Genomic DNA, 113,652 nt, shown 5'->3' with positions numbered 1-113,652 from the left:
TAGAGCTCAATATTGTTAAGTGAAAGGGGTGGGTGAAATTCTGGGAGCTCAGAAGGAAGGCACCTAACCCTGCTGGAGGGCTTCCGGAGGGGACAACCCCTCAGCCACGTCTTTAAGAAGGAGTTACTCCTAATTGAGGGGGTGGGGCAGGGGAGCAGAGATAGGAAGGCTGTGCAGGTAGCAGGAACTGTGTATGCAAGTACAGCAGGCACAGAAGGACTTGCAGTGTGCTGGAACTGCCCGTTTGTACTGAAAACAGCATGAAGTTTGAGATTCAGAAGGCGGAGCCATGAGACGCTGGAGAATCAGGAGGGGAGGCGGGCGTGGATGTGCCTGTGATGGTTCTTGTTGGACAGCTTTAGGTTTGGAATGCCGGTGGCCTGTCATGAAAGTTCCCGAGGAGGAAGAGTCAGGAAAGAACAGTTAGTGCAGAGCCTCGTGGGCACGGGCTTTTCAGGCCAAAGCAAGAGGACTGCGTTCAGGAGAGCTGGGTGTTGCGTGTGACAATGTTTAAACATACACCAGCTTGGGCAGCAAGGAAATCATTGAAAAGAGCTAATTCTTTGGCATTAGAATAGTTTTTCACTTAGCTTAACTGCACAGTGTCTTCTGGGAAGTGGTTCCCGCAGACCTGTGCATAGACCAGGCACTGCTCCAGCAGTGTCCTCTGTCAAGTCCAGGGGTCTGCAGCTGACTCCGGTGTGAACCCCACCCCACGTTCCTGCTCAAGCCCACGAGGGAGGTCATTCCTAGTCAATGGACGTCTATATCCACGTTCACCTGTGGCACTTTATGGCATTTGAATGATTTAATCCAGTCAAATCATTTCATTCATTAAACACTTCAGTGCCTGAACTTAGGTCCTGAGGATTCATAGACCATTTTTAAAAATATTCATAGTCTAGAGGAGGAAACAGAAGAATTAGGAAATAGTGTGATGGTGATACAAGTAAACAAGGGATACGTGCTAAGATCCGGGAGCAGCAGAACCTCTTGCGAACGTCTTCAGGGACATGGAGGTTATTGCAATTGTCAGCAGTTGACCCAGGAACAAGTGCCATTCCCCTCCAACTTCCCTTTAGGGCTGAGGGAACATCTCAGTGGCTGTCCAGGGGTGGTCTCAATGCCGGTTTGCACAGGGGTGCCGGGGGGAAATTACACCTTAGGGGTCATTTCCAATGCTAGAACCAGGGGCGTCAGCTGTGTGAGCAGAGGCTGGTGATGTCTGGGACTGCAGCCAGCGCTAGAGCTGAGCAGGGGGTAGGAGCCCCGCCCTGGGCTCCAGGTTGGGAAAGCCCGCTTGTAACTTGGGCTGCTTCTGGAGACCTTGGGGTGGGTTCTGGGCACTTGGTGTATGCTCTGGAGCTGCTGAGAAACGTCTGGTGGGAGGAGCCTTTGCATTTATTCTTCCCGATATTTTAGTGCCCAGTACCTTCCAGGCGCTGCGTACACACTAGTCATTGAAGACGTAAGTGAGGAAGACTAGACCCTTATCCTAATGGACTTTTATGGAAAGACGTGGAACATGTAGAATAATTTAAAAGTTGGCAAATTGTATTCGCTTGAATCATGTAAAATTGCCAGTATTCAACCATCTTTGACCTATAACAGCAGCAAACTTACATCAACTTAATACTATGAAAGAAACAAGGGACCGAGTTGAGGAAATTCGGGGGTGATGACTGGGGATAGGAAGAGGGAGAAAAGGTCTCTGTGGTGTCTAAGTTGCCACCTGGAGAAAGAGAGGGCTCACTTTTTCAGTGTAAGTCAAGATGGCAAGTGCAAATGCCCAGAGGGGGCAGCTGGGCCTGGTGGGGACTGTGGATAAGTGGCAACCTCACGCCTCATGCCCATGTCTGGAGAGGCAGAAGCTCCTCGTGGCAGTACACCCAGTGCTGCTGTACCTTCCGGTTTTCCAGGATAAGCCAGAAAACAGCTTTAAAAAGAAAAAGTATCCAAGGAATAATGCTTTACATGTTTACATTAAAATGTAATGTTTATGTGAAATCTTTCAAATTTTTCAAATTTTTCAAAATTTCAAAAATTTTTCAAATCTTTCAAATGCCAAACAATGTAACTACTGTCCAGAAGTTGCCCATTGGACACAAATTTACAATCTTTGCTTTAAAGCATTCCAGGTAGAGAGGACAGCCTTGAAGCAAGAAAGGGCTTGACTAGTTCAAGGAACAGAAAGGAGGGCAGTATGTCCAGAGCTGAGTGAGCCCAGGGGACAGGTGTCTGTGAGGTGAAGCTGGAGGGCGCCCGATCACAAGGAGCTCACAGACGCACAGGGCAGCAGTGGAGGGGCAGGCTCAGCGTGTGCCTCCTGGAGAAAGGACCCCTTTTCTCAGTCTGCACGAAGAGATCATAAATGCTGCAGGTGTCCTCAAAAGTAGGCGTATTATCTCATCTTGTAGTTCAGTAACCGGCCCAAAGATCTCCCTAGCGGCAGGGTCTGCGTTTGGATTTGGGCTTCTTTGAATTGGAAGCTCCCCAGCCCCTTTTTGTTGGACTACAGAAGGCTGATTAGCTTTCCAACTGAGCCTTGTTTTCATGACAGTGCCCTCTGAAGGGTTTTCTTGTCAGCATAACTCAAAGTAAATGTATCCGTTAGTTTAGAAGCCAAAGATTGCTCTAAATATTACACTGAATACAGAGTAACAGCGACCTGGGGATCAAACCCCATCAAACTGGAGACCAGACTTACTCAACGGTTTTGTGTAGGCTCGGAACACCCACCTGGGAAGAGTTCAGTGCTTTCATTTTTAGGAGAAGGGGATTTTATGGCTCAAAGATTTAAAGTTGAAATATACCACTTACTCCTGTGGGGGTTAAGAAAGCATCCTTTTCTTTTGATAAAGCCCTCAACATCAAAAGAAGGGTCTGCGCCCAAGGGATCTTAGACATCTAGAGGAAAACGAAATTCGAGAAGTAAAGATGGATATAGATAGAAATAGCCTTTTTCGTCTAGTCCATGTTAAATGAAATATTTCAAGAGCTTGGTGAGCAGGACTTCAGTGATATGAACTGAACTCGGTCTAGAAAAAAATTTAAGAGTTTGAGGATTAGATCACCTGGCGAGTGTCAGCCTCAGGGAGAGCCCAGGAGAGAGGTGGCCGCAGCGTGGGGCCTGAGATGTCACCCTGCAGCATCGAGACAGGCTCACAGTTTAAGTGAACAACCTGATGAAATGTTTGTGGGAGGAGATTGCTAAACCAGTTTTCTGAACTAAATGATACAAAGTATTTCATGACAATTCGCCAGGTTTTTCGGTCACTGATTAGAATATCTGAAGAGAGACAAAGCATAATTAACAACATTCTTCAGATGCTCTTTGTGGGTTATTTGATTTACTTTGTAGGTAAAAATGGGTCCGATTTAAGTTCCCTTGTGATTCTTGAAACTATTAGATTCTTGCCTGTGGAATTAAAATGAAAATTGTATCTTTAAAGAGAAAAGAAAATTGCTAGAATTATCTGTTTTACTTGGAGATTAGTAGATTGTAGTTATTGTTTTAAAGCAGGAGTTGGCAGACTTTTTCTGTGAAGGACCAGATATTAAATATTTTAAACTTTGCAGGCCAGTTTCTGTCACAGTTACAGGGCTCTGAGGTTGTGCCACAGACGCAGCCAGGGGCACGTGGCCGCTGCCTTCCAAAGCAGCTTCGTTCATGGATGCTGAAATCTGAATTTCATGTAATTTTTACGTGTCATAAAATCATCTTGATTTTTCTATCAGGATCTCCGCCAAAACAGGTGGGGAGCTGGATTTGGTCCACAAGCCGTAGTTTGCCGACCTCAGAATTAAAGGATTTAAAAGACGAGGGCCAGTGGTGTGGCTTTCTCAGCTGTCTAGATTTTTAATTTCATGGTAGAGGGGTCTTATTTTGTCGTAATAAGGGATTCCCTTACACGTTTGAAAACCTTCCAGTGGTGGTTCTTAAACCAGCCTACATCAGAATCACCTGCAGACTTTGTTAAACTGTCAGTTGCAGGGCTCCTCCCTAAGTTTCCGACTGAGTTAAGTCCACGTGGGGCCCCAGAACTTGGATTTTTAACAGCTGAGGCTGGGACTGCTGTCCTGGGACTGCACTTTGAGAACCACTTATTTAGAGCTGAGGGTGTCCGACACTGGGAGTAACACAGTTACTCCTTTTACTCAGTTTCCTTAGAGCGATTGACTTTTCTACCTAGATGATTTCTCTGAGACCCTTCAACATTCTAATGGTTCAAAGTCCAAAGATAATTGGAAAAAAGAATTGTAACTTCCTTGTCTATTGCAGTATTTTTCCTCCATCAATTGCTGTTTTAAACATTTAAAACCTAAACATTGTTTTAAAAACAGGATTAGGGAAAGAAACATGCTTAGGAGAAATACAAAGAAATATATTATTATAAATAGTATATATTATTATATTATATAGCATGATACATGTCAGTATATACATATAATAAATACTCCGGCATCAGCTTCTGAAACAGTAACTTTGGCACCGGTATGCTTCCTCTATTACATCATCTTTTTCTTTGACTTTTACTCTTTGTGTCCATAAGCAATAGAATGCCTTCATCTGCACGTGTATGAACTTCATCTATTTTGATCAGACACGCGCGCACACACACACCCATTTTGCTGAACATAGCTGTGGTTCATTCGTTTTCACTGCTGCGAGGGAATTTGTTCCATGAATGCACTATAGTTTATCCATTATGGACACGTGGCTTGTTTCCAGTGTTTTTTGTTTCATAAACAACATACCCGTAAATCTTCTCGGACGTGCCTCCGAGCGAACGTGAGCCGCGGTAGCTCTACGCTGAGACCCAGGGAGGAGCCGTTCGGTTACGGGGGCATCTTCGCCTTTCCTAGGTGCGCATCAATCATTTTCCCGGGGAGGATGTCGCCATACATGGTGTCACTAGGTTTTTAAATTTCTGCCAGTTTGATAGGTTTAAAATGTATTTTTTAACTTGTATTTTCTTAGTTACCAATGTCATTCAGAAGTTTTCCTAAATTTATGGACCTTTCTTGTCTCCTCTTCGTTTAAATGACTTTTGTTTTTGTTTTTTGTCTGTTTTCTTTCAGAGTTTCTCCACCTTGTTTTGATATTAAACTCCTGACTAGTTTTGACCCTTTGTTGTTCTTCCACATAAATTTTAGAATTAGTTTAAATTATATGGGGGGGGGAACGTTTTGGTTAGAAACGTACTAATAGATTAACTTGGGACAAAATTACAAAAATTATGATTACAAAAATACATAATTATTCGTCATGAAAATGTGATATCTCTCCATTTATTTATGAATTCCTTAATGATTTTCAGTAAAGTTTAAATTTTTGCATTGATCTCATATCTTTCTTTGGTTAGATTTATTATTAAGCATCTTAATTTCACTCTTTTTAATAGTTATGTTTTAAAAACTATTTGTGTATAGAAATGAAGTTGATTTTTGTTTCCTGACCTTATATTCAGGAACCTTGCTTATATCTTAGTTTCTCATAATTTGTGAAGACTTTTGGGCTTTCTGCCTAAATCGGCATCTTCTGCAAATAATGATGGCTCTCAGTCGGTTTTCTCAATCCTTAAGACTTTCACTTCTTTTTCTTATCTTACAGAATTGATTTGACGGAAACTTTGAGTACAATGTTGAAAATCAGTGCATCTCATTTCTGATTTCAGAAGAATGTTCCTAACATTTGCCACATGTTTGCTGTAGGTTCTGGTAGATGACCTTCATCCAGTTAATGAAACGTCCATATATAAATATATATATATAAATATAAAAAAATATATATACACACACACACATACACACACACATATATATAAATATTTTGCTAAGAGTTTTTTAAATAAAAAAGATGTTTAAAATTTATCTAGTTATTGCAACTTCCATATATAAATATACACATGTTTATTTTGCTAAGTTTTTTTTTTAATAAAAAAGATGTTTAAAATTCATCAAATGCAATTTCTGTGTATACTGAGATAACATATGTGTGCGCATTGTTTTGTTTGTTAACATACTGAATGAATAGATTTTTTAAATATTACACCAAGTTTGCGTTCCTGGGATAACCTGATATATGTCCTGAACTATGGCTTGGCGCTCCACGAACACTGAGCCATTGTGACCGTCCTGCCCCTCTGATTTGTAACTCTCTCCCGCTCACCCCCTGTTAAGGGTTGCTCTTTTCTGCAGAGGTATTTTAATTTCATGGCGCCACTTGGTGGCGAACTTTCAGCATTTCTGACTTGGTATCTCTTCACCTTTCGTCTTCTCTTAAGGAAATGTATATGTGTAGTTTTCTTTGTCATCACTGTAATTCCTCATTAAATTAATTCTGTTTTCTTTTTTGTACCTTATATTTACCCACTTTACTCCCCCATCCTTTCTCCTGCTCTTCCAACATTTCTCAGTACACTCATGCCAACCAACCTCTTTTCTCTCCTTTGTTCTCTCTCTCCTTTTGTTCCTTTATGAGTATTGCAACTCCACCTCAATTACGGTTAAGAATGATGAGAGTAGTGTTGGTCAGTGGGGGAAAAATACAGCAACGTGTTTTTAAATGACATATGGTACGATGAAGGGCCAGCTCTGCTAACCTTCAAAGTCCTTGAAAATACTTAAAATTCTCATTAAAATGTTCTTAAATTTCAAGTAGCACTTACTCACCTCCTACTCAATTCCACCCACTTGACATCAAACTTAAGTATTAAGGGAAAAGTATTAAACTTTTGTTTTATTGTTTCTGTGTTCCTTTATCCAAATTTGAGGGTTCTACTGTATTTTACTGCAAAGCCTCCGTTTTTCATGGTGGGTTAAACTGCTTGGAAACTGAACTAACCATCTAAACACAGTTTCCATGGAGAACAGCCCACCACACATGCCCTTGTGATTTATAACCCATTTATAAGATAGAGGTGACCAGTAACTGCATTTCCAATTGCTTAACCATCGAGCATAGTAAACAACGTTGCCCTGGGTCAGAGAGCTGACACGTGGATAAGCTTTGCTGGGTTAGCAGTTTCTGTTTAGAGTTCACTGCGCCTTGGTCTTGGGTGTCTTCTAAGGGCTGATTCTGAGAATTAGCAGGGAGTCAGCTGAAGAAGACAGAGCAGAGAAAGCAGGGCTGAAGTCTCTCCCTTTCGCCACTACAGTGCGAACGTGGCTACAAGGAAGGTAGTTTTTATTGCTTATTTGTTCACCTCACACCGCCCCCTGCCTCGTCTTTCACGAGGCAGGTATAGTGTGTTGAGCCTTCGCTTATTCCAAGATAACAAGTGTTAATTTCAAAGTAGGCACCACGAAGCATACTGGGTACCTAAGTCTGGTAGGTGCCTGAATGATATCTTAACAGAGCCTAGCTAAATCAAGAGAGAACCTCAGATAAACTATAGAATCTGATCTTCAGCGTTACTCTAATACTGAAAAGGCTTTGATGGGTACAGCTTAGAGATCCATTAGTCTTCTTGTGAAACTGGTTAGTTTGTGCATTTGCCACAATTGGAATGCGAGCATCTCCTTGAAGGGGAGATTTAAAGTTACTCTTTTTTTAAATTTATTTTTTATTTTTATTGAGTTATAGTCAGTTTACAGTGTTGTGTTGATTTCTGGTGTACAGCACAATTTTTCAGTCATACGTGAACATACATATATTCATTTTCATCTTCTTTTTCACCATGAGCTACTACAAGATCTTGAATATGTTTCCCTGTGCTATACAAAGTTATTCTTATTTCCACATTGTAAGAGTGGAGATTCAAAAGTGATTGAAAAAGAAAAGTTAAGAGGTTGAAGATCAGGTTGGTGATCACTCTGGCAGTTTGGTTCCCCAGAAGGCTCTGTGTAATCCAGGGTGACGAGGGTGTTTCTGGAATTCTGTACTGTTTACTTCCTTCTGTGGTCACTGGCTAAGTGCTTTCTAACCTTTTGCTGTCTCTTTTGAAAGGTGGGGACCCAAACTGTATGCATTGTTCCAGATGCGTTCTTGCCAAAGCAGTATAAAGCAAATGTAACAGTTAGCAAGAAGGCTCCCTCCCTCACGGGGTAAGTACCGCTGGCAGTCGGGTGGCCGGGGCCAGCCCGCCTTCTCTTTAGACCTGCCTCACCGTCTCCACATCCAGGATGCTGGCAGGACCCAGTAAGAACCTGACTCTGTTATCCACAGTCCAGAGCCTTTAATCTAGTGAACCACCAGTCAAAAGAGCTGGCCCAGGGCACCCACCCCATTACAGCACCTACATCCACCCTCGCAGTGTCCCTTCTCACTTGTGGCATCCCTTTGGCTCTTTGCTAATCAAGAACATCTTCCTCCAGTGTAATAATTTTGAGATCAGATAGAGTTTATTAAAATGAGATTTTTACCCATAATCTTGGTGAGCTGATCGGACACGCTACTTTGTGAAACTCCACTCTTGATGTGGAGTGAGCATTAGAGCGCACACTCACACACATGCCGCTTGTGTGCTGCTGGAAGGGTTTTTCTTATTAAAAAAAAAAAGTTCAGATATGCTCAAGAATGAAGTGCCATGCATCTATATTGAGTAGAAGATTTGCAGGACAGGCTTGTAAGCCAGGTGAGTATTATGCATTGATCTCAGTTTGGAAACCTGTCAAAACCACTGATCAACATGTTTACCATGACAAGAGTTTGTTTTAAAATTATTTAATTTATTTTTAAATGCACAGTATACTGTATGTATGTATTTACATGCAATATAATGTGTATGTGCAGTCGAACTGTAATAATTCTACATAATAAAACTGAAAAAGGGAAAAAACAGTAAAAAATAAAATAAAATAAAATAATTTGATTTATTTTTGACCCATCCTGTTTCTAAGTAAAACCACAGCCATGCAGTTTATCTTGCAGACTGTGAGTGACACATTTGTGCTGCCCCTACTTGCTGATTAAGCCTCTCAAAGTTCTGTAAGCCAAACCCTAGCTGTATGTGAGTATATTCAAGATAACAGCTTATGATGCGGAATAAATGTCTCTTATAACAGTATAATTTTTTTTAGCTTTTTTTCATGTGACATAAAAAAGAGCGATGTATGTTCACTTCAGCTGGGGAAGTCTCAGAAACGATTTGCTCCTTTGGCCCTGACTTTTGGATTGCTCTGAAATGAGCTGAAGGTCAAGCAAGAATCTCTGACATTCCATGATGTCATCGAAATATTTTCATTGTTTCAAAATCCACTTGAAGGGGTTGTGACACTTCCATCACCATTTGTTTCACTCGTTTTGAAAGGGGTGGAGCTGTTTGCGAATCTATAGGATCCAGCTAGTCTTATTCCTGAGATCTGAGCTAAAACCCGTGGTTAAAACATATCCTTAACGATGGATTGCCACGAACAGTGTCTTCTCAGCGCTTCATGCTTAAATCATTTCTTCCAACACAGGCATTTAGGTAACTCTTTCCATTTTGTTTGCCGATTGGTAAAATCCCTCCAGTTGAAATGTGCCTGATGTTTCGCAACTTTTCCTCACTGATTTTCACCCATTAATGGTTTTGCTTTTTCGAGCAAATCCTTTGTGTGTGTTTGACTCTGTGCTGTTGTTGTCAGAAGCATGAGCAGAAAGTTTCTGCATGACTTGCCAGGAAAGTCAGGATCAAATGACAGTGATTGTGAATTGTCGAGAAATGAGTTTATTAAAGGATCAAGGGAGTCAGTAATCGCCACATCCTTCAGCTTGAAATGTCACATAGTTGGCAGCCTCAGAAGCACGGCGGGGCCCCTCCTTAGTTGATTATAGCGTTACTGACCCAAGAAAGAAGACAGGGACTTCTGACAGGTTTTCTGGTCATCCTCCCACTGAACTGAGGGTTTCTCCATCAGACCTCTCATCCTGCCTTCCTTGTGGCTGGGCGGGTCTATGGGATCGTGGCGGCGAGGAACTGGAGGTGCTGGATAGTCGTGGAGGAACCGCAGCTGGCTGGTGTCTTCAGGGGCTGAGCGCCCTTCAGCCTCAGCGCCAGGCTGCATCCAAATTACTGATCAACCCCAAAGGCCCTTGGTCATCTGTGTCCTCAGAACCACAGGCTTCTTGGTCTCAACCTTCAGGCCTTGTCACTTCTCCCAGGTGCGAGGCTGATTGTCACTTAGGAGGCCGTGTTCGTGATCCCAAGACCTTCTCTCCCGGACCGTGGTGGGGAGGCGGCCTGAGGGGGAAGACAGAGCTGGGGTAAATCAGGAGATTAATCCCTCGGGCACACCTGCCCCCCATGGAGGGGCTCAGCTACTCCTCTTGTGAGTCACATCACTAAGGTTTATACAATTGTGACATGAAACAATGTTTATACCATGGTCCTACGTCCGCATCCGAATTCTGGGTCTGAACGTCGCGAGAGCCACTGTGTGAGCAGCCCTTGATTCTGGCCGGGCTGAGGTCAGAGCACGCGGTCTGTGGACCCATCTTTGTTCTGGTGCCCCTGGAAGGCCCTCCACCTCCTTCACAGCCCGACAGTCAACTCAGTCTCGGCTGCGTGTTACCGGAAAGGTGTTTGGGGTCATGCCCTTGTCAACCCGGCGATGATAATATTTAAAACTCACTTTTCTTCTTTCACGCCTAACTTTTCCTGTTTACTTTGTGTCTTCACGCAGGTCCCTGGCAGCGGACCCATGGCGAGCTTTCGGATGTCCTGAATGTCTGTATCCCCCAAAGTCCTGAACCTCAGCTGGAGCCCGATGGACGAGTGTTCCGTGAACCACGGCTCTTGGTGGTGGATCTTTCCACGTCTCAGTTTACCGCTGGTTTTCCCTTTCTTGCTGTTCTGTCTCTCTCCACACCCCTCTTGGTTGCCATTCCCAGGACAGTCCTGAGAGATGGGCCAGGACGTGGAATCGCGCACTGCCCCCGGCGGTCCCCAGCCAGCACCCTAACTGCATCCTGTCTTCGAGGCAGCATCCCCTCAACAGATGCCTGAAGGCATAAGCTTCCGAGAACTCACTGTTTTTCTGCATGACTAGCTTGTCAGGAGGGATATATGGAGAGAATTTCCAAGAACTTTCCACTTTTTAATAAAATGTGTGTGATTCTTTTTGGCTTCAAGCTGAGAGCACACTCAGTGGTCTGTGGCTCTGTTTACTGGCCCACATCCGTGGAACCTGGAGAAACTGCGGCACCATCCCCCTCCTGTCCTGGCTGTTTGTATAATTGTATATAAATGTAGCAATAAATACATTCTAACATCCATCTGGAGCGTGACTTTCCACTTGATTCTGGATCCTTTTGGTAGACAGCAAAAGGATGACTGACCAGCAGGCTGGCCTGCCCCCTCTCAGTTTCTCATCTTCTCTGATTTCACAAGGTGTTAGCTTGGAGTTGGCCAGGGTTCGGAGAAAGAAGGCAGAGCTGGGTTGTGAAGCCGCATTATTAATTCACGAGGTGGCGCTATTCCTGGTCCTCCCAGGTGGCTTGAATGTCCAAGCACTGAAGCTTAGAGGATTGGGTGACGGTTTGCAACAAGAGTCAGCTATTTTCAGAGTCACTCTTACATCCTCCAAGAATGTATTGTGCTTCGATTAGACGGCAGGTCCTCACCCGCCAGGCACAAAGCTTCCCCTTAAAGATTTTTCAGAAAACCATATAAAATATGCCAATATGATACTGGATTTTCCATCTGTCTCTGACGTTTTATCAGGGCACAAAGTCAGTCCAGCTGTTTTAGAAACTGCCCTGGGTCAGGGCGCATGTAACCACATAACGTCTTTATTTGGCAGGAATGAGCTGTCTGTCTTCTCTCAAGGAATATTTGTTGTCAAGCTGGTCTCACAATTCATTTGAAATCTTTATCAGGCATTTTTATCACTTAAAAGATAACCACATGCTTGGTGTGGTTTCTCATCAAATTGCTATTTCTCAGGCCTCTCCTCGATTCTAAGCAAAGGCTGGTGTAGAACCGTCCAGCCCTGAGACCTGGAGACGCGGCAGAGCCAGAAGCTGGGGGTCCAGGGGCAGGATTCACACACAGGCAGCGCTTGAAAGACAACTTGTTGTTTATTAAAACAATATGGAGGGGAGGGGGGCCTGAGGCTCAAGGCCACCAGGTCAAGGCACAGCGACAGGCCTTCTCTACACACAGATTTGTCTGCCAGGACTGGTGACACAGGGGGAAACTAAAAAAGAGACATGACACAGGATCAGCCGCCTCTGGTTACAGTGCGATACAAGGTGAGCACAATTATAGATGATGCTCGTTCACGGGACTGTGCAGGGTCGGGGAGCCTCAGCCTGTGGGCGCCAAGCCTGGGGATGGACCCGCAGCTCTGCGGCTAATTTAGTGGCTGACTCTGGACGGGTCGCTCCAATGCCCTGGGCCTCGGATGCGTCTGCTGGAAAATGAGGTGTTTGGACCAAATGATTTCTGAGGTCCTTTCTGTTCTTGGAGCCTCCTCTGGGAAAGGGAAGTGGGGTAGCCCACTGTCAGCGCTCCCCAGGAAGGTCGGGGAGCAGCCACAGTGGGCGACTGAGAGGCAGGAGAGAGTTAGGAAGGTGGTTTCAAGTAGCGGGAAATGCGTAAAGAGGAGGCACCACCTGGTCAGACCCCTTCCAAGGAAACCACTCAGCGCACATTCCCCTTGGGGAAGAAGCTGGCTGGATTTCCTCCTAGGCGCCCTCTTCCTGGGCAGCGCAGAAGGCTGCCCTCTGCAGGGCTGCACTGGGCCCTGGGGCAGTTGAGGATGGGAGGGGGGAGGGAAGGGAGGGGGAGCTGAAGCCTCAGGACAAGAAGCCACCTCTCTTCCAGACGCCCCCGCCCCGCAGAGGGGCAGCGCCCTAGGAGCACCCTGGTCCTGCTGACCTGCTGGACTCCAGTCCTGCTCAAGCAAAGCTGACGGGGGTGCAGCCACCTGGATGGAGAAAACTGATCCCTTCCAACCCCAAACGACCGCCGTCCACACCTAAGGAGCGCACTGGCGGGGAGTGTGGCCCTCCTGCAGCACGACGCCACCCTCCTGCCCTCCCGGCCCCCCGTGCTTTCTTTCCAGGCGGGAGGACGAGCTGCTGGAGCAGGGAGTGTGGAGAGGCGCTGTGGGCCCAGCCCTGCGCTCTGCTCCTGCGGGGGGGGGGGGTGCTGGCTGGTAGGAGGAGGCACACACTATGGTCAGCTCCCCACAGGAGAGGGGTGTCTGTCTCATTTGGGGTCTGATCTTAGGAAGCCTGGTGGCCACAGGCATAAGCCCAGATGCCCCAGCACTAGCTCAGCCCGTGAAAGAGGTGCTCTTGTGGCCTTCGCCCGCTTCTTCTTTTAATTCTCAATTGACTGAGCCCACTGGTTCTCGTTTTAATAAGCATCAGTGTTACCCGGAGGGCTGGTGAAACCACAGATGCGGGCCCCACCCCCCAGAGCGTCTGATCTAAGGCTCAGGGTCGGGCCCAGGACCGTGCAGCCCTGCCAGGTGCACAGGTGAGGCTGCTGGACTGGGGAGCCCACTTACAGACCCGGGGGCGCCAGACCGAGAGGCGCTCTGTTCACTGGTCCCCTCAGTATCCAGAACTGAATGTTCTCAAGGATGAGTCAGCCGAGCGCCCTTCACTCAGCGGGGGCAGGCGAACATTCTTTGGCCCGTATGAGTCATTCTCACAAATCAATGTCCTCTTCTAGCCCACGGCCTTGGGCAGGAACAAATGGTGATGGATTATACTCATTTCTGTTTAAGTAGAACACAAGATGAATCAATGCTGGCTGTAAATCAGCCCTGAGATGCCAATTTAAAAACAGAGTTCAACACACAAGTGCGGTTCTCCTTTGATAAAGTCTTGCAGAGCACAGGGCACAAATCAACACTTAATAGGGGCTTCCGGAAAATGCATAAGCAAGTGCATTTAAAACACTTTTCATTGAAATTTAAAATACAAACATTGGCAGATTGGTGGACAGCGTGAAGAATCTTCACACACTGAATGCACCAGTGGAATCAGCACGAGACCAGAAAGAGCATTTATTCCCCACAAAGTTCCACATGCTTTTCTGAGTTCCCAGATTCTCCTCCAAGGGTAAGTACGCTCTTGAATTCTAAAAGGGGAGCTATGTTTTACAACTGCGGACTTAATATAAATGCAGCCATTCAGAATGTACTCTTGAGTGAATGGTTCCTTTTACTCAGCAAACTCAAGGATTCTTAAAACTCACTTGCGTCTCATCTGCCTTGTCGCTGGCCTCCTGGCTCTCCACTCTGGCCTCTCTGGCCGCCGCTGTAGGGCTGGGCCCCACTCCCCACCCCACTGCCCCACCCCGTGTGCGGTTCCAGCAGAGCCAGTCCTGCCTCGCCTGTTGGCATCTGGGTGTCCCTTCTCCAGGCCTTCCCCAGGCTCCCCACCCCCTTGAGAAATGTGCCCCATTTCTATTAGTCAGGATGGGCGAGGCTCTAGCCTGGTCCCCCACAATGCCCACACCTCCGAGGCTCATCCCTGGCTCTGTGTGTGTCTGAGGGCAAATCGCTCCTCACAGGTCTGCAGGCACTTGGTTTTCCTTGCACTGTGCAGAACACATGGTCTCCTCGGCAAGTCACAGAGGGATGGAGACTGGAGAACCCCACATGGGCTTCCCACCACCTCCATCTCATATGAAACTTGTGTCTCCTGCTCATCTTCCGTTGCTCGGAACTAGTCAGATGACCCCTCTTTTTGCCAGCAGGGCTGGGAGAGGTCACGGAGCCCGTGGACCATTTGCAGTATCACTGCAATTCGCTGTTCGTTGCAACTCTTCCAGGCCAGGTCATGTCCCCTCTTGCCCTTGGGCACTCTCCGTGCTCCCTCTCCTCCTCGTTACCCTGTAGTGTTTATATTCTGTGTTCCACCAGCTCTCAACCAGGGTGATTTTGCTTTGCAGGGGACATTTGATGATGTAATAGGAGACACTTTTGACTGTTAAGACCTGGGGCGGGGGTTTGTACTGGCATCCAGTGAAGAGAGAACGGGGATGCTAATAAACATTTTGCAGTGCCTGGGATGGCCTCCTCAAAGCCCCAGAGGTCCCTGGCTCCACGGCGAGAGCCCCGCTGTCCTCGGTGCCACTTCCCCTGTGCACAGGTCTTGTGTTACTCCCACCAGATTGCAACTACATGGGAAAACAGTCATGGGGCCAGGCTGGACTGTGGCCTGTGGCCTCTCCCTTCCAAGGGGGCCTGATGACACTAAAAGAGGAGAAGTGCAGAGGCGACCAGAGTATGAAGAGGTGGCAGAAAAAGAATGGGACCAGAGCAGTTTATCCAGCCTCCTCCCCAAAGACAGCAGGCCCCAGGTGGAGTGTCTTACCCCCAGACCCTCACTGCGCACAGGCCAAAACTGACCTCAGTGTGCCCTCCAGAGGAGCCGGGGCCCTGGAGTGTGACCACACAGACGTCTTGCATCTAAATCCAGCTCTGCTGTGTGACTTTGGGCAAATCATTCAACCTCTCTGGCCTTTAATTTCTACCTTGTAAAAGAATAAGTTGATTTCTACTGCACATACTCTTTTCCTCCCCAGATAAAGTCTGTAGGTGCTCAAAACCCATTTTTGGTTTCTTTTGGCTTAATTTAATGCATTGGTGCTAGTCAGTGTCCTGTAACACTGGGGCAGGCAGCCTGTTCACTTGGCCCCGAGGGATTCATGCCAGAAGGTGACCAAAAGGAGAAAATGAAGAACCTGGTAGGAATGCCGAGGACCACCTGCGCCTGGCCACGAGGAACACGGTTATCGCTTTTTCACTCACTCATTCATCTGCCAAGTGCTCAGGACCATCCGCCGGGCCCCAGGCACTGTCTCAGAATGAATGGTTGGAAGCTGGGCTGCGGCTTCCGCCAGTGCAGTGCCAGGCCCGGTGGTGCGGCACCTGCTGATAATTCACAGTAGGCTTGGAGGTTCTACTCTGTCCTCCAGCAAAGCTGCTCAGGCAGCAAGCCCAGTGGCTGTGTGTCTCATAGCACTGGCCACCTTCCCTGTGCTCTGGCCTCATCCTGAAGCTTTGGGAGGAAGGAGGGGGCGGGGGAGGGGGGAGTTGGGGCCAATGGCTGGCCACGTGGGGAGCGCTTGTATCCAAAGCTCAAGTTCATGCCCAGGAGTGCCCACCAGTCCCAGGTGACTAACAACGCCTGGAAGTAAAAGCTGCCCTTTCCTCCAGACCGCCACAGGGGATGCTGGAGCTGATGAAAAATGGCTTTGCCCTAGTAAGTGTCACCCTGGTCTGTGTGCTGGCCAGGCTTTGGGCACCTCCCTTTCCTCACTCTGTATTGGGCGATGACAGCTCAGCTCTGGACTGCACAGCTGGGTCTTGACTTTGTCTATTGTCACCTGGGGGAAACCCTTTAAGTCCACACGTCATATCATCAGGGCACAGGTGCCCTGGCCCCATTCCTGGCCAAGCCCGGAGGCTTCACTGCCCCATCTCCTCCAGGCCCCTGACCTCCTGCCCACCTGGGACCCGGGCAGTGGCCATACTGGGAAGGGGCCAACCTCAAGTAGCTCACGGCCTTAGAGGAGAGCTAGGACCCACAGCCCCACACCACAGATTGTGTGCAGGTGTGCACAGCCTGGGTCCCAGCCTGCGCTGGAGCTGTGCTCGCTCAGGTGGATCCAGGCTCCCTCCCAGGGGATCTGCAACCTGGTCAACCCATCCATCACACATGCACTGAAAAACCAGACACGTCAAGCCCTTGCCTTCATGGGGTTTCAGTTTTCAGTCGAGCAGTAAACACAGGACAGGGTAAGAAGGGCTGGGCAGAAATAGAACACTGGGCTCAGCACACAGGGGACGCGGAGCTGCGGTCCGTTACTGGCGGTCAGGGAGGCTTCCCTGGGGAGGCGGCACCTGAGCAGAGAAGGAGGGATCCACGCGGGCACCCGGAGAACAAACCAGGCTGAGGGAATGACAAGCAGAAGGGCCCTGAGAGGGGAAGGTGCAGAGTCGAGAAGTGCAGAAGCTGCTAGAAGTCCAGGGAGGGGCTGCAGCCCTTCAGAGCAGAGCCAGGGTGATCATGGCGCTATTTGTTGCCCATGAAGGGAACTGAGGGGGCGGGTGACAAGGTAGGAGGGGACCCTCCATCAGAGGATGAGGGGACAGCGAGGCGGCAGGGGACTTTAGCTTCGCGGAGAAGCCTCAGTTCTGGCCTCCAGATTCCAAAAGGCAAGCCGGGGAGGGGCGAGTCCAGGCCCAGAGCTGGAGCCAGAGCCGGCGAGGGAACCCTCCGTCGTTTGGAGGGAGCCGGGCGCGGTCCAGCCTGGCTGCCGTGTTGAACTAGGGAATCCGAGGCCAAGGCCAGCCGCACATCTGGCCTCCAATTTTACAACGGGGTTGCTTTCTCAAGAGCTGGGTGGGGAGGCCTAAGGACAGACGGTGCCCTAGAGGCACCGGCAGCCCCCCTGGGGGGTGTTCAGTAGGGGAGTGACTGGCCCTACTTACAGTTTTAAGAGAATCTTCTGGTTGCTTGCGGAGAGTGGGCTTGGGGAGGTGGGCAAGAGTGGAACTGGGAAGATGAAGTCCTAATGTCCTAGAGAGGATTTACAGGCCAGTGAGTTGACATTTGCTGGGCTGCTGCTCTGGGGCGGCCCGGACTTCAGGGTGTGGTGTTGTGGCCACTTGGTCTCTGGCGCAGGACTTTACGGCGTGGGGGACCCTGTGGCAAAACCCTGCTCAAGCATCACTCCAGAAAGGGCTGGGTTTGACTTGGCTTCAGAGCTGCGTCCCACCCGCTGGGCGCGCCTCCTTCGCACCCTTGTTTGGATGGACATTGGCTGCAACCTTCCCATCGCCCATCTCCGCCGGCTTCACCGGCCTCCTCAAAATCGTGAGCCACCATTTCATCCCTGTTTAAAATCTTCAGTGTTTTTACCGCCCCCCAAATTCTGCCTATTTGTAGGGCCCCCAAACCCCAGTGGTTTCGGGATCCAGGCAGATTAGAGGGGGCAGCCCCGGAGGGAGGCGCAAAGCGCAGCAGCTAAGTTGTGCGGCCAAAGTGCGGGATCCGGCTGGGCTGGCGCCCCACGGGTAACCCTCAGGGTGGAGGCCCCAGTCCTGGGCGTGTTACCGCCAGGAGGGGAAAAAGGCCTCGGTTATTTGTCTTTACCAGAGAGAAAAGAAATTCAAACGAAGACTGAGAGCACTGTGTAAACAGAGGCTTTTATCAGTGGAGCAAAAGGTAGCCGACTACGCCTTTGAGAACCGAAGGCGGGCGAACCCGAGAGGAAAATGGCACCCTTCCCCTGTTTCTCTCGTCTCATATCCTGCCGTAGGGCGTTCTTGAGATTGATTGACAGCTCACGTCCCTGGAGTGCTCAGGCCTGCCATCTCATTTGCGCATGCTCTTACCCAGGGCGCACACAGAAAAGCCCCGGGAGGGGCCCAAACTGCAATGCTAATTACACTGTGGGGTATGTTAAGTCCGATCCTTCTCTCCACTATGAAGTTGCAGCATCCGGTTCTAACCAGCTTTGTCCGCACTCATGTAGAGAAAGTAAAAGTCTTTGAAGCCCCTTATCCTGACCTGAGCGCAGGTGTACTGCTACCTTCTGGATGGCTCCCTCCCCCTCCCTCTCCGCTTGCCTGGTGTTCATTTCTAGCTGACTCCTTAGCGGGTGTGGACAGGCTGGTCTGCGTTACCCTCCAGCTTCCTCTCCAAGAACGCGATTGGTCGCCCACTCTAGGGCTCTCTGTCCTGGGAGGGCGCTCTGCATCACGTCTCCCTGCCCCCGCGCGTGGTATCTTGACTTTTTTTTTTTATGCTAATGTAATTTAATTTCTACATAACATCATTTCCTTTAAATATTATGCATATCTCTAATCCCAGTTTTGTAAAATGATAAAAAGGATATTTCACAGACACACTTTTATATTTTCAAATGTGTATATTTTACCATTCAGGCGTGCTTTTTTTTTTTTTTAACATTTTTTATTGATTTATAATCATTTTACAATGTTGTGTCAAATTCCAGTGTTCAGCATCTTGACTTTTATATCCTCTGCGCCCCCAGAGCAGTCAACCTCTGTCCTGGGGTGCGAGGCTGCTTTCCAGGCACCGGTTTCCTGTCTGCTGCCAGGCTTATCACTGGGCGCAGCATCCCGGACGCCTCCCAGGTTCCCCCTCACACTACGTCCCCTCAAGGGCGGAAGCCTGCACTTAAAGTAGGTGTTTGTGACCATGACTTCTCTCCCCAGATTCTTCTTCCTCAGCCCCTCCCCCCCACGCAGCAATCGCTGAATGAATTCGTGAATCATTCAATCAATCAATCAATCAATCAATCAATCAATCAGAGAGGAGAACTGAACCCAGCACAGCCACTGCTCTGAGATACTCCTGGTTTGAGCAAACGGAGGAGAAAGATGGTGGATAAGAATCTTGGAGGGAACCAGGAGCCGTCCAGCCTGGCCGCCGCGTTGAACGACGGGAATCCGAGGCCACTGCTACACATCTGGCCTCCAGTTTTACAATGGGGTCGCGGGAGGCAGCAGAGGTCTGCACTATGGGCAAGGGGAGTCCGACCTCCAGCGGGAAAAAACGTGGAGGGTGACCTTTAAGTGGAGCCAAGGATTTTGCTTTGGTGTGAAAACATAGAGCTGATCCAGGTGAGGGGCCTGCAGGACACAGCCCCGGGCAAGGAGGACATTTGCCACACAGACTTTGGGAGAGTCAGTGGTCCAGAGTCTATGGCGAGTGTGGGGACACAGAATGTGCACCGGGACGTCCCTGTGATGCGTGGGCTTGGGATATTATAGGGAAATCTGGCTGCATCACAGAGCAAGTGTGTGTGTCTCAGGGGGTGGGGGTTCAAGGGCTTCTAGGAAATGCATCGTTAGAAGGCTAACCCTGGTCTGGCTGCAGGGTAGAGGGAGAAGGTGGATCTGAGGGAGACGGGGTAAGGAGACCCCGACCAGGGAAGCTGTGGTTCCCCCAGGTCTGAGCTGGGCGGTGGGGGAGGGTGGACAGGAGGTGAGGAAGTGAGATCTCCAAAAGGCTGAGTGGAGGCCCTGTGTGTGCTGGGTGAGGGAGTGGCTGCTGGAGCCGGGCATTCACATCTTTTAGCCTGTTATGTCCCAGGCTCTGATGCTGGACATTCTATGCAGGTATCTTATTTAAGTGTACCAGCCCCGCTGGAAGGTGAATAAAAAGATCCCTCACCTTTTAAAAAATTATTTTCCTTTGGGGGGAGGAAGTAATTAGGTATTTATTTATTTGTTTATTAATGGAGGTACTCAGGATTGAACCCAGGACCTCATGCATGCTAGGCATGCACTCTACCACTGTGCTATGCCCTCCCCACCAAAAGAACCCTCTTCTTGTTTTTTTTTTTTAACATTTTTTATTGATTTATAATTTTACAGTGTTGTGTCAAATTCCAGTGTAGAGCACAATTTTTCAGTTATACATGAACATATATATATTCATTGTCACTTTTTTTCTCTGTGAGCTACAATAAGATCTTGTATCTATTTCCCTGTGCTATACAGTATAATATATTTTTTTAAAATTTTTATTGATTTATAATCATTTTACAATGTTGTGTCAAAGTATAATCTTGTTTATTCTACGTTTTGAAATCCCAGTCTATCCCTTCCCACCCAAGAACCCCCTTCTTAATAGAGGAAGTAGCTATGCTTCAAGATTAAGGACCTGCTCAGGGCCGTAAGCATGGCAGTGGGGACACCAGATGGGCACCAAGGTCCCTGTGTCTCCAGATCTCCTGCTCATCCTGCCACCCTGACTCCCGTACCTCCTCCCACAGGACACAGGCCAAAGAGTCCCTGGGGCTCTCACCACTCCCTTAGTCACTGGGTCCCGGTGCCCAGCCCTCCTTGCTGTCTGCTGTGCCCCAGGCCCTGGGCTCAGCATTACTGTGAACTACAGTTTTTCACTTCACAACCTGAAAGAGTTAATGTCTCTCAAATTCCATTTCTTTTCCTCTGGGAGGGTACAGTTTGCCTCCGAAATGTGGGGTCTCCCAGAGGGGAGGGTCGTGGCGGCAGGAATCGCTGGCGGTTGCGGGGGAGGAGGTGTACTGTGACCCCAGGCAAAGCAGGGGAAATTGTGCTTGTGCCTCCAATTCAGCAGAGGAGGCTCAGAAAGGCAAGTCTGATGGTGCTGCCCCCTGTTGAGATGAACAAACAGACCTGCAGGATGGGCCGCAAGTGAAGAAGCACACCCCCGGGCTCCCCATAGTGACTGTCCTCTAGCTTCTGCTCGGGCAGGTAGAGCTGGGTTGCTGGATCCTTGAATGCACTATTTCTGTGTCTATTTTAATGGAATACCTAGCGTTTGGGGCTGGATGCAAACTTCCCTGCACCTCCCCTTTAACCACCTGGCATTTCCGGCTCCCAGTCTGGGAAGTAGCATCGGAAGTCTGCATGTTAAATTGTTAGAGAGATGGAGGGGAGCTTTCAAAGCCAGTTGCCATCTTCTTTCTTCTTTCCCTGCACTCACGGCTGCCTGGAGACCTCAGCCCCATCACTGCACCCCAGGAAACTCTGGCTGGGGAGTGTGAGGGGGTGGGTTGAGGGTCCTCACCTTTCAGGGTGACTCAGAACCAGGAAGAGCATGTGCGGCGATTGAAGGCAGGAGCCCAGTGCTGCTGCCTGCTGTGGGCTCTGCTCTGAGGCTGCTAAGAACCTGGGGCCTGAGGACCCTCTCCTGCGCTGCTCCTTGGGCCAGTGGCCTCCCCCGACCCTGGCCCACTCACACCCTCCCACTGCTTTCCACCTCCCCAGCTCAACATAGTCCCTGAAGTTGAGCTCAGGCTAGAACGTGCATTTTGCTGTGATCCTTGCTCTGCAATTTGCAGCATTTTAACGTGTGCTGCATTCACAACTGCGCAGTGGACTTTGTCCTTCGTCTTGTAATTTGGTAACATACAAAGCAAACTGATCAGTCTCCTCCAGAGTTTATTGAATGGCTTTTCATGTAGTTACAAAATGCTATCTGCCATCAGCCTGAATCTTTTCACATGCATATTTGAAATAATTATTCAAATGAGTGATAATTACATCTTTGGAAAGTGGAGGGGGAGAGAAGAAAGAGCTTTGAAGGCTGAGATGGTGAAAAAGCCTGTGTCTGGTGCGGGGCCCGAGGGCCACCCGCTGGGGCCCCCTGACAAGAGCAAGGAAGGCCAGGGATTTGGTGGATGGGAGGCACATTGCAACATTTTATTTCCCCTTCTTTCCGGGGAGTTCTGTCCCTCACCCAGCTCTCCTGGGGAACTGGGAAGGGAATTTCTTCTACCACCTAATGAAATTTTTCTGTTTCTAATCTCAGGCTGAATTTGTGCAAATAGAAAGCAGGGGCACTGCAAATGGCAGCTGCCTCCCATAAAAGGTGGTGTGTTTGCAGAGGGCATTGGCGAGAGTCTGAAAGCTAAATGGGGCTTCTCAAAAGACAGCCCCCCACCAAAAAAAAGGGCTCTGAGCAGGACTGGAAACAGAAATGAACGTACTAGGGGAGGGCACAGCTCAGGGGTAGAGCGCTTGCTTACCATGCACGAGGTTCTGGGTTCAATCCCCAGCACCTCCTCTAAACATAAATAAACCTAATTACTCCCCCCCCAATAAAAACAAACAAACAAACAAACAAATAAATAAATAAATAAAATGAAAGTACCGTCTTTTACCCTCAAGGACTACAAACAGCACCAAGGGGTGGAGACAAGAGTCCAGGCTCTAACATAACCTCCTTCCATTGCAGAACCGATCGGTCTTGCTCGTCAGCAAAGCTGCGGGCCTGTGCACTGAGCCTGGGCAGCTGGCTCGGTCCTGGGCAGGGCTGTCATCACCAGCCTCAGGACAGGCCAATCTCTGGGGGCATCTTCCCTACGACACAAACGACATCTTGGTCGTGACTACAGGTGGAAGGTGTGGGGATCTAGGGAAGGAGAGTAATGCAAGGTCTAGTTCAGAGTTGTCCTAGTCTGAGTCTGTCCCCAGGGAAAGTCAGCTTGTTGAAGAATGTGTGGCTACCGTGCCATGGGGTGGGGGGCTGGTCATTCCTCAGACCCAAATTTTAATAAAATAACACACACCGAGGATGCTCATGGACCCATCCCTGGCACTGTCTTGCAGCAGAGGAAAAGGAAAGAAGAATTTTGGAGGCATGTAGAGAGGGATTTGCCTTTGAGCTTCTCATTTCTAAAATAGGGACCATGCCTATTTCACAGGATTTTTGTTTGCCTTATCTGTGGTACTGGACCTTCAAATGCGAGTGGTCTCCCCACCAGCCCTACCGCCCCAGCTTTAACAGCAGCAGTTAGTTATAAACTCAGAGGAGATGCTTAAAACATTCACCCAGACTCACCTGATGTCTCCCCAGACGTGTTGCATCACCCACCTGAGACCACAAAGCATGTGTTTTTCTGTCAGGACTGGCTTCATGGGTTCTGATAGTGAGGGGCCAATATTCCCTCCACTCACGTCACTGGTGAGAGGTGCAGTAGTGCAGCCCACCACCCACTGAACGGTGAGCTTCTGGAAGGTTTGCCTTCCATTTTAGTCCTGCTGTTTTGGTTATTCCATTTATTTCCCGATTATGATATGTAGAAAGCCCTTAAGCCAAGAAGGGCCTAACAAGGGTAGCAGGGAAATGGGGGGCCAGGAAACACTCTTTAAAGTGTCGCTCCTGAAAGACACAGCAGCACTGACTGTACCACATTGCAATGACGGCTAGAATCCATCTCTTCTGCAACATGACCACATGATAAGAAGGCTCTAATGAAAGCGTCTGAAAACGACTATGTATTTAAGCCCCTCACATTTACCTAACAATTATTGAATGCACACTGTGGATCTACCTGTTCAAAGGCTGTAATGCATTTAGTCTGCCGCAACGCCCTCTGGTAACTTGCCCATCTCTACCTGTAGGATGGGTACAGGGGGACTGAGCCCCAGCTCAGCGCCCACCCGGGCTGATGGTTGCATGTACAGAGAAATACACTTTTAAAAAGGTTACTTTAAAAATCTTAAAAGAAAACCTTTAAAATGTTGAAAGACTAAAAAAAAAATCCTTATAAAAGACTTTAGACACCAATTGAGTATCATTAACTCAAAGCATCGAGGCTGAGGCACAAATGCCCTCAAGTACATGCCTTTATCTAACAAGAGGCCCCACTGCAGGTGTCTTGTTTCCAATAGATTCACCATTGTGGTCACTTTTTACAGTCTCCCCCAGGGTGTTAATTCTTTCCCTTTAGACAAAGGTACTGGGGGGGGAGGGGTAGAAGCAAACCGCTAGCTCTGGTCAACACTGTGGTCTGACCTCATGTTCTAGGTTTGCTGCCGGTGGTGACTAGGTTCTTTCCATCGCAGAAAGAATTCAGAGACAGGACGTGGAGGTTAGGAAAGTAAAGTGGAGATTTGTTAAGGGATGGCTAGGACACTCTCAAGGGGAGAGAGAGCAGGCTCAGGTGAGCGGCTGCCCTGAGTTTTTTTGGCGAGTTGGTTACATAGGGTGTAAAAATGAACGAGCAGAATCTTCACTGGGGAGGGAAGGGTTTGGGGTTTGGGGTCGTGTTCTCGGATCTCCATCCCAGCTCCACCTTCCCAAAGGGAGGAGGGATTTTAGTCCTTATTTAGTCTGGGTCAGAAGTGTCATGGCATCAGTGCATGATGGGTACTTCCAATCTGCAAGGTAATTTTATTGAAACAAGGGCATAATAAGCAAAAGTTATATTCAGATACTGGAGCTTCCTGCCTTTTCCCACCTTTCTTTTTTGGCCTCTGGGCCACTGGTCACCACAAAATGTGTGACCGCTTTTCAGCCCAGAGGTTCCTGCTTTTCCTTCTCTGCCCAGGGATCCCTGCTGTTTTCATGATGTAGGGTTTCCTGCATTTGGCCCCGTGTCCCTCCTTTTTGCCCAATTCCTGCCATTGGGCCTGTGTCTCCCTTTCTCTGCTCATCTCTAGTGGTCTGCCTGCTGTAAGACACTCTCAGCTCACCCTCTCCCACCTAACGCTCATTTTGGGTATACCGAGTTCTCCGCCAACCACAGCTGAACATTACAATAATCATTTGCTGACAAGGCCCAAGTTACCTAAATGCGTAAAACCCCAGTTTAATAGCTTAAGTGGGAAAGTACGGAATACCTGACAATGACAAATAGAAACTTTAGGGGAAAAAAATAACAAGAAAAGCAAGAGTCTGAAAAGCAACGAAGAGGGGAAAAACATCTGCTCTCTGAAATAAAAGTTTCTTACACACTGACACACGAGTGTGTTAAATCATAAAGATCATGAGCTAATTTCAGAATTGTGACCGCATCTGAAATAGAGTATTTTTAATTCTTAGTTGGTCATAAAAGAAGGGAAGTGAACCTACCTGGGGCAGCGTCAGTCAGTAAGACGCTACATTTGATTCATGCAAGGAGAGGTGCAGAAAACTAGAAAGATCTGTACCACAGAGGCTCACAAGAGGGGATCTAGAAGCCTCAATGTGAAGCAGAAGTAGCTGAGGTTAATCATGAATGGAAACTTAATTAGAACCATAAGGTAGGACTAGCCGCCTTTTTTGGGGGGGCGATGGGCAGGGGAGGTTTATGGAGGTACCGGGGGTTGAACCCCTCTACCACAGAGCTGTGCACACCCACTCCCTCAAGACTAGTTGTCTTTGGCATTTAATTGCGATTTTCATATGAATTAATTACGGCTCCAACGCACGGGCGCTGAATGTGCGCTCATCCTGCAGAGGATGGATCACTAGCCGCCGGACGAGGCAGGCCGTGGACCAGAGAGGGATGCTTGCCTTATGTGGCATCTGTGCTGCTGTGTGAGGTCAATTTCTTCATGAAACAAAAACAAACCACCATAGGGAAAATGAATCTTTTTTAATTTTTTTTTTCTCTCAGTGGCAGAATCACATAGCTGTTTTGATACGGATTTCCAGTAGGTCTAAAATACTGCTTTTCGGAGTTGAAAAAAAAAATTCCATTACAGAAACACAGAGAACAGACATGGGGCAAACGCATCACATCAGTTTATCAGATGGTTGTTCTAAACATACTCTTTGCCTTATTTTCCTATAAGAAAAGTTTGAAGGATCAGATTGGAAATTCTACTCTCAGCATACACCTACGGCTTGGGGGGAGAAAACCTAGAAGGAAAGGTTATAGTGCTGCGTCCACGTCTCTGCGGAAGCGCGCGTGTTGGTGGGTGCTCTGTGTTGGCTGGGACACTGCTAACTTCCCCAACCCAAAGGAAATCTAAAGCGTGTTCTTAAAAACAAACCATTCCTCTTCAGTGTCTTTTTCCCTTGAGGCAGAAGCTGCTTTAAGAAAGGGGTCAAAAGCTTCAATGAACAACAGTTTGTCTCTGCTGAGATGTCTGGACAGAAAATAGGCAAATTTGGTACATGGTTTAAAATATGAAACTCTACAAATTTTATAAAGTGGAACATGCACAGATTTTTTTTTTTTTTTACTTCCAAATTGTCAAGTGGTCAGTTTAAATTGTTTTTAAATCTGAAAGACAAAGGACCTTAGGGAGAAAGTCATGGCTAACATATCACAGAGTATTACTGTAAAAAGCAAACAGCAGGTTGACAGCATAAAAAAAAAATTAAGTCACCATCTAAAACTGTGAACACTGTTAGAACCTAGAGTTATAGTCCAATCTTAAAAGAAAGCGTAAGTGGATGGTAACATTCAAAACTATTTTCTGTTCCTATGGAAATGATGTGATGTTATCACAATTTACAAAGCCCTGTGAATGAACGTGGTACACAGCATGTACTCCAAGGAATTTAAAATCACACACGATCACGTTCAGAACATCATTCACCAAGGACAGTCCTAAGGTGTTTAACATAATCTACACTAAAGGTTTGCAGAGAGCCAGGAGACACTGTTATTTATAAAGAGAATCACAATACAGCAAGTGCATTCACAGTATAGCTACGATTCCACTAGTCACAAGTTTTAATCTTACAGAATAAAGTTACAGTATGTGAACTTACAATATATTTGTCTTCTTTAAAACCATTTTTAAAGAAGGGCAGGTCTGTCATTTTTCAGAAGTCAAAAACCAGCAGAGAAATGTAACTGATAGATGCAGTCTTTAAAGTATTTTATGGCTAATTATATGTTAATTCTCAAAAACTACAACGGAATTTTTGGTCCATGAGGCCCTTAAAAAAAACAAAAGGTAGGTAAAGGATTCCCATTTATCAATAGAAAGTTCATGAAAAGATTTCGATATTTATTAAAACATCTTTTTACAGAATGCTTTTGGTGATTAAACACACGAAATCTCTCTAATAAATGTTTGTGGCCAGGCCAAAAACATCAGTGAATTAAGATGCTTTAATATGACTGTCTTACAATCTTCTTTTGAAGGACACCAATAACATTTTCTTTGAAGGCCAACTGAACAATAATTATTATTTCTTATATTAACACATATCAGGATTTTCTGCTTAATATGCCTGTTTCTCTCGTTCTAGGGCAGGAATCAGCAAACTATGGCCCACGGGTAAAATAAAGGTTTATTGGCACACAGCCACACCCATTCATTTACATATTTCCCGTGGCTGCTTTTCCGCTGGAAGGGCAGAGGTGAGTAGTTCACAGAGACCATGTGATTCTCAAAGCCTGAATTACTTACTGTCTGATCCTTTACAGAAATTGTCAACTCTGGCCCTAAGGGGCTTCCCAGACTGATCTAAAGTAATGCATCTGTTTCTCTACTTTGATTAGCACTCTGCTTTCTCTTATGCTAATGCACGTGTGCAGTACATGCATTTTACACTTCGTTTTATTTGTGGGTGCGTACCAAGGAGTCTGAGCATCCTAGCTGGGTTCCCATGTTGAATATATCTGGAACATAACCATTCTCTCTGGCCATAACCTGTTTTGACTTCAGGTCACCCAGGAAGTCTCCAGGAGTTGGATGGCAATAAAATGGATGCGCCACACCTAACAGAATGGCTGGGCGACTGGACGTCTTATTTGATCTTGAATAAGGAAGTTGGATAGCAGAAAAGAATAACAAAAACCAAATATACCTCAGGGTAAATGCCATGAAGTCAGAGGAAAAATAGCTTGAGAGTTTTCAAAACACACACAGACATATCCAGAGCCACCCTCCCACCTGTCACAGACTAACAACTACGACATAAAGTATATTTGTTTTATAAATATATTACTGTCTTATACATATAGATACATCCATAAAAGACATGTTAAATTATCTGTAGAATCAAAACTACTTTAAACGTTTTTTTTTGTGTGTGTGTGTTTTAAAATTTACATGTTCTATTAAAATTATCAAAATAATTCTTCAAAAATACCAGGAATAAAACCAGCAAAGAGTTGCTTTCCATTCAAGTGGTTCTAAATCTTATCATTGGTCATCCAGACACCAGACTTGGTCATCCATAACTCAAAGAAACATAGTTCAATTAAGGAAAAGTTAGCTATCAAAAGCGTATCACTCTCCCATTTTTAATACTTTATAACAGATATGTATGCATGTATGAATGTGTGTGTGTGTGTGTGTATATATATATATATATATAAGTATATATATATAAAAACACTCTTTTTGGTTATATTACATATTCTCATAAATGAGTTTTCATAAAAACACAAAGTTCAAGTTTCTACCAGTATCAAATATTTTATACCGGTGTGCATTTCTTTCAAACGTTTAGGTCAATGGCAAACTCTATCAGGATACACAGATTGTAAAAAGGAGAGTGAAAACTTATGTATCACGTGCAAGAAAGGAGGAAATACTAAGGGCCAGAATTTGGCCAGTTGGGTACCGCTCCCTCTGTACAAAGACACAGAGACAACACTCGGGGGAGTCACTGTGTAAAGGACAGTCGCTCTCCATTACTCCGGGACAGACTGTGCCAGTCTGAATCCTTCCTCTTCTCTCAGTGGACCACTTTGGGCAGTTTCTCCACTTACTAACACACCTCTTTGGGTTATCTGTTAGCAAGTCTGGTAAAAGATACGATTAAGGTGAAAGTTTTGGCTAAAATGAAGGTTTGGGATCCGCTATGGATTTAACTTTAACGATGGACCCTTTCATTTATTGCTTTAGATCATTAAGAAATTGCAGTATCTAAAGTCAGCCAAACATCTCATTCGTCAGCTCTGAAAGCAAAACTGGTGCTTCAGAAAAACCGAAAAAAAAAAAAAAAAAAACAACCCAAAACAAAACAAAAAGGGGGTCAGGGGACAGACTGCCTCTTGACATAAGAAAACTGCAGTTTCTTAACTGGGTCACTTACACTGAGGAATTTCAGTGTGGCTGTTCAGAGCTACTCACTTCGGGACAGGTGGTGGCAAGCTCCACTGCTGTCCACAGTCTACACTCCAGGAAGCGGTGACCCAGAGTTAGCTAAAGGCATTAGGAAGTCAAATTAAAGGCCATGATAGCCATTTCACCTAAGATCTCATTTAAATGAATTTAATCAAGTTTGGCAGAATCTCCAAATAATTAAAATGCAGAAATTAAGAAAACGGAAGCAAAACCTACATGTATCATTTTAAAATGATTTCATACTTAAATTAAAAAAAAAAGCTTAGAATAAATATAACTGAAATGAAAGGTACCTCACGTTTGTAACCCTATTTTTGGCACTGGGTTGGCCTCTACATTAAACTTGTTACAGAGAGTGACCGACAAAATCAGGTGAACGATTTCTCAAGTGAGCGGGGCGCTCCGGGGCCGCGCCTGGGTCTGGCGTGGGTGGCAGCGCCCGTGTCCCCTCCCGGCAGCGAGGGGCACCCCACCGCACAGACGGCAGCAGCCACTGCAGAGAACCCCACCTTCCTGAATTAGGTTTGCTGAACACGGTTCAGATTATTGGATATGTCAATATGCACAATGCCTTTTAGAAGCATTTACTGAAACCCAAATCCTACTGCATGCGACACACGGTGTCACATGAGTAGTGAAAATGTTGTCCTAGTCAAAGGTGCTTGGACGTAATTTTCAGGCAGCATTTTACCTTTATTTTAAGTTCACGCTAGATAAGTTTTAGGAGAAAGAAAATGCCAATAAATTCATTGACTCTATTTTAATATATAAAACTAAGACAGACACTTTATTTACCTAAATTGTTACTTTTATTTTCTACCCTACTCTAGACTTCAATTTTACCTTAAAATTTTGCATTTAAATAAGGGATAAAATGTTGCCCAAAAGTCTAATCGTAGTTACACGTTTGTGTTTTAACTAGATCTACAAATCAAAATAGTTCTTATAGTTAAAAAGATACAATTTGTATCAACAGTAAAAGGTATCTTCTGGTTTTTCAGGGCTTTACTTCCAGCTCTGGCAGGTAAAGACCAGGATAACCGGACAAACAGGCAGCCTGCAGAGTGTGTTACACTCAGCAACATTCACAAACTGGAGGCAGCGTGAAGTCGTGCCAGTGACACTGCCGTCTGCCACTCACCACATCGTCTACCTCCTAACCGACAGAAAGGAACCCACACCCAGCAAAACCCATGACTGTGAAACCAGAAATATCCTTTACTAATACTAGAACAGACTCTAGTCTGTATCTAAAAACTACACTATTTGTGGCAAGAATCTGGCCTTAATAATATAACTGACCCCCCAAAAAACTACCTTCAGGAAAATGGAAAATATACAGTATCTTACAAAAATTTTAAGTTACCATTTACAACTCCTCCATCACCATTTCTATAGTGCAGTATCAATAAATGTTGCATATCCTCAACACGTAAAACCACCTCAGGCCAGCCTTGATAAATAGCAGGAAAGCTAAAGAGTATATTAAATATAAAAGTTGCATTGAGAATAATTAGATTCATTAAAAACGGGCAAGTACTGTGAAAGGGTTATTTTATCCAGTATTGTTGTGCCCCCAAACAAAAAGACAAACACATTAAAAATACAGGTTAATGGAAATCTAGGAATTCAATTCCAGGTCTACTGTCTAGAAGCACATCACAGCTGGATAACAAGCTCTAAACTGTAACAGTTACGGCTTTTGCCTTTTTTTATAAAAAAAAAAAATGGAAACAATTTTTTCCATTGATTGCATCTGCCTTCCTGTAAGTCAACCATATTAAATTAACTAATTACTTAACACAAAATATCCAAACAAAAATAAAACAGTGAAAAGTGCCACATTTGTAAATCATTCTAATATATACTGTTACCCATTTCAACATAAACTGGTAACTTACATTTTGTTAAAAATATTAAGTCAGTGCTGTAGTATATCTTTGTTTCTATAAATAATGATTATAGCACAAAGAAGCCCACTTTCCCCAAATAAAAATAACTTAAAAAGCTGTAAAAGATTCCAATTAAGCTCGGCTTGAAAAAATAGTCTGCTAGGTCTAGTCAAATGTTCAACATTCTGAAGGTATTGGAATTGCTTGCAATTGATAGACAAACACCAAGTTAATAAACCATGAAACAAGGATTAAAAAGTGCTGCATATAAACCCCTGATGCACCAAAGATTAATATCAAAGATCACAGACACATCTAATAAATCAAACTGGAAAAACTTCCAGCCAAGGATATATAGCTTTAAAAAGGAAAGGTTAAAAAAAAGTTTGAATGTAAAGCAATCCCGTGATACTTCCACTATGTGGGGCTGTACATACAGATTCCATGATACAGTATTTCACATAAATGGATACTATATAACCTCCTTGCCGAGAAGGAGATCACATGTGCTATTGTAGCAAACCTCCCTCAGCATTTGAGCTGAACAAAAAACTACTAAAACACCACGAAGATGCATCAACTCTCAATAACCCAGCTGCGATTTCTCCACCAAAATGGCTGCAGCCAGCTGCTGGGCGTCGGTCACGTGAGGGTTCCTTTTCATGACAATTCTCACCAGGTCGGGCGGGAAGATGTTGCACAGGTTGATGTATACCTTCTCCCGGTTGTCCTGGTACCTCGGCGGGTCCGGCGGCACCCCGCAGTACGGGAGCCGCCAGGCCGGCTCCTGCGGCTCGGGGAGGCTCTGGAAGGCGCACTGCTCGTAACACGGCTGCGTGGGGTTATCCGGCAGCGAGTAGGTCTGCCGGTAGCCGTAGGCGTCCAGCCCGTAACCCGGCCGGTCCCAGCCCCCCAGCCCTTCCTGCCGGGAGTAAGGCTTCCTCTGCCTGGAGGGAGAGCTGTCATACAGCCGAGAGTCAGAGATGCTGTCTATTCTCGTGGCCACCAAGGAGCGCCCGAGGTGCGGGGCCTTGGCGTGAGACGCGCCGGGGGGAGACGGGTAGTCGCCGGGGCAGCTGGACCGCGCCCCCACGGCCGGGTGCTGGAGGTGCACCGCCAGATGCGGGAGAGGCGGCTTGTGATGGTACTTTGGCTCTTCGAGACTGTAACTCTGCACTCTGGTTAAGGGGTCGTGGAAGTTCTGCAGGAACGGCTGGGCGTTAAGGCGGCTGTGAGGGTGCATGTGTTGACACTTCAAGTTCTCCTCCAGCTGGGGGTCCGGAGAGCTGACGTAGGACCGGTCGTTGTACCCCGCGTACGAGTCGCTGCTCCCGCAGCTCATGCTCCCTTCACTGCTGCAGTCAGAGGCCACCGAGCTCACCCTGTGCTCTGTGTCTAAGGAGAAGCGCCTCTCGGGACTTCGCGGGCCTGAGATGCTCAGAGCTGAATATGCATTCAACATCGAGTAATACCCAACGTCAACAGGCGAGTCACATTTTGGATACTGTTCATAAGGCATTGGCGTTCCATGAGTTTTGGTTGCCATCATCATTGGAGGATATTGTCCCTGTGGTCTTTGATCCTGAGGTGGGAAGTGAACTCCAGATGGAAGGCCATTGCTTAGAGACGTAGTGCTTTGGGGTTTTGCAGGCGAAGCGGCCGGGATGCTCACCAGGGAGGGGACGGACCTGGTCTCCAGTTTGTTTTTGGTGGGAAGCTTCTCCTCTAGGTCTTGGTAGCCCTGAGTCCTGATGCTTGGGTCCGACTGCCTCTTTGGAGCACCTCGCTTGGCATCGGAAGTGCTGTCGGCCTTGGTGCTGCAGGGGACGCTGTTGCTTTTCACCAGCCCTCCTTCACTGGCCGTCTTGGCTGCTGTGTTTCTGGACATGGCACGAAGTTCATCAGCCACTGACCGCTGGGGCTGGCTGCCCCTTTCGGGGTGATAATACTTGCACTTGTGTCCATAGGTACACTTCTTCCCTAGGAAGAGGAAGACCAGTTAGGCAAAGGATGTCCTGCTGGAGCCCAAGCATCAGTTTGGCACTACTCTCTTAAACTGGGGAAAAAACAAAGGTGGCCGGGCTATGAGCTACTCTGAGCCTTGCTTTGGAGAAACGCCACGCTGCAGTCCCCCACGCCAGTGCTCCCAAGAGCAGCTGGAAAGTCGGCTGGATGAGCCACGACCGCCTCCAGAGCTTCTGCTTAATACCCCTTCACACGCGTGTCCCCAGCTCCTACCTGCCCCTTCCCTTCCTGTATGACTTTGTAATCAGGCAGGACGTTCTGTTCTGAAGAGCACAACGTACCGCCGTAATGTGACAAAACCATGCTACTCTGATGTGCATCCGGATGTGAGAAGGCCACATTTTTATCTACCTGAAAACTAACTTCGTGCCAAATTAACTGACTCTTTGGAACCATGTTTTAATTCAGGGAAATGCATTTGCATGGAACCCAACTCGGTAAAAACAGTTTTTCATGCCTAAGATGTTTTCTTAGATTTCATCACAATCAAAAGAACCACATACTATGCCATCCAAAATTTTAAGTGTTTATTTTTAATAATAAAAGTTTAACAACATACTGTATTAAATACTCATAAAGAAGGTTACCATATGGACAAGGCTGCTTTTTGTGCTCAGGAACAATAGGTTTCTTCCTCAGAAAATTGTCCAGGCTTGGGCCGTGTCTCCCAAGGGGGTCATCGGGGGGCATGAACCTGTCGGGGACATACACAACATTATCTCTAAGGAGCAGGTGGGTAATTTAATTCCGAAGATGGAATGTGAAGATTATTCACCCTAAGGTATTTTTTTGAAATTTTAATCCATGTATTTTAATTCAACATTTATGGTATATTAAAAAAAAAGTAGTACAGGTTTTCTTCATGAAAACAAAATTCAAATGTTTCAAGCTGAATTTGTATTTGTCTTAATTCAAATAAGTGTTGAGTCTAGCATGTTCTAGACTTAGTTCTTCCTTCCTCTCAGTCTTGGGATTTTGTAAGGACTGTAGAGAATGACCACGGTGATGACTTAGGAGAGCCTGATAAACACTAAGCCTGGGAAGCAGCAGGTGGGGTGGCAGCAGGAGGGGCTGAGGGAGAGAAGGGAGCGGCGGGAGGGCTGAAGGGAAGGCGGAACTACCTGAACACCTGCTACGTGTCAGACGCCGCACACACACCACTTCATCGCACCGTAATGGTAACCCCTGGACGTGTTAGCTCCCCTTTACAGATGAACACACTTTTCTAATCGAGGCTTAGATGAATGAGATATTTTTTTTTTTTATCTGTGGCATCGTCAAGATTCAATTCTGTCTAACTCCTCTTCCATGCTTTTCTCACCGTAATCAGGTACTTCTCAGTTGACATAGAAAAAATCTGAAGGAAATAAACTTATTATTTTGTCTGGAGTGTCCAACAGAAGCAAGAATTCATGGCATGAATATTGTCAAGAACTTATGATTGAAGAGTTTTACTACTAAGCTATGTCACTGTGTGAACATGAAATGAACGAAGTGCTTACCCACAAAATGGGAATAATGCATGAACTCTTAAGGGAGTATCAACGTGCCTGAAATAACACTTAGCAACTATGATGCTTAATATTATGAAAACAATGTGGTAACATTAAACGTTTAACAACAGAAAACAAAATCACTCAATCCCACAATCTTAATACAATTATTTTCCACTTGTGTGTTGCATGGTCATTTTTCTGTTCGCACACAAACACAATTTTAATTTTATGCTTTGTCTTTTTAACATGAATATTTTCCCATGTTTCTCAATAGCTTTCATAATCACAATTCTAAATAGCTGAATAATATTCCACCAGGAGATGTATCGCAATTTAATAGCTTTCTTTGTTGTAACTTTACTTGCCTTTGAATCCTTGCACCTTGAAGTTATAAATATACAGAAATGAACATATCTGGCCCTCCTCTTTTCCTCATTATATATTCCAAGAAATGAGATTACTGGCTTGAGAGGCTGTTTTTAAGACTTCTGCTGATCCAGGCCAAACTATCAGTTTATATCTTTAACAGCATGAGGCATATGCACAAATGTTTTTTAATTCTGTGAATTAAGTGGGTGAAAAAATATACTCTTTGTAGATTTAGTTTGCATTTTTGATTATCAGGAGGTGAGCTTTTCCCACGTACTGGTAAATACAGTGACCCCTGGACAACATGGTTCTGCACGGTGCAGGTGCACAACAGATACTTGGGTTTTTTCCCCAGTAAACACAGACCACAGGGCTGGCGCCGCGTGTGTGGAGGGCCGGCTACCAGGCTACATGCAGATCTTTGACTGTGCAGGGGTTGGGGAGTTGGCACCCCTACGCCCCATGATATTCAAGGATCAACTGTATACTTATTTCTCAGGAGACCCGCTTGCACATGTCATTTGTCCATTTTATTGACTTAATCATGACTAGAGTCTTACATTGCTATAATATTAAAAAAAAATCAAAAGATAAATGAACTTACATATAAAACAGAAACAGACTCACAGACGTAGGAAACAATTTATGGTTCCCAGGGGGGAAGGGGGTGGGAAGAGATAACCTGGGAGTTTGAGATCTGCAGATACTGACTGGTATATATAAAATAAATAAACACGTTTATGCTGTAGAGCACAGGGAACTATACTCGATATCTTATAGTAGCTCACGGTGAAAAAGAATATGAAAATGAATATATGTGTGTTCATGTATGACTGAAGCATTGTGCTGTACACCAGAAACTGACACAGCGTTGTAAACTGACTGTACCTCAATAAAAAGAAATCGTATATTTAAGTATGCTGTCACTGCTCTAGGCAGACACTGAAAGGCGGCGTTCTGGCGGTCAGAACGTTCTCCGTCTGCATCCTCTGAGGGTGGCCAGTGTCCCTACGTCAGCTGCTGTGGGTCACTCACACAGCCGCAGGAGACAGGGAGTGGAGGGCGGCCTGTGCCTCACACGGGGCCTCCGGAGGCCTGAATGCAGTTTTCCTGACTCCCACTGAGGGTGAGGGGGGTCAGTGGTTGGAGGAAACCTGTCTTAGGGCTGGTCAGTGGCAGGGAAAGGGCTTCTGTAGCAGACGCCTGGGGTGGTTAAACTTGCAGGGAAGCAGTATTACCATAGGTAAGGGGTTTTACTTACTTGTCATTGACGAATGAGTACATTAATAATCGCTCATCTATGAACTTTTTCCATTCTGGTTTTTCATTTGCCAAATCCCTGTAGTTGTCATTGGACACGATTATCCCGTCCGACTCGAACGCCAGCTTCACGATGAACCTGTCGTCATAGCACACCACTCGTCTGCCCTGCACGCGCCGGGACGGCGTGAACACCAGGACCTTCTCCTTCTCTAGTTTACGCAGAATTTCTTGATCTGCAAGAATAATCAGGGTAGAATTTCAGGAATAAACACATACGAAGTGTGTCCAGCAACTTTCTTACAATGTGAGTGTTTGTCACACGAGCTGGATGCATGTGACCATTTAACCAGGGACTGTGGTTCCAGTTTGTAGACGCTGCAACATTTGTAACTCCCAGTGACATTTTTTCCTTCAGGATTCTCAATAAAAACAGGTGTTAAAAATAGCCCAAAAAGTGAACTTGAAAAATGCAGAAAGTTTAAAACTTTTAAAAGCTTTAGAAACTTTAAAAGCGTGAAACTTAAACATGACCGAGCCAATCTGATTGTCATGACATGAAGCCTTCGCATGACAGCTGGAGTCACCAGCACTGCCGGGTGAATGGGGCCTCTTACAGGTTCCTAACAAAGCAACGCCACCCTCACAAAGCAGCTGTGCTGGGTTAAGGAGTGAGCAACAGGTCCTCTCCCCCACATCTGGTGATTTTGTAGTTCTGTTTTTCTGCCTGCTGGATGTGATGGTGGGAGAGTCTGAAAAGTAGAAGAGGTCGCGGTGTTAAAGGGAAGAGTCTTAAGATGCAGACATATCAGAGAGAGGGGGCAGCGACGAACCACTGTCACGGGCGTGGCCACTGACTGTGCTGGGCCCCGTCCTGTGGAGCAGGTGCTAATAGAGGCCAGCAGTCTTGTGGGGGCTGGACTGAGCGGATAAGAGATGAGAAGTGATTATGTGGGGAAAACAGCCTTTTTTTTTTTTAAAAGTGGACAGGTAGGGGAATACCCATTTTCTCTTTGGCTGGCACACTCTTAACGGCACTCGGTAACTCTACAGCCTTGTTTAGTGATTTTAAATAAAGATGCTAGAGTTCATGTTTAGGTTAATGATGAAAATTCGCTCCTCACCATGCTTCTTCCTCCTGTGGCTCCCCCCTCCCTGACTTCCCACCACTGTAAATTCTGGTGCAGAGTGCCAGGAATAAGCAGACAGATGTCATGATTTAAAAAAAAAGGTTCACTTCCCAATGCTTATTAACTGGAGTTACTTTTTTTCAGTCTCTCTCTTCAGTGGATAATTACTATGTGCCTCCCCTCTGCTGGGTATGGTGCTAAGGGTCAATGGTCCCCAAGATGAAGGATGCTCTCTCCTCAAGGAGGCCTGTTACTGGGCTGGACGAGCCTGTAAACTAGGTGGGCAGGGGTTGTGACAGCCACAGCAGAAGGATGAGATGGTGTGAGCGGAGGGGAACGGAAAAGTGACATGGATACAGATTCCATGCCGTTCCAGACAAATGAGTTCATTAAGACCAGAAAAAGGCTTAGAAAAGCAGCAGAGCAGAAGTGGAAGAAATACGGGTGTGAGAATCAGCAACGCGAGGATCGGTCCCAGCTCCGGCCACCCTCTCTTCCTGGCAGTCGCAGTCCTACTGAGCCCGTTTCTCCGTGTCCTCAGATGTGCCCTGCAGGCTGTGAGGAGGGGGTGAGTTCCCACCCGGGAGAGCACATGGCACGGAGCCTCGCAAGCTCTCAGCACACACCGCGGCCTTCAACTGGAGTTTGTTTAACAGACGCATGAAATTGTTGACCTCTTTTTAAAAATCACAGGAAACCAGTACAAAACCAAAAGCCCAGTCTCAACTACAGGATTCGCCACATGATAACTACTGTGTGTGTCCCCTGACAAACACTTTGAGGGCAGGTGCCCCGTTTACCTGTGTACCCACCAGCGCTCAGCACAGAAAGCGCATCTGTTAGCAGATACCCTATGAGTGTCCCTGAAACGGACAAATAAGCTACTTAAAGATGGACAGTCTGATGCCTTCCAGTTGATGCCCTGTCTGAGTTCAGGCTTAATCCACGGCACTTTCCTTGTGGGAGTGTCTACTCGAATGGGATGTGCCTGCATCCTGGGAGTGACTGGAGGGGTGATGTGGATGGTGGCCCAGCAGTCACCACCATCCTGCTTAATCTGCATTTCTTTAACAGCTGAGGAGGTTAAAAGGACTAATTAGGAAGATAATTAGCAATAATTAATTAGGACCAATAATCCTGACTTAAATAAAGATGGGTTCAGTACTGCTGTAAGTTAACTGAGTCCCTCGTTCCTAGCACAGTGCCTGATACACAGCTTAGTGCTTGCTTGTTAAATATTTGCTAAATCAATGGAAGACTGTGCAAAGCGCGAGTCTACCTAAATCCGAGAACTTTAAGATGTTTCTTATCAAGTCTCTTTTTTGGCACAGTGAAGAAACACTGGACTCTTCCTTGTACCAGGGATCGGCTGCGTGAGGGCTTCAGTCAAGAGAATTATTCCTGGAGGAGAAGACGCCTCACAGCCTCTGACAACAGTCGCACACGTTTTACAAAGCACACTGCCTGCTGAGAGCCGACCCAGAGACCAGCAGGCAGGCCGGCCTTTAGGGCTGAAGCTCAGCCACGCCTCGCACGGAGTGCCCCGCTTCCCTTTTTCTTGATTCCGCATTCCTTTCATGCTCCAGAAGCTTTCTAATCATTTACATGTTTCAATACTGTTTTCTTCTTTTTCAGTTTATCTATCTCCCGATTATTGCTGTATTCCAAGTTTCCTGTAAAAAACTTGCCAAGTAAGAAAAAGTACTAAGAAGTGAGGAGAAAACAAGACGTTGTAAAGCCACGACCCAGAGGCAACTGCTGACGATATTCTGGCATATTTTCTTCTAATCTTTTATTAAGCACTTACTTCCTTCTGTTGCTGAGACGTTCGATGTCCACGTAGGTATGTATGTATATTTGTGCACACACCCACACAATAGTAAAGCCTGCCTTTTGTGTAAAAGAGCACATCCTGAGACCATTAAAAACTCCACCTAAATATTCTAATACTGCATATCCTATCATATAGAGACATACTAATTTATGGAGCCACTCTTCTAATGGATGCATGGTTTGTTCCCATTTTTTTCTCTATTGTGAGTTACATTACACTGAATGTCATTGTGGTCAAAAATCTTTGCCTGTACTTCCGTCTATTTTCTGGGGAAGTATTCCCAGAAGGGGAACTAGTAGACTCAAGTATTAACATTTCAAGACCAAACCGTTTTCCAGAAAGGCTGTCATGATTTATGTTTGCACGGAAGTGTGGGAGTAATTCCCTCGGGGCACTGAGTATTACCAGGTTTTTTAAATCTCTGCTAATTTCACGGCTGAAAAACAAATTGTTTAAATTTGCATTTATATAATTACTAATGAGGCTGAACATTTTTTTGTTTTCTGTTATTTGGTACTTACACTCTTCTGTGAGCTGTCTGTTCTTATTACCATGTTATTGTTTTATCAGTGTGTGAGAGATCTTTATATGTTAAGGACATGGATTTTTTTAATTTACTGTATTTTTTCTTAGGCAAATAAAAAAAGTCTTATTGAAGAAAGTTTCCCAAAATACAGACGTTTGATCCAATTAAATCAATCTCTTTGTAATTTCTTCTAAAATTTTTAAATTTAGAAAGATCTTCCTTAGCCAAAGACTAAAAATAATCTCTAATAGAGATTTGATAATTAATTCTTCAATCATCTGGAATTTATTGCTATATGGTGTGAAATAAGGATCTAAATACGTATATTTTTTCCAAAGTTATCCAATGTCTTGGAACTACTGACAGACTTAAGCCCACGTCTCCCACTTCACAGTTTATATAGGCTAGAGTCTGATTCCAGGGCTCTGAGCCGCACCATAACTTGTCTATGGATTCTTATGCTAATTTAACAATTATAGATACAAATAAAGTCTTAAAATAATCTTCCCTTTAAGTACACGCTGGGTGGTCTCTCCATGTGTTTCTGATTTGAAAAGCGTTTTCGTCACACACGTTCCTCAGCTTTCGTTAATGCTGGAGGTGGAGAGAGTTGGGGGATGGGCTAGATACTGACTGAGAAACTTGTGCAAAGTGTTCAGCAACAATAATGAACAGCGACAGGGAACATCTTTGTCTGACGCTCATACATTTCAAGATGACAAGATAATGCGAAATACAGGGACTTTACTGGAATCGAGTCGTTTCCTTCTACTTGACACCAGACAGCATACCCCCGGGGTCTCACAGGTCTTTTCTGATCTGCAGTGGCCAGCATCTGATTGTCACCTAGTCGAACTTCCTACAGGAAGTGAGAAAATGGGAGTCCAAAAAGGGTCAAGTGTGTTGCTCAAAGTGCCACGGCTAGTACCTGGCACAGCCAGGATTTGAATCTAGGTCTCCTGACGCCCAGCATGTCTCTAAAGGTCAGAATTTTTATAAAACTTGAAGTCTCCAAGTAAAAAACAAACAAACGAAAAACTGGCATACATAGAAAGGATTACTTGCTTATTAGTTAACATAAACAGTTTTTAAACTCGAAAACTTTTACTTCCCACCCAAGAGAATGTGGCAGTCACACAGGCTGAGTAAACAAAAACAGGTAAACATATTATTCAAGGAGACACCTGCAGGGGTCCCCACGGGAGCTAACAGGCTCACCTGTAATGAGAGCGTCGGGCCGGGACTGCTCCTTTCTCCAAGCAGGAACGAAGACTGTAACATCTTTGTGGCCTCTTTCCAAAAACCAATCCACCGCCAATTTTATTCCTCGGCAGGAAAATACTTCTTTGTTTCCATGGCTGAAAGATAATTTTAGAGCACTTAAAACACAACAAAACCCAAATTCAACTCAATTAATTCAAATCTGTAAAGAGAAACATTAAGATAATTAAAACAGTGATAAGAAATTCAAATTGAAGATGGGGTTTCATGGCTCAGGGAAGTATTAAGATAACTGAGCAGGGGACAAATCTGTGAGAAAAAAGAAAAAGAAAATTGGCATGATTATTGTGGGGAGAATAAAGAAAAGTGAGCTTTCAAATGTGAAGCTGTAAATACAGGTTAACTAGTTAGATACACGCTCTTTTCAAGAGGATAGGGGAAAGAAACTTCAGCCCCAGCAGGAACAATTCCAGCTAAAGGTAAAAAAATCATATACTATATTCAGTATCTCGTAGTAACCCATGGTGAAAAAGAATATGAAAACGAATATATGTATGTTCATGTAAGGCTGAAGCACTGTGCTGTACACCAGAAGTTGACACAATATTGTAAACTGACTACACTTCAATTAAAAAAAATATATATATTTATATATAAAAGTTATATAGAAAAAAAAATCTCTAAAAACACTGGAGTACGAGTTTCTCAAAACTTTTCATTCTCAAGAGTTCTTATGCATATAGTTCAATCCAACGCTTAGGTAAAGCACAACAGCTGTCAGGTGGCCAACGTGAAACAATGTATACACGCGCTCTCAAAGGGGAAACTCAATGCTTAATCTCATACAAGGAATACTTTCCATGTCCTTCCATGAAAAGACACCTGGTTTAGCAATATTGTGTTGGACAAGGATTAATGATGACAAAAGGGTATTCAAAATTGGATCAGCAGTTTAGTACCTAAAAGACAATGCCCAACTAACGGTGTAGCCACTCAGTTTTTATCTAGCACCAGCCTCTGGACTTGAGCACTTTAACCTAATAATTCAAAGTAATACTTACTCTAATTCTAATGTTTTTAAAGAAACAGTCTCTTGCTTTGAATGTGATACATTATTTAACAGTTTGAGCTCTGAAGGCCCCATTCTTATATAGAAAGGAAACATCTTTATTTCTTGGGACTAAGGAGGGCTGAATGGAATAAGGTAAGTAAATGCTCTGTTAACTTTTAGCACAAATCAAGCATTAGGTATATTAATATATTGTTCGAGGGGTCCCATGGGAAGCACCAGAACCATCTAAACATGGCTAATCACATTTGAAGGACAGAACAGAAATAGACCAACTTGCATTGTCGATGCTGAAGGCTATAAATGCAAACTGTTCATGCTCCACAGAGCTGTCATAGTGGTCCGGGACAAGGTTAGAGGTAAAATTAGATGCAATGGAAGTTTCAGAGAAAAGGGTAAGGGAAAGGGGAGTCTGAGGTACATTTTCTAGGTAAGAAGAGTTACCTCATATCCTTGATAATATCCCAGCAAATGATACAGAGTGATGTTAGGTTTCACGGAAAATAGTGAAATTTCATCAGTCTTCGGAAAAACTACAGAAAATGATAGTTATCATCTCTTGCCAGGATAAGTAGGCTAACTATTCCTAAATGCAAAACCCAGCTTGCTAAGACCTAACTATTTTTATTTTGCATTAATGCTTTGAAAATCTAAGGGTATTATGCTCTGCTAGTCAGCAATGGCATTTCGTTAACTGACACTTGAGCATTTAATTGCTTCTGGCTTTAAAGAGAGGACTGCATTAGCATTTTCTTCCAGGTGACTTCATTTGGTAAAAGTAACCATCATATTTTACTGTAGAAATAGAAGATTTTATCTTCTAATTAAAGAACTTTCATGAAATGTAAGCTGTGTAAACAGCAAACCACTTACAATCCCGGGACACGGATCCCACAGATGCTAACACAGGAATTGTACCATATGCAACACTGACAAGAAAGGTTGTTCTCAGAATCTGCTCCTTCCCCTCCACCCACAGCCCTAGTGCCATCCCACATAACCTCCTGGGGAGAAGGGCCATGCTGCGAGTGGCAAACAGAAACATATGAACTTTCATGGACCCACATCAATCTCTCACCTTGTTATTTGAGGGGAAAAAACCCTGCCTCCAACATTTAAGAAACTGTAGTCAAGTTTTCTGTTACTTGCAACTAAACGCATCCTTAATGGCTACCTTAGTCATACCATAAACCAAAAGAAAACTGGCAAAGCTCTATTACTATCAGAAAAAAAGATATTATAAGGAAAAACATTACTAGGGATAAAAAGATATTACATAATAGTAAAAAGGGAACAATTCACAAGGAAGCTGTAGTAACGGTGAACCCAATGTCCACGTGAGTGGTGCAAAAGATCACAGAATCAACAGAAGAAATGAACAAGTCCACAATCCTACTAGTTGGCAGGGGGAGCAGAAAACATTTAGTAAGAATATATATAACTGAATAATCAATTACAAGCTTGATCTAGTGGACATACACAAAGCTCCACACCAAATTAGGAAGGAGAAAATCTTTCCAAGAATACATGGAACAGTTAGAAAACGAGCTGTGTACTAGGCCACAGAACAGATTCCCACTGACATCAGAAGCCTGTGTCATACAGACAACATGCTATTAAAAAAGTCGTGTTGATATATACCAGCAAGCCAATTAAAACTTTTAGTTTTGAAAATGATCCCATGTAGTTTGCTGTACAGGAACCACACCACAGTAAAGGTGTTTAAAAAAAGATCCCATTTGTTATAGTAACAAAACCCCAACAAATCTAAAGAAGAACAGATATTGCAGAAGTTGTATAGAGAAAATGAAAACTGAAAACCTGTATTAAAGGGCACAAGAGGAGGCCTAAACGAAAGGAAAAACACGCCATCTTTGCGGGTGGTTAAGACTCAGTTTATGAAGGTGGCAATTCTCTAATCTGTACGTGCACTGAAGTCCCAATAAAAATCCTCAGAGGGTTTTCTATGGAACTTGAGAAGCTGATCCTGAAATTAATATGGAAAAGCAAAAAGCCGTGGATAGTGAAGCAATTCTGAAGAACAAGGAAGGAGGAACCTCCCCATTAGCTCCCAGTACTTTAGTATGGAACGACAGAAATCCAGTCAGGTACAGGCAAAGATTAAAAAACAGAAATGTGATGAGCCTAAGATGACACACACACTTGTGTATAAATGATAAGTGATACCATAAATCGATGAAGAAAAGATGGGCCATTTAAGAAATGGTACTAGGGCAATTGGTTATTTATGCGGAAAAAAAATAAAATTGAATTTTTAAAATCTCATAACCTACACAAAACCAATTGTGTACAGAGCAAAGATTTAACTTTGAAAATATCGTAAAACATTCAGAAGACGTTACAGGAGACGTTCACAGCAGGAGAGGGAAGTAACTCTGAAAGAAAACACAACCGCATACAATCAAGGAAAAGAAGGACGCCTTTGAGCACGTAAAGACTCCATAAACAAAATAAAAATGCCGCAGACTGGAAGAAGCCATTTGCACCATACAGGACGGATGAAAAGAGTGGGACTCAGGATACATAAAGCATTCCTGTATCTTGAGAAGGGTAACCAGTTTTTTTCTTTTTTAAGGCAATAGATACAAACAGTGAATTCACAAAAGAGGAAACCCAAATGACCAACAAACATATGAAAAGATGCTCAACAGAAGAAATGCAAATTAAAGCCACCACTTCACACCCATCAGACTGGAAAAAAACAAAGACTGCAAACACCAGATGTTGCCAAGGAAGTGAGAGAGCAGGAACTCATCCATCACAGGTGGGAGTGTAAGCTGGTATGAGTTGCCAGGAGGGCAGTTAGGCAATACTAAAGTTGAAGGCGTGCTTTCTCTAAAACATAGTAATTCTACATCCAGGTATCGTCAAACCCCATAGTTACCTGAAGTCAGATTTAAAGCGATTAGCAGTTGGCCCAGCCTTAGATCTCGCAAAGGAGAAGGGGAATGTCTTCTCTTCTGTGGGGTGTGCGGGAAGGCAGACAGGCAACTGGGGATGTGCGGGGTTGGTCCCTGCGTCTCCGATACTTTCCCAGCCAGTTCTCTCCTGATCAGGCCAAAGAAATGAACTGACGACAAGGAAATCCCTGGCATGGCCGCTGTAAGTCTTGGAAGTCCCTGCCAGCTGCCAAGGCCCAGAATCACCCCTAGGAACAGCAACAGCCTGAGCAGACAACTACCGGGTGGCTCCAGACTGCAGGTGGGGCAGCCCCAGACTGGGAGAGGGCTGCGGGAGCCTGCACCTGACCTGACCTTACTGGGGCGTGTGGAAGGACGTGACTAATCGTGTGTGCTGGGTCGGACATAAGGTCCTACATAACTGCAGGAGGCTCTGATACAGAATTACAAGAACAGAGTCAGCCTGATTTAAAAAAAAAATTACGAAAAACAGGATATCAGAGTGAGCACAATGTCGCTGTCGCTACTGGTGTGAATTAACTGTCTGCTGAGTGTCTTCTAAAAACGTAGGATGATATTTATAAACTGAAGCCTTAATTCGACATAAATAGAGAAGAAAACTCATTATAGTTCTGTGGCCACTTACGGGCTGTATCTGCATGCATTTAGGGCTTTTTCCCCTCAGTAGTAAAAATAGCTAATTCTATATTTATGAACTGGCATGTTCCTCTGGGCCTTAATTTCTTTTTTATTTCAACAATTTGGCAATAAGGACGTTATACCTCAAGTGAGTCCTGCTGCTGGTGAATTTGTTAGCAGATTTGTGGCCACTGCTGATTACGCAGGAGACCTTGAGTGCTTGCTGAAAGTGTCCTTTGGCTGAGTGGGTTTGGGTTCCCAGGGAAAATGCCAAATTGTCACTGCAAATTCGGAGTTACTATTGAGCAAAATGGGTAACGCAGACTTGGAGGTTGCATGTGATTCAACGCTGGCTTTAATGAAGAAAAATACAAGGAGCCTGCCAGCAGGTCTCTTTTTTAAAAGGCTGATTTTACTGTCATGTTTGGAATAGGCATGTTTATAAAAATTCTGCTTTGCGGTGGCCAGAGGAAGGCTCATTTGAAGTAGACAAACTGGTATACTTACTACAGATTTTTAGAAAAGGACTACTGGTATCTCTGGATCTCAGAAGACAGATGAAGGAATGAACTGACAGCCATATAGAATGAATTAAAACACGGAAGGAAGAGTTTAAGAAACTGAACGTGCCTTTCTTCTTTCTCCAGGTTCTCAACCCTTCTCTGCTGTGGCCCCTCCGATTCCCCTTCACCCTCCTTTGCCTCAAAGTGGGACCTCGAGGGAGGCGACGACTTCTGGATAGATGGGTCCCAATGGCTTTAGGACCTGGGGATAACTTCCCTTTGGAAGAGGGCGAATTGCCACGTTCTCTGAATGATCTGATGTGGATTCCACCTCCGAGAATCCCCGTAACACTCAACGTGCAAAACACAGTGAGGGAAGCAGAAATGACTCAGGGGAAGGAACTGGGAGTCTGAAAATTTGGATGAGAGGCTGTTCTGGGATTAAGGCATCAGGTTGGCAAGTGGCTGCCCTGATAACTCGGAAGGAAGGGGAACCCAAAGGAGTCAGGCTACTAACCAGCAAAACGAGCCTAAAACTACAGTGCTGTCCAACCAACTTACTGAGGAAAGTCAGCCCTCCCTCTGGAGTTCCAGGGACTCAGATGCCTTTCAGAAGTTATCCAGCGCTGCTGGCTGGATCAGATGTGGTCACGACTACCACAGCCCTTTCCCCTGGCTGATACCTGTCTTAAGAGTTATTTCCAGTGCCCTGAAAAGATCTGCAAAAATGTGCCAAGGTTTTCTACAGCATTTTTCAGTTTACAGCCCTGTGTGTGTGGATGGGCACTGCCTGCTGCCTGGAGTGGTGCCTTGGATGACTGCCTGACTAACGGAAAAGGCGTGATGGGGCAAATGGTCACCCCCTCACGAGGGAGCACCGTGGCCCCAGGCACCTCCTGCAGCAACTCAGGCTGCCCCTCCATCCTCGGATGCGTGTCCTGACGGCAGACTGAAGTCTTTCTCCAAAAGGTGGCCTGGGAGACGCTGCTGCCTGCGTCCCCCGGTGACTTCCACCAGCGGTTCATGGAGCCCTCTTCTAAATTAATGGGGATGGATGGACTTAGGGGTGGATCAGAGCAGACCCCTAACCCTCTCCACTTTCGTGGTAGCCTTGTTGCTGGAATTCAAGCACCAGCAGGAGAAAAGGCATCTGTATGACAAAGGATAGGCAGTTTCTCAGGTACTGGCCACAGTAATCCAGTTTGGGGGAAAACATGGAGAAGGGCGAAGACAAAAAGAAACTCAAGATTGTAGCGCTATCTGCCTAGGGTTATTCACAAAGGGAGCGCTTTTCAGGGGCTGCCAACAAACAAGGCAGGGCGCGCTGGTGCAGAGTCAGTGCGTTGCTGCTGTGAAAAAACAGGACGCTGGGAAGAGCGATGCTGCAAGAGACTGAGGAAGATGCCGAGGATGCAGCCAAACTGTGAGGCTCCGCCACCCCCATCAGGAGGCCTCCCGCCCCGCCCCCGCCCCCGGAACTCAGACAGGAAACAACCGGCAAATGGTGCAGACTGATGAGCAAAACTGACCTACAAGGGGGGCCTCAGGGCTGGGACAAGAAAAGCCTTTTATGTTTCTTTTTCCTGCCATAGTCTTCTCCTATCCTTTCTTGTAGATACGAAACCCTGTGCTCTGCGATTTCTTCGGAGCTTTCTTGCTTCACCTGCATCCAGAAAAACACACAAGTTGTGAGCATCTCTGGACAACCTTTCTCATCTTTCTCCTCTGATGTTCCTGCGCAAACAGGTCCTCAAGTGGGAGGAACATGCCACTCTCATCTCTTAATGCTGTCAATCTGCTGGGAAGAGACCTTCTGTATAAACTAAGGGCTACGATCATCTGCACCCCAGGTAGAGGATGTTTGGAGCTCCTGGGAGAGAAGGCACCTGGGCCAATCTTTACCTACACTGAGAGTAAATATGCACTGGGTCTGCCAGGCTTTGGGTCAGATTTTGAATGAGAGGTTTTCTAATCTCAATGGCAACCGACATGCCACATGGGAAACTGCTGACTTATGTCACTGCAACTTCCCCAACAGGTTTCCGTGTTCATTGTTGTGCTTTCCCAAGACAATGAGATGAAATTAATTTGCAGACCAAGCTGTGGAAAGGGCTACTAGGGTCCGGACTAGGGTAGCTGTAGCCATATTACTTCTATCCAGGGACTCCCACTCAGAGTTTCACACACATGCAACTTCTAGTGAACTAGGAATTGGAAGCCAAGGAGAGCTACGACGAACACAAATTATCTTGACCAACATATTCTTCGTAAGACTTTCACCATTATAACTTTTCATTACTCTGTAAATTCACTGTCTCGTATCTAATGGGATTATCTTTAATTTATTCATATATACCACTGTCACAAATTTGAAAAGCCCAATGATTCTACCATCCTTTGACAGAGGGCAATTCCATAAGCACTCAAACTAATAGGATGTTTGCTGTATCTTTTAACACCACCATATCCACGTCCCACTGGAGAACTGAGCTACAGTTGTTTATTATGTGCCATTAATTTATTTAGTCACTGTGATGGTCAATAGATTACAAATGTGTGGTTTGTAATGGACAGAAAAATTCAGGGAACCACATATTTTAATGTAGTTTGACTCAATACAGGACCCAGAAGAGAACAATGGGCGAACCATTCCACCTGCCACATCTATGAAGTACAATTTCATGTACGATACTGTGTTAAATTATAAATATACACACATCATTGACCAGGGTAACCACAGGACAGGAAAGGTTACTTTAGAATGATAACTGTTATCTTCCCATGGTAGACATGAGCAGCAGCCAAAACACATGGAGAAACCCGAGAAGGGAATACAGGCATCTGCTAGCGGAGACTGCTGCTTTTTGATTCTTTTCATGGCATTAAATAAAAAAAAGGGGAGAAATAAGGAGTCTTCTTCCAGTGATCTCATTTCCTCAAATATGATTTTGTTCCAGGTTGAGTACTTGCTTTGAATTAACATATTACTTATAATGCTTGTCAAGAACCTTGGAAATCATAGGTAATTTTTATTTTCTTATTGTCTAAAATTTATGTAGTAAGAATATCCCTTCTACAATCAAAGGAAAGCTATTCTTTTTTTCTTTTTAGCATCTTTTTTTTTTTTTTTTTGCAGGGGGCAAGTAATCAGGCTTATTTATTTATCTGGTTTTTCAGCAGAGGTACTGGGGATCGCACCCAGGTCCCTGTGCGTGCTAAGCATGCGCTCCACCACTTGAGCTGTCCCCTCCCCCTCAGGAAAGCTATTCTTAAAATGTTTTTCCGTAAGTCATCTAAAATCTAACTGTAAAAACCAGACCTGGAATGAACGGCACGTTTAGCACTGTTCGCAGCAGTGAGTGTTATGAGCACTGGTGCTGCCACCACCAGCAGCGGCAGCACCAGCACCACACTCCTCAGCAGGCTCCTCCTGAGTACGCCCGCACAGCGGGAACAGCGCAGCAGCTGGAATTAGACGTGAGTTGACGTATTTTCTTTGGTCCCTCTCTGTGTGACCTTGGCAAGTTACTTACTCTGAACCTCCAATTTTCTCACAATTAAAAGGGAGACAGTCCCACCTACGCTTCAGGGCTGTGAGAACTGAACAAGGTACCAGCCCCAGGGCACCGAGCACAAGGCCTGGCACATAGAAGTGTCAGCAAATACTAGTTCCTCTACTTTCTCGTGTCCCTTTGGTCCTAATTTTTAGAAAATGGAAAAAAGCTTGTTTTGCAATGAAAATGAAACCAATGTCTTTGATAGCTTTAATCTCACCGTTGATAGTAAACTGTGATTTTTAGATCAATGTGTTTGATGTGTGGAGATCACTAAACAGTTTTAGTTTTTAAAAGAAACCAGAAAGAGACCAAGGTCATCAGGGGACTCAACAAAATAATCCATGGCTTTTTTATAACCTCCCATATGTCACCTTCTATTTAAATCAAGAACACACCCTCCACTGGGAGATTCAAGTATGATTACAGAATTTCTGTGACTTTAATGGGTCATTGTATCAAGCTATGTATGATGACACAAGTTTGTCAGTGAAGTGACTACAATGAAAAATATGAGTAAAAAGTACCCTTTTAAACTAGAACATCGTATGTGAATATTTAGTACCAAAGTCCTTCAAGTTCAGATATAGTTAATTTAATTATATTTACATAATAATAAATATTTATTGAACATGAAATGATTAATATACCCAAGTGCCCTTCAGATACCTGATGACTTATTTTTTTTTTTCATTTGTTAGGCCTGATTGTACATAAACCATGTTGGATACATAAACATAGATTTTTACTTTTAAAGAATGCTTTTAAATACTAATGCATTTCCAGTGCTTAATGACTGTTAAGAAGAAATTCTCTTACATCCATCCCATGTTTCTTAAGCAGGGAGAGAGAAGTGTGGCTGGGTATTGTCTTCAATATAGAAGTAACAATATTTCACTTCCCATCAGTGCAGTCTAATTAAACTTCAATATCTTATAGTAACTTATGGTGAAAAAGAACATGAAAACAAATATATGTATGTCCTTTATGACTGAAGTATCGTGCTGTACACCAGAAATGGACACATTGGAAACTGACTATATTTCAATAAAAAAAAACTTCATATTGTATTTGAGAACCTATAATTCCACGTGCTGACTCATGGGCATCTAGAACTTTTTCTTTTAAACTGAAGGCTCATAATGATTAATTTATGCCTATTCTGTCACTGTTATAGCTACTCAACTTTTAACCCCAGATCTCTTTCCCACTACACAAGATCACTTTGAACCCAAAGCTAGTGGTCAGCATGCAATAGACCCCGAAAACTAAGTCTATGCCCCCTTGTCACAGATAACTGAATCAACGTTTATCAAGTTCTGTTCCAAAGAGAAATTCCACTCTCAGAGCCTCAGAGGCCTTTCCAGGGAGCAAGGAAGGGAATTTTTAAGTGGGACACAACAGCCCCGATCTGTACCCTCCAATTCAAACAACACTATGCTCTCGTTGGTTTTAAATACTGTTTTAAATTTCCTTGCACGATTTGCATGATTGTACTGCTTTAAAGGAAAATAAAAGCGAAAAATCACTGACTCAGGACAATGCAAATTTCAATACCAAAGTCATAATGGAAGTCTTAACATGATATAGGTTTACTGTTATTCTCCAGTTGGTATGGACACAACAGCAGTGTGGCCAAGAGAGTTCTGAGAATGGGAAAGGGTGAGGGAAAAGGAAAGGAGAAAGGTTTCCTGACCTTATAATAAAGGTCCATAATTTGAAGCCAAAATTAATAACAGGAAGCACATTTATCTAGTTTATTTCTAAATGGGTCTTTAGTCTAAAGATATTGAAAAGAACATATCTGTTAAGTAGGTGTAAAAATACCTTTTGTGTTAACAAAAGTAGAAAATACAGACTCGGATCACTTTTTCCCTATTTCTTATAATTGGGTCACTTTCCCACTTCTTAGAACTGGTAACACTAGTTAAGTGATCTATAATTAACTTTATTCATATGTAATTGGAGTACATGTTTCCTAGGTTAGGGTTTAAATAAGCACACTTGAGATAACAGAAAAGTTTACTGACCACTGGTCTATTAAAATTCACACCTGGTGACAAGCAGAAGCACACACCTGGGTCATAAAGAGACACAGTGGAACACAGCTAGTATCTGTCTTTGTCAGACTCCAAGCTGATACAATTAAACAACAGGAAGAAATGAGTTCTCATTCTCTGATTCTTTTCATAGTATCTAAGGGTTTTCTTTAAAACAATAAGAGAAATGGGACACTGCCAACTAAACTGTAAGTAGTATCTACAACACTCGTCTGGGGGAAATTACACTGTCCTTTAATTAAGTTGGGACTTAAAAAACCTTTCACTGAGAGGCTATCCAATAGAAGTATAATGTGAATTATGCACGTAATTTTAAATGACCTAGAAGAGCACATTTTAAAAAGTAAACAGCAGGTGAAACTAATTTTAGTAGTATCTCATTTAACTCAATGTACCAAAAACGATCATTATAAACACATAATCAGCATAAAAGTTACTGATATATTTCACGTATTTTTTGTACTAAGTTTTCAAAATACGGTATGTATTTTACATTCACAGAATATCTCAATTTGGATTAGACACATTTCAAGAGCTCAGCAGGGACATGTGGCCAGTGGTCACCATGCAGGTCCACAGCACATAATTTTGATACATTTTTGTTAAAAGCCAAAACCAAATTTGAACGAACTCTGGCAAGCTGTCGTCTCACATCTGCAGTCCAAACCTAACACTTGGACCAAGTATGCAGGAAGATTTTATTCCCTGTAAGACACGGCTGTACTAAAATGGTGAACAGGCAACAGGACAGCAAACCCACCAGACAACTGATGGCAGGTTTTGCAGTCCAGGCAAGATGCCTTCAATACTCAGATTCACACTGGAAAGAGTCTCAAGTCCATGTACCTTCACAAACCAGATTAGAAACATGAAAGCCTTTGTGCCTTTAAAAAGGTCAATCAGAAGCATAAACCCCATTTACACAGACTGCTAAATTCTGCTTGTATTTTATAAATATATGGGCTTAGCCCACTCTTCTTGATATAAAGAACAGTTATCAGAACTTGGGCATTTTTCTATTCACATTCCGACTTGAAGAATCTGTATCTGATTTCCGTTCAAGCTTTAAGAGAATGACTGCAATGATTTACCTGGAAGGCCTTTCTACATCGCAGTTAAGATTCAGATTTATACGAACACCAGCTAGTTCCTAACACTAGCCTTTCTGGTGGGGGTAGGGATCAAGTCATTCTGTATTCTCTGCCATTAGACTGGTATACAGAAGCAATGACATTTTTAGTTTTTTTTTCCAGGAGTTGTCCACAATTTAACGTTTGCATATATTTTCAAATATGAGTAGGAGTCTGCAGTCTTAGTGCTCAAATCCTTCCCTAAATTCCTCTGCAGAGGGAGCTTTCTTGAGGGCAAATCTGATATGTCATTTTTCCCTTGCTTAAATACTTCTGGTGGTTCCCTGTCACTAACATAGAGGCGATACACACATGGATCCTTTTGGCCAAAAGTGCCCCACCGGAGATGTTTAGCAAAGGAAATATTTGTCCTAATACTCTGGACAAATATGCACAAATAAGGCCTACCCACCAGTCAGGAGATCTGATCTAAAACCAGAAACCTGGGTTTACTGACCAAGACGGAGGACCTACAATGAGGGAGTGGGGGCGGGGACGAGTTTCAATAGTTTGTATCAGAAAGGGAAGCCCCTGCTTGCATCCCACGGGACAGGAGAATTTGTGCCACAGCATGGTGTAGAGGTAGTGATGGGTTTTTTCTTGTTCACCACTCTTCTTTCATACGTTTGGCAGAAGCTCAAATAGAATATGGAGATACAATTTTAACAAAGTCAGGTGACTAGATCATGGAAGCTGACTGAAGAAATAAAGGACTTTCAGGAATCAAAGAGCACCGGCCTCCAACTTAACGCTCCCACCCTGCTGGCTCACAAGACTGAACGTTGTTAACGGCAGGACAAGTCATCTGAACCTAAAACCACAGGTCAATTAAAACTCTGGACTCGCTTGAGGAAAAATGAATGTAAACAGTCAGATAAATGTGGACAGAGACTAATTCTACACTCCACTGCTGAACTACCTCAGGTTTATTGGAATTACAGATTTTGAAGAATTGTAAAGCTACTTAGAAGAAATAAAAATGATGATTTCATGAGAATTTCATTTCAGAAACATGATAAATATTAATTATGCTTTATTTCTGTGTCTATATGTGGAGTACACATTGCCTGGTATATCTATATTAGCAATATTTGCCCTATCAAGGAAACAGGATTATTTGCTGAGTGACGAATTTGCTGACTTACTGAGAGGTTTTTTTGTTTTATTTTGTTTTTGCTTTAAGAATCAAAATTAACTGCAGCTTTTTATATCTGTTAGTCCAGTTCCACTAAATATAAATCTCATTCTGTTTCATATTCACAAACCAAGTTCTTTTTGAATGCTTAATATTTTATATTCAAAAGTTTATGGCTTTCTCTAAACTTAGTTTATCCTCTTTTCTATTTTTGAATCCTTATGTCCGCTTTGCTCCTGTAACTAGCAATGAAGTAGCTCTCACAAGTTATGCTAGACTACAGTCTAGGTATTTGTCAATTTTGGGTGAATGGCTTATTCTGCAAACTAACCCAGAACGTCTATCAGTGTGGCACATTTTTAAGAGGATTTTAATAAGCTGAAAGTAGAAGCATGCTCCCCTGCAAGGCAACACAGGATCCCTGCAATTTGGGGAACTACACTGTATATCACGGTCATATGGCTTGTCCCTGGGCAATTTTGGAGTCATCTAGATCTAAGAGCACACGTTTCCTTTATGAAACTCCTTTTTGAAGCATCACTGAAAATCACTAATGAAATAAACCTAAAGAATTAAAATATAAAATATGAAATAGGTCAAAAGAATAAGATAGACTGCTAAATTGCTGTCTAAGTGTTGAATAAAAAAAAACTGGAACAACTAAGTTTTCATTACATTAGTCATTGTGCTCTAGATTAAAATACAGGTGCTAGCTCTTTAACGTAATAACTAAGTTCCTGAGCACCTATTACATGCCAGGCATTTGGTATTAATTATCTTTAACTCTAGTAACAAGCCTGCGAGACAAGAGTTCCTTGCAATTCTGAAAACAGAGATTGGAGAGTTTAAACAACTTACTCAGAATCACAAAGGCAGTGTGTAGAGAGCTAATTTTTTTAAGTCTAGTTTGGTAATTTTAATAAAAATGCCTTTCTTTTTTACTTTTAGTTTACACCTAAAGAATCATTTGTTTCAGTTCCACGGGCTAGCATTTCAATGCAACTGAAATATATTCATCTTATATGTGGAATACAGCTGCCTGAGAAATCAGAAAGGCAATAAAACAGTATTCTATTCTTAACTCACTCACATTTCTCATTATAATGTGTACACATTTATTATATAACAGGTTTGCTGAAGTACCATGAGTAGGGCATTAATTTAAAAAAGTAAAAGCATGCTAGTTATATTTTATGCAACAGGAAACGGGTACAATCTCTCTGCATTTTTGTTTAGTTAAGATTCTGAATTTGAAGTAGTTATGTATTTCTAAATGACTTTTTAACTTTCTGTAGCTCTCATAAATGGCAGAATGTAAAAGTTTACTATGAATTTTCATGAGTTCTGACACTTTCAAAGTTATGGACGTGGCACATTTCATGGTGACTGACAGTATGATGCTGCTATAATAAAAAATCTCCTGTCAGCTTCTCTCCTGACATGTCTGAAGCCTCTCGGTTCATGAGTCAGATTAAAATACGTGCTGGAGGGAGGAACCGAATCTGTACTGTCCCATCTTTACAGCAAAAGAAACAGGATGGGGACAAAACAGTGCAGGGGTAGAAACTTGTTTTTAATAATTACATATAATAGGTTGTTTGAAATGCCTTAATCATGCCATTTATTTTTGTACCTCACTATGAGGAGTAAGTTGGGAGTTTTATGCAAATTTTCAGTTATCCAGGTACTTTTCATTGCCCCTGGGAACGAGGCTGCAGTCATGTGGGTTGATCCAACTGTGCCATCCATTATCTAAATGATAACCATTTAAAACAATTCATTTCTATGGGCCCTAAGTTTTATAAATCTCATGCTGTTTTTTCCCCTCCAAGGTCTGCTTCTGCCCACCCAAAAGTCTATTTATCTCCAATGCCCAATTCTCCACTTGTATCTTTCATGTCTCCTCCTTCAAAAATTAAACTCCCACATTGTGGTTGTGGAGACACGCTCCCATCCCCCCTCAGCGAATACAGTTCTGTTCTTAAACACAAAACTAAAAAACCCCTCCCTAACTCTTCTGCCTCCTCCTTCTGCCCTTCCTCCTGTCAGCTTCCTAGGATAACAGTCTAGCTCTGTTCCTTCATTGCTTGACATCTAGTAGCTGGGCTTCTGTCTCTAACACCACGCAGCTTCCCAGCCGTCACGCCCTTGGGGCTTTTCAGTGCTACTCTCCTGAGAGCCTCCTCTTCCTTGAGTCGATGGCATCTGTATGCCTCTCAGTTTTTCTAGCGCTGAACTTTTTTTCTAAGACTGGTATTTTTCACACGTCTCTTTTCCTGGATCACCACTTTCTTCTAATCCACACTTTTCATGTTGAATGGTCCTCAACACTGGCTATGCATCAGAAATACCTTTGCACTTGAAAAATATTGTATAGTAACTTGGGTTGTGCCATATTTCCAAGAGCTGGGCCTTGGAAGATGCATTTCTGAGAACCCGTCTGGTATCTCTGGTACGTGGCTCTGGTCTTCAGTGTTCCGCCAGGACCTGTTACCTTCCTTCATTACTCTCTCGCTTGGCAATTCCATGGTGTTTTGGCTTGATGTATTGTCCCTCTGCTAAGGCAACTGCTCACTGGTTGTAGATTATTATAAGGAAATAATCATTTCATGACCAAGTTTGGGAAAGATTAGACAAGGGAGAGGTTATTTTACGGAAGGACTTCTCAAGGCAGTATGTATACTGCATACCTCTACGACACTCAAGGCTCTTTTTACTCTTTTAAAAAGGGTTGTTTGCGTTCAAATTGATCTCCGACCTCCTAATCATGGCTAGATTATTAGTTTAAGGCACAACTCTACTCTTGACATTTCCCCCCTCAAAAATCTTCAGTTGCCTTTGGATTAGAGCCAAGTTTAAATTCTCTAACTTGGCATTCAAGGCCTTGGAATATCTGCCTTCAACCTTTTCAACTTGATTTCACCTTTCATTATATGATGAAAAGTGAAGTCAGACATATTTGGGTTTGAATTATGTTTTACCTTGGGTAAGTAATTTAAATACTGCAAGTCTCATTTGCTTATAAACGAAAGGATAAACTTTTTAGGTGGAAGCAGTATTATTTTGACAAGTTGGCCCTTCTCATACCCTGTGCAGAAATACTTGGTATCACCTACTAAAAAACACTGGTTCTTAAATTTCAGTATGCACCTATATCTGGAGGGAACTCTAATTCAAAAAGATGTACAAACCCCAGTGTTCATAGCAGCACTATTTACAATAGCCAAGACAAGGATGCAACCTGGATGTCCATCAACAGATGACTGGATAAAGAAGACAGACACACACACACACACACGCATGCACACACACACAGAGGAATACTATTCAGCCATAAAAAAGAATAAAATAATGCCATTTGCAGCAACATGGATGGACCTGGAGATCATCATACTAAGTGAAGTAAGCCAGAAAGAGAAAGAAAAATACCATATGATATCACTGAACTTATTTACAAAACAGAAACAGACTTGCAGGCATAGAGAACAAACTTACAGTTACCAGGCGGTTAAGGGGATGGGAAGAGATAAATTGGAGTTCAAGGTTTGCAGATATTAACTACTTTAGATAAAACAGATAAACAATAAGTTTCTACTGTGTAACATGGGGAACTATTTTCAATATCTTATAGTAACCTATAATGAAAAAGAATATGAAAAGGAATATATGTACATATATGTGTGACTGAAACATTATGCTGTACACCAGAAATTGATGCAACATTGTAAACTGACTACATTTCAATTAAAAAATTACATTTCAGTAATGCATCACTATCAGCAGGTGTATCTGTTACAAAAGGAGATGTCTGGGCTACACCTTGATCTGGGCAGTGGTAGGTCTATGTGTGGGCTTGGTAGGTGTCTAGAACTACACTCTCCAGTATATAGCCAATCACTACAGGTGGCTATTGGGCACCTGTAGTGTGGCTCTTCTGAACTGAGATGTGCTCTAAAGGTAAGATACCTGATTTTAAGACTTAATATGACAGAAATAATGCAAAAATCTCTCATTAATAATGTCTTTTATTGAACATACATTGAAATAATAGTTTTGCTCTATTAGCCTAAATAAAGTACACAATTCACATTAAATTTCACCTGTTTCTTTTAATTTTTAATGTGGGTACCAGAAAATTTTAAATGACGTATGTGCCTCACATTATAATTCCATTGAACAGCACTGTTCTAGAATGCACACTTGTTAGAACAAGTTCCCCAGATGATTCTTTGGTAATTATCCTCAGATCACCTTGAGAAACAATATATTAAGAAATTCTAAGCTTTCTGAAAGAATTGATGCCTATATACCTTTATATCCCCACAGGAGTCTAAAGACTGTGGGCAGTTAGCTATACACTAATTGAATGTAGATGTACTTTACATCTTAAGCCATCAAAATTCATTAAAAAAAAAAAAAGCTCATTGGGAGTTTCGTTTTTGTTTTTTTTTCTCCTAGTTCCTAAAAAAACTAATTTTGAATTACATTTCTTAAATGGAAATTATAGCTGAAGTTCTCTGAAATTATAGCTTTGATTTGTTCCCAAATCAATAAAAATAATTTTCTAAGAGAACTGGGATTCCTCCTCGACGGTTATGTGACTTTGTGTAGAAATAGGTTGTTGATCTCACCAGATTCCAAAATTGTTGAGTATGATGATGCTCAAGTTCTTCAGTTAAAACTAGCGTTTGCCACTAAGCCAGGACACGTGCTAATTTTTATACCCCAGCAACCTAGTTAGATGAGTGAGAAAAAGAGACCTATCTAGGGAAAAGGGGGGGTCTTCATTTAGGGACAAATGGGGAGAGAATGGCCAACCGCCCTGGAATAGAGAGACAGAGAACTAAGACACAATCAGAAACGTGGAAGCCAACACTGGGATGCAGAACCACCCTGGCTTTAATGACTGTGAGCAGAGTCACAAAATAAGAAGGTAGGTTTTAAAGACCGTTGGGCGGTGATCAGGGAAGGTTTCTCCACTTACCTCATCGCCACGTTGCTGCCGTCGATGACTATCGGTCTCAGGTTCTCCCCGTCATCTGCTGCCACCTCTTGCATTGGAGATTCTGACCGCTGGGATTCCAGGGAAGATGTTTCCCGCATCACACTGGTAACTGTACTAACCGTTTGTTCAGCCTCACTTTTGTTTCCGAGTTTGACAAGTTCCCCCAAAATGTCATTGATTAAAGCGTCGGTACCGAGTTTGTTCAGCACGAGCTGAACCTGTTCTTCAGAGTAACCTAACTTCAGTGCAAACTCCAGTTTCGTTTGGTATTCTCGCACCACATCAGGGGGCTTCCTCGCCTCCTTGGATGTCGCCTGGGACTCCTCGGGTTTAAAGTCTTGCAAAATGTCACTGCGTTTGAGGATGTGAGGCTCTAGGCAGGGAGACCGACACAGCTGTCTGTGGGTCTTGGTTAGCAAGCATGGCTCCGCTGAACCGCTGCTCACCGGTTCTGACTCATTATCGGAGTTGGTGCTTTCTTCAGAGTCACCAGAGCTCACATTCTCTTCAGACACCTCTTTTTCTTCCTTCCCGGAATTAACTTTATCCATTGTTGGTTTTTCTACCATTGACAAAGGTACAGATGCATTTACACGGGGGTCAGTGCTCTCCACATGAAGGTGGTCGAGGTCATGCCCCGGGTGATCCTTCAAGCCCATGAAGCTGTTCTGTGTACTTGACTCCACTTTGCTGTTTTTTCTATATTCTTGAATGCAAAGCACCCCGTATTCCTAGAGGAAAAAAAAGTGGAATACTTAGAATCCCATATTTACTGGTTCATTTCTGTGTCAATAAAGAAGTTGGGAGAGAACTGCCAAACCACCGAGTATCAACTTTGTGTTTCATCTGCATCCTCTCATCCTTCGTTAACACCCTTCTGAACAGTATCATGCCCAGTTTTTTAGATGACGAAGTTAGGAACCAGAAAGGCCAAATATCCCTCCAAGGCAACAGAGTGAACAAGCAGAGGAATGGGGTTTTTCACCCCGTTTTGCCCGACTCCAAAACCCATGCCCTTTCTGCTGCTCCTGTGGCTTCTCAATCTTGATGGGAAAGATTTTCCCACAGTTAGAAAGGCCCACGTTTCTAGAGTGACACACAGAATATTATTTTAAAAAAGCACGTTTTAGACATGCTATGACAGGTTATGTACATTTCCTCTAAAAGACTTCATAAAAAGTTGCAAAAATTCTTTTAAAGAGGAAGTCATGTGGCAAGGAAAACCTTAAGTTTTTATAATTTAAAAGTTATTGTTAATTTGGATCAAGCTTCACAACAATCTGAAGACTTTCAAAATTAATTTAGGTACTGTGATGAAAGAATACATATTCTACAACAGCCAGCAAAGAATTAAAATAATTACAGGGTGAATTATATTCCACTTAAGAGATGAATAGTTTTGCCCCAATGATCTTTATTTTGTGAACACTGAATACAGTAACTGAACACAATTCTCAGCATCGTGCTACCCTTATTAAGTGCCAGGAATACAACCGTCTTTTTCATTTCAGGGGAAAAGGTCTTTTTATTCTGTGCGTATTTATAAAAAGCATAGAAATGGCTGATTTCACACAAAATTAGCAGCAAATAATTAAGTACACTGAATAAATGGTATCTTAATTTCTTGAATTTTATGGCAGAAAATATTTCTGAACTCATTAGCTAACCATTGCCTGCGCCTGGTTAAAAAGTCATCTTTTCTTCTATTTTTCCCTTACAGGAATGCTTTTACTGTTTAAAATGCTTTTGCTGTTTTACCATTTTCCTTAAAGTCTGCTGAGAATAACTGTTATTTCTCTATCAGGAACAGGCTAGCAAAATAAAATGATTTTCTCTCGTGCTTCATTGTCAGGACCACATGCACATCAGTAGTTTACTTGTTAAGGCAATGCCAGTGCTCCATCCATGAGTAGCATTAGTAAGCCGGTGGTGGCTGAATTTGAGACTGTCATAAAACACCTATTTAAATAAACTAAAAAAGAAAATTGGAAAAACATTTTATTCTGCAGCTCTTCAACATTTTACTTACACTAGAAGGGAGCTATTATTTAAATGTTAAGAGAAAACGCAGAGTGATTTTCTAAGAAGCCACACATTTGAATGCATTTCGTGAACTTATTAAAGAGTGAAGCGTTTCTACATAATGAAATAAATTATATAAACTACGGTAAACACTAGAGAAGAGAGTATTTGAGAATCCTTAGCTTGATAACAATACACTTAAAATTCCTTCAGTGAAGAACTCCTACACACTCCTCCAGGAGTTTCTTCCGGTTTTATCCCTTGAGAAGACAGATAACTCTAAACAATATCACTGTTCTACTAATATAGCATTCATTAGTTTTAAAGAAACATCACCCTCTCCTGGTTCCTGACTGCAAAACTGATAAAAAGAAATATTCCTTAGAAGATCTCTATATCCATCTGCTCCATTATGAAGCTTTATCTGTTTCAATTATTTTTTCTATTAAAATGGATATGCATGAGCCCAATTATTTAGAATTAAAGGAAAGGATTTTGAAAGCAAATCTTCACACTCAGTGATTTATTAACTACTGTAATATACTGACATCGTAAAGCAAGTAACAAATCACAACAGCATCCTAATAAAGTGATACAGTTAAAAGAAAAATCTGCACTGTGGTCTTCGTAGGGCTCCCACCAAAAGTATCTTAAACAAGGAAAACCTATTGGAAGCTGGGCTGCCTGGCAACCAGAGCTGGTTGCTAAGCGGCACTCTGTTAACGTGCCATCATGAATGCTAGCACAGTGAAAGAATAATTTGGTATGAACAAAAGCCTATAAAAGAGACTGGGACTTAAGTGCGTCTGGTTTACCCTCCGAGAACAATGCAGCTGCCAAACCAATCTGGAAGCTCCGACATCATTGTTCTGTAAACCCCACAATCTGCTCTGGCTGCAGGAAGTGCATTTAATGGGCAACATTTTTGATCTCCCCTGAAAAGTTTGGGTTTTGCATAAGTGCTGTTGTGAGATAATTCTTCAAGATAATGAATGACTCACTGACCAACTCCCTGAACTGAACTAGGAAATATTATTTTAATATTGGGCTGCAGTATTTTTCCTTTGGACTGTTTCAAACAAGATGAATATTTCATGAAAAATACAGCCAGTGGGGAACATTAGAATGAAATGTTGTGTTTACAGAATAAGTGAATTATTTTTAATCTTCACATTTTTCAAAGAGGCAAAGCCAGACACTATAAAGGTTTTAAACTGAAAATTATCCACCCTAAAAAAGTATTTAAATCTTCCTGTATCACTTCCAGTCTGATACAAAAAAGTTCAGGTGACTCTGTGTAAATCTACTTTCCTATATAATTTTATTATACGGCTAAAATGATTAAACAGAAAAAATGAGGTTATCAGTTGCTTGCTTTTTATAATATTAAATCAGATAAGCTAGCATTTGTATTCAAATATATTTAGTAACTACCACACACATTTAACTTGTGGTGATTCATATAATTTATATAGATTATTTAAATAAAAAGTTTCCAGGTGGGCTAACAAGATTTTTAACATTAAATGTAAGTGTAAGCATGATCTACACTACTTAAAAAAATTAACACCTAATTTTGTTAGGCAAAATAACTTTTAAAATATTCTGGTTGAACTTTTTTTTTCCACACTGACAGGCCTCTCTTTATCTTCCAGATTTCGTTGGTTACCACAGAGAAAGTTATCCAGTGTCATCTTGTACTAAACAAGCAGTTAAATAATTTTTAGTTCCTGTAAATCATTTGATTAAATATGAAATAGTGCATAGACAAATGAGGCCAATTACCAGGCCTGTAAGCTGCGTATGTTTTCTCCATTACATAATACAAATTTGAAATAACTTACTTTTATTGACCCAAGTGGTAAAGATCTGGTTTTTAAAACTTTAATCTCTAAAACGCTGCATTATCTACTTGTAATTAGTAAAAGACTGCCCTGACTTCATATGGCACTAAAAAAGAATTTGGCAATATTTTGAAATCAACCAATAAAAAATTAAATGCTAGTCTTAAGATTTAAAAGCTGATAAAAATATTTTCATAGGCTACTACTTAATGTAACGTAATGTGTAAACTTACAATGCATTATTACAAGAAATCTTATGACAAAGAATGGTATATGATTTTTATTTTTGTTCAGTGCCTTAAAAATGATCGATATAATTTTGAAAAAGATAACAAAGACTCCAATAACATCACAAAATTTACTTTTACAGGCAAGGGAGAAAACACTTTTCTCCTTCATTTCTAAACCATTTATTAGACTTAAGTTTTGCCACTTATTCAACTGCAAACATATATAAATCATCCTTAAATCAATCGGCTATAAGAGTAATTTATATTATAAATTTATTTATATTTATTTAGTATTTATAAAATTTACCTCATTTTATAAAGAAGCAGCATAAAGTAGGTCAGTGTTTATACTCCCACAGTTATCAAAAAACTCCAAGAAACATGGCTTAACTTTTAAGCTCTACATCAGGGACCTAACTGGCCTTTACATACTATATTCATGAACACAATAGAGATTGGGCACACATATAATGGTCTGAAAACAGATTTCTACACTTATAAAGCTGTAGATTTCCTCCAGATATTGTACTGGAAACTAAAATAACTTTTCTTACTGAAGGCCTAATAAATTAAAAATCAAGTAATACTGTATGTTGGAAAAGAACTAAATTTTCACACTGATATCGTAGATGGTAAAGCGTAACTAATTATTTTAATTGCCAAAAAGAAGCTTTATACTAGCTAACAGCAAGTTTAGGATATAATGGCTATTTACTAGAAATATGTTGTATATACACACATTCCTTGATTTAATAAGCATACTTTCTGAAAGTTCTCATTAGATGACTTGGATAATCCTTCATCTCAAATCCAGTAAAAAAAAAAAAAATTTTTTTTTAATGCTCTAAGGAACATCATATTAATCAGGAATATTAGACCATAAACTTGTTAAATCAGTTTGTTTGTTTGTGTTTGCAACGTCAAGTTACAATGCCATAAAGAGGGTTCTGGTTGTTGCCCAAATGGTAACAGTATGAGAACAATGAAAATAAAATAATGAATATGTAATAAATACCCACTGCTGTAGTCTCTGCGTATTTAATTACCATTGTATTTCAGGGTGCTGTTGTCTGCATCCCTCCAGCTAACAAAAGAAGGATGTCCCTTTGAACAGATTGGTTAATGCTCTGGGGCAACAGATGTCTCCTGGAACTGCAGGAGACCAGCAACTGGTGGCCTGCCCATCTTCTGAAAACTTTCAATAGACTTATGCATATGTTCACACAATAGGGCATGTGGTAGAAATGAAAACCTCTTTTTAACCCTTTATGCACTTTCTTTCCCTCCCAACTGATAGATGAAAGTCTTTGTCTCCTCCTCCCTTCCCCATTACAGAACTCTTGAAAGCAATAGTTCTCGGAGTGACATCTTCCATCTAACATCTGAAACAAATGCAAGGGGAAAAATAATGTAGGGGGAGAAGAAATTGGAAACTGTACACGAATACTGAAACTGCTGACGAAGTAACTGAATGCTTAACCATCATAATTAAAACAAGCTGTTTGAAACATCTACATCATCAATCCATCACAAGCTCGATTTTTAAGACAATGGAAAAATCTATCAAATCTGATTCATTTTACAGCATCCAGGTCTGACAGTGACACCTTAAGAAACCTAAGAATGTGACAAGATAAAATCTAAATTCACTGTTTATCAAAATATCAGAACCTGTTGTAACGTATCTTTAAGTCCCAAATGATTACATGCCATGCAAATGTTCATGAAGCTGTAATATTTATATAACTCCAGAATATAGAAATGTTAAAAAAAATCTGCTTCACAGACATATTTTTACAGAAAGAATTACATTTTCTGGGATTTTGGCAGTATGTAATGATCTGCAGGCTTTCACTTGAGGTGCGGTCTATCCTTTACAGAGCTTAAATTAATACGCTGAGTATTTAGCAAAGTTTAACTTCCAAGGCATTAAGTAGCACATATACTCACGTTAGCAGGAAAATATAAAGACATTGGTTTCTGTAGCAGCTTCAGCAGTAACTCCTTAACACAATTTCAGCTGCAGACTTGCAGGCGGGCAAGAAGCACAATGAATGGTTGAACAGATGGAATGGCAGTGTCTTTGCTTAACCTATTACCGAGTGGAATCACAGCCAATCCCAGGCCAGTGAGCTCACAATTAGTGGGCCAGGCAGATGCAAGGCAACCTCAGCACCCTGCGTCAGGTTCGCAGGTTTCTAAGATAAGCAAGTTGATGTCATTGTCGGGTCCGCCCGGGGCGGCATGTGTATTAACGAGGGGTGTGAGGCAACAATGGGCCATACAAAGCGGACTAGTAGGCAGCTGCTCTTTGAGAGCAGAGTCATTAGGGAGCAGCCTGCCAACAAGAAACACCTGGCTTGGGCAGACTTCAGCTTTTCCTCCTTGTGTTTTTGATGCAGGAAACAAAGAAACCAATTATATTTTAAAGTAGTAAAAGTTGCATGTTTCCAAAAAGTTGAGGCTACACTCTGGTCTATTAGCTTTTTGTTTCTGAGAAATAAAGAAAACGAGGTGTGTCAAAAGTAGCAATTAGCTACTGCAGCAAAACCCCATTTCTTTAGTAAATGAGTTGCTGGTGAAATGAGACAGAGGTTACAGTAAAACTATTTCCCTGGAAACACTGGGAAATCTAAGATATTTGTAAGTATTGGTTGATTTGTTGCAAGACAATAAAATGAAAAAAAAAAGATGAAAATAAGATTGCAAGAGAAAAAGGTTTAAGAGCTTACAAACAGAACTGATTTTTTAAAAGTTCATCAAAAGTACAGCGTAGGGAGAGAAAACAAAGTTTGGTCCAACTTTGTGCCAAATGAGTCATCGAAACTCTATATTTAGACAAAACTATTTAACTTCAACATAACATCACCGGAACGACCCACCTTACATACGACAAGTAGCAGTGTAACATTATTTTATTATGGATACTAGTTGATCATGTAATCAAATAAAAGCAAAATCTTTCATTATGTTTTAATATACAACATGATATGAAGCCTGTTAAAATTATTTGTATTTTATAAAATTTATAAAATGTAATACTCAAATTTCAGTTCGGGAACAAGTTAACTTTACAAAGAAGAGACACTATAATATTTTGGAAGGCTTGAAGCATACAAAAATCAGCCCCGTCAGTGAGGAGGCTTGTTATCTCTAATTTATTGCAAAGTCCCAGACTGCAGTATTTATAATGCTAGAATGGAGTACTTACTAGCTTTTGACACTTGCATAAATTAATATCTTGAGTGGCCTCTAATTATGAAAAAATTCAATCAAAATTTAAAAACCATCAGGTGTTGTGAGACTACTTCCCTACTAAAGAAAAAGGAAATCCAGAGCTACTCTACCACCTACTTATGTGATGTAGAGACACACACACACACACACACACACACACACACACACACACACACACGGGCATCCCTTCCCATTCCAGTGCAAATTAAAAGAGTGATGGCAAAGAGCTGCTCTTAAAATACAATTTTCTGACATAGGCTGATTTATGCAGAACCTAGGCTTTCCCATTATATAATCATGAACTCTTAAGGGTATAAAATTTGGTTAAAGTGCCCCCAACATTCTAAATCAACCTCTTTTGTCACACACAACTACGGATGCTTCTCACAATTAGGACCATTTGTGAATACCTGGAAAAAAGTTAATATTGGTTGGGACTCTTGGCCATTTTCTTACTGTGAGATCTCTATTTACAAAATCAGAGGAAAATCTATATGGTTAAAAAATTTTCAACTACCTCTCTGAAAACGTTCCTTATGCCTAATAATGCCAAAAAATCACTGCTGTTTCCAGAAAGAAAACTAAAATATAAAGTATGGTGTTGTAGATCACCATTTGTCTATATTTTTCCTCAAAAGAGCTTAATTAATATTCTATGAAACTATGTCATTCCAAAAGTGTTAGAAAATTTTAAAATCCGTGAAAATATTTTAAAACTAAATGTAACTATTAGATTCTGAATGCCAAATTAATGTCTAAAGCAAGAACTGTTATTTTTCTGCCAAGGGTTACAGTAATGTTTAGCAACAGTTAATCCCATGGTCTAATTTCATAAGCCTATTAAAGATCAAAATAAAGCATTTCTAATATAGTTTATTGCAAATTATAATATGAATTACACAGAGTTCAAATTTTATGTCTTGGGTAAACATATGAACACCACACAAGAAAGTTAGAATTGATCTTTTTTTTCTTTTTTTTTGGTGGTGTGGTGGTACTTTTTTCTCTTTTTCTTGAAATTTCATGAGTGAAAACGTATCATCAAGTCTGAAAAGAGAAAAAAAGATAAACCACGGCCACTAGAATGGTTATAGTAAAGGTACTTCTGGTAAAACTGAATTTGACTAAATAAGATTAAAATGAAAAATATAACATATATTCATGCAAAGTAGTGACAACTAAGACCTAATAAAACATAAGCCGTACTGACAGGAGACCGTGAGGTCAATATTTATGAATTTACATTAAAACCATTTCCCTTTGTATATAAAAAGGACACTCTTTAGTGTGAATCGACAGTCTCTCTTCCCCTTGGGGCTTGCTTTCTTCTCTTTACCCCTTTGCGACTATAGTGACTACTTTATAGCTTTAATTCAGCAGGAGGAGAAATATTCCAGCCACTGTGAACACAAAGTATAAGAGAAAACTCCCCGAGAGCTCAGCAGGTTGCCTGATCCCTAGCACTGGATTAAGCTTTTTCGCAAACAGCAAACAAAGGCAGTGATCTGAAAAAGCTAATCAGATCCTGCTGTGGTATTTAGACCATCTTGGTTGCTAGTATTGGATAACGTTAAGCACATTAAAACATCTGTAGGTGGAAAGAGGCCCTCGGCTGCCTTTCTTAGTCACAGGGCCCTGGTCCACTTCCCGCTGCAGAGAAGACGCAAACAGCTGTGCTGGGCTGTCAGGGTCACTGCAGTGAACGAGCACAGGGTGCTCATGACAGAAGAAAACAAGCCAGTGTGGTCTGGGGAGAATACTGAGCTCCGTCACTGTCAAGGGCGTTTCTGACGCTGGGATCTTCAACTGTTTTCTCAGGTATGCACGCGAAACACCTGGGTTGCGATGCTGGTGTTGAAATGCTGGTGTTTGGAATCAATTCTCTTTGTCGGTGGCGATCCCAGCTGCCGTCCTGGTACCTTTCTCCTAATGTGGATTTGTTCTCCTTCAATGTACAATCTCTTTCGATCCCAACAATAGCACCATAGAAGTAAGATTATTAAATCAAATTTCCCCAATTGCTCCCACAAGGTTGAAAGATTAAAATTTTAACCAAAAACTCTTATTATTTTTGAGAATTAAAAAGAAAAAAAAAAGCCCACCTACCAACTAACCCACCAGCCAAAAACCTAATTTATACACATTGTGTAGAAGAATGGAGCAAAACCAATCAGTCACTAACTCTAACCTCTGAGAGTAATTATACTTAGTAAATCAGATGGGCATGAGAGCTTTAATGGATTTCATTTCCTTGGGCTTAGATGACTTTCATTTCTTAATTTATCTCCTTCCCTGAGGTAAATTGAATACCCTCAAGTACATCCCTGCCAAAGTAATTTTCAGGGACACCACTCTTCAGCTTAAAAAAAAAAAAGTCTTAGCAGTAGGTTATGTCTCTGGTCCTCTGCTTTGGTTTCAAGACTCTTTCTACAACCTGGGCCCCTCAGGTCCTGTAATCTTCTTTCTCACTTCTCTTAGGGGGAAGAAACAGCAAAAGGAAAGCCCCAGATGCTCAAACAACTGTCCGTTCGCCTGAGCGTCCTCTTGCATGGCCTCACCTACCCAGACCACATTTGTTGTTCTAAGCCCAGGTCAAGGCTTGTTTTTCCCATAGAATCTTCTTGGACTAGTCCAGTTCTTACTGATTTCCAACTCCTCTGAATTTCTATAACACGAACAGTCTGTACTGCACAATACAGCAACTGTATACGAGCCAAGCTGTAAGCTTCTTGAGGGCAGAACCATTTCATCTTCCATGATCCGCACAGAGAAAACCTATACGGCAGCTGGCAGTGTGCGGGTCTCCAGAAGGCATCTTAGGGAAAAGGAGGACCAGGGAAATGACAGGCCCCTGCAAATCTGAACGCAGGCATTCATATGACCTGAACGCTCCCTGCTACTTTTTATTTCTCTGTGTACAGGGTGAGTTCATCAAAGAGCCCACAGTGATTGGCAAAGTTCCTGTAGCCCTGGTTCTTCCATTAGGGCTGCTTTCAACGTTCAGGACAGCTGTGGAATTGAGTGAGCTTGGGTCTCTCAGGGAGGAGAGGCATTTTCCCGCAGTCTCCTCTGGCTTCAGCTTCCCAACTACAGTGGCACCCCTTGGAGGAACACTCTGGCCTCTTCCTCCTCACTTGAGGATGACTTGTCTGACAGGTGAGTCTGGGAAGAGGAGCTGCGTAAGCGGAGTGCAGCCCCTTCCTCTGCGTGTCTCTCTTGCGATTTGCCCCGGCACAGACGGCGATTCATTGGTTTGCTCTCCAGCACTGCCTGAGATTGGCTGGTTAAGTCTTTCTGATTTGGAGGTTCAGTGTTACTAAGCCCTTTATGTGTGCTCTTAAGTCATGTTCTGCAGTAGCTTATCAAAAAAAAAAAAAAAGAGCTGCTATTTTGATGTCCATCTCCTTGGCTCCTTTGTCTATTTCTCAATTGGTTTAAAACTAAGGCAGGAAAAAGACCCCCTCAAACAATATTCAATAATGAGTTTAGTTATAAGGAACTATTAGGGGAAAAAAAGGTGATAAAAAGACTTACATACATAAATGAACTCCAAACAGACCACTTTAAAAATACATATGAAGGGATAAAGTTAAAAAAGAGAAACAATTTTCTAACAAAGATGAGTATGCTTCTCAAAGTCAAAATTCTTAGAATTTGATTATGAAAACATTTCAGGGCCATCTCATTAAGAGCAGATAACCCTTAGTTATCTTTAGGGTTCGGAGACAAATACTAAGTAATCCACAAAAATAGTGTTTCTTCCCAGTGGTCTAAAAACAAAGAAACTTTTCTACAGTCACTTCAGGTGACAATATAACCCAATTCCTAAGACTTCAAATATTTCCCCAGGATCAGCTTCCCATTAAGTATTTAAAAATTCAAATAAACAAGTCTTTAAAAAGATGATCTTCAATTCCTATAAAGACTGTAAATACTCAAGGAATGAGGACTTTTAGAAAGGCTCAGGGAATACAAATCACATCCAAAACGCTGACACACTAAGTTGCTAAAGCAGCTAATGTGTAGGGGAGCAGGAGAAAGAAAACTCCTGAGGGAAAAAAGACATGTGTGTTTTTAAGAGAAGAAAGTACATGATACCATCCACAGTAACAAAACATAGTTATATCAAATGTAACTGAAACCGAGGAAAAGCTGACCAAAAATGTGTACTTTTATATAAAAAAAAATAGGAGACAGTCTCTGAATTCTAACATACTGGATGGTAGTTAAGTGGCATTTTATCTCTGACAATAATGATATTTACATCATTCTCCAAGCCTAGTCAGAATTCAACCCATCCGTCCCGATGCCATTGCACTGCGCGGCCCACTCCCTACAGCGGCCCCCTTCTCTCCACCTGCGCGTGCTCGTGTGCACAGCATTTTATCTCGGGCTGCGGGTACCACCTGAAGATGCCACATGTCTTGTTCTTTAGGTGTTAAATAACTACTTAGCAAATGAATTCAAAACTGCTTGACCAAAAGCACTGTTTAAAAGCGAAACGGACAGATGCAAGCTAATAAATTGTATCGGAATGAAAAGAGGGCTCCATCTTTGGATTGCCTCTGTTCTTGGTCTACAAGACAGCGTGACAGTATACTACATGTAAAGGAGCTCTGGACAAAATACAACACGGTAGACTGCAAATGATTTAAAAGGAACTGCACACCAACTATGAGCCAACAAAAAGTTCTTTGTTAATTATAACTTTGATATGTTATTAATACTTAGACAAGACAGAAAATAGTTCCTTATATATCAACTCCTACAAGATGGGAAAATAAAATGCTTGAGTTAGGACTTCCAACAGTCCTCATACTACTGGTTTTTAATTATGGCATACTATTGATTTTAGACAGCTGTCCCGGTGTGCAAGAAACTGGAAAGCTTTGGGAGGCTAACAAAATGAATGGCTGTGTTAGAACAAGCTCAGTGAAATCAGCACAGAAGTTCACCGCACAATTTTTCTTTAGAGAGTTCTATTTATGTCAGAGAGTGGTACAGTAACTTAGATATTAAATTTAGAATTCTGAGCATTCAGGACAAGACTCTTTCAAAATGCAAATCATCATATACTATAAGTTAAATCGAGACGGTGAATCACACTAACCAGCTGCCAACACAATTTGACTGTAAACTCCTAACAGGCCAGGGACTCATGTGTTTTGTTTTCTGCTGCATCTCCAGCATCGAGCAGAGTGCCTGGTAAACAACAGGCGCTTAATAAATGCGTGCTAAATACAGAATAGCATTTCAGTGTCTGGGGCCAAAATCTCTTTTTCAGGTTTGTTCTTTACTTCCCTTCACATAACCTATGCTCCAGCCCAACACGAGGATTTAAAGCAAGGGTTCTCTCAATTTGGTTGCACACTGTAATCAGCCGGGGAGATTCCAAATTGGTGTCAGAGTCCTATCCCTAGAGATGTTTATTTTATTTTATTTATTAATTTTTTTTGGTCTGTGTGAAGCCTGGCCATAGGCCAAATGATTCTAACGTGTAGCCAAGTTTAAGAACGCTGATTTAAAGTTCCCTTCTTCTAAAATACCTTTCTCCACAGCTTCACATGGTAAAATCTTACCTATTACTATTGAAGATACAGCTAAAACCCCAACTCTGCCATGAAACCTTTCCTGGAACACTGTTAAAACTTATCTTTGGATTACGTGGGTCTTGCACAGGGCCTGGCACGTGGATAGGTCTTGATAAGTGTCTGAGGGGTAAGTAATTCTGGGAGCAGGGCACATAGTAGAATCACAGTGAATATTTATTGGAAGAATGATGTACAGTTGGTCCTCATTTGTGGACACTGTACTTAAAATCTGCCTACTCACTAAGATTTATCTGTAGCTCCAAATTAATACTCCTGGCGCTTTCCAGTGGTTCCCACGGACACGTGCGTGTGCAGACAGGGGAAAGAGCTAGGTGCCAGAGGCACACATTCCTGCCAAGGCCGCACAAAGCTCTCATAATGTAAACAAGTGTCCTAAAAAGGACTAGTTAGCGCTCTGTTTTTTGCATTTTTGTGCTTTTCACTGGTGAATTCAATGTTTAAATGGCCCCCAAGCCTAGTGCTGAAGTGCCATCTACTCCTCCTGAGTGCAAGAAGGCTGTGGTGTGCCTTACGGAGAAAATGTGTGTGTTAGGTAAGCTTTGTTCAGACATGAGTTATAGTGCTGTTGGCTGTGAGCTCAATATTAATGAATCAACAGTATATATTTAATAAAGCATCTCTAAACAGCTACACACGTACAAGGTTATGTATGGATCGGTCCATGGAAATGTTTTGACCGAAGGCTCAGAGGAACCGAATCCTGTATTTCCTCCAGGAGCAATGATTCAGCATTTGTAGCATCTTTACTGAACATAACTACAGTTGAGCCTTGAACAGCACTGGGTTTGAACTGCATAGGTCCACTTGTGTGTGGAGTTTTTCAGTAGATGCACACGGTACCACATGATTCTCAGTTGGTTGAATCTGAGGATGTGGAACCCTGGATCCGGAGGGGTGATTGTGAAGTTATAGTCAGATGTTTTGACTGCACAGAGGGTCAGTGCCCCTAAACGCCTGCGATATCCAAGGGCAAACTGTTCAGGGAGAAACAAGATTGACTGTAACTTCATCCTTTCTTCAAACTCTTAGAGATTTTACCTATAATTTTCAATGCCAATTTCATTCAACAAATGGACACCTCCTAAGTGCCAGGCACTGATGATACAGCAAGAACAAAGCCAGTCCTGTCTCTCACCAAGCTCACGGTGTAGTGTGGGGCGGGGAAGAGAGAGAACTTAAATGATAAACACATGTCAGGTGGTGGTACCTGCTGTGAAGAAACTTTTAGCCAGGGAAGCCTTCTCTGATAAGGTGGGATTTGTGCAGATACCTAAATGAAGTGCAAGTAAATATGTAACAGGAAGATGGTTAAGTACAAAGTCTTGAGATGACAACAAGGTGGCCAGGACGACCGGTGGCAAGTGTCTAAGGGGAGAAATCAGCAGACAAGGTCAGAAAGGTAAGGTCAAGAGAAGCCATGTCTTGTAGAGCTTTGAAGGGGAGTGCTGCTCAGTACTGCACACAGCATTTGAGTCATACGAGAATCTTGAAGATTCTGATTCAGGAAACCTGGGGGGGGGGCGGTCTGAGATTCTGCATTCTAACCAGCACACAGCATAGCTGTTGCTGTTGGTCCACAGACCCTACTCTGAGTAGCAAGGTGGTAGGTCACAGTGAGGACATGGCTTTTATTGTGAGATGGGAAATTTCTGGAGGATTCTGAGTTGACGGAGTAACATGACTGTATTTTATACTAATGTCTTATAAACTTGGGCTTACGTCCACATTTCCAGTTGTGTTCCATCAATCTTCTTCTATTTCTGTGCCTGTTTCATATATTAAGAAATGTGGATTTCTTCCATCATTACATTTTTCCCTCCTCATTTTCATATTTTCATCCTGGCTACTTTTGCATGTATGTGCTTCCAGACACTTAAGAATTGTTTTGGCAAGTTTTAACCAAAACTTGTTGGGAGTCTGATGGAGACCGTGTTGTAGTAAAACTTGCTTAAGAAGCACTGCTGATTTGTTACATGGCTTAATAAAGAACAATTTATTGAATTTCCTTTTTCAATACTGTTCCCTAGATTTCTTTGTAGAAGGCTTATAAATTTTTTTAAACTTGTCTTAAAATATTTGGCTTTTGTTCCCGCTGCTGTGAATGGAGGTTTTATTTTCCTTCCTCCATTACATTTTCCAACTATTGTTGGTGTCTAAAAAAATTATTCTTATATTTATTCTTGCACGTAAAACTTTAGTGAACTAGGATCTCTGTAAACTCTTAATGTTTCTATTCATGTTTCATTGAGGCTCTGAGGCATATATAATAATGTAAAATCATCAGATTGCCTCTTCCTTACCAATTTTTGTATCTCTTGCTCCATACTGTTGTCTAATCACATTGGAATATTGCATAACAATGGTTATTTTATGTTGTTCTTGATATTAATGGGAATGTCTCCAGTGTCTCATTACGCATTACACTGACCGCTGGTTAGGCTGTACACACACATACAGGTACAAAATACAGAAACATCACGTTGTGCAAATCTACCTCCCCATGCTTCAGTTTCCTCAACTTTTACATTATTATATGTGCACGTATATAAATGGTTGTTTTGAAATTTAATGAATAAATATAAAATACTCAACACCTGGAACAGCACACAGTAAGCACTCAGTGAGTGTTAGCTATATGTAATTAAGTGTTTATATACAGCTATACATACACACATCACACTATATATAGCCTTTAAAAAGTCATTTACAGAAATGCTTTCCTCCTACATAAACGATTTAGGGAAAAAAATCAGGAATGTGGATTGCATTAAAATGATATATTGAGATGATTATGTAATTGTTTCTTTCAGGTACTGATATTGTGAACAATATTAATAGATTTCCTAATGTAGAAACATAATTACATTTTGGGAGGATTGTATATGCTGATATTTCTCCATGAATTTTTATATCAACAACCATAAGATTGGCTGGTCATTTTCTTTACCTTATTTGCTTTGCCACATTTGGGCACCACTGTTCTGCTGATGTTAGAAAAAGGATATGGTATTCCTTCTAAACTTTTTCTCAGTGACAAACCAATTGTCCCATGTACCACAGGGAGCTAGACTAGACTGGGCCATGTGTTCTGTTCCTATATAAGCACCACTATTCCTAGAGATCTGATTTACTTGTATTCTGAAATGTGTCCCTGACCCCTTACTGTAAATTCCAGGGTAGAGTTTACTCTAGCATGGGGTCCAAAGAAAAGGGGACGGGCAAGAGGGAGACCTTATAACTTACAGACATAAAAATCAACCCTATATTATGCCCTCTTCCAAAAAGCACCCAAATATCCTGGACAAATTACATCAGGGCTCTGTGTCTCAGTTTCTTCAACCGTAAAATGGAGACAACACCACCACCAATAGCACAGGCTGCTATAAAGATGAAAAGAGTTAATATACACAATAACTTAGAACAGTGCTTGGCATATAGTCGATGTTAAGTATTACCTTAAAAGTTTATACTAAAAGTGAAATTGCAGTACAAAAAAAAGAAAACCTGATTTTCATTGTTTTCTTTTCTCATGAGTACAATTCTAAGGTTCCCCCTGTACTAACAAACAAGAAAGAATATTATGCAGGCGAAGCTTACAACTGTGTCTCACCAGCTCGTCTCATCACGTGTTTGTAGAACCAAGAACTCAGACGACACGGAGTTCAAACGCCCTGTGCTATGCTTTTGTTCATGATCTTACAATATTAATTTTGTTAAATTCATAAAATAATTTGGAACAATGTTTCTCAGAGGGAAAGGGAATAAGATTTAGTTTGGAAAAGCCAAACATCCCTCTCATTTTTTTTGTAAGAAAAACTACTGAAGATTTAAGTGTCATGGAATACTCTAGCTAATAAGGATAATTAGAAGGCAGTGGTATCAATAACTATGTAGTACCTTTGTTTGGTGACACACTGTAACTAGACTTACTGTGGCAATCACTCTGAAATGTATAGAAGTAACAAATCACAATGTCGTGTAACAGGAACTAACACAGTGTTGTAGGTCAATATACTTCAAAAAATAAACAAAAAAACAGAAAAAGAGATCAGATTTGTGGTTACTAGAGGCAGGGGGTAGGGGGAGGAGGGACTGGATGAAGGCAGTCAAAAGGCACAAACTTCCAATTATAAGATAAATAGGTACTAGGGATGTAATGTACAACATGGTAAAGATAATTAACGCTGCTGTATGTTATATATGAAGGTTATGGAGAGTAAATTCTGAGTTCTCATCACAAGGAAAAATATTTGTTCTAGTTCTTTAATTTTGTATCTGTGTAAGATGAGGGTGTTCACTAAACACTGTGATAATCATTTCATGATGCGTTTAAGTCAAATCTTTATGCTGTACATCTCAATCTTATTCAGTGCTGTAGGTCTCAATAAAACTGGAAGAAAGTATTAAAAAAAGAAGATAATGGTAGAAAGCTCAGTAAGAAACATGAGTATAAAAATGGTCAGGAACCAGTAATTTAGAAGAAATATATTGATTTGATAGTGGGTAGGAGTGAAGGGATGCGGGAGGTATAATTAGAATAAATTATAACAGGCATCTGAAAGGAAACAAAGATATTCTTGTAGAAAATGAGAAAACATTTCTTTCAGTTTAACAATAAAGGTGGTAGGTTGTGAAAAATTATTTAAAAATAAATGGCTATAGACAAAGATCAGCCATCGTCTCCTACCTCTCTCATAATTTCTTTAACATTTTAACTTCTAGTCACAGAATTTTCCTAAAGTAATAAATTGCTACACTTTTCAGAGTTAGATTTCTTCTAAGATCTGTAAGTTTTTAACTAGTGAAAAATTAAAGCCATAAAAGTTTTCTCTAACTGTTACTTATCAAATCTTTTATGTAAAAAAAAATTCCTATGACTTAGGAATTTATTTTCTTGATAGTATCATTAAATACAGAGTAACTTAGTTTTTATGGCATTTTTTAATTTCAGCTAGTTGATCAACTTTCAGTTAGTGGTACAACTAACACATTTTAAAAGAAACAGTCTGATGCAAGACAGGACAACTGCAGAGTGGTGCGTGATGATGCAGTCAAGCTGGATGAGGGGTTAAGCCAGCATTCCGTGAATTCATGTATTTGCTCAAGAAGTATCTGAATGTCTACAATGAGAAAGGGGTAATTCTAAGTGAAGATGATGAGAGAGGGTACAAACATGAATATAGTTGCTACCCTACAGAATATAAATTTACAAAGGAAACAAGATGAATGAACATCTATATGATATAGGGTCTGTCAAAATTAACGCTATTAATACAGATATATCATAGAATCGAAAAGACAGACACTGGCTCAGCTTTGAGAAGGTTCTGAGAGGTGACAAATAAGCTGAGTACACAGTGATGACAATGACATAATCCTATATATACTGTGGTGTACATGTCCACGGTAGGGGAAGACGGGGCCTGGGGCACGGTAAGGAAAGAAAGGATTTCCGCCCAGAGACATGAGAGATGATAAAACATGCAGAACACTGTGTGGTTAATACTGCTGTAGAGGAGGCTAGAAAGTCAGGTGGTGGCTGGGTCATGGAGAGTCTTGAATGCCATACCAGAGTTCCAACTTCGGTACTGGGTAAGCACCAGAGGGTTTTGGAAAAGGGAATGGCGTGTTTCTGCCCACACTTTAGAGGGTGATGGGGAACCACTGAAGGTACCTGAGAATGTCAATGACGTGTTTCTAACTACATTTTAGATGGTAATTCCAGCTGCATTAGTTTTGAGGGGGCAAGAAACTCAAAGACTTGTTAGGAAGCAATGATGTAACAGTCTGAGCAAAAGGTGGCTGGGATCTAAAGTTACGCAGGAAAAAAGAAACATATACAAGATATTTTCTAAGATGAGCCAGTGGGTCCAGTAAGGATTTGATACTAAAGACAGAAGAGGAAGGAGTAATAAAAAGATAATTGATGGCATCAAATGATACAGACACATTTGAATTTGTACTGCAGACTGGCTGAGACGGGGACACAGGATAGAGGTTATTGGTGGCCACGGGGGGAGCTATTTCAGTGAGATGAAGGCAGGTAGAACGAACAGGCAGCTGCTCTGGACCAAGTTTTTGTGTCAGAGACCCTTCCTCAGTCTAATGAAGGCTAGAGGCCTCTTTTCAAAGTAATGCTTTTAAGTGGATAAAATGAAAACATAGGTTGCATTGCAAAGAAGCCAATTATATTAAAATACAGTCATCAAAATATGTAAAAATGTGATAGTGAAATATATGCCTTTTATTAACACATTAAAATAACAAAATGTAGCAGCAGATCTAACAACTACCACGATTTGGAAGTAATTAAAAGTAAAAATGCTATTTCAGGGTATTTCCCTCAACTGGAACGTGATAGGGAAACTTTTATGATTGCTATGGGTGACAAAGGCATATAGGCTGTTATTAAAATTGGACTTGTTGCTTAATTCATAATTGAGAGAAAAGCTAAATTTCAATTAGAGGATATTAATGTAAAGATATAATTTTTTTCCTATCCAACATCACGAAGTGCCCAAATTCTATCCATGGACCCTGCAGGGAACCACAGAACAGAGACTAAAAACTCCCACTTCAGGAGTAAGTATGTGCTGAAGAAGAGATGATACAGCTTATGTATTCTTTTAATAAGTTTGGCAGGAAAGGAATAAGATACAGGATATTTTGGGGGGTGGTAGGGAGGGGTACATTTTTTTTCTTTCTTTTAAGCACTTTAAACCAGGAGATGGATTCAATGAGGCAGGAGACAAAAAACTATGCCCATCTATGTATGAATGAAACAGTGGGAATAAATGAAAGGGCAGTAACTCAGAGGGAAAAAGGAATAGCGGTGAGCTGGGAAAACAGACTGGGTTCAATGAGGCGACTGGTGGCCCTCCTTTACATCCTGTAATTCTCTGTCCAGGTGAACCAGCCCTACCTCCCTCAACTCCACGGTCCTTCCCAGCCTCCACAAGGCCCAGCAGGGCCAGGGCTGACCGGGAGCGAAGGGCGAGAGGTGAGGACAAGCACCCCTGGGAGGGAACGGCCAGTGTGCAGGAGCAGGAGGAGCATGTTTGTTGCTCATCTGCCTCCTCTTCTAACACATCTTCAGTTGTCCTTCCCAGATCTCAAGACACCTAGAAGGCTTAACGCTGCCACTTCGCAGTCTAAATACTCCCACCCTGGTTGCTCCGCCCGCTTACCCACCCACTAAGAATCAAAATGCCCAAAGGAAGCTCAGTGAGGGCACTGAGAGGCTTAATGATGAAAGTAATTGTTAAACATGTGAGGGAGAAGAGTCTTGAGTAAGGGACGTTAAGTACAATCGACAGTCTAAGGAGAGCTTGTTAAACCAAATAATTATTTAGGTAAAACAACTGATGAAAGACTGTTACATGTAAGAACTTTAGGGTACTCCTGGTCTCTGGACCTCCTTCCTTGTCCCTGTGCCTTTCGTCCTCTGTGCTTGTGTGTGTGTGTGTGTGTGTGTGTGTGTGTACTTGCACACATGTGCATGGAGAGAAGGGGGTGTGAGGACAAAACCAGCTCACCCCATTTCTCTCGGAAGAGATTCTTAACTCATTAGGTTTGGTAAAGCAAAAAGCTGCTTTTGGGTGGAAACAAAGGTCTGGCCATTAAACAAATTAATCAGTCTTTCGATTCAGTATTTCTAAAAAAAGTTAACTTTTATTTTATCTTCTAATTCTGATTACCTTTTTAAGAGATAATACAAAAAGTTGAGGAAGAGGCCAGCACATGAGAAGAAAATTATTTCAGGATTTTGATCAAACGTAAATCCACGCTGAACCGCCCTGCTTATATTAGGTGCCTATCATCAGATAAGTACTCAACTGATTAAATGCACGTAACACTTAAGTGCTCATTTGCTATCAAAGTGGGAAATAAACATTTATGATCTCCCTGTTCTTGGGAGGAATGCTCAGGCCCAAGACGCAGCACCCGGCGGCTCTCCTGCCAAACTGGCATCCTGGCTTCTGGCTGTCACTCAGGAGCTCCAAAGTGCTTTCTCCACCTGCCACATCTTCACTCAGGTGCTCTCCCAGCATGGGATGGTCTAGAAGCTAAGCTGCAGATGCCAACCTGGCATGTGATTCCCAGCCACCCAGGCCAGTAGTGAAATTTTCCATGTCAATCAGACTCATAAAATTAATGTCGTGAAATTTTTTTTTATTATAAGCCAATTCCTGATTTTTTTTTTTTCAAAATCACATTTTAAACTTATACTACCTATACTCTGAACCTAGTCACTCTCTTAGTTACAGCAAATCTTTCTAATTTGTGGGTCAGGATTTGACTTTAAACATTAGCTGCCTCTTGTTCCCTAGTGGTGTTCCTGTCCCAAAGGGAGGGCTTAACGACCTTAAGATCAACCAGAGGCATTCTCTTTAATGAAATCAAAAGACCTGGAAAAATACTGAAAAGTAGAGAACTTAACGGGAAGTAAAAGGGCAGAAATTTGAAGCATTTTGGGTTTTTTTCCAGAAAAAAATTAATGTTCTCACAGGGCTCACTAGCATTGCCACCACTGTCCATTTTAAAGAATGTTGAGTTATTTCTATAATTCTGCTATTTCTCTTGGCCAATTTATTCACTCCATCCACGAATGGGTTAGGAAAGAAAAGCTGAGTGTTATTTCCAAAGCTTTACACTTTTGGGGACGAGAGTAGGGAGTATTTGGAAGATGCTCCCTGAAATGCTATAAAATGGTGAAGGACATAGTGGGGCCCATGGAAAAACGTGGCTGCTGGCTCAACTTCCAACCCCAGGAGACCCCAGGACACACTTGGAAGGGAGCCCACGAGGGCCAAGAGGTGTGGCGATCGGCAAGCAGAGAAGCCCCATTTAAGGAACTCAAATACTTTTAAAACAAACTGGGAAATCAGCTTATTTTGAACATTACACCATCCTATCCTTACACAAAGATGACAAAAAGCCCTCATAAGCCAAACCATTAGATTTACTTTTTTTATGCACACGCCTTAAATGATGATGATGGCATTAAATTCCAGCGTATATAGGTGTTTAAACAACAATAACAATAAAAATGAATGACCCGTATCTCAAGTACTTACATAATAACTCGCTAGGGGCTTCTTGACTTCAAAGATGAAATACAGACATTAGCACTAGACCAACTTCTTCAAAGCACTTAGGACAAAATCAAACAGACAGAATGGAGGTATACTCAGAATAGACACACAAAAATGAGAAATCAAGAGCAGATAGCCAGAAACAAATTTCAAAAACCCTTAAAGCCTCAATATCTATAAGTTAAAACTCTCTTCCAATTCCAAATAGCTCTGCAGCTAAAGGAAAATAAAAAATAAAATTATGAACATTAAAAATGGATGACAATAAAATTATAACCTATGAGATGTGGCCAAACTTATACTCCATGAAAAAATTAGTGGTGTGAGTATATTTAATAGAAAACAAGAAATAAAGGAATTAAACACTTAAATTAGAAAGGTTAACTAAATGTAAGACTAGATACTATAAAACTCCTAGAGGAAAACATAGGCAGAACACTCTTTGACATAAATCACAGTAGTATTTTTTTGGATCTGTCTCCTAGAGTAATGGAAATAAAAAAACCAAAAAATATACAAATTGGACCTAATTAAACTTAAAAGCTTTTGCACAGCAAAGGAAACCATAAACAAAACGAAAGAACAACCCATGGACTGGGAGAAAATATTTGCAAGCCATGCTACCAACCAGGGATTAATTTCAAAAATATACAAACAGTTCATACAACTTAATATCAAAAAACCAAACAACTCAATCAAAAAATGGGCAGGAAACCTAAACAGACATTTCTCCAAAGAAGACATACAGATGGCCAACAGGCACATGAAAAGATGCTCAATATCACTAATTATTAGAGAAATGTGAATTAAAACTACAATGAGGTATCACCTCACACTGGTCAGAATGGCCACCATTAAAAAGTCCACAAACAGTAAATGCTGGAAAGGGTGTGGAGAAAAGGGAATCCTCCTGTTGGTGGGAACATAAAATTGGTGCAGCTACTATAGAAAACAGTACAAAGATTCCTTAAAAAACTAAAACTAGTTACCATATAATTCAGCATTATAGTCCTGGGCATATTACCTGGAGAAAACTCTAATTTGAAACTATACATGCACCCCAATGTTCACAGCAGTGCTATTTACAATAGCCAAGATATGGAAGCAAACTAAATGTCCATTGACAGATGTATGGATAAAGATGTGGTATATATGTGCACTGGAATATTATCCAGCCATAAAAAAGAATCAAATAATGTCATTTGCTGCAACACAGATGGACTTAGAGACTATCATATTAAGTGAAGTAAGTCACACAGAGAAAGACAAAGACCACATGATATCACTTCTATGTGGAATCTAAAAAAGATACAAATGAAATTTACAAAACAGAAATAGACTCACAGACATAGAAAACAAACTTACGGTTACCAAAGGGGGAAAGTAGGGGTAGGAGGGAGGAGGGATAAATTGGGAGTTTGGGATTAACATATATACATTACTACATATAAGACAGATAACCAACAAGGTTCTACTGTATAGCACAGGGAACTATATTCAATATCTTGTAATAACATAATGGAAAAGAAGCTGAAATATATATATATGTGTATAAAAACTGAATCACTTTGCAATATACCTGAAACTAACACAAAGTTGTAAATTAACTATACTTCAATTTAAAAAAAGTTTAAATAAATAAATAAATTAGAATTGTTAAAATAAGCAAACAAACCAAAATAAAGATGGACAAAGGAATAAAATTAAAAACATAAATAAGTAAATTAGGAAGCAAAAAAGTGTAGAATTGATTAATACAATGGAGAGCCGGTTCTAAATGATGAATGAATGAATGAAAAACTTTCTAGAAATGTGACCAAGACGTCGGGGAACTCTATAAACATATAACATTACAGATGGAATGTTTGATGAAATGAAAGGGATTTTTTGCATAAATCTTTATGCCAATAAATAACAAACCATTGCCAAAGCTGACTTAAGAAAAGGTTGTAAAGGTGAATAACCATGGAAAAAATAAAAACTCTGTTAAAGATTTATACCCTCTTTTCCATTCCTGACAAAGAATGCTATACCTATAGGTTTTATGAGTGTGTTCTAGCAAAACCCCAGCAACTTCCACATTACTGAGATTATTCTAGGGCACCTAAGAATGCGGAAAGCATTCAAACTGCTTTATGAGGCTAACATACTTAGGTTGACAAAACCCAACAAAGATGGCACCAACACTAACCAAATATATGTATAATCTTACTTACACTATATACAAAAGTCCTAATTATAAGAAAGGTAAGTTATATAGTACATTCAAGTTATAAGAATACATATTAACCAGCAGATTGTATTCTATGATAGTAAATTTCTCTAATATTGGACAACATTGTTAATTCAATTTATTGCAAGTACTGATTAAAGGCTCTTGCATTGGATGGGTATGAAAGATGAGAGAGACATGAAGAATCAAGAACTTCTAGATTTTTTGGTTTCAGCAACTGAGAAGATGGTAGCAACACTTACAGGAGTGGAGAAGACTCAGACAGTAACAGATTTAGAAGGACAAAATTTTATTAGACAATTTCGTTTCAGGTACTAATAGCTATCCAAGATGTGCTGTCCCAAGGCAGCTGGGTCAAAGAGAGAAGTCAGGATTGGAGATAAGTTTGGTAGTCATCAGCATGTATGGTATTTAAAAATATAGTACTGGATGGATGGAAAACTGTAGAAAAAAGAAGAGACTCCAGGATCCAAATTTCAGTAACCTAACAATAGAAAGACACTACCTGGATTTGTGAATACCATATTTTCATGAGGTATATGTTGTTATACTTAATCACTTTTAAAAACATGCTAAATTAGGACTTCGGTACAAAAACTATTTAATGAAAACCTCATAATATCACAAGGTGGTTTTCCTTCTAGCCTCTGAAAACTTCAGTTTCAGTAGCACTGACATTTTCATGATTTGTAAATTATTTGAATCTTTTTTTTTTTTTGGGGGGGGGCGGTCATTTTCAAACAGTGTTCTAAAAGATGCCAAAGAGGCTAAGGAGGGCAATGGGAACCTGATCCTAAGCCTTCGTTTGAACAAAGGTTTTTATTCCAAGTGGCAAGTTTGTTTCATTTAATATTTTATAAATATCATATAATAGTGGACAATGGTGAAAAGCAGAGAGGGTCTCAAAATCTGTATCACTGATACAAGGATGGAATCATTAAGTGTGGGTTGAAAGCAGTAACATTTCAGCCTTACTGACATTTAAACCTTAAACTGACTGACCACATGTTCAATTTAAAAGGAAGAGAACACGAGTCAAACACGGAAAAAATATTTTTGAAGATGTGCCTGAAAGATACTTAGGTATTTAATAATTTAAAGGATTCTTCCCATAATATATAAATCTATTTTCAAGTTTCTCACATTTAACTTTTATTTGCAGGAACATGTGTATGTAAGTACAGGACACTTGTATTAGGAAAAAATAGCCACTGGCATTTAAAAAGTTAAACACCAGAGAGAAAGACCCATTAAAATCAGAAATAAGCCCAAATGCCTACTATTAATCAACACTGTTCTATGATTTTAACCAATGCAATAAGACAAGAAAAAAAAAAGCTGAAATTAAAAAAAATTAACATTATTATTGGGTCACTGTAATATATCCTGAAAATCAAGAGACTCAACTCAAAAAGTACTGGAACTAAGTCCTATAATGTAACTAACAGTACATAAGAGAGTTCAGAAGGGTAACTAGATGGTTATTTAAAATTGAATAACTGTTCTTTATACCACCCACTACCAGGTATAAAATACAGGTTATATCAAGTATAAAACGTAATGAGGGGAAATCTCATTCATAAGAAATAATGATAGCGAACATCTCTCAAGGACTTACACTTCAATACACATCGTCAATTAATCTCTACAACCATGATATCATCATGACAATAGGTACTATCATCACAGTTTTACAAAGAAACTGAGGCTTAGGAAAATATAGGAAATTTGCCCAACACATGGCCAGTAGGTGTCAGAACAGGAACTCAAACTCAGTCTCTCTGACTCTACTGAAGGAGCTTCCTACCACTATAATGTCATTCTTGTCTCTCAAATTAACACAAACCGTGCAGGGAATTGGTGATGGGTGCAGAGTGCAACACACATGCATTTCTAATAAGCAAATAAATTGGTGCAACTTTTCCAGAGGGCAAAATTTGCATGATCACACCTAGGAATCTGTTTAAAATATATTCATCAATGTGTACAAAGATTTATATACATGGACATTTATCACATTGTTCATTACAACAATAAAAAACTGGGGATACACTAAATACTCAATAAAATGTACTTGATTAAATTGCAGTACTTGAATATGCTGAATGCCAATCAGCCAATAAAAATCATCTTTTAAAAGGATATTTAATGACACAGGAAAACACGATATATTGAATGAACAGCAAGAAACAAAATTACATATGCATACAATTTTTTAAAAGGATGTGTTTACACTGAGTAGGAGACTTAAAAAAATGAAAACAGTGATCCCAGTCTCTAGGAGAGAATTATAGATGATTTTTCACTACTACTTTTACTTTTTCTGTGTTTGAAAAATGTGATAAAATAAATGTTAAAATACTTAACTCAAAATTTAATTTTAACAGATAAAATGAAGTAGTCAAAATAATAGAAAGGCAGCTTAGAGAACATCTCTCCTATTGAAAACTAATTTTTCTATGCATGATATTGTTAATTTTAACATACTTTATGACCATAAGTTTTGTTATTTAAGGTACTTTTCTATCTCAGCAAAAATAGAAATAATACCTACTCTATCAAAATAGATAATTTATTGTACATTTTCAGCCTTTTAGATCTGTACTAATCATTCAAAATTACCGCAAAATTCCAGGAAGTACCTAAAACATAAGATCACCAAATCAGTAGGGCAATTCAAAGAAAACAATGACTTAAAGATAAAACAAAAACAAAAGATAAAACAAACAAACAAACAAAAAAGATAAAACAAAAAATGTCTAAGCCAACAGTTAGGAGGCAGCCTCAATTATATGGGAGACCTGCTCCCTATAAGCATACAAAATAATAAAAATAAATTATAATGTGAAAGCCAAGATTTAAAACAGACTAAGTCCCAGAGTAAGGATAAAATTAAGCCCACATAATTCTGAATAGGAAATGAGTACAGATGACTAAGAACAAAGAACAGAAACTAATTTTAGCTTCACCCTGAAAGACATGAAGTAATAGTTTTGAAAGTCCTTTGAAAAATCTAAAATATAAACCGACATACTTAAAAGCAGTAACAGAAAACTTGACTTTTTATAGAAATTTTTAATCTGGTAATCCTGAATACTCAAGACACAATTAAAAGCCAGTGAGTAAATAAGACAACAAAACAAAACAAACAAAATCGCTGTCTAATCAATTCAATGAATAATGCTATATCATTTTATAATGATATTAGGTGCCTTCTACGTGCCAGGCATTTTACACTCATCACCTTGAATCAATAGAAACAACTTTGCAAAGTATGGCGTTTGATGAATGAGGAATCAGAGAAATTGAGTATGGTCTAGTCACAGCCAGGAAAGGGCAGAGCTGAGATTCAAATCCAGGTCTAGCTGACTTCAGAGACCCTAACAGCTCTCTCTGAAAGTGCGGCCTTCTAGTTCTCCAACCTAGACAATCTGAGAATCCCACAGGCCTTTAATAGCTGCCTAAATACTTGTACTTTAGCCATAATATTAGCTGTTGTCATTCAGTTTCACATTCCACAGCAGTTATCTGCTGCAAATTAGAGGATGTGACAATGTCAACAGCTAACATCAAGGAGAAAAGACCAAAAATCACTGATATGAATCACTATGAATCATTGAGTCCTACTGCCATCACCACCTTAAAAAAAAAGTTAACAAGCATTGTTATTTAGTTTAGGATAAATCAGAAATCTTGATACCCTCTGTTCCATCACCTAGAAGAAAGGCAAAACAACAGTATAAACTTCACAGAACTGCTGAAAAATGAAGTTAGAGAAATAAGTGCTTAATACTATAACGGGCATAGAGTTGGTACCCAACAAATGCTAGCTACTATATTTCACAATAAGTAAAATTATAGGCTACGTATTAGTTGAAGGTAAAAAAATATAATGCATGTGTACAAATTTGTCCATTTAAAATAGTTAAGACTATAGTTTTAAGTTTAAGTTTAAAATAATTTTAAGACTTTTAGTCTTAATCACTTTTATAATATCCTTCCTTGCTAAATGGGGTAGATAAGGTTAATTATACTCTTAAAGGGCAAATGTATATGGCTGTTCAAGAAATCACATCATACATTCTAAATTAATTTTGAAATGTTTGGGTGCACTTATGTATACATATATTTGTGATTCTTTTCCATTATAGTTTGTTACAAGAAATTGAGTATAGGATTGCTTTGCTGTACACTTAAAACTAACATTGTAAAATCAACTACACTTCAATAAAAAATAAAATGAAATAAAATAAATAAATAAAAATAAATTTTAAAAATAAATAAAATGAAAAAGTACTTCACAAATACGTAAAAAAAAAGGTGTATCAACTGTACTATTTGCTCTGCATTGATTATCTAATTACTAAAATTAGATATTGCTGCTCCTCCAACAAACTGTCAAAATTTTTTGAAGAGTGCACTCAAACATAGAATGAAATCCACTCTCTCACTCTTTGCTAATGAGTGTATGTATCAATACAACTTTTCTGGAACGCTTTTGGGCCATCAAAAACCTTAAGGCTTTGATCATTACTTCTAGGAATCCATCCTAAGAACAGAGATGCAGGAAAAAAAAAAACTTTGCTAGGATGTGCAACTAAAGCATTATGATATTAAAATACTGGAGAAAAACAAATGCCTAACTGAAGTAGGAGACTGATTAAGAAAATCATATGTTCTTAGGAAGAAAATGTTTGAAATATTTTTAATGTCATGAGAAAAATCCCCAGTGTATACGTTAAACAGGGATTGCAAAGTGGGGTACACGAAGCTCTACAAACAGCAGAATTCCAATTATACAAGAAAAAGGTACACCTTTTTTCAGAACCAAACTCCCAAGAAAGATGATTCCATTATATTGTTTAAGTCCTACAATAACAGATATATTTATGAACAGGTATTAGGTTACAGAGACCTAAAGATTTGGTACTTAGCTGAAATTGGGACACTTGTTCTGGCATTGTTAACTGAGACCTTCAGCAAATTATTTAAAACACCTGTGGTTTGGTTTCCTTATCAGGAAAAAAAGTATTAAAATACTTCCTAGGAGAACAGTAAGTATTAGATGCATTAATACATGTAGAACACTTAGAACAGTTCTTAGTACGGCATCACCTACTACTATCAACCTTACATTACAATGCAGTAAACCAAGTGAGACTAAGCTGAGGCCTGAATAAAGGAGAGCGAGCCAGGCAAAAGGTGGGGGTGATGGGGGAAATGTTCCAGGCAGGCAGGAAGACTTAGGAATTTTCTTATTCCCGATCCACCTTTAGAGACGGAGTAATTCATCTTAAAGGCAGAACGCTTTGAAAGCTCAGACATCTGCTTCTGGGCTCTAATTTAAGCTAGTTCACTGGGCATCAGAATCACTGTCAGTGTTGTGATGGGAAACCTCGTGCACTACACTTTACGGGTGACTATTCCCTATTTCCATTTAAAGAAAGTAAAAAAATCTTCGGTCATTGTATAGAAAAAAATTAAAGAGAGAAGTCCATCATTGTGCTGAGTTCATCATCTCTGGGTTCTAAGTATTTTGAAAACTCTTTATACTTCTCTACGTTTTCAAAGTTTTCCACAATGAGAACATTACATTTCTACAGTCAGAGATAAGAGTTGTAAAAATCAGTAAAAAATCACTACTCATAAAAAAACTTTGAGGTCTCTTTCTGCCAAAAAAGCCTCCTTTTTGTGGACTACACTGCTATTTAGACATTTACCATGCCGGATTGAAACACTGTCTTTGGATTTGTTTTCTTATGGACCTAAGCAACCTGCTGAAAAGATGTGGCCCTTACCTGCAACCTATCTGGCCAGACAAGCTTTCTGTTTTGTCCTGTCCCTGAACTATTTTCTACAGAAATGGCTAATATACTTCTCTTATCTTCCGTACCCATAATTCTAATGATCAGGCCTCTCTTAATTTTCAAACGATGTGTGTCAACATACAAACACACACACAATGACACTTTTTAGAGAACAAACTAAAAATAGTATCACAGAGGGAAAAGCGCCCAGTGGTTAAGGGCATGGGTTTTAAAGTCAGACTCAGGGGATCAGACTCCCTTCTGCAACTTACTAGAGGTGTGAGTGTGACTTTGGGCAAGTTATTGAAACTTTCTGTGTCTCAGTTTCCTTACCTACAGAATGAAGATAATAAAAGCGATGCCTAAGTGCGATATTGGCACATCAGGGCACATACAATAGCTATAATTATGTCAGCCATAAAAATCAAAGCAAAGATAAGGTACTGCTATCTCCACATCACAGATCTGTAAGTTATCTTTATGCCATCAGATCTAAAAATTATACTGGGCTAGCCAGGGTGCAGCTTTCATAGGCCATCTCATTTAAATAGCTCAACAATCCTATAAAATCACTTTTCCAAGATATTGGAATATACAATATTGGAAATACATCTTGGGATGAAATAGATTAAAAAAAAAAAAAAAAACCACACAGTCTAACTTGTCATCATTTCCCTGAACTGTAAGTAACAGAACAGCAGCAGTGATCATGTTTTGGGTGAACCTTAAAGTTTTAGCTTTGTAAAGGCAAGAGGTTTCCTACGTTATTAGGTCTAGGAGGCATATTAGCACTTAAAGTACAAAATTTGGGGGAACATTCTCTATATTTGAGCCCCAGAATCTTGCTATTTTAGGTGTAAATTTGGAATCCTGATTTAACATGTTTTTGTTATTCACTGACCTTCTTAACATTTCTCTTTCCAATAAAAACTACCTTTGCCACTTTTATCAGCCATTACTCCTACCATCCATGGAACAGGGATGCTCCAGACACACTGGACCATCCACTCCCAGCTTCCCTGGACTCAAGGTATTCATTTGGAAATGACACCCACCTTTCAGGCCTGGCATGCCCCCTTCCCCAGCACCTGCACTTCCTTCTTCTTCATTTATGGCACTTAGGTTTTACATTCTCTCTGTTTATAACCTCTCATCTTTCAGAGCTCAGGGTCCTTACACAGCACTTACATTATAATTACTTATAATTATCTGCTGAGGGAGTAGAAGTTTACAAGTCTCACACGAGCAATAACTGCAGATTAGTTTACAATCCTACATACTAACATTAAAAGGATAAAAAAAAAACCCTCCTACTTAATATCTTATGTTTGTGTTTTTAAAATTGCCATCAAATAAGATTGAGAGTGGAATTATTTTGAATGTACAAAAACAATGGAAGGTACTAAAAGGGTAAAAAATGATATAAAAATGGTATTAAAAAGGTATAAAATGATACAGCAACACTTTTATATCTGTTATAATAATTAAAATTAATTACTATACAGACCGTTGTGGTCTGCCAGAATGAAGACAAGCTAACCCAGCTGTAGAATGAGAAAAATATTTAAAAAAACACTATTTCCATTGTACACTTGGGGCCCAAATTTGCAGAAGTAATCCATGAAAACATAGCTCCAGAGAAGCCAGTAATATAAAATAGGATACTCTTATTAGTCTAGTAATTAAAACAAAAATGTAGTAAAAGGAAGTGACTAATAAAAGCTTCCATCAGCAAACATTCCAAGTTTCTGTTTCTTATCCTTTAATATTTTCCATTATAATAAACTAGTTTCATTAGACTTTCATTATGAAAAGCAGGTTAAAAATAGAAACAAAAAACAATGGCATCCTTTTTTGTTGATTTATTTAAAAGTTCATTTTACTTTATAGTGTAAGTACTCATGTAATGACCAGATACTATAGATAGGACGGTAACTTACTTTTAAAGAAGTAAAATTCATCCTTAAACTAAGTAAAAATACTCAAACATTTTGTATTATAGATATAGTCAATTACTAGACCATTCTGATTTTCTAGGGAACCTTCAAATAGACAGGTGAAGGTAACTTAAAATCAGAATGCCAAGTTGGAAGAAAAGAGGTGAATAGAGAGGCAAGTCTGAAACAGGCGTCCTCCTGGGGTTATCACAGTAAGACATTTTTACAAATATTTGGTGAAGGTATCCTTATACTCAAACATCAGATAACACCAAAATTAAGAAGCTGCTACTAAAATTAATTGTATATGTGTAAGTGATTAAATAAACGGAAGCCATACCCTCATACCCTAAACATATGAAGACTTTTAAAAAATATAACACACTCTATTGTGGCTTCTTGTGGTTCATGGAAAGTCCAAAAACTGTGTATGAGACATATCCACTGTTTTCCACTTACAATATGCCTTCAAAAAACTAAATGAGGAAATTAGTGAAGAACTGCTGAACTTTCCCAAGTTTCTAAATATACTGAGCCTCAAGTATCACGGCAACTATTCCAAGATAGTAAAAAAACAAACAAACAAAAAAAAAAACAAAAAAACCAAAAAGAAAAAAAAACCCTGAATCAGTAAGCACCTCACGGGCCTGGGGATATTCCAACACAATCTTGCAACCAATAGGAAAACTTTCCCTAAATCTGGGTGAGTATTTCATCTTTTTATCACAAAACACAGAGCACAAACCGGGGTTGTTAACGGTTACCCGAATGGCAAGAAACCCAGCTGGGTAATCCGTACTTGGACGTTTAGGCCGTTTTGTTTTTGTTTTTGTTTTTTTAAGGACTTGAAGGGGTGAAGGACAGTTGAGGGAAGAAAAGCGGGATTCATTTCTCCAAGTTATATTTGTAACACCTCTTTGTAGAGAGATAAAACATGGAAGCCAGCCCAGCTAAAATGAACGCGGGGGTGAAAATGCGGATTCGGCTGGAGTCCGCGGGGTGCGGGGTGCAGGGTGCAGGAGGGCCGGGGAGGGCAGAGGGGTCTGCGCCACGGCCGGCCCAGGGGCGGCGGCTCGGCTCGGCCGGAGGGGTGGGTAAGAAGAGCTGATGGCTGGGGCTGGACCCGAGATGTCGGATGCTGCCTCACCCCACAAGCGCGCCAGGTCTGAGCCGCAGGAGCGGGGCTGCGGGTCCGTTTCCATCTGGGGCGCCGGCCCGCCTCCATGTTTCGGCGGCCGTGCCCCGGGGCGGCCGGAGCCCTAGGCCGCGGGGCCTGGGAGACCGGCCTCATCGCGCCCGAGATCCCGGTGGGGCCGGCCCTGCCCCCGGGGAGGATGCGCTGGGCTTTCCGCTCGGCCCCACCCGAGGCCCGGGAGCTGTGGGGGGGAGGGGTCTCAGCGACTCGACCTCAGGGGTCCCTCCCGTCTGGGCCTGGAGACCGCCCGGCGCGGCCGCCCCGGCCCCAGCCCCGGCCCCTCACCCCGGCGCTCGGGCGCGGCCTCCCGGCCCGCGGCCCTCCCCTCGCCCGGCTCCCTCAGGGCCACTGTCGCCGCTGCCCGCCCCTCCACCCCCTTCCCGAGGGACAAACCTGGGGGCCGCTCCCCGGCATGGCCGACCCGGCGAGGAAGCGGCGAGCCCGCGGCGGGGCCAGCAGCGACAGCGGCCACCTCGGCCCTCCCCGCGCGGCTCCGCGCCCGCCCGCCCTCGCGCCCTCCCGGCCGGCCGCGGCCCCGGAGCCCCCTCCCCCGGCTGGCACCACTCGCGCCCCCCCACCTCCACGCGCGCGCGCACCGATCTGTTGCTCAACCTACTTGCAGCCTCTTCTCCGCAGCCATCACCACATGCCCCGGCAGCCGGGCCGCCCCGGGACCCTCCGGCCGGCGGCCGCCTCTCCCTCAGCGCCGGGCCGCCGCGGCCGCCGCTAGGGCGCGGGCCGAGCGGGAGGCTCCCCCATGCCGCCCGCCCAGCCGCCGGCCACACGCCGGGGCCCCGGCTCGGCCCGCCGCCCGCGCCGCTGCTCCGCGGGGAGAGCGAGCCCGGCTCTCCCGCCGCCGCCTCGCCCCTCGCCCGCCCGCCCGCAGCCGCAGCCGCAGCCGCAGCCGCTGCGCCGCTTCCTCCTCCCCTTCCCTCTTCCCCTTCTCCTCCTTCGCCTCGTCTGGAGTCGAGGCTGGCAAACCAGCACCTGCTGCTGGAGATCACCGAGAACTGAAACAGGAAACCCCGAGCCCAGGGGAAAACCCGGGAGGCGTGGAGAGGGGTGAGGGGAGCCGCTGGAACCTGCCGGGCTCGACGCGGCCGCTGGGGCCGCCTCCCCTCGCGCCCGGCCCGGGGGTCCCGACCTCCCCGCCCCGCTCGCCCAGCCCGGCCCGGGCGAGCGCCTCTCCGCTCGGCTGGCTGCGCCTTCTCCAGCCGGCGCTAACACGGATCATTCCTCGGGCGGCCGAGGGAATCAGCGGCTGCCTTCCTTTCCCGTGGTTGTTTATTACCAATATTCCGTAATGAGGAAAAAAACCACACCCGGTATTAGCAAGACCAATAAGGGAATTTACACAGATGAAGCTGTTGGGATTTCATTCGGGGGAAGACTTCTTTCAGCCAGGAAACTGGCCTTGTTGGAAGTGGCAACGTGTCAAAATCGAGGCTAAAATGAATCCGGATCTCTTTCGAGAGGTTGGGAGGGGACACACCGCTCCACCGAGGTGGGCTCCTGAGTCGCAAGAGTGAAAAGCGCTGGGAGCAGAGGGCCCTTCTACGTCTGTGAATTGCCCAACGACACCCAGCACAATCTAGGTCAGCGTTTCAGAAATACTCAAATAATCTCACTCACCTGCCGGTAGAATGGTCAGCAGGCGCCTCACTCCTAGCCTTGGGCAGGAAGCGTCAGCTTTCAGAGTGAGAGGAAAAGGAATTTTCCTGGAATGGGCTCCGACCATGTGCCACAGACCTGGTAGCTGCTTTAAGTGCATTATCTCATTTAAGTGTCACCACAGCCAGGTGATCTAGGTGTTATAATCCCCTTTATCCCACAAGAAATTGAGATTAGAAAAATTTCCCGAAATCACAGTTTGCGTAGAAGGATCCAGGTCTGTCTGCATTCAAAGCACATATTTATTTCACTGGACTAGAGTTTGTGTCTTTGATCACACTTTTCACCTTTAATAAAATTGTTTCTTCCCTTTCTGAACTGTTTTCAGTGGGGGCATCCTTGGTTTGAGCCTGGATCTGTTGAATCTGATCAGGCTGCTTAATGGTTGTGGTATCTATCCATGATGCTTACTGGGGCTCAAACTTTATAGTTCCTCTATTAAAACAAAACAAAACAAAAACTGCTTTTATGGCTCAGTTGAGCAGCACAGATGTCCCCACCTCTTTGGCCAGCATCTGTTGCTCTTTAGCTATGGATGATGGGATCCCAGCTGAGAGCATCCTGCTGGCTGGTCCCCTTGGCGCGTTGACACTGCAAGACGAAAAGAGAGCATCTCACTGAGCCTGCTTTCCACTTCAGCAGGCCAGTCTTGGGATCTCGTAAATGAAATAGTAGACTTGTAGGCTTCTTTTGGGGGCATCTGAGAGCATTCTGGTCCACATTTCTAGTACCACCTTTAAAGCCCTTCAGAAGCTTGGCAACCTGCTCTCTGCAGCCAGGTCAGTTTAAATTGGCAGGAAGGGAGGGATGCTCAGGAAAGCATTCCATGTTCACTGAGCCAAACCCTCAGAAGTCTCTTGTGCAGTATTAGGGAGTGGCAGGGACTTAGAAAGAGGCTGGCTGGCTGACAGCAGTAAGTGATGGCATCTGTGGCATGATTTTAGTGATGCCAGGAAGTTCCCCTACTCTACAATATGCTGCCCACACAGTCTACCTTATTTCCCTCAATTGACTCAACTGAATTCCATTAGATATTGATTAAGTGTGGTTATGGACCAAGGCATATATTAGACACTTTGGAGGTAAGAGACATGAATAATTATTTTAATTGCTAACATTTAGTGAATGCTTACCATGTTCCAGGCACTATTCTAAGCACTTTGCATATGTTCTCTCACTTCCCGCCCACAAAACTCCTCTGAGGGAATAGCTATCACTATTTCCATTTCACAGATGAGAAAACTGAGACCAAGTTTAAGGTCAGTAAATAACAGTGCAAGGATTAAAATATAGGCAGTCTAATTCTAGAATCAGGACTCACTGTGTGAATGATCCAGTTACTGCCCTTAATTACCTTACTCTGTAGTTGGGAGATAAAAGAAACATGAATGTTAAAAGAAAACTAAGACGACGAGAGAATTTATGTGTTAAATACGCGTCATGGGTAGCAAATGCAATGAAGGTTCAGAGGACAGAGAAATCACTTTAGGCTGGAGTGGTTGGGAGGACTCAGACTCCCATAGAAAATGATTCTGGGTTTCAAAAAGGGGCAACTTAAGCTGGGTAATGAAGATGAATAATATTTTGAAAAGCAGAGAGGATAAGAAAGTGCATTAGAGTGGAACAGCATAAACAAGGATAGAAAGCCAGGAAAATTTGGAAAATAGGGATTAAAAAAAGCTGGAGGGGGAAAGGGGGAGCAAATTACACACAGATTTGCAAAAAAGAGAGGGAGAGACAGAGAGAGAGACAGAGTTTGAGCTCAATGTAGCCTATATACAGTGGGGAATCTGAGAGGAATTTTGAGCAGAAGGTGACATGGAGAATATCCCTAATTTGGTGAAACCAATATTGTGATGATTATTTGGAAAGGGGAAGGGTTGAAGCAGGGAAACAAGTTTGAAGGCCAAGGTGGGAGAACTGACATGGAATAATGAAGAAATAGTGAGGGAGGACCAGTGAGGGAGACAGTGTGACTTAAAAATCACTGATGCTTTGTAAAATAATTGGATCTACTTGCTAGAGATGAACTTAAGAAAAGGGAGAAGTCCAAGATGATGTGGGGGTGTGAAAGTGAAACCTGCAGCATCACCGACTAGAAAAAAAAATGTGACGTCTAGGGGTGGAGGAACTACTCTTTTGAGCAAATGTTTAGAATAGTTTGGTTTTAGGCATGCATTTGTGGTAATAGTGGGGATACACATGTGGAAATGTTTTATAGTATTATCTAGAAAAGGCAAAGAGTTGGGTAAATGAGACTTTTATCTGCTATTGCGAGAGGAAATATGGACATTTTCAATGGTCACTATTATAACAATAACCAAGCATGGCTGTTCATTTTCAGTAAACCAGAGCTGAAAGAAAATTCCTACCAAAAGTAAAATCCTTCTGTGGCTCTGCGATAAATGAGCATTAGGGAATTCCTCTTTTCTTTACTCCAAGTTATTTTTACTTAAAAGGAAAAGAGAATACATAGGGAATAAACTTCATAGGTTCAGAGAATGTTAGACTGATAAGAGAAAACTTAAGAGATCATTGAATCTGACCCCACTTTGCTGTTTGCAAATGGTGAAATTGAGGATCAAATTTTGCTTTATTTTTTAATTCTTATTTTTGATTGAAGTATAGTTGATTTACAAGGTTTCAGGTGTACAGCAAAGCAATTCAGTTTTATGTGTATACACACACACACACACAGATATGTATTAATCTTCAGATTCTTCCCCATGATAGGTTATTACAAGACATTGACTATAGTTTGCCATGTTATATAGTAGGTCCTTGTGGTTGAGGATCAAATTTTGAGTGTCTGAGATTAAAACTTCAAAACAGGCATTAGGCAGATATAGCACACTTGCTATTACCAATTCTGGACAGCCAATTCATATTTTGGTGGTAAAATCAATCAGAATTTTGGTGGACCTCGAATTGTGACTTTGAAATGCACATAATTAAAGAATTTGAGTGATGATGGCAAAGCCTTGGGACAGCCGTCCCCTCACTAGTTAAAAGCAAATGCTTTGGAAAGAACAGGTTGGGGGCAGGGGGTGGGAGGGAGGAGAATGGGTGGCCGCTTTTCTTTCTAAAATAAGCACCCAGGTAGACAGTTCACACACCTGGATTCACACTGAAACCTGAAAAGACAGCTTTCGATGCCCATCCCCTCTTACTTGGCCACCTCAGCTTGGACCTTCCAGTCTCCCAGTCACCTTATCTAAGACCTCTAGGGGCTTCAGAAGAGATGGCCCATAGGTCACCCTCAGTTTCAAAGCTGGCACACACCCTGGCAACAGCTTCTAGTTCTGCCTAGTTCTGCCTAGAGCTTTACTAGTGGTGTCCTTAGGAGTTTTCTCATTGAAAATGTGTGGACCCACTGGCCACACTTGAGGATGCAAGAGAATTACCTCCCCTGTTCTCATCTCTCCTACCTTTACCATTTCTGCCAAAGCGCTTACCTTGGTTGAAACAGTGTCAGTCGTCCCTTTGATGAACCTTCATCTCCAGGTCTTCGGCCGGCACTTGATTTTTTCCCCTGTTGAAGAGCTTCTCACACATGGATCCGGGTGACTAGTGTGATTTTTCATTCACAGTTTCTTTTGTGTCTTTCAGAGAAGTTCTGGTCAATTCCAACAACCCATGAAATATAAAGCTTCCTTAATATTATTACCCTAAATGACCATTTCCTACACATGGTTTACGCAAGACGGCCACGGAGGGACAAAACTCGTTCTTACCTATGTACTGCAGTGATGGGTGAGAGTTGCTTTTTAACCCTGACGTCTTAGGGAAAAGAAACTAGAAGGCACGAGATCTGTGCTGCTGGCCAATCCCAGGGTTTCTTTCTTCTGATGAGTGACCACAGGATCTTGCACCAGCAGCATGACTCTTGTTTTCAGCATTGTGGGAAGCCAGACAGCAAGGTTTCCAATATGCTTGTATCACACAGTCACATGCTGCTGCTTCTACCTGAATCAGACAGTCTAGCTGCCCAAATGTCACCATATTTGGCCAACATAGGAATTTTGAAATATTACACTTAATATAAAATAAGAAAAGCTCCTAAGGTGGCATTTTGCCTTTTTGACAAGGTCCACATCTGTCATTGCAGTTCATCCTGGCCAGAAGTTTGAAAGCTTTTGTTTTAACGTGAAATTTCAAGTGCACCAAAAACATCCTCGTCACCTCTGCAAACATCTGTCGTTTTAAAAGAAAGTTAGTATGTATGACTACAAATGCACAAAATTGACCTCGTTGGACAGAATTATGGAATTTTTCAGACTAGAGTATGTCTTATGTTAAAAGGCTACGTCACAGGACTATTAATGGCAGCATTATTTGCAAAGTCAAAAAATTAGAATCAACTTAAATGCCCATTAATAGGAAACTATTTAAATAAATTGTAGTATTGCCGTATATTGGCATGCCACTCACTCCACAGAGTGAAGTGGCTCCTTGTATATGAAATAAACTTCAAGACTCACTGTTTTTTGAAAAACTAAGGTAAAACCCAATGTATATAGTATGCTACCATTTGTGTGAAAGATGAAGAATGTCTCTGTGTTTGGTATTATAATGCATATAACATCTCTGGGAGGACACACAAGAAATCAGTATCAGTGTTGTCTCAGACAGGGAAACTGGATGATTTGGAAGCAAGGGTAGAAGACAGATTCATTTTTTACTCTACATGTAATAATGGCTTTCAAATTTTAAATTGGGTACTTGAATTAGCTATTCAAAAAAAAATTTTTTTAAGTCTGCATTTTTTGGTGATGTGTTCTATTGCCCACACCTTTCTATTTGATTCTATAAATAGGCAGATATTATTATTTTTAAATTGTTGAAAAGGAACAGAAAGGGATGAGGAAGTTGAGGGAGTCCTGTGAGTTACACGTGTGGAGTCTGGGGCTTCCCAGTCAAGGGGAAGATTCCTGTGACCATGTGGAAGGGGAGATCCCGTAATTGCTAAAGAATTCCCAGCCAGCATTAGTGGGATGGGTCACTTTTTTTTTTTCATAAACAATGTCATGGTCAAAAGCACCAAAACTCAGATTCTATGAAGATTTTTTGATGGGAACTGCTTTAACGAAGGGAAACATCCAGGGGAATTCTCAGCAGCAGATGCAGAAGTTCATGTAAGTCGCAGACATCACAAGTCGGCCGTAGGCCTGGGGCTTGTGCAGCATGCTGTTTTGTTTTCCCCATAATACTCATCACCTACAATTATATTTGCTTATTTATTTTATTGTGTATCCACCCATCAGAATGTAAGCTCCACAAAGGCGGGAGCTCTGTCTGTCTTGTTCCCTGCGCTGTCCTCAGTTCTCCTGTGGCTGCCGTGTAGAAGGCACTTGGGTTGGTTCCAGACCACCGGAACTGGGGACCATAACACTCAAAGACTCTCCAGCCTGTGACTAATGATTTAGTTGTTGATCTGTTAGAAGACAGTAAAGACATGGCCAAGGGAACCAGGTTTTAAGACTCTGAAACTGTGGACAAAGCAGAATTTCAAATCTCAACGTAACTGGGGAATTAGAAAGATACTGAAGTGTGGAGGGACAAGGCAAGGAAACAACTGCTGGAACAGCAGAGCAAGGCAGGGCTTGGTTTAAAAAAAAAAAAAAAGAAGGAAAAAATAAAAACCAGCCAACCAGCAAACAAATGAAAGCAAAGCAGTTCCCACAAACAAACAGCAAACAGCACAACAATGAAAGAGAAGAGATAGCCCATAATTAGGGCTGCAGTTTACAGGAAGAGCAGCGTTATAAACAGAACAGGTCTGACATTGTTTCAAATTAGGTAAGTGTTTTGACCCAAATGAGCAGCCGTGAGACATAGGCATAGATAAATGGCTGCACTGTATCCAAAACCGTTAAAAACCATCAGATGGCTCCTGTCTAGGTATCTCTTTATCTGCTGAGTCACATTACTGCTGGAGAGTTGGGTGGCTGGAGTGGGAACATCACCTTGATTTAGGGTCTACACTGGCTAGTCTAGGACAGGGGACTGGTAAGTGAAATTAGACGCCAAGCTCTGAGAGATACAGGGAAAACGGCCAGCCTAGGTGGTTCCAGGTACTCACTTCCAACCTTAGAGTAGAAATCAATGGGAAATTTACTCTGCCGGTTACTTTTCTTTGAATGTGGACATTCCAGGGGATAGTCAGCCAAAGAGCATCCAGGAGTCAGAAGTCAGAAGTCCAGCTAGGCAGCCATGGGTCCCATAAGCAAGTGCCACAGGCCCAGGCAAGAGATGATCGAGGCTAAACAGGTAAATAGACTTGAGCTATCCAATGGTGGTTTTTAACGGTTTTGGATACAGTGCAGCCATTTATCTATTCCTATGTCCATGGCCCTTCATTTTGGTCAAAACACTTACTTAATTTGAAACAATGTCAGTATTCCCCTGAAATGTTTCTCTGCCTCTTCAGTTATCATGTGACTTCCTCTAGTTCTTTTTAGTTTTATACACAGAACCCTGGTTTTTTGAGAAGGGCTAGGGCTTTTGGGTCATTTTTACAAGTATCTATTTTAAAAAGTGAGCGTTATCTGTCTTTGGCAGTCCCTACTTTTTAGTGGCGATCTTGCTAGAGAAATTCAGGAAATGGTCACTTTATTTTGGGTAACTACAAGAGGCAGCTCAGTGTTCAGTAAGCTTTGGCAAGGACAGCTTGTTTACTAGAAGACACTATCCCAATGAAATATATTATCACTGCTTTCTGTGTTGGCTAAAATACGTGTTTGTGAGAACATTTTTGAGTGTTGGTAGGTTTGGGTCTAGACAATTACTTATATTGTCTTGGTAGTCAGTTTTTTTTTTTTTTAACATTTTTTTTTAATTGAGTTATAGTCAGTTTACAATGTTGTGTCAATGGTAGTCAATTCTTTATGTACAAATACTGCACTGGCATTCCCCAAGGCTCTTTTATGTATGTAGATGACCAAGAGTGAAATGAAGACTGAAATACTTCAGCTGTAGAATCTTGAGTGGAGATAAATTTCACTGGCTTTAACATCTAGTACCTTGTAGTATTCTAGTATGTTATTTAAAATTATGACAAGAATAGATACTTATGGTAGAAAGTTTTAAAGACACATAAAAACAAGGTTTCAAAAATATAAATCATCTCTCATCCCATTACCCAGAGATAGCTGACCACCCTTGGCAATTTTTTTTCCCTTTTTCTTCCATTATATCTGTACATTCCACTCTCTTTCCTAACTTGGTTTTTGAGTTCCAGCACTGAAGATGAAATCAGAAAAGACATGGTCCATAACTTAAAATATATATATATGTATATATGTTTCTCAGAAAGGGAAGAGGAAAAAAAATCGAAAAAAAAATCTAGAGAAAATACTACCTTAAGCATAATCAAGTGCCAAGCGTGCATGAGTCAGGGGCTCATTTGGTTAGCTGTGATCACCAGGATGCAGGTCTCAGAATACTTCTCTGTCCACCTTAGGGGTTCACTCATTCCACAGATGTTTACTGGGCACTGTGTGCTGGACCCTGTTGGGAGGTACCTCACTTCCTGAGGCTGAAGGCAGTCACTGCTTCCTTCAGTCTGTCCTGTTCACTGCCAACCTCTTAGCTTCTACCACCACCTCACTCTCCACCAGCCACACTCGCCTCCTTGCTGTTTCCCATCTCCAGAACGCTTGTCTCCAAATATCTACAAGGCTCGCTCACTAATGTCCTTCAGATTTCTGCTCAAAAGTCATCTTATTAGAGAAGCCATCCCTTAACACCCTGCCTAGAATATCACACATATCCTCCCTTCATATACCACTGGTTACCATCCATCCTCTAACCTTGCCTACTTCTTAGCACTTATAATATGTATATTACTTATATACGTATGTATTTATGTATCTTCAGATAGGATGCATATCTCTGTGGAAATTTATTTATCTGAAGATAAGAATGGAGGAAAGGTTTTTGTTTTTTTTTGAATAAGATAAAAGGGGAACAGACATGTCACCACTATGGAGATATATCACAGGAAATCTAGACAGACAGTAGCTATGAAGGTGAGGCTTCAGAAGTCCCCAAATGGGCACAATGATGAGACAATGTAATGAGGAAATTCTCAGATACGGAGGTATCTGCTAGAGATCACAATCAGCCAGAAGCACACTATCTAATCAGGTTGTGATTTACATCCTGGACTGTTTTCCTTTAGCTTCTGAGATACAATGTCTCTCCTGCTCCCCGCTTACCTCCCCTGACCAGTTTTTTCAGAGTATTTCTTCTGCTGTTGACTCCTACAAAGAATTCCTCTCTGACCCACGCCCTGCGTTTTCACACACATTCCTCTGGCACTGACTCCTTGACCTATATTCTGATGTTTGTTCAATCTCTGCCGCCTCTAATAACTGACACTGAGTAGGTGCACAATAAAAGCACTTTTCATTTATTCAAAATAAATGAATGGCCTTTGTTTGGCTCCTACTGTGTGTTAGCTATTGTTCTAGGAGCTGGGAAGTTCTCCTGCATTAATAAAGCTTATATTACATACCTAGTATACAATTAAACAAATACATGAAATCCATAAATCAACAAATGAATACAATAATGTCATGTACTAGCAAGTGCTCTGAAGAAATAAATTAGAGTGGATTCCTGGAAGGTCTGGGGTGGTGATCGGGGAAGACCTGTTTTAAATGGCATTTGAACTGAAATGATGCAAAAGGAACCAGCCGTGCAGAGGACATTCAGGTAGAGGAAGCAGAGAGTGAAGGAGCCTCGAGGCGGTGTTAGCTCAGGGGGTTCAAGGAAAAGAATGACCGGCAGTGTAGTGGAGCTTGGCGAGGTGGGAGGAGCTTGGTGGGAGTAGAGGCCAGAGCCTCTAAATGCTTCCTGTGTCCTCCTGTTTGCCCGGATCTCATATCTTACCATTATCTTACCCCTGGCCAGCCTCTCTTACTTGCCTTACTTGCCTGGATCTTGTAGGTTTTGAGTTTGTGACCCTTCTTGCTCTTGGGAAACTGCACTGGCAGTTTAAAAGCAAACTTCCATGCTTTTGTTGACCTCTGGGCCTCCACATAGTTTCCTCTTTCTGCCTGCAACACCGTCCCCCTTATGAACAAAGATTCAGCGCAGCAGCTCATCTCATTCTAGAAAGGCTTCTTTGATTTCGTCTTTCCAGGTTAGATGTCCCAGAGTCCCGTGTGATAACCAAAGCACGGAAAAGTTGAGTAGCTTTCCCCGAATAATGTGACAGAGTCAGGATTTGAACCCAGGCGGTCTAGCCCACACTCAACCACTGTGCTCTGGTCCCTGCCTCATAAGGCTGATGGGAGAATTACATGGGCTGACACATGGAAAATGCTTAACACAGCCCTGACCTTTGGAAAATACTCAGTAAATGTTAGCTCTAATTACAGACACAATCTCTGCCCTTGAGAAGCTTATGGTCCAATGCGGGAGATAAAAGTCTAGTAAATATGTTAATAAGTTGGAGAAACAATTTGAAAACCTAGAAGGATCTTTACAGTTTTAACTGCTTCTCTCATTTGCATCCCTTTCTATAGTACTTGCCACTTAATAACAGTGATGGTGACACTCTTAGGGAAAAAAGGTATTAAAAGGAGGAGCAGGTTTTATGGAAAAAATTATTGATAAAATTCAGTCTTAGGCATGTTGACTTTGTCTTCTGGAAGGGCTTCTGGAGCATCCAATTAGAGATGACAAATAGGCTGAACAAATGGCTGCATAATTTGGACCAAGGACCAAGATATGTGGGGCTTGTCACTAAAGTATCACCCTTGATTCCCCCCCCCATTACTTTCACTCCCACATCCAGTCTAGCCACCAGAACTTGTTGGTTCTACTTTCAAAATATATCTGTTAATCTGCCCTCTTTTCTCCTCTGCCACCACCCTGATGCAAACCACCACCATCTCTCTGCACCTCGCTTTCTTCATCTCTAAAATGCAAGTACTAACAGTGTTCACCTTACGGGATTGTATTGAGCCTTAAATAAGATAATTTATGTAAAGCACTTGGGATACTGCCTAGCATGTAGACGAAGGAAAGGCCAAAAAGTGGAGAGAGGGTAAGATAATGTGGGGCTAAGGAATTCACAGAGCAAAAATTTCTGGAAGAACGGTAGTTATCAGAGGTTAGAAGATTGGGAACGTTCAACTTGTTCTGTCCCGTTCTGTGAGGACATACGAGTGGTGACATGGACAGTTGAGCAAGATTGTTCCACACAATGCGTTAATCAGAATAAGGTATACAACAATTATCTACAGTAAGCCTCAGTCAGTTAGATCTCTTGGTTAGAAGAAATAAGACTCAACTAGAATCTGGTTGACTCAGGTCACCTTTGATGAGTCACAAATTTTGTGTCAGGCCACCTTATAGACTGCTGACCAGTCTGTGAATTGGCTTCCGTTGGGGGTAGCTCCCCACCCTGTTCAATCAGTGGAGGCCAGAGAGGAGTGTGACCAAGCCACCATGGCAGGCTGGGGCTGCCCTGTCAACAGGGACTCAAGATGGAGCAGTTTCCCTTGGAAGTGGCAGGCACCAGAGTGGCACTTACAATTGAGAGGTACAATTATGTAGAGGAAAAGTAGGGGGTTGGAAGACTGGATTTTGAGTCCCAGCATTCCGATTCCACATTGAATTGGCTCTGTGTTTGAGCAAGCTAGCAAACTTCTCTAATGCCTGACTTCTCCCTTAACAAAGTGAATATGCTCATAATTTCATAGGTGTTTGCTTTGTGAACTGTAACCACCTTAAACCATACAGGTCCTAAATAACTTTTTTGTTTAGAAGGAAAGCTGGTTTTCATTGAATGGTTATTTGCTGAAGATTTTGTAAAGATTCTACTTAAAGTGGCACTACTCTCTGGGAATATGACAAGATATAATTTCCACAAAAGATTTCCTCATCTTTCAGAGATACAGGAAGAAGACGTTCCTTGATGCTCATGAGAGATAATGTGCTTAACGCCAGCAAGGGCAGTCTACACATGCGTGACTTACTGCTATGAATTTTCCTCCTAAGATGAAATGGGATAGAAGAACTAGTCAAGATCCTCTTCGAAGAAGCAGAACATTGTACTGAGGAACTCTTGACAAGAAAGTGGAAAGACAATGAATAAAATGAGGGAAATCCAGTGGAATAAAGGGTTGACTTAAGATTTCAAAGCTGTTCTCGGTGATTGGGAATGAAAATTACTCCCAGTCAAGCAGTCTGGGTGCCTACGTATGGTGTGAGGGCTCTGGGACAGGTAAGAGAGAACACTTAAATGCTGACTCATCTCACATGTCAACACGCAGTCATTGCTAACTGGAAACTACATTCTGGAATTCAAAATGAAAATGCCCCAAACTAACGGCAAATGCTTTGGCAATGACTGCCAACCACCTTGTGGTTTTCTATGTTTTCTTCTCTTCTTAACCTAGAAGAAAACTGCCCTTCCCTTGCCCTCCAGCTACCAACATATAGCTGAAGTACTGTGCCCAATATTTTAAAATATTTTTAAATAAATACAATGAAATAGGATTCTGGTCGTACACAATGGAATTTATTTTGAAAATGTGTGGTGTTTGGCATCATCTCTAGAAGGACTTGAAAACCAGGCTTGTAGGTGATAGACCCAGGAGCCGTGTTCAACATCACACCACAGAAATATCCCAGGAAGCTATCAATGTTTCTCTTGACAGGTGCAGACACCACAAGTGGTGTTACCTCCAGCCTGATGCTGGCCTCAGTGGTGCTTTGGGAAATGAATGTAGCTTCTGCTCCTGCTGCTATTATTCTTGTCAAAATGACCTCTATGAGCTTTATACTACTTTCATCACTGGCTCCTGGTTCAAAATCTGAGGTGGGTGCATCCAGTCAGAGGGGTCTAGACCATGTGCCAGCCGTCTAGCTGCAAGGGAGGCTGGACAAGCCAGTACCTGGAGTTTGAGCTTCTGTAGTGGGAGGTGGGTTCTGCCTCATAAGGTTTCTCATGCTTAGCAAAGAGGTTTAGAGGCTGGGGAGCCAAAAACATTAAAAATGTACACAAGGTTTGTCTTCTAAGAATGCTTGCTTTTGGTCAATAAACCGTTGATTTAATTTAAACAAGTTATTTTAGCCTACCACTCCCAATCTTCTAGTTATTTCCTTTTAGCTCCCAGTTCTTGTTGGCAACTCCTGAGAAATCCCAAAGGAAGTGAAGGCAATACTGATTCATTTGACCCTTTTACCAAAGTAATTTTTTTCCCCTGTGGGATATTATATATATCAAAACCTTGAACATTTACTAGCATAAAAAAATGAAGATGTGTTTTTTTGTTGCACAAAGATAACTGTTAATATATTGAGTAAACAGTCATCCATAAAAATAATAGATGGATTAAAAGAAAAACTTATGTATTAATAAGATAATTTCCTGCTTAAGATATGCCATGATTAGGTAGCATTGCATTATCACCATCATCCTTAGGGAAGGAGGAAAATGCTAAATATTTTACATATTCTTAGATTTTTTTTTTTATTTCAGCCCAGACCTCTGACAGTATACATACATAAAGAAGCCTCAATCTCTTTTTGTCTTCAGTGGAATATTTTTGTGGTCCAACACCTAGACTTGTAAATAACAAGCTCCCTTATCAGAGCAATCTAATAGTCATTTCCCAGTTGGTTAGCAATGCCAGTCATCACGCAGAAGCATCCCACATGTAAACATTTCTAATATCCATGGTCCCTGTACATCTTCCTTCAACCCCTATTGTAGCTAATTTTGAAGTTACACAATTTATCAGCTAGATGGGAATTAGAGTATCCTCAGAAGCCTGAGAGATTTTTGTCCATGTGTTCTTGGTCCACAGTGAGACCATCTTTTCCCAAGCGCTGTGATGAAGGGTTGTGTGGCTGGTCGTTGGTGCTTACTCAGTCTTTGTCTTTCCTGTGACTCATTATTGTTTTCTAGCTTGATGCTGTGGCCAGTCTCTCTTTCAATGTGTCAGCTTCATTCATTTGGAAACGAAAGAGCTGTGCTGTGCCCCACGTCCTCAATGTCAGCAAAGCCAGCTCTGCTGGATAAAAACGCAGAGATGCATTTGCAGTTAGTGCAAAGTGCTGAGGGCTGTCTGTCTGAGCCAAGCAGACACGCTGATCGTGTTGAAGGCTCTGTTCAGAGGGGCTGAGGGGCTGGACGCCTAGGGCTAGTAACACCTCAAGGCTGGCCGTGGCAAGATATCTGCCTTTATTTTGTGACTAGGAGGTTCAGAATATGGCACGTAGGAGAGATGTGGGCTGGTGGAACTTGCTGTGAAGTGGTGACATGACATTTATCCCCAAGCTCCCTATGGGATGGGCACATTGTAAGGGGGAAATGAGTTAATACATATAAAGAACTGAGAACTATGTGTAGTTAAACTTTTTAATATGTTATTTCATTTAATCTTTACAACAACTCTATTCAGATGAGAAAACTAGGTCCAGAGATGTTGAGTGACTAATCCAAAGTCACACAGCTAGTTCATGATTTGGAGCCAGAATCCAAATCTAGTTCTCCCTGGCATCTACAGCTCTTAACCTTTACCAATGAACTCAGATTCAACATTTAGAATTATATTCTGTTGGTAATAGGAGGGGGAAAGTGCCATTTCACATGGAAAGGAAAAAGTGTGAGTTAAAGAGAACTTCCCTGGGTAATGCTCAGACAATGAAGGGTCCCTTGCTAAACAGATCGGAAGTTCTAGAATGGAGTCCCTCAAGCTATGGCCAGAAGCCATTTAAATTGCTGATGAGAGATTTTGTTGACTTGTATATTCTTCAGTGTATTTGCCCTTCTCCCAAATGACTTCACTATGTAAATAAACCCACAGGTGTGGGAAAATGGAGTGTGTGGTAATTGAGACAGGAAATGAACAATTTAAGAAGTCAAGATACCCTTGGGGTAGTGATGATAATCATAGTACCCCAATGCATGCTTTATTAATAAAAGAACTTAGAGATTGTCCCAAAATGTTTTGTATGTAGAGCAAGGTTATATGACAGAAGAATTAAGATCTTTCTGATCATAGTAAAATAATTTATATATAATTTTAACAAGTGTTTTGATAAAACCTGGATCCTTCCAAGAAAAGACACGTGGTTGTTTAAAACAGGAAGATTTACTGCAGTGAATTCTAGGAAGTCTGGGAGGCTCCAGATGATACAGTCCAGGCATCTCATGTTTTTCACAACATATTTGCATTGAACTGTATCACCTTCTAAGGGATGAATATCCTTTTGGGAGTAATGTTGCAAGGCAGCCAGGGTTGCCCAAGACCCCAGGGTACTGCTCTCCAGAATACCCTAGACCCTATCATTAAGAGTAAGAGAAGGGTGCCTCTGGGCCAGGGGTGCCTCTGGACAACTGGCTGGTCAACTATTAACTGAGTGGGTAAAAAGTACACCTCCCAAAGACCCAGCTTTCTGAATTTCAGCCAGATTTTCTTTTTTATTGAGTTATAGTCAGTTTACAAGGTTGTGTCAATTTCTGGTGTACAGCACAATGCTTCAGTCATGCATATATTCATTTTCATATTCTTTTTCACCAAGAGCTACTACAAGATCTTGAATATATTTCCCTGTGCTATACAGTATAACTTGTTTATCTATTCTATATATACCTGTCAGTATCTGCAAATCTCTAACTACCAGTTTAGCCCTTCCCACCCACCTCCCCCTGGCAACCACAAGTCTGTATTCTATGTCTGTGAGTCTGTTTCTGTTTTATACATACGTTCATTTGTCTTCTTTTTCTAAAGTTTAGATTCCACATATGAGCGATATCATATGGTATTTTTCTTTCTCTTTCTGGCTTACTTCACTTAGAATGACATTTTCCAGGGACCTCCGTGTTGCTGCAAACGGCATTATGTTGTCATTTTTTATGGCTGAGTGGTATTCCATTGCCTAAATAAACCACAACTTCTTAATCCAGCCATCTGTTGATGGATCTTTAGATTGTTTCCATGTCTTGGCTATTGTAAATAGTTGAATTTCAGCCAGATTTTATTTCTCTGACTCCAAAACGTGCACAGTTGCCTCTCCTTAAGTTTTCCCATGGCATTTTTATATGGTACCCCCATGTGACTCTCACAGGACTTGATTGTGTAAACTGCTCTACATGTCTGTCTCTTTTCTAGAGACTTGGGAATGCCTTATGTTCACCACGTGCCTAGCACATTGGTTGGCACATAGCAGGCACTTTGTCGATAATTGTCAAGCAAATGACGTTAAGGCATAAAGGAGCAGGAAATTGTAAAGAGGACATGGGACGAAGATACTCTCCAATTGCAGTTAGAACAGTTATGAGTAATGTAAAAGTCCTTCATTTGAATTGCATTGCCCTGTGGCTCAGGTTCTTGATGGGCGTGTGTCTTGTGGTGTTTGCAGCGACCTCCGGTTCAGAGAGGCCAGTTTGGGGGCTGAAAGAACCACAAAGAGCCTGTACTTTTTGATAGAGAAACCATGAGTTTGTAAAAGAGCCAAAGACAGCTTAACATGCGTTGATTCCTAACTTAGATGGTAACCTCCGTGTTAACCACAATCTCCAATATTTGGCACATAGGGGCCTCTCAATACACCACAATACAGTTTGTTGAATGAATGAGTAAAAGACGGAGAATTTACCACTACAGAAGGCTTAAGCCTAAAGAAAATAGAGGACAAGCAGGAAGAAATGGAGGAGGTGGCTTGTAAACTCAAAAGATAGCAAGTGAGGGCTGACATGGGCCATATCACCTGACAGTGGCTAGACAGAGCTTTTACTGCGAACTGGGCTCGGAGGACCCAGAGGTGTCAGCCACTGGGCTGAAATGTTGACTTCCCTTCTTAGAAAGGAGAAAGCATGCACTTCTCTCAGAGTAGCTAAGACTTTTCTAGCCCTGTTTTTTTTTTCTTTTATTTTAAGAATATTACATATGAAACACTCTGTTGGGGATGGACATTAATGATCCCAATGACTTTTTTTTTAATAGGAAACCAAATAGAGGACTTAATATGGCTATTTCTTGCTGGTTTTGTTGATAAACATCTCATTTGACAGTTCGATTTGATTCAGTGCCATAGCATAGTACCTAGAAGAACAGACGGATTGCATATCATAAAAGATAATGTCTAAGTAATACCACTCTCAGAGAGGCCCCTGATCGGAGCTGGGTAGGAGACAGATAATGCTGAAGTTGCCTTCTCTGTCCAGGGCCTGATATGTCAGTGGTCTCTGCGGCTGGCTGAGATCGATTCGTGCTTTGAAAATAAAAACGGTAGCGGTCATACTGTCATCCTATGATTAATACATAAGCTCCTTCAGTATACACTTGGATGACCATTTCTACCTCCACACAGAAACGGACCAGTGAATCATAAGTGTCTGAGGCACGGAGGGGAAGCCTCTTTTTCCTCACTCAACTTTTCAGAATTAAACATAAATTAAAAATTCAATAGAACCATCAAAAGCCTATATAGTCAGCTCTGTACGTTGTAAAGCAGATCCTCTATTTTCTGATGACACACAAAAATATCTTATTTTTCCTTCATTAAGGTAGACAATAACAACAGCAAAGTTATGAACCTTGATATAACTAGATTCGTAATAACAGCTCTGTGCTGACATCTCTTCCTGATGGATGACTTGCCTGCCTGCCAGCATGACATTTCCTCATAGCGTCACTTACAGACTTACATCACTGGATGCAAATTTCCCTTTTCCTAACGTATACAATATTGGTTGGTTGAGTTTTTTTTTTTTCCTGGTTACTCATATATTTGAAGATGTTATCAAAGAAAAAGTTTTAATTTTTTTTAACCTAACAAAACCATCAGCTGCTATCTTTTCAAATTTCCTTCATTTCTTTCCCTTCTTTCTCATCACAAGTTCTTTTATTTCAGAATTCCTGGAGTATGGGCAGGAATCACCAGGGTCCCAGAAAAACCCTCATAGTATTGGGTTCAAACTAGAGAATCCATGCTTTTTTCTTCTCTTTTACTATAAAAAAATCAGTGATATCACCCAACTCTGGTAGAATTGTCTATCCAGAAGTAACATTAAATTTTTTCTACTTATGTGTTTTGGATCTGCTTGAAGATTCATTAATTCATTTATTAGTTCCTTCACTCAACAATCGTTATGGATCAGATACTATGCAAGGAGCTAGGGGTTCAAAGATAGTTTAGTGAGAAGACAAGCATTAAAAGCAAATGTTCACAATGATATAAAATAAGGTTAGTAAAAAGCATTGTAGGACCTATAATAATGATACGGTAAACTCTACTTAGAGATATCAAGGAAAGTTTTCTTACTATATGTTTAAAGACTGAGTTAGAATTAACTTGGTAAACAGCGCAGGAAAGAGCATTCTAGAAAGATGGGATATCAGAGGTAGGAAATGATGGTACATTGGGGGAAATGCAAATATATCATAACAGTTAAGATGAAAAGTGGATATGGAGGAGCTGGGAGTAAGGAAGCTGGAAAGAGTGGTTGGAGCAACATCGCAAAGGACTTTGTCTGCCGTGTCCATCATGGAGAGTTTCAACTTTCTCTTTAAGACAGGCCACAGGGAGCTGTTGAAGAATTTTAAGCAGGGAAGAAATATTATAATGTTTAATTTTGGAGAGATGAATCTGGCTTCAGTTTAGAGGCTAGGTTATAAAGCGATTAAGGCTAGAAACTTCCCAATTTCCCTTGACATAAGTGTTGAAATACTGGTGTGAAAGACTTAGAGGTATCTCTTACCTAAGTGCTGGGTGGAGAGTGCTAGAAGGTAAATATGAGAATTATGTCTGAGACAGATACTGGGGGTGAGTTGAAGTAGAATTGTCTAATTATTACCCCAATAGGGAAGAAAAATAGACACCAGTTCTTGTCATACCCGAAAGATGAGAATTCAGATGGGAGATGCAGTGTTGCGCAGTGAAAGATTTTAAAAGCTTTATTAGCAAAGGGTAAGTACATCTCCAAGAATGGGAGGTGGGCTGATCTAAGGGAGGAAGAAGCAGCAGTTTCTGTTTGCCCCTTCTCTTATGTGCCCTCGCTTAGAGGTAGTTTTTTGATTGATGGCCCTTGCCCCTGGAATGCTTAGTCATATTTGTCCCCATGTCCTTACCCATGATGCACACGGAAAAACCCATGGCGGGTGGCCTAAACCACAATGCTAATTATATTATAATGAGCACCGGGTCATGTTCCATTAGGTCCTTTTCGCTACTGTGCTACTGCGGCTGTTGGGTCCTAACTGGTTTCTTGCTGGCACTCATTTAGGGGAAGTGAAGCCCCTTTATGCTGGAGGTGGGCATAATGTCATCTTCTGGACCATCCTCCCTCTTCTCCATCTATCTGCCCGGCACCCCCACTTACCTAACTACCCAACTCAAGGGGAACCATCAAGGCTGGGCCAGAGACACAGAAAAGACAAGAGCAAAGAGCACCAGACTGAAGTTCATGGAACAGGTGGTGGACGGAGTAAACCCCAAGGATGGAAGCCAGTACCTGCATGGGGACAGTGAGGATGGTTTTCACACATGTGTGTAGCACAGCTACATATTTTCACACCTCTGTATGGGCAGAATGGTTCTTTGAAAATAGCCAGGATGAGACAGACCAAAAGCAAGGACACTCATTAGAACTTGATCGTAGTTGTCCAGTCAAGAAACACTGAAGAACAAGAGAGGAGCACGGTTGATAAGGAAGAGATGGATTTTAGAGCTTTTCAGTTGCTTTGTCTTGGGATATTTTCCAAGATAAATGAAGAACAAAATGTATCTCTAGATAATGAATCAGATTAATTTATGGTAAGTGGTTATTGTCGGTTAAGCTTTGGAGCTTAATTTTGGAGACTATCAAAGACAATGCTTTTAGCTTTCACATAATTAATACTGAACCTCTCTGGCCATAGACTCAAGGGCCAATTGTTTATGAATCCATCCTTGGCTCATGATAAAATCTCATTGATTGCATGTAGGAAGATACTTGTATTCTTATTATATATGGAAGGGGACATCCTCCAGGCCATCTAAAGTAGTTTCAAGCTTTGAATATATAAATTAAAAAGAAGTAGCACAGGGAACTCTATTCAATACCTTGTAGTAACCTATAATGAAAGAGAAAATGAAAATGAATGTATGTATGTATATGTCTGACTGAAACATGACGCTGTACAGCAGAAATTGACACAACGTTGTACACTGACTAGACTTCAATTAAAACAAACAAAAAAAGAGAGATGGGACCAGAACGCTTACCATTGGAGGCTATCATCTGACTTGTGCTACCCTTGTTTTGTGTGAATGTGAATAATCAGAGCATGTACTGAGCTCATGCAACTTGGCCCAGAGGCGCTTCCTGCCTCCACAAGGAAAGGGCCTTGACAGGGCACTGACAATTGTAAGGAGCAGTAACGAGGTGCCTCTTCTTCTCTACAACACAACTCTTCCCTCCTGTCCTCTACTCCTCCCCGTTGACCTCCCCTCTGGGCCCTCTCACCCTCTTTCCCAGACAGTGGGGCTCTGCCCTCCTTTCTAAAGGTGGCCATCCTAACTACCCATGTACCCTATGGAAAGATAGCCGCCCTAAATCCTAACATCCTTCTTTCCAGGCTGTGATGTTAATCCCTACAGCATGCCCTGGCCCAAAGGTGGCTGCACTAAATCTCTCTCTGTCCCTTTTTCAGGGAGAACAAGAAGGGAAACAATGCAAACTTACTCTCAAACAGGCAATCACTCCACAGTCTTATATCTTTCTTTTCTGACTTCTTTATGAGATGAGAGTGGTACCTAATCAGTGAAGGAA

General features: G+C 41.9%; 1 protein-coding gene across 3 annotated transcripts; it reads right to left on the bottom strand.

Moving 5' to 3' along the window:
• Positions 1–25,759: 25,759 nt before the first annotated feature.
• Positions 25,760–97,604, bottom strand: ZC3H12C (zinc finger CCCH-type containing 12C). 3 transcript variants are annotated; one of them, XM_074357170.1, is made up of 6 exons: positions 97,328–97,604; positions 58,969–59,720; positions 40,971–41,110; positions 36,264–36,498; positions 33,725–33,831; positions 25,760–33,092 (listed from the first exon to the last, which is right to left on the bottom strand). In XM_074357170.1, the coding sequence occupies exons 2-6, from the start codon at positions 59,646–59,648 to the stop codon at positions 31,696–31,698; spliced, it is 2,559 nt and encodes an 852-aa protein (XP_074213271.1). In that variant the 5' UTR covers positions 59,649–59,720; positions 97,328–97,604; the 3' UTR covers positions 25,760–31,695. The 3 variants fall into 3 exon arrangements, with proteins under 3 accessions (XP_074213271.1, XP_074213269.1, XP_074213270.1); XM_074357168.1 differs by lacking the exon at positions 97,328–97,604 and adding an exon at positions 92,818–93,483; XM_074357169.1 differs by lacking the exon at positions 97,328–97,604 and adding an exon at positions 92,595–92,729.
• Positions 97,605–113,652: the final 16,048 nt, after the last annotated feature.

This window comes from Camelus bactrianus, chromosome 33 (assembly GCF_048773025.1).
Source record: "Camelus bactrianus isolate YW-2024 breed Bactrian camel chromosome 33, ASM4877302v1, whole genome shotgun sequence".
In the NCBI taxonomy this organism is placed as follows: Eukaryota; Metazoa; Chordata; class Mammalia; order Artiodactyla; family Camelidae; genus Camelus; species Camelus bactrianus.
The sequence above is the reverse complement of the archived record's forward strand: the minus strand, read 5'-3'. Positions and strand labels throughout refer to the sequence as shown.

What these genes read in the sequence shown, in the direction of transcription:
- ZC3H12C (XM_074357168.1), bottom strand. Translation starts at nt 92,841, where the DNA reads ATGGCTGCGGAGAAGAGGCTGCAA. An exon ending in GGCAGCAACGTGGCGATGAG is followed by an intron (nt 41,111 to 58,968) that starts GTAAGTGGAGAA and finishes ATTATCTTTCAG; the next exon opens with CCATGGAAACAAAGAAGTAT. An exon ending in AAAGCAGCCTTGTCCATATG is followed by an intron (nt 33,093 to 33,724) that starts GTAACCTTCTTT and finishes TCCTCTTCCTAG; the next exon opens with GGAAGAAGTGTACCTATGGA.